At 42.8% G+C, this 144,179-nt stretch overlaps 1 protein-coding gene and 1 long non-coding RNA gene across 2 annotated transcripts; one reads left to right on the plus strand and one right to left on the minus strand.

Annotated features, from left to right (window-relative positions):
* Window positions 1–63,188: 63,188 nt before the first annotated feature.
* On the minus strand, window positions 63,189–69,157 carry LOC114210480 (uncharacterized). The gene is made up of 3 exons (XR_003609534.2): window positions 68,391–69,157; window positions 68,079–68,222; window positions 63,189–63,938 (listed from the first exon to the last, which is right to left on the minus strand). It is a non-coding gene; the product is annotated as an uncharacterized LOC114210480 (long non-coding RNA).
* Window positions 69,158–73,522: 4,365 nt separating this feature from the next.
* DUSP10 (dual specificity phosphatase 10) lies at window positions 73,523–112,308 on the plus strand. The gene is made up of 4 exons (XM_028104771.2): window positions 73,523–73,650; window positions 75,877–76,730; window positions 107,555–107,926; window positions 111,232–112,308. The coding sequence occupies exons 2-4, from the start codon at window positions 75,920–75,922 to the stop codon at window positions 111,495–111,497; spliced, it is 1,449 nt and encodes a 482-aa protein (XP_027960572.1). The 5' UTR covers window positions 73,523–73,650; window positions 75,877–75,919; the 3' UTR covers window positions 111,498–112,308.
* The last annotated feature ends 31,871 nt before the right edge of the window (window positions 112,309–144,179 follow it).

Raw genomic sequence — 144,179 nt, forward strand, 5'->3', positions numbered from 1 at the left:
ATTTACCCATTAGCCAATGACTGTGGTCTAAAAGGGCTGATACTGCTTTCACCTTCATAGCTCTGGTGCCTGGCACAGTAAAGGTGTTCAAAGTGTCTGTTGAACTCTTAGGTGATTTTACTATTCTCAGAAATGTATGTCAAAATATTCATTAAAAAGTTTCAGCCCTGTAACTAACATTGGGTTAGATACAGTAGGAAGATAAGACATGTCCTCTACATGCAATGCTTACATGTATTGTTTGATACATACATGCATACAATGCATGAAGGTAAGACATGTCCTCTACGTACAATGCATGTATTCTTAAGGTAGATAAGAGCAAGGTATGCTAAAATACGAAAATTAGTCATCTATATATTATCTGTGTTTCTCAACCCCAGTCATATGTTGGAATCTCCTGTGAAGCTTTATAAAACCACAGATGCCAATAACTCACCCACAGAGATTCTGATTAGGTCTGTCTGGTCAGGGTCTATATTTTTTAAATAGTCCCCAGGTGATTCACATGAGCATCCAGGATATGAATCACCATAACAAATGCTAAAGAATATAATTAAAAGAAATACCAGTGAGAACCAGAGTGGAAAGAAAAACCTTATGGCACAATTGGAACTTGCTTTGAACCTTGAATCATAGAGGATTTGGATGCACATCATTGAAGACAGCATTCTGACTAGGAGCAGGGGGAGTGTGGGTGAAGGCAAAGTGGAGAAAGGGAGTTGGAAATCAGGTTGATACATATTGGAAGAATGGTGCAGAGGTCATGGCCAGCTCTGTCTGGAGTGGTACCACCTGGCTGCATGATGGCAGAAGGAGCAGTCTTAGTGAGCAAAGGAAACACAGAAGGAAAGTATGCCCCACGCACAAGCCTGGGAAGTACTTTGTGTCCATCAAACAGCTGTGAGGGACTGCCAAAATGGCCTGAAAAAAGGTTAAGGCAGACAAAGAAATGCCTGTGCTCTGAATTGAAGATTCCATTAAGACTCTAACAGGAAAGGTGAAAACCCAGGTTTGGGGTCCCAGGTTCTTGGAGCTCTTACTCCCACGAGCTTCACCTTCATGGTTGAGAGTTTCTCTGCCCTTCCTTAATTTCCAGATTGTCAGGTTTCTTCTCCTTGGTGGCAAAATCTTTTGCCTTTCTGCTTCCTTTAAAAGGAAATAAAGAAGCTGGGTGGGGTTGAGGATCAGGGTTAGGGGAGGTAGAGTGGAGGTTCGAGAAGATGAACCAAACATATCTTAAATGAAAAATGCTCTAAGTGGAGGGTGAAAGGGTGGATATGCCTGATTCCTATCTGTTAATAGGCAAAACAAGGTAATAAAAAAGAGGTGTAGAGGCTACCCAAATGGTCAGGTCAGAGTGTTGAGGATACACAGCAAATTTAGTGAGCATACTTATGATGCACATTAAGGATGGTTTCATTGCATGAAGTGCCTTGAGCAGCACATATGGGGACAGGGCAGAAAATTATGGAAAAAGCAGATCACCAGAACAACTCAAGATACCCTGATATTTTATTGATTTCCTCCATCAACTGCTTGTTTATTTCTGTACACCAACTGTGGGCAAATAAAGAGAACCAAGCAAAAACAATTATTATAAGAAAGAACTCACAGAAAATTAGGAGGTGAGATCCCCTGGGTCCCCAGGATCATGAGACATGCATTTGTGTTATGTCTGCCCAACAGTGGAACTATTTATTAGAGGGTGGAAAATAGCAGCAAGTGAGACCTAAAGAGTTTGCCCCGAGACTAGCAGACAAGAAGAACAACAGTTTCCCAGGAAAGCGAGATGATTCCAGTTTAACTCATCCAACAGAAGTCTGCCAAGAATGAGGCCAGACACCCTAACTTCATCTTGGAGGGAGCTGGATGATGTCCCATCCCCAAGGTACCAGCTGCTGTCATGGGGGCCCTGCCAGAGTCACTGTCTACAGGCTTTGGCAAGGCAAACTCCGTGTCTGTTTGGGGTGAACGGCCATCTGAATTAAGATGATGCTGGGGGTCCCCAGGTCAGCTTGGACATTCACCAGGCCCGCATGGTTGTGCATGTACTACAGATGTTTCAGCCTTCCTTTGTAGGCTCCTGGTCTCTACAGTCAAAAAAGATTCTCCCAATGAAGCCTGAACCACTGACCACTAGGCTCCCTGCCTGTCTTGAGCCACCCTCACTCTTTATTGCTGGTGCTCCCCACAGGCCTCCTCCCTCTCTCTGGACTGCAGCTCTTCCAGGTAAGACCCCACTGTGATTACAGAGTGGTACACATAAACTTCTCCTGGGGAGCCATGGTTGGCCTTTCTGGCCTTGGTTCCCATTTCAATGTCTCTTCTCTTGCTCTTGATGTACCCTCTCTTCTTATCAGAGTTGGGGACAATCTAGCACTGACTCTCACTCAGTTCCGAGGTCTGACTTCCTGTGGACAAACCTGCCAGAGGCTGGCAGCCTGCCCTGACTTTCAAGAATTGCCTGCCCCCAATTCCCAGTGGGTCCCTCTCACCTTTTGGCATAACTTAACACTCGACTTGGAGTACCTGGTGCCAACTATTTAGCTGAATGAGAGTGTGGAAGGCTGAACTCCTTACATGTGTGCCTTCTCTGAACATCTGCTGTTAGCTGGGCCTGCCCCACCTTGGTGGGTGTGTGTGGTGCTAAGTCTCGGTCCTTTCCTGCCGGCACTGGCCTGCTGCCAGGAAACCTCCACACCACCTGATAAATCCTGACACAAGAAGAGCCCAGATGGGAAAGTGTCCATCTCAGAGCTTATTGGGAATGTGGGGTGTTGGGGATGGCTGGTGCCCAGATCTTAACACACCCACTTTCTTTTCCTTGAGGATTCTGGTTGATAAAAAATATATTGCTAAGTGAGGATGATAATGTCAGTTTCGTTGAGGACTTTCTCTTACAGGTAGAATAGAGAATGTATGAGGGCTTCCTGCCTCCAACCAAGAGCTCAGCCAAGTCTGCCCTGCAGTGCTGATTTAGCCACCCAGTTCCAAGATGAAAAGCCAGAGAAAGCCTTCTCTGGTTTGGAGTGGTCCCATGAAGGGGCTGATCCACAGAGACTGAGAGCATGGGACCCATTGCTCTGGAACATAGGCTGGTCCAAGGAAACCAGAAGATGGGGGAGCCTGCATGGGCCATGACTCTGAACTCTTTAACTATGTGTAATAGGAACATAGCCAACAATAGTCGAGTTCTCATCAATGTCACCACTCGCATAAGTCATTCCTCCTCTTATTGGGTAAAAACGTTATAGGAATAAAGCAAGGCCTAGAAATTCCTACTCAGGCCTTCCCCAAATTGATGAAAGTGTTGGGGGAAGCATCTTCTGCTATGGGCTATGGGGATGACTTAGCTGGGTCAAATGACATATAAATAACAGAAATAGTCCTACCTCCTGTGCACTGTTGGTCTTCTGTCTTCCTCATAGGTGGCACTTTTCAGAGTGTGGCTACAAAAATCTCCATGCTATAGGTTGAAGTAAACTTTTCATCTCTGCTGGTTCTATCCTTTCCAACTCCCAACCTGCACAGGTTCAAGCTGCCCCATGGGTCACTGGGCAATGGGCAGGCAGCGTACTCCTGATGGTGATGGACTGAGAACAAAATGACTTAGTGACAATCAGGCACAGAACGTCAAGGGCACAAGTTTGACAGGCAAGTGCTTTTCTTTGTTCTCAAATCCTTTCTGCAAAGAAGCTTTCCTCCTGCACTCCTCAGTACAAATGTTCCATTCTGAGGCCAGAGAGACACCTGAGCTAGGCCAAGTTATTTGAGGAAAAGGTGATGCTGATGCTCTGGGGTTCAGTGGGTCACAGTGTGGGTTACAAGCAGCCTTAATGGGTGAGGAGTGGAGTCCTTGGGAAGACTGTCCAGGTCACCCTTCCCTTGACAGCCCTATGCCAGAGACTATTCAAGAGTTTCAGAAGAAGGCAGTTTTCCACCCGTTCACAGTTACTGGCTAACCTTCTGGAAACCAGCAGCCAGCCTGGCTCAGATCACTGGGCAGGAACTCAGCAGGTAGGGCATATAGCCTGAAAGATAATTCCTTTTAGGTCATTGTTTTGATTCCCGGTGAAATGGAAACTTCTTGAAAGTTATCCAGGCATTAGGAAGCCTGACTTTGTTTTAAACCTTCCAGAAGTTATCTCCAATAATCATCCGAATCTTGCCTGAAATCTCTCCTTCCTGGATGTCAGAACCCCTTAGCAAAAGGAAAATAGTTTCAGTTTTATGGAGTAGAGTGTTGCTACTTGCTGCCGCTTTCCTGTGGTTTAATCCTAGAAAGGCATCGATGCTGGTCAGTGCTTTCTCTCCTCTACTGGTTCTCAAAATATGGTCCCTGAAATAGCAGTGTCTTTTTCTAGCTTGCTAGAAGGGCAAATACCCAGGCCCCACCCAAGACCTAGGGAATCAGAAATTCCGGGGGTGGAGCTCCGCACTGCATGTTAATGAGTTCTCTAGGGTGATCCTTTTGTGTGTTGAATTTGAGAACCACTGTTCTAGGTCAACTGACCCTTTTTGATTGACTCCTACTACTTATTAGTTACTGGGTTCTGACGTCCAGGAAGGAGAGTTTTCAGGCAAACTTTGGGCCAGAGACCAAACAATGATCCAATCTTGTTTAATATTTAATCAATGCATGATTAATATTCAAGTCACTTTTGGAGGCCACCCTGATCGTTGGAATCCATGGCTAAACATGAGTTCTCTGGAAACTTACTTGTCACAAGGCCTCCCAATTATATTTTGTAATCTTCATGTACTCTGGATTCTATAAAATAATTTGGTATCCTTGGCATGGTTCTCTATGTCAAATAACTCTGTACTGCTATTTCTATAATAAGATCCATTGAGAGAGGCATCGAATGCTTTGTTAACGATCTATCTTATTCACACTAATGAAATCCCCATTGTCCACCAAGATTGGAATGGTGTCAAAGAACGTCATTGAGTTTTTCTGAAAGTTCTCTTTGTTCCCATTACCCATAGCTCACCTATTTATACCCGGTGACCTCAGTTCTATTAGCTTTGGGTGCATTGTCTTGAAATTGGGTAAATGAAAGAGTTGTTCCCTTTAGGCTTCATCTTCAGCGGTTACCTCCCCTGTCAGAGATTTCCAGTAACCTCAGTGTGTCTCCAGGCAAGAGATGCCAGTAAAAACCAGCAGGGAGTGGAAAACTGTGCCTGATCCCAGAATTTTTTCTATCATCCTTGTTATACCTCCTGGCTCCTGACGCGGCATGTCTTACAATTCCACTCCTTCTCCAAAAGGGAAATAGCTATTTGAGCCCTTTTGGGTGAAGTTCTGTTAGCAGCCCATTTCTCAAGGCTGCCCATCTCTGTCTCCACAGATCAGAGAACATCTGACACATTTATAAGAGCTCCTATTCCTGACCATACTCACCTCTCACCTTGGATTCTGTTTCAGCAAAATCCTGATACTCTGGCTCAACATTTCTCAAACTTTGGTGCGCATCTGGATCACATGGGGGCTTGGTACAGTATGGGCTGTTGAGCTCCAACCCAGAGTTTCTGACTCAATAGATCTGGAATGGGAACTAAAGAATTGTGTTTCTAAGTTCACAGGAATCTGCGTTTCTAAGTTCACAAGCAAGGCGGATAGTGCTGGTCCAGGGACAACATTTTGAGAACCACTGTTGTAGGCTTGCAATTGGCAATAATCTGGATTCTTTCCGATTATTGCAACACTGATGCCCTTTGATGCTCAATGCCACGTTTCATCTATTCCTCTGTTTCATTCATTCCCTTTACAGCATAATATCTCTTACAAGTTGCCAGGCAAGTGGGATCTATTGTTTGAGTAAGCAAATTTAATATAACTCTCACCATCTTCTCATAACTTTTATTTGGTACAGTGAACTGACCCAGCTCCAGGAAAACAACCCACTTCCTGGCCAAAAGTAAAGTCCTTTGAGGATGTAAAAACCACATAGTATCTTTTAAAAACTTACTGCATCCCATGGTATTTACTGATAGACACCCAGACACATGTAATAGGATTATAGATCAGCCTCATTTAAGATAAAGTTTGCTGGGGGAGATCAGAATTGCTCCCTGTGGGACTTAAATTAGGTACAAAGCAATTAACTTTAAGCAACCAAAAAATTGGCTCTATAAAAATTCCATTTCAAATCAGCTCTTAACTACAATCTCATTACCAGTTACCTTCACTACATAAGAGACAAACTACTCTCTGGAGATGGAAAACGTGCCCTCCATTCTTGAGACACTTCCTCAAATATGGGAACTGTTGAGGCCTTACACCTGTCCTCTCCAAAGGGTCAGATATTTCTACAGACTTTCTGGCTTTTCACATTATTCTTACACCTAAAAAGATAAATCTTCCCATTTCTGAAAACAAATGTATTTGGGTTTCACTTCTAATGATGGTTCAGTTGTGCTATGTTAAATACATTTCATTTCATTTCTTTCTGAGTATGAGAATTTTAAGTAACTTTCAGTGAGAGCCAGGACATCAGATCAGTAGACTTTTTATTTTCACAAAGGATGTTTCCTTGCCTGGCATATGGTAAGAACTTTATAAGTATTCATCAATCAGAACATTAACAGATCATTGATTCATTAACTGCTGAATTAATAAGTTAATAAAAGTTATTAACTTTGATATGTGATTATAAAATCAATGTAATTGTTTTAAAAATCAGAAATACAAGGGGTGCCTGGCTGGCTTCGTTGGTAGAACATCTTGATCTTAAATCAAGAGCAACTCTTGATCTCGGGGTCGTGAGTTCAAGTCCCACATTGGGCATAGAGTTTACTTAAAAAAAATTGAAAATACAGAAAAATATAAGAAGTAAAATAATCATCTAAAGTCTTACAACATGAAGCTAACTAATATTAACTTTTGAAACATTCTTCCTGTCCCATGTACCTATGTGTACAAATGTGTACATATAATTATAATAATATCATACACAAAATCATATCATATACAAAAAGGTGAGTTTTGTTCATTTTACTGTTAAGTCATTAGTAATTCATTACAAACATCATTCATGTCCACTTAAAATTCCAATAAGTGAATATCTTCACTATAATACTTCTACTATTGTCATAATAGGATGTGTCTAATATTATTTTTTGTGCCTAGATAAATATGTTTGTATAAAAATAGTAACTTCAGAGCTACTTGAATCTGAAGACCATGTGCTCATTTTTATGATTTTTGTAACAACTACATAATGATTGACCTACAGAAAGTGCTTGATCAACATTTAGGAATTGAAATGATTGAAGTAGGAGAAGATCTGAAGAATACTGAGCTCTAAAATGATTCGCTCAGACAATGAGATACAAAGAGAATCATGTTGTTCCCTCTGCAGATAATAGAGGCTCTGCCAAGAGATGCAACATAGTATCTATGTTTCCAGAATTGGGCATCACTGGGCATGGAAAGTATGAAGGAGAGATATTAGAACCAAGTTGCAATTCTCAAAAGTGTGAAGTACAAACTTGACAAAGAGACACCAGTGTGTGAGGTTTTGTTTTGTTTTTGTTGTTTTTTGTTTTTCTTTTGTGGAGGCAGATGGGAAAGGATTTCCTTAAATTTTGGAAAGGTAATTTCATTCCACTGTGATTAATTTTTTTAACTCTACTGTTGAATGAAGAATCATACCATCATACCTTCAGCTCCGTCTGGAGAATATCATCAGCCTAGAAATACTGCTGCCCTCTGATAACTTGAGGACGTAGCTGTTAGGAATCCATTCTGGAAAGACAAGGCACACATTCAGTTCTAGTGTATCCCCCAACACCCATTGCCTCAGCAGCATCCATTCCTGGCACACACAGAAGACTTTGTCAGGATTTGACCACTTCGTAAACCCTTCCTCTGGACGTTTTTCCCTCCAAGTGTCCTTTGAAAGGACTTGCTCGGTCCTTTGTCTCTGCTTCAAGCCTGAAGCTATTCCTGGTGAGAGGAATCATGTTTTAAGATGCATCTTGGCTGGACAGCTCCAGCTCCCTGGGAGCCCCACCATGACAGGAAGGCTTGACTCCATGATTTTATTACAACCATTACTCACCTTCGAGGACAGAGGCCAAGGAAGCACACTGGAGCCTCAGGAGTGCCTGCCAAGTAGGCAGCTGTGTCATTAGTTTAATTTCCAAAAGCCCGAAGACACAAAGATGCTGCCTGTCTGGTAACACAGGTCACAGAGCGGTAGCAGGTGTGTTTCAGATGAAGAAAACTAGTGACAAAATATCTGTTAAGCTGGAGAAAATGGGTGCAGAGAGACAGTTGAGCCAGATAAGAAAACATATGGAGAGTCAGTTTTTCCTCCATGGAAAGACTTCCCTAAGGAGTGCTGTATGAAGAGAGGGGGATGACTATAAAACAGGGCAATAGGCAAAGGACATGAAGTGATCCCCAAAATGCTGGACAAGGGACAGTGAGGGAAGGACAGAGTCATTTTGGCCAGAAAACCCTATGCTTTCCAAGCTCTGTCTGCTTCGGAAAACAGAAAGTAAAGAGACAAAAGATTATCCTGTGACACTGACCTCTTTTAAATAACTGAAAACAAAACTGCCACTTTTTCTTTCAGAGAACAGGCTGGGTCGGGGTGTCTGTATTTAATGCCATGCTCCATTTAGGTGATCAGTTGTCATTAACCTGGAGCATTTCTGGTGGGGAGGAGGGTGAGCAGGAAGGAGACGAAAGCATTTTCAGAATCACATGGATCTCAATTCACCCTTCTCTTCTACTCAGCCCCCGCAGAGAAGGACCTTGGAGCATCAGAGTTATGGAAAGAGCCACTAAGGGATGGTACCTGAGACACAGGGTGGACATTCTTAGGGCCGAGGGGGACTCTTTTTAGTCTCTCTCTCTCTCTCTCTCTTTCTCTCTCTCTCTGTCTCATTATCCCTGTTTTTTATTTTCATACTGTAGAAGCATTTGGGTGGTAAGATTCAGAAGTGGGTGTCAGCACCTCAGATATACCATGTGCTCCTGAGGTGGAACATAAAGGCTCTCATCTGGAAGACAAAAGAGGGTGAGTGTGTGAGCCCAGTTCAAGGTTGGGAAACCAGTGGTCCAACAATATCTCTTGGCTCCTGGAAGTGGGGGTGTTGCCTGGGATGTGAGCTAAGACCAAGCCTGTGTTTCATCTTTTGGGAGCCTCAAAGACATAACAGCAGGTGGCAGAGAGCTGTGAGGAGCCAGCAGAGGAGTGCACACGCCAGAAGACACCAGAAGGAGTCATACAGGTCCCTGTGTAGAGACAGACATGTAGGAAGGAGTGACTGGAGAGGCTTGTTTCAGCTCTGTGAGATTTAGACTTCAATCAGCTAAGCACTGGCTTATCTTTCCCACTTCAGGATGAGGCTATTCCTGGGGTCAAGAAGAAAAAGTCTCCAATTCTTTTACATTAACTGTTGTGAGTATGGAAACATTGGTAGGTGTTGTTCATTTGTTGGTTCTTCATTAACAAATTAACATAGCTACTTGGGGGAATGCTGTTAAATATTTTTCTACAATACAATATTTACTGACTAAAGTAGGTTCCATGATTAACTTAGCCATTGCCTTTTAAATGGTTTTCTAATATAAGTAATTCTAGGATTAACATCGATATATATATATTTTCCCCCATCACTGAAGTGAGATTGCTGGATCAACCAGGTGGAAGGTTTCAAAGACTTTGGATGAATTCTCCTACAATGCTTTCTAGAGAATTGTGCTCATTAACACTCCCAGCAGCAGGCAGAAGAATGTTGATAAGCTTGTCCTTGTGACTTTCCCAGAGTGTGGAGTTTGGGGAAGGAGTAACACATGCTATCCTGGATCTCTGGGAATGGGTGTGTGTTTGGGGAGTGAGGTGGGGACAGGTGTGGGAAGTTATCCAGTCTCCTTTAAGGAGGTTGTTAGTCCTGACTATAAAGGAGGAATTGAGGTCACACCAGATGTACACATATAAGGTACTTCTTTCCATCTCTAAGTCAACTTTCCATTTCAGTGAGAAATGAACAATGAGACAATGAGAAAATGAACTTCTAGTAGGAAATCAACCAGCAAAAAAAGCAAAGATGGACTGGTTTCTCAAAATATGTGGTGTGGGAGTTCCTGGAGGAGGAGAGAGGGGGCGCATCTCCAGTACCTGGGTACAGTAAGTGGTACCAAGCCAACTTTGCTCCATTGAAGATGGCAGACTGCTTACTCTCTCTTCTTGGATAGATTGTCTTCCTCACTTTCTTTATTCATTCTTTCTTTCCTTTATTTAACACTAATTAAGCACATGGAACCGAGTACTGTAACAGAAAAGGGGGGTGCAAAAGTGAGGGGCGCCCAGTCTAGTGTGTCTTTGAGTAAAGTCATGGGAACAGGAACAGATCCCAGACATATCAATAAACAGTTCCAATATGATGCCGTATCACTGGTAAGTAGAGCAATTATTTTGGCATGAGTTTAGGAGAGACTTCACAGAGGAGGATACTCATATGTTGTGGAGACCAAGTCATCTTTGTCCAAGCAGAGAAAAAGAGAGAGTGTTCCAGGAAAAGCATGGAGAAGTAAATGGGTCTCTCATGCTTGGGATTGCTCCAGCATAAAGCATGGTGGGGGGTGGGGGCTTGGGGACGGAGAAGGGCAGGGCCACAGTGACAGGAAGTGAGGCTGTCAAATGAGTCAAAGTTCTAATTGTAAAGTCTTTGTATTCCATTCTTAGGAATGGGCAAATCAGAGAATGGCATTTATGTGATCCCTGCTTCGGTTATAAAAGGATAGCGGGGTGGGTGTGGGTAATGGGCTGAAAAATAGGAGAGCCCGGGATGGGAAGTGACTAAAATTAATGACATAAAGTCATGACATAAAGACATCATCATGCATAGATTTTGTGGTTGAACATATTTCTAAAACAGAACCAGAAGGAAGAAAGAATGGTACATGGTAGAAATGGCCAGTAACTGTGGATGAGCTCATGACAGACAGTGATGAAGTTTGAAGTCCAGCTTGGTGTCATTGCAGAGACTGAAACACAGCCAAGAACATCCCAAATATTAGAATAATGTCATTATTGTTCCCTTACCTATGACAGCTGACGGGCCAGTGTGATCTATGATCTTTCTGGGTCTTTTATTAAGTTTTCATCACTGTGCTGCCTTGGCAATCCAGTGCCTCAGGGAACATCTGAGATTTGAATTTGAAAATGAGATTCACGAAATTAGATATTCTTCATATTTTTCTTCTTTCTCCAGCTCCAAACTGACTTCAAACAAAGGGTTATGAAGGATGAGGTCTTTGAGTCTTTTAACCCTCAGCTATGAGATAGCTAAATTTTCAGTCCTCAAGCAGAGGAAATGGCTCCCTGTTCCTTTATTTTTTTGCAAAAACTTGTTTTTTTCTTGGAGCTCCCCGTGGAAGGAAGAGGCTGCTTGGGTGAGTCTTATGTCTGGGCTCTCAGAAAGTTAACGGAGTCAAGGAAGTTTGGGAGGGTGTTCTGAGGGCAAAGACATCAACAGAGTAATGGTGCAGGAGACTGAGCTGACGGAAGTTGAGTTAGTCAAGGAGCAGTTACTCCTTGGAGGAAGTTCAGCCATGCCAAACCAGGATGTGCCCTTTAGTTAATCAAGCCCTGAAGATGAGAGGACAGAGGTGAGACCCCAAAAAAGAACAAGTGGCAAAACCATCCTGGAAACGGAAATTCTAGGACCATTTTCTCTCTTCTTGCCATGCACGCTCGCAAGCTGGTTCTCCATGTCACTGCATCGCTGGAAGAAAAGTGAAAAATTTAATTAACAACTTGAAGATTTCATGTAGGCAAAGGTTTCATATCATGTAGATAACACATCTGATTAACGAAAGTGAACTTTCTCCTTTTCATCAATATTGTGACTCTCTGTGGCCACATGGCACTTTTGGATTACCATCTCTGTAATTTGCTTTGCTCCCTGGTGTCTGGTCTTGCCCAGCAAATTTAAGACATTGTGTCTACCTCACCAGCCACCCCTGCCCCCAGTGACACCCAGCTGTGTGCCTCTGACACCTTCATCTCTCTCACAACCTTGGACTCCCCAGCAGAGCCTTGCTCTGCTCTTCCTAACTTTAAACTTCTGCTTCCATCCTTGCTCACAATTCGGATTTTCCTTTAGGCCATACTGGGTACACAGCCCAGCAGTGCTGCTCAGCCCCCACAAACACCTCACCTCAATAGAGGTCCCGATGAGAAGAGTTTACCGTGGCCTCCCAGATAATGCTTGAGCAAGTCTGACCAGTTCATGGATGACTTCCAAAAACCAAGTTGGGGAAACTTCTAGAACCTCAGGGCATTATTGCCAGCTCTTCTAAACTGCTACAACCCACTTAGCAAATATCTGGGGGTTCTCAGGATTGTGTCTGTAAATGAATCACATTGCTGAGATGTTCCAAGGGATACAAAATCATACAGAAAGAAGGAAATGTCTGGAGACTTGGGGAAAAAATTCCATGGGAAGAAGAGTTTTCCACCACAGGAGCTCCATAGCTGAAGTCTGCTCCCTTTAGTTACTCACATAGTATCCCATGCTCGGCTGTCAATCCAGCCTGAACACATCTGTACAAATGTGACCCAGGCTCACTCTATTGGATCTCACTAGAAACCTCAAGTGGTGAGCACTTTCTCAAAGCCTGACGATATCCAATGGAAATTTTATCTTCCCCAAAGAGGTTAAATAATAGTCCCATCGGCAGAGAGCAGTCTCTATGAAATATGTAAGAAGTAAGTTTTCATTGTGTTTTTTTCAGATATGATTTTTCCTTTACCGGATCCCCGTGCATCAGATCCAATGAACTAGAGATTCAGGGGGCTGGAATCAAGGTAAACAGGTAAACAAGGTACTCTTTCTAAGTAAACAAGGTACTCATTCTAGGTAAACAAGGTACTCTTGGTGGTAAACAAGATACTCTTTCTAGGATTCAACATGTTTCTGGTAAAAGACCCACCAAGGCATTGATGATGTGACTGACAGTTCTCTTATTTTCTTGTGGTAAGGTATGCATAACATAAAATTTACCATTCTAACTACTTTTAAGCATGCAGTTCTGTGGCATTAAGTCAAATTGATATTGTTACAAAACCATTACCACCATCCATTTCCATGACCTTCTTTGTCTTCCCCAACTGTATCTATGAGACCCTAACTCCCATTTTCCCCTTCTCCCAGCTCCTGGAACCCACCATTCTACTTTCTGTCCATATGAATTTGACTACTCTAGGTACCTCATATGAGTGGAATTATGCAGTATGTGTCCTGTTGCAACTGACTTATTTAATGGACAATTGTTAAGCAATATTTTCCTCAGTGAACTTGTTTATGTTTCACAAATTGAGATGTACTCTTGTTGGAGGTCAAACATCCCTTTTCAACAATATAATCCATTAATAAATCAGCAAGCATTTATTGAATCCCAACCATGTGTATAGCTGAGGGTTGGGTGCTATGAGAAACAGAAGAATTTTTCAAAATTAATTTTGGGGATGCCTGGGTGGCTCAGTCAGTTGAACATCCTACTCTTGATTTCGGCTCAGGTCGTGATCTCGGGATTATGAGATCGAGCCCTGAGTTGGGCTCCATGCTCAAGTTTCCCTCTCCCTCTTTCCCTCCACCCCCCTCAAAAAAATTTTAATTTTATAGATCTAGAGGCTAAGTGAACAAATGTATTCATACAAACACACACCTACACACAGGTAGACATGTACTTATTACATCATCTATGTAGTAATGAAGACTTTGAAGCAGAGGGCACAAAGATTATTCCTGAAAAATCGATCCATTTTAGGCAAGTGTAAGTGTACATGGGGATAGTATTTGGTGAATTGACTTTTGGGAAATTTCTACATGGGTCAGTGGTTTGGGGGAATTTTTCACTTAAAAAAATCTAAGTAAATGTTAACTATTCGCAGATTTTTTAAATGGGAAGTAGGAACTTAGCTCACAGATCTATTTCTTGATATGTCTATTCACTTTAGATATTTCATTGTTTCCTGTTAAAAGCAGTCAGCTATTTGCCATCTGTACTGAACAGCTGCAATTTCCTTCCTATCCAAGCACAACATTTTATTATAGAGAAATTGGCATATTGTGCTTGCCACTTGGTTTTTTGCATATCCCTGGTCATGGCTAGATAAATTAGGGAAGGAAAAGAATCTTCATGTCCCAAGTTCTAGCTAGGTCAGGTGAATCCAAGTGGCATCATGTGTCTTCTTTTCACTGAGTTAGCATTAACTTGCCTTCCCAAGCCCTGGAAGCTTCTTATATGAGACATCTGTGCACAATGTTATTTATGAATAGGAGCAAATGCATAAATATCCACAGGACTTCCTGTTAAATGTATCAGATTGAATGCAAATATTTATCTCTGCTTCTTCTGAAATTGTATTAAGATGAGAGTAGAAAAAAGAAAAGATACAAATCCATAAGAAGAAAGAGAACAGGAAAGAGGACCTCACCAAACAAGAAATGTCAACAAAATTTTGAAATCTAAAAACAGCTGGATGACTAGTAACTAATTTATTAGAGCCCAAAAAGAATGGGGAGGAGAGAGGCACAAGAAATAAGTGGATCTGACTTGCGGAACCCTGGGAAGATGTAGGAATTGGAGGCAGTAGATATTGTGAGGGCTGGAGGAAGGATGGAGCTTGAAATGGGAGGCTCAGTTAAAAGTCGGTATAAGGGGTAGTGAGATGCCAGTCCTCATCCAGTTCTTCACCAGCAGCCCACTAAACTTCCTTCACCCAGGCAGGAAGCAGGAAGTTTTTCTCTGGAGAAATTTAGGCTGGAAGACTCTTCTGGAGTACCCAGGCACAGCAGAGATTAGAAAGAGAATGCCAGGCTGCAAACAGGGCCAGTCAAGTGAAGGATTCATTATGGGAGATGCCCGGCTCCCAGAATATACTGGCTGTTAATCTCATACTTCCTCAGAAAGAGAATGGAAGATTTACCTTTGTAGAAAAAGACTCACAGTCCTGGGATGCTCACAGAGACTGGTACAAGGGGTTTTCCAGTGAAATGACTCGGTTCCTATCTCATTACTCTATGGCAAAGCCTACTGATGAGCAAACAATGCCCAGTCAATGCTCACACACACATACACACACATTCTCAGGGCTTAAATCCACTTTTCTCTCTCTCTCTCTCTTTTAAAGAAATATTTTTGTTATGCATGGAGTATTATGTTTATTGTAGATAATCTGGAAAATATATAAAAACATAAAGAAGAAAATAAAACTCATATATTGCCACGATCTAGAAATAATCACAGTTTATATATATAAACCATTTCGGCTTTTTCTGTGTATGTATATATCATAAATAGTATCATTTTAAATGGAGCTCTGTGTTTATACAGTCTTCTATTGTACTTTTTTGATATAACAATATATCATTAACATCTTTCCTTGTCAATAAATAAATTACAGTAACATATTCCTCACAGCTGAGTAGTATCCCTCAGATAAGTGTAACAATAATTCATCTTGTTAATCCTTTAAATTTTAACACTTATTGTGTCCATTTCTCACTATAATAAACAACAGCGGACTCTACATAGATCTTTGCAAACTTGACTGCTTATTCCCTTAAGATTGTTAGAAGTAGAATTGCTGGCTCAAAAGGTACACTTTTTTTCAGAGCCTTAATACATACAACTTAATTGTTACCCTGAAAAAATTCACCAATTTATAGTCCTACCACCAATGTATGAGAGTATCTTTTTCCCATCCTTTCCAACGTTTAGAATTACAACTCAAAAAAAAAAGATAATTTAGTGCTAAAAATGGCATCTTGTTGTTTTAGTTTATATTTGATTATCAGTTAAGCACTTTTAAATGTTTCTAGATAACTACATTTTGCAAATTAATTGCCCATGACATTTATCCATTTTTATTGAAATAGTTATCTTTTCTTATTGATTTGTTCATGCTCTTTAGAAACATAAACATTGAACATTATTCTGTCATATATAACAAATACTTTCTCTGGTTTGGAATTTTCCTTTTAACTTTGCTTATGGTCCCAATCTGATTTTTAGTGCTTGGTTTTTAAGTGCAAACAGAGAATGAGGAATCAGCAGGCATGTTGAGGAAGCATGCAGTGTTGAAACAAATACCAAAACAAGAAAGCAGGAAGAAAAGAAACAAAAAAAATTGGGAAGAAATGAAGAAAATGAGGGAGAGAGATAAAATTTCAAAAAGTTATGATAATAGCCTCAGAGAGATTAGATAGTGCATTCATGAAAAAAGAGATGCTATTGAAAAAAAGAAAACAGCATAAGAGAGAGAAGGTGAGAACAGAAAAAACTTATATAATCAATGGAGCAGTTGAAAGAGGATGCTAATAAAATATATCACAAAATGGAGGCACCTGGGTGGCACAGTCGGTTAAACATCTGACTCTTGGTTTTGGCTCAAGTGATGATCTCAGGGTCCTGAGATCAAGCCCCATGTGAGGCTCCACACTCAGCGATGAGTCTGCTTGGGATTCTCTCTCCCACTCCCTCAGCCCCTCACCCTGCTCACGTTCTCTCTCTCTCTGTAAAAATGAATAAACAAGTCTTTAAAAAAATATACCACAAAATGAACGAGAAAGAAAAATAGGAGAGGAAAAGTATAAAGTTTCACTAACAGGAAGTCCCACAACAAAAGATTGGGGAAGAACAAGGGGAATGAATTATCAAGTAAAAAATACAGCAGACAAATACCCAGATTACATGAGCTTGAAAAGCCCTGTCAAGGACCCAGACATAAGAAGCACAAGAGAAAGTGCTGCTCATGTTTTTTACCCTAGTGAGATAGGAAAGAGTAAAAAAAAAGGGAAGTGAGTTAAGCAAAGGTGAATACATTTGTGTACCTTTTCCAAGATAAATGGAATCCAGGTATGCTAAATAGCATCTAAAAACTATTGTAAGCTGAGTTTTTATACCATAATTCATGAGATTAAGCAAATATTTTTCAAGCACAAAAACAGCAAACAAGAATTAGAACTGCCTTGAGAAATGTTTTGTCATTATTTTCCAATAAAGCTATTTTTTTTTGGTCATGGAATAGCAGATTGATAATGAGTTTATTTAATGAGGTCTTGTCAGCCATGTTATTTTCGTCAGAAAAACCCAAATCCATAATCACTGAAGCTTATGAACTCATTTAATCATTATGTATTGCCTCCCGATAGAAAAACTCCTATTCGAAAGAAAGTTGATTTGATTATGACATTTTTTTTCTAGAGCAAGAGGGAGAAAATTGAGCACTTAATGCCACCTTCTGTGTCTAATAATCAATAAAACTTAGCTAATATTCCAGCTCTGTTTCTTTGAATTTAACGTATTAAATGGAATCATCATTGTTATCTTTCAAGTATATCAATAGATCGTTGAAAATTACTTGTGTGGGAGTGCCTACGTGGCTCAGTTTGTTGATCTCAGGGTTGTGAGTTCAAGCCCTGACTTGGGCTCCATGCCCAGTGTGGAGCCTACTTAAAAAAAAAAAAAATTACTAGTATACACACTTGGCTTTTATCCCTGAAGATCAATATAGGCAGCCTTTTTTTTTTCTTGGCCTTTTTAGTCAGACCATAATTGGACTTGACTCTCCAGCTGGAAATAATCATAAACCAATATCATCAAATAATGTTAAAGAATAGTTCACAACAGCAAAGATGTTTTCCAAGATTACCAGATCCTGCCAATCATTATTCCATTCCTTGTACACTTGAGGGCTGGTTATTTCAGATACAGTGTTATCTCAATTATTCTTTGTTTGGTCCCCCCATGGAGTCAGGTCCTATAATACTTTGAAAGAAGGGCAGAGAACACAGGAAAGGGTCAGGAGGTTAGTGGGTAGAGGGGGAAAAAAATTCCAGCAGGTTATTATTGCTGTTGCTACAAATTACCTGAGTCATCTCTTCTGAATCACTCCTACCTACTGGGATGAGGTTCTGAGAGTACCAAGCCCCAGCATCCAAAGACTGTTTACAGCCAAGCAGTTCTTAAATGAGGCTGTGTTGGAACCATGTCACCCAAACCCTTAATTACAGGTGTCTGCGGTTAAAATTTGGAGTTCATCAATGTGGAAGATGTTATGAGTCTATGTTTACTAATTGCTGAATCAGTTTTGATACCCAGAAGCCTTACTACCTGAACACAGAGTATTCTGCATTTAAATGGGCACCATTCACTTTCCCTCATACCAATACATTCTCCACATTACACCCTCCTGCCACCTCTTGATGACTTCTGTCTTCTGCTCCTGCTCCCCATCTGGCCTGGCAAAATGAGTATAGTTTCTAAGGCATCATTAGCATTTTTTTTTTTTTTTTTTTACAGAAGCAAATCCCTAGAACAACTAGAGAAAAAGAAATATGTTTATTTTTTTCCCCAGATATTTGGATTGGGAAAGAGGGAAAACAGAGCTCTGTTATTGCATGCTTAAAAGATGTGAGCCCTGTGCTAGAAACTTTACTTTTATAATATTATTCAACCAAAGCAACAATGCTACATAGTATTGCATGCTAACTCAGGAAACTGAGACTAAGGTAGACTGAGCTGTGGCCCCAAGTCATGAGCTATTTAGTGGAATAACAAGGAGGAATTTGTTAATCCAGGCCTGCCTGACTGGAAAGTTAGCTCACACAGTTCCAGACTCTGAGCATGAACAAATATGTGGCTGACGGGAGCCATGAGGACAAATTGCATGGTTGCTATTATGCACCATGCACAGCAAATGAAGTAGTGCATTTAGAAAGTCTGTTACCTTAAAGTGCTATACAAATGTTATTACCATTATTATGGCTCTATTTATTACCTCTTTGCTGGGGGTGGGACATCATCGAATAGCCAAAGATTCAGAATCATCCATCCCCAGTGAAGCAGGGTTAAGATTGTGACAAGCCTCCTTCTCAATAGAACAGAGACATGCCCCAGGGCACAGTACAATTTCTGGAAGGTAAGTCTGAGCTACATGTAAACCAGAATACTTATTTTTATTTTTTTTTTTTGCTGCCTCTCTCCTCATATCTTTGATTTCTCCCCCTCTCTCTCAGTGAGCTGTAGGAGGGCCACCGAATTTGATTCATAGTCCAGACTAGCAAGTCAGCCTAAGGGCTTTGTAACAAATTCCATCAAATAATATGACTGTTTATGGTAAAGTGTTATTTTAAAAGGTTAACACTTTAATAAATAAGCAGCTCTTAAACATCATTAAGAAAAATGGAAACATTTAAATAGATATATGTTTGAATAAATCAGTGTGGTGTTATATACCATGAAATATATACATACAGTTATGGAAAATTATCCAGGCCTCATTGATATGTGAAAAAAAAGCCCACTTGCAAAATTAGAAGTATAGTATGATTCCATTCATATATTTTAAATAATCCCTTCAAAAATATGTAGACTATATGTATATGTACATACAAATGTATATTTATGTACATGTAAAAAGAGCAGTGGCTGAAAGATATACAGCTTAATCTTAGCTGTGGTTATTTTAGGGAGAGTAAGAATGTAGGCAAGAGGGAGGAAGACTTTCACAGCTTGTATATTTCTCTATTGTTCAAATTGTATGCAAGATGAAAAATGCATGTATTATTTGTGTAATAAAAAATAACAGCAAATTTTAAAATTACAAACTCATTAGTTATAAAGAAATCTAATTAAAATAGTTGCTGTATTTCATTGTTCATATTGGCAAAGATTTTTTTAAATAAAAGGGAATAAATTATCAGAGTTAGTATTTTTAAAAATAATTCAAGACTAAAGAACATAGATTTCAATAATACATGGGCTCACCAACTAGCTAACTAAATGAATGAATGAATGTATAAATTAATAGATAAATCACTTCAAGGCAGATCATCATGAAATTTCAAAATGCCATTAATAAAGAGAAGGCTCCAAAAACTTCCAGAGAAGGGAATAAATGTGTCATGTGTAAATTCTGGAATTAGAATGGCATTGGACTGCTTAAAAGCAAAAAGGTAGCTAGAAGACAGTGGAGCAACGTCTTCAAAGTTATGGAGGATTTTCAACATACAATGCTATACCCAGCCAAACTATCAACCAATCATGCTGGTGATGAAAAAACATACATCTTCACAGGTGCCAAGACTCAGAATTATACCTTTCATGCACTTTTTCTCCAAAAGCTACTGGAAGATATGCTTCATCTAAACAAAGGAGTAAAATAAGAAAGAGTGAGGCATGAAAACCAAAAATGTATACACAAATATAAACGCATAAATAAAAACATAAGTAAATAAAATAAAAATAAATAATGAGTAACTAAACAAACAAGAGAAACAGAACACAAGGGAGGCAAAGGGATGAGTGCCATGATAAATATCTGGACAACAGATGTGCCCCCGGCCTTTAAGCAATCATGACACAGAACAGGATACTAAGGGGCTCTGAGCAGGATGTTTTCAGGGAAAACAAACAGAACTCATAGATTATTTGATGTTTTTAGAAATGTTGGAAGTTTCAAGCAAATGTGGGAAAAAAACATGGTATGTCCATAGAAAATGGACCAAACAACAAAACCAAAAATATCCAGTTAGCAAGCATATACAAATAAAATGTACGTGGAAAAAAATAAATTTAATCACAGTGTATTCCTTGTCTCAGCAGAGAAGAATATTTTTAAAATCATAATAATATCCATGCTGACTCTTGATTTAACCAAAAATTGTGATTTTATTCTAATGGGAGAATTGCAAGAGGAGAGTTGGTGGAAGCCATTGGGGTAAGAGTGTTAAATCCTCAGCTGCCATCATACACGGTCACCCATTTTGGCCAAAAACTTCATGAATTGAAAGTGAGGAAAGAAGCACATAATGTTGAAGCATGGAGATAATCATATAAGAACACAGTCAAAGGTCAGAAAAGTCTCTCATTGGGATTAGTGCTCTAGAGTCAGGAAGGGTCTGCTGTCTTTTCCTAAAAGTTTTATATTTAACCTTTAATTTTTTATATATATGTTTGTATTAGTTTGGTAAAAATATTAGTTTGAAGCAACTGGAATCACAAATAACAACAGCAAAAGTGTAATAATGGACTTCATATGTTTCATATAATAGAATATTAAACCATCTTTAACATGATTTATGCATTTAAATAATTTTTTAAAAGATTATTTATTTATTTATTTGACAGAGAGAGACACAGCGAGAGAGGGAACACAAGCAGGGGGAGTGGGAGAGGGAGAAGCAGACTTCCTGCTGAGCAGGGACTCGATCCCAGGACCCTGAGATCAAGATCTGAGCCGAAGGCAGACGCTTAACTGACTGAGCCACCCAGGCGCCCCTGCATTTAAATAATTTTTAATGACAAAGAATATGCTCATGAGATATGATAATTTTTTAAAAAATCAGAGTACAAAAGTATGTTTGGCATATGGTCCCACACTAAAAAAAGAAAAAAGAAAAAAGAAAGAAAAATATGGAAGGGAATACATATGAGCAGTGATTAGCTCTCAGGGTGGGATGGTAAGCAGTGATTATTTTATTTTCTACCTTCGCCTATATTTCCAAGTATTTACACAACAAGCATGTGTTTATTTTAATGAAAATTAAGTTTTTTTTTTTAAACATATTGTGGCTCATCATCATGTAAGTGCCTATTCTGCTATAACTCTACGAAGGACAAGGCTAAAGAAGTGAGTTCAAAGTGCAGGAGGGGAGATTCCAATTGGACATAAGGAAACAAGTATCATTAAATTCTGGAACTTTCCAGCTGGGGAGGTCAGGACAAATATTCTAAAACAAGATAAACAACCATCTTAGAATATTAGTGCTGGAAGGAAACACCAAGATGACCCCTCTCTGTAGGTGAGGAAATTGTGTGTTGTAGAGTTTACGTGGCTGGCCAAAACTCACAAAGCTGTCCAGAGGCTGAGGCATGGCTGGAACACCAGCCTCTGGACACGGTGCCATGTCCTTTCCACTCTGACTATGTGCCTGTCCTCCACGAAGTGGCTTCAATATAACTTAAAGGTCTGGGACTGGACTCTGTAAATCTCGGTTCTTCAAGCCTTTTCTTCTCCCATTTCTACTGTAGCTCTTCTATCCTTTCTTTCCTGGCCTCACCATAGAATGCTGTAGCATAAAAATATGGGACATTGTCTAAGAGTGTGTCTTTTTTTTGAGAGAGAGAGAGAGTGGGGGGGAGGGGCAGAGGGAGAAGCAGACTCCCCGTTGAGCAGGGAGCCCAATGTGGGGCTGGATCCCAGGATTTTGGGATCATGACCTGAGCGGAAGGCTGATACTTAACTGACTGAGCCACCCAGACGTCCCTGTGAGTGTGTCTTTTTGCCCAACTGTGCAATTGTGTCTTGCATTTGTCTTCTCTTTGGGTGATATCTTCTTCAGGCAGCCACACTAGCTTCTGCAAGCAGGAGGTGCTCAGCATATGCTGTGGACCAACATTGTCTCTCTAAACACACACCTCACACATTTTAAAAATCAAGTTCAGTCAAGCAAGTGTTAAATTTGTTTTGCCTTATTCTGTTTGAATAATTGAATGTAAGCAGAAGTTTCTACCTAGGTGCTTTCCATTGAACTTGTTATTCTGGTAGAACACAATCTGGTTTTTAGCTTTGTAAAACTGGCTCAGGTTTGGGAAAGGACGTTAAAACAGTGCACTGGTCAAATGACATTTGGTCCAACCAGTGGCTGGGAGAATTTATGAGCAAAGTGCTGAATGAGTGAATTTCCTTGCTCTTACTCCATTCATTTAGCCTCGGGGACCCCTGACCCCAGACCTGGAATAGTGTGGAGATGGTAGAAGCAAGAGGCTCCTTCATGTGGCTAGAGCCTCGTCGGTGTTAAAAGTCAAGTGTATTTGCTCCTGAAGGTACACACCGAGGATCACATCTCCCTTCCTCCTCTCCCTTCCTTAGTCTTTTGCATTCATTAGTAAACAGCAGTTTATTTCATGTCTGCTGTGGCAGACAGGACAACGGACTCAGGCAACAATGAAGCACATATACTGTGTATACAGGAAGACAACTCCCTTGTTCTCAGGGTGCTTCCATTCCTTTATGGTTCATTTCAGGACCCTATCCCTCTACATAGTAGGTGCCCAACAATGGTAGTAAGTAGACATGGTTTACTGATTATATATAGGTATGCACGTATATATATGTGTATGTGTATTTATACCTGCGTGCATATATGTGTGTGTACATATATTCATATATACAACTGTCCTACCCTGTTCTATCAGAACACAGGCAATCAGACCATAAACGTAAGAGTGAGGGCAAAACCATCAGGCGAGCAGAGTGTGCAGTTGACAAGGTCCCTGAGCAGAGGGGGTGGGGGCCATGGTGGGGAAGAGAGCGAGGGCTAGAGTGCTCTAATAAACATTTTTAAAATATTTTATTTATTTATTTGAGAGAAAGAGTGTGTGAGTGAGAGGGAGAGAGAATCTGAAGCAGACTCCCCACTGAGCATGGAGCCCAATGTAGGGCTCGATCCCACAACTGTGAGATCAGGACCTGAGCCAAGAGTTGGACGCTTAACTGACTGAGGCACGCCAGCGCCCCTTGAGTCCTCTAATAAAAGATGACTTGATAAGGCATATATTTTTTCAAGAAATATGAAGAACAAAAATATGGTAGCATGACTTGATTCTAAAAGTGAATTTCTCTTATTTTCTTAACTTCTTTAATAATAAGAGTAGTTCTGTTATGACAGACATCTTACATAAAACACAATATGGGCTAATAAAATATCATATTTTGATCTTTGAAGCAGAGCTGATGTCTGATATAAGACAGAATGGGGAAAAGGGAAGCTGATTTCTGGGTGGCATGTGGGTGGACAAGGAGGTCATAAGATTTCTGGTTAAAAACTCTTACATATTTTTATTTGCCATCAGATCATTGAAGAGTTCCCGAGAATTGAGAGGTGAGGTCACTGTGGCTGTGCTAACACCTCTGAGGAGGACACAGGCAGGACCCTAGTCGTTTTGGTCTGTAATATCATCTTTTTTTTAATATTTTTTATTACTATGTTATGTTAATCACCATACATTACATCATTAGTTTTTGATGTAGTGTTCCATGATTCATTGTTTGCGTATAACACCCAGTGCTCCATGCAGAACATGCCCTCTTTAATACCCATCACCAGGCTAACCCATCCCCCTACCCCCCTGTAATATCATCTTTTATCCACACATTTGTTTCTGGCGTGAATCAAAAGTCACTGGTGATTTAATTAAAAATAAAGCATTTCATTGGTGCTGACTCTTCACTCTGGTGAGGATTAATTCCCCTCACCAACCCCCCCGCCCCGCCCCAGCAGAGGGAGTAAGGGGGCATTGACTGGATGGATACCGAGAGGAAGTCTTGGCCCCTCACAAATGCCAGCTTTACAATCTCAGCCCCCTTTAGCATCTCAGCCCCACATACAAGGCTAGGGAATGATAATTAAGGTATTAAAAGAACACCTAGTTCATGAAGGGCATATGGGGTTCCTAGAGTTCCTTTGCGCTGACAAGCCTTCTTTCCTGGGTTCCCAGGTACCATCTACAAAAGCCTCTGTCCTAGATAAGAAGCCTTGGAGACTGCACGTAACAGGGCAAGTAGTATTTACTGCTAGAGTTTGCTGAGTATTATTAGCAAGTAAGGATGTAAAGCTTCTAGAAGTATGCCTGGCAGCTAGAAGGTGCCCAATAAATGGAACCTGCCAGAGTAATAAAATGAAATACGGCAACAATAATACTATTACTCATAATTACTGGTACTAGCAGCAGTAGTAGGGGTAACAGGGCTGGCATTATCTAATGCCAGATCTATATGCCTTATTTACTTGCTAAGTTGATCAGTGCTCAATGTAGTAATTAGGCGGCAAATCTATTTGTTTAAAACAACTCAAGTGGTTTCTTGGCTGGATTAATGTGATATCTGACTTAATCAAATGGGCCCTTTGAACAAAAGAGGTTTCCCAAATTGCACATTGACTCCTTGCTTCCTTCCTACCAGCTTCGAGATTAAGAACCAGAAATAACTTCCATGTGGGCAGCCATGAGTGGAAGGCCTTGGCTCCTCCTGGGGCACCTGCCCCAAGACATACTCGCATCTGATGGACAGGCCATGCCTCTGGACAGCCTTCTTCCCTGGGGATTCCTTTTACCCCTTCCCCTCCTCTGCCCTCCTGACTTCCAGAGCAGAGCATTCCACAGTCCAAGACTTTTCCTGGGCTTATCACTGTCCCCACCTCTGGGCCCAGCTCTCGCATACTTTCTGCTCTGAGCAAGCACGCTCTGCACTGGGGTAGCTGCTGCCTACCAGAGGTCCCCCCTCAGCTTCTTCCCTAGGGGGAGAGCTGTGCATTCCTTTTTCCCCAACAGGACTTGCTGGCTCTGCTCTCCTTGCTGCTGTCCCCTCTGCCTCATGACTGCCTTGTACCATTGTTCTTTCCCGCCGGTTTCCACCCAACTGCAGGGACTGAGTGCCCCTGCCCTACCCTACCTGTGCCCCTGCTCCACCCTTGCCCCTGCCTGGGGAGCAGAATGCCATGGAAAGGACATGGGCTTGGAGCCTGGGAAGTGTCACTTGGAGCCCTGACTCTGCTGGGTGACCTTAGGCAAATCCTTTGTGTGTCATCCTGGGTGGCTTGAAGGACAGAATGAAATAATGCCACTAGAGAGCCCAGCTTTTCTACAGAAGAGGCGAGTTTCCTTTCTGTTCCCACAGAGTCCAAATCTCACTTTGGTCTCGAAGGCTTCACCAACACTGTTGATTTTACCTTTTCGGTTCCATCCATAAACTTCTAACAACTTCCTGGTGCTATTTTGTTTTCTGAACGAACTGTAAGATTTCGGTTGTGTATGTAATTTATACTTTTTCTTATCACTGTGTTTTGCTGCCTTGTCATCTAGTTTAACTTATGATTTCCAGAGGCAATTGTGTTTACTTGTTCAATATATAAAATGGCTTATATATTCTGTGTTTATCCTATGCAAAATACTACAGGAGATAGAAGATGAATAAAATCTTGGGGTATGTGGGTGGCTCATTCGGTTAAGCGTCTGCCTTTGGCTCAGACCTTGATCTTGGGGTCCTGGGATCAAGCCCTGTGTCAGGCTCCCTGCTCAGCAGGAAGCCTGCTTCTCCCTCTCCCACTCCCCCTGCTTGTGTTCCCTCTCTCGCTCTCTCTTTCTTTGTCAAATAAATAAATAAATCTTAAAAAAAAATGAAACATACAGCCACAATAGACAGATGTGAACACCAATAACTAAAACACAATGTAGGGGAAAGGGACAGCTGTGAAGTCTAAAGTATAGAGGGGTTGGGTCTTGAAGGAAGAATGGCTCCTCACCTGGTGTGAAGAAGGGGACTCCAGGCAGAGAAAACAGAGTACAATGTACCAGTGCCTGAAAGAGTCTGGTCTATTTACAGCTGAAGGGTAAGTCACTGTGGTTCTGTCACAAGCATGTGTGTGTGAGGGTGGTGAGAAACAGACAGGAGCAGAAGATAGAAATCTAGTGAGGGGTCAAGTTATGAAAGGGGATGTGTGATGAATTCCCCCAGGATGTGGACCAAAGACAAATGACTGGAAGTCACTGAAGAAATAAGAAATATTCGGTTGTAACATAAGCAAATCTCAAATCTGGAAATCACAACTAAAGGAAAACTGTTTCTTTACTCCAACATTCCTGACACCAAATGTGGGGGAGATTTCTTCCCCACAAAACCAATTTTTTGACCCCCCAGACACTGACGAGGTATCTTATAATTTAACCCAATTCTGATAACTGACTACCAGCATTAGCATCAGGCTCCACAAGTTTAAGGTCTCAGTCCCATAAGACCACCCTCCCTTCAGATGCCAGTCACAAGTAATGGGTCCCCAGGCTACCTGCACTTCTGTTTGACTTGGCTACAAAGTCAAGAGCTCCCATATACTCTCCACCCCCTTTAGATAATTTGCTGGAATGGCTCACAAACTCTGGGAAACATTTGCTTTTGTTTAGCAGTTTATAGAGGGTATTATAAAGGATATAGATGAATAGCTAAATGAAAAGATACATAAGGTGAGATCCAGAAGGGTCTCACACATGGAAACTTCTGCCCCTATGAAGTCGGGGTGTGCCAAACTCCCAGTACATGGATGTGTTCACTAACCTAGAGGCTCCGAACCCTGTACTTTAGGGATTTTTATGGAGGCTTCATCATATAAACATGATTGATTAACTTAATCAGCAGCCCCCCTCTTCTCTTAGTGGAGGATGGGAGGTGGAGCCAAGTACCAAGCTTCTAATCATGGCTTGCTCTTTCTGGTAATCTATGCCCATCCTGAAGCTCTCCAGAAGCCCGCCAAATATCTCTTCATTAGGACAAAAGATGTTCCTATTATTCAGAAAACTACAAGTGTTTTAGGAGTTCTGTGTGAGGAACTGGGGACAGAGACCAAATATACGTTTCTCATAATGTCACAACAACAGTTCAAGCAACAGAAATGGAAAAAGTTTACAGCTGGAGTTGGCAATCTGTTTCTGTACCAGATCACAAAAGTCCTAGGCTTTGTGGGCCATTTAGTGTCTGTAATAATTACTCATATCTGCTATCATAGTGTGAAGGCAACCAGAGACAGACACATCAACAAATGAGCATGGCTGTGTTCCAATAAAACTTTATTTACAAAAGCAGACTATGGGCTGGATTTGACTCTTGGGCCATAGTTTGTTGACCCCTGAGTTAGAAAAACATTTCAGAACAAGAATTACGAAGACTTATTTACAGGTGTTCTCCTGTGTATGTGAAGATGTACTGCGTTTAGAGCTCTTTCCCCAACCTGGATGGGAGATTGTGCTATTGTCTATTGTCCTGGCTGCCTGACTGAGGTCAGCCCCACTTGATGGGAGCAGACTTCTGAGACCTATTGCTGTTGACATATATCCTCCCAAAGTCGAAACCTGGAGACACAAGTCGGTAGTGATGAATAGCACAGGCTCCTGGATCAGAAAGACCCTGGTTTGGATCTGATGTGAATTTAGGGGAGTTACTTAACCTTTCTGACTTGCAGGTGCCTCATTTGTAAATTGAGGATTTTTTGAGACCTTATTCATGTGGCGTAAAGATTAAATGAGGTGCTATTTGAAAAGCCTTTATAACACAGAATCCAGCTTATATTAAGTGCTCCATAAACATGAGTAATTGGCATTACTTTTTACTAGGTTAGGAGACTCCAGCTCATGGAGGTAAATGGGGTTCTGGCACTCTCAGAAACCACGAATAAGTCCAGAGAGATGCTACTTAGAGCTCATAGGGCCTGATATCAATCTCAGGAAGCCATCTGATGGTGTCCATCTGGGGGGTAGGTGCTTTATATGCCTTCCCTCACTTCATATTCAAGTCCTGGAGGAAAAGGTGTTTTTTTCCTCCATTTCTACTTATGAGAACCCAAAGCTGAACTATGCTAGGGAAGCTGTTGCAGTTCATGGCTCATCATGGCTACCCTGTGGCCCCAGCCCACGTCTGCTGCATAGATTAAGTTTACTCTTTGTTTCTATCTCATCACATAGTTGTCATTATTTATGCACAGAGCACAGTAGCGCTATGTCTTGTTGGTATGAGTCACTCCCTAGAGTCTATAAAGGTACTAGAAGTCAGTGACCCTTGTAAACATTTCTGTGTCTCTCATAATATTCAGTAGGGCACCTTGTATATGGTAAAGATTCTTGTAGTTTTTTGAATGAATGAATCTGTGTCCTACCCATTCCTCCTTAGATTCTGCCTTCCTCCACACACAATCTCTCCCCTACTGTAGGATCCCGAAGAGAACCATGGTGAGGTGAGGCATGATAGCTGTAGCCTCACTGAGTCTACAGTTAGGTGGAGGGGATCCTGTGTGATGGGGGATCTAGAACTGGAGCCCAGGTCTCAACCTCTACCTCTGCATCTGCCCTACTGGAGAAGAGTATGTGAGTACCCACTCTTAGCTCTTCCATTGTTCTCCTTTTTGGGAGAAAGGCTTTCTGGAATCTCCAGAAATCTTTTGCTCTAATTCTCTGGCCTGACATGAAGTGGGTGAATGGCTATGACTGTGGAAAAATTGTATTTGTAGCCATGAGTGTCTGATGCTCTGTTCTCATGAGGTCCCCTAATTGGGTTTCTTGATTAGGTCATCTGAGAAAATTTTGATGAACTCTCAACAATTTTGCATGTTTATCCAGACCTTTGAACTATTAGACCTTCTTTCATTGTAACTTGCCATGAAGGAAGAAATATATGACTGTATAAGGAAGGTATTTTAACTTAGAAAATAAAGTTCAAGTAAATGGCCATGATTTCCCTGAGCGCAGCTTCTATTTTGAAACAAACTGTCTTTGGTTGAATAACAAGAAAATCATGCTTAGATTTAACTCACCCCCCTTTCCCCTGCCTCCTCCTTTGGTCGCATTGGTTTAGCTACCATCCAAGTGGCCTGGGCAGAGCTTGAAGCCCCAACGATGAATGCATCCAAATGATTCCCCTTGCAGTTTATCTGAGGCTGTGGTGAGGCCCCTTCACAGCAAAGGAGGTGCACAGGGTATTTCCAGAGACTTTGAAGACAATGCCTTAATCTCTGAGTTTACAACTAGGGCCTCTTTTAGTTAGTGTTTGAAGGTGCCCTGGGGTTTCCCCTCTATAAAGTGTGTGCACAGGTAGGGAGGCCACAAAGCAGTACAGGGCTGCATAGGAGTGGGGAGGCACTAAGCTTCTGGTGGGACCTCCTGCAAGCAGGTTAAGAGTAAATGGTCAAGTATGGTGCTCCAAGATAACTGCTGCACAAATGGACCAATGGGGAAAGTTTGCACAACAGTTAACATTTTAACATGGATAAATTCGGGTTTTTGTTTGTGTTTTAGGGGTGCTGGGGGATGGGTTGGGTCAGAGGGGCAGCAGCTGGAGAGGGTAATGGATGGGTTTGAAGGCAAAAGAAAACTATACTTCAAGGTCTGGGGGATCTTTAATTTTCTCAACATGTAGACAATGCACAGAAAGCCCATTTTCCACCATTCCTATTTTGCTGTTGTTTGTTGACTTGTCAACTTTTGGAGCCTCTTGTGTGGACTGGATCCTGATTTCTAGACCTCCATATACAGGATAGAAAATGGCCACTCTTTCTGTCCTCTTTGTGTGTGCATAGCTCCTTATAAATAAGTCTCAATTAACCACCATTCCTGTGACCTACAGGAAGCCCCTGCTGATCCTGGCTCTGTTAATAGAGCGTGTGCCTGCGCTGGAAGTAATTAAATAGCCTGAGTGCAATTGTCAGAGCTCCAAGGGCCGAAATGCTATCTTTTGCCAGGGCAAGAGTAATAGCTCCTTTGTTGGGAACATAATGAAAAAGACAAGTGGGAAGCAAACCCATTGTCAGCAGCACAGATAACTTTGGTGTACCTGGGATTTGTCATAAATGTATTTTGATGGCTTATTATGTCGGGAAGAATGTTGCCTCTCTTTAGGACTATTCAGCAGAACAGAGGAAATAATCCCAGTGTGACATTTATTTATCTAGATGTGGGTCCCTAGTAGGAAGGATGGGAGTTCCATGCCTACCCCAGTGTTTTCATTTACACAATTTTCTTCATTAGTTTTCTGGTCTTGCTGAACAGCCTATGCAGGTGGCTAGATGAGACTGGTCCTCATTGGACAACTTGCAGAAAGGCAGACCTGAGGACTATCATCCAATACTGATCCCTTTCAGTCCTGAGACTTTTCAAATGACCTTTCACTCGGGAAAAAAAAAAAAGGACACCCCCTCTAACTTTCCACTTGAGATGCAATGGTGGGTAATGGGAAAATAATCCCCGTGATAAAAGAAATTCTAGGGGCTTTTTTCATAATTTTTAAAAGAGATTTTGTTTATTTGAGAGGGAGAGAGGGAGAATCCTCAAGCAGACTCCCCACTCAGGGCAGAGCCCCATGTGAGGCTTGGTGCCAGGACTCCGAGATCATAACCTGAGCAAAAATCAAGAGCAGGATGCTTAACCGACTGAGCCATCCAGGCGCCCCAAAGAAACTCTAGGTTTAATGAAGCCAAGAAGGCTCCTTTACTCTCAACCAGCTCAGAGCTCTGATATCTGATGTGTGCTGTCACTCTGCAAGAGGGCAGAGCATGCATGTGAGGGCCTTTCCCGAACTTAACTTGCCTATGAGCCCTTTTTAAGGATGGAGCTTCTGGCAAGACTAGCGTCCCATGGGATATACTTAGAGAAATGATGCTTGATACCAATCTATTTTTTCCCCTTTGATCTTTGCACATTTTTCTCAAAGCTGAACTTTTACCTTGGCCACTTTTCTCTAAAAGTGAATTTTTAGAACTATCCAGAGACAGCCACATGAGTTACATGCTGAGGTCTCAAAAAGATTCTACCCTCACTGCTGGCTAAAGACTAATGATGGTTCATATCAATCACTGGTCTCATTTTCCTGTTCCTACCATCCCTTCGGGCTATCAGATGACAAACCTGGCTTCATCAGATGCATGTCATCCTAGTGGGGCACTGGGGTCTTGATGGTTCCTGTCATCGCCACCCTCAGAAGCTGAGAGGTGCTCTTTATCATGCTGCCATGGTTCCAGTTTGGAAAATAAGATACATGGGGGAACAACCCAGGAAACAACTGGTCCATTCTTTTTATTCTTTTCCAATTAAAATTTTTTTCTCTTTTTCTCTCTTTACATCAGGCTAAGTGTCATACCTAATATACAAAGCTGTCGTCTACATTCTAATTACTGCAGCTCTAGGAGAAAAGTTCTCTTTTAGCAATTTTGACTCTTTGGATTCTTTTCTGCTCACTACATCCCTGTGGGTTACATTGATATACAATGTAAATGACAATGGGTTGCCCAGTGAAATGAGTTCCTAGTGATGACATATTATAAACAGTGACATCTGATTAAGATAGTCTTGGAGAAATTTCCTGTCTTCTAAACATTCTTCAGTACAGATGCTGTAGGCACTTTCTTACCTGTGCATAAGGCTAACCCTGACTGTTAAACATCTTTGGGCATCTGAACTACCTGCTCAACTATTTATGGTTGCATAACAAACCACTCCAAAATTAGTGGCTTCAAATGACAGTTATTTATTATTTCTCATGATTCTAGGGGTTGGCTGGGCTCAGCTGGGCAGCTCTTTTGCCCTGTGTGGTGCTGGCTGGGGCACGCATGTGGCTGTACTTAGGCATATGCCTGGCTGGGGCTAGGACATCCAAGATGGCTTCATCTACATGTCTTCAGTTGATGCTGGCCATTAACTGAGGTGTTACAATTCACCCTTTGATGGCCTCTCTTCCTCCAGTAATCTAGACTGACTTCCTAAAAGCATGAATCCAAGAGAGCAAAAATTTATTGCTTCCACCATATTTAATTGGTCAAACAAGTCATGAGGCCAGCCCAGATTCAAAGGGAGGAGAAATATTCCACCCCTCAATGAGAGGAGCAACATAGCCAGAGGAATTGTTGATGGCATCTTTGAAGACACTACCACAATGCCTAGCTACAGATACTTGAGATAATTCAGTGACTAGTTCATCAGAACAGTTCACATCTATCTGTTTTATAGACAGAGTGTTGTAGATTTAAAAGTGACATTTTGAATAAAAAAATATATTCCCATAACAGTACCCCTCCTATCCCTTTTGTATATCAGATGTTCAGAAGTCAAGAATAGCTGTGAGCCACGACTCTGAATTCCAGGGAAACAACCTCTTTTATGAGGTCCTAGCCTGTGGGTGTCTCTGAATGGAGTTGAAAATGCTCTTAGTTTCATTTCTCAAAGAATGAGATAGAAGCTCTCTGAATTAGGGCTAGATCCACAGTATAATATCCCAAAGTTTTGTTCTGCCAGAGGAAAATGTGGCAACAAGGCTTGGTGCCCATCACAATGCTTTGTAACATCGATGCTGACAGGTTTCCTCACTCTCCAGATGTTTGGAGCATAGTAAGTCCCAACACGAAGCTCTTATTTGCACCTGTGGACAGACATAGGAATATCCTTAGTGTTTCCCTGGAGCCTCAAGATGAATCAAAGATTAGAGGTTGTGGCTAAAGATGTTGAAAACAGACTTCCTTCTGCCAGAGACTCCCCAGCTCAGGTGCCACTCTTTTTATAGACAGAGCGTTGTAGATTTAAAAGTGACATTTTGAGTAAAAAAATACATTCCCATAACAGTACCCCTCCCATCTCTTTTGTTTATCAGATGTTCAGAAGTCAAGAATAGCTGTGAGCCACTATGCTGTCACGTGGACTGAATAAGGAGCAAGATCTACCCCCATTTTTTAAAAGGAGATTTCAAGTAGATACCAGGAAGAAGACAACAGCTGTTAAACTTAGGGACCAATGACAGAGAGCTATTTGGTCCGTTTAGCAGAATCTTAAGAATATAGGAAGTGATAGTTACCTACGTTGACTTGGTTGATAGTTTGGCAGAAGTCAGAGGGAAGTATCTGCCGTCCTTCTCAAATCATGTTCTGATCTCTGAGATGGTTTCTGCTTATAGTTAGTACATGTTTTCCTCCTGCAACTTTCCTTAATCTATGAGATACAAAGATATTCATATTTATTTGCATTTAAATTGCTTTCCCTTTTGAGCCTATGTAACACTTGGGGCTCTATTAGTGAGCTCATTAGGAGTGGCTTAAATGCAGACGTGAGGCTGGAATGAGAGGCAGGTCACTCTGCACACTTAAAGCCTGGAAAGAGAGGACAGGCTGGAGAGTCTGGGTGGCTTTCTTCCCAAGAGTTTTCTCTGCGACAAACCTGCGTCTCAAGCAATACTTCTGGGCATGACCATAAAGGCAGACCCAGGGCTGAATGAATATATTCAAAAAAGAAGAACATTCTGAATACTCAGTTCACTGGATTAAGAAAGCTTGCTTGCAAATGAAAGCTTGGCTTCCACTTTTTGGGGCCAATTTAATCAAAATAGTTTCACTCACTTCTGCTTAATGATTTGGCTTGCACTATGCCAGTTGTAAAGTTTGAATGGGTTTTCCAGTCCACCCTTTTTTGTCATGGCTGATGGCTGATAAAGCCTACGAGTAGTTTGATTTGGATGACTCATGTGTCATCGGCATTTTAGAATACCTACCATTACTACCTAGTGGAGGACACCTGGATTTATTAGGCCCAGTCGCTCTATTCTGGGTCCAGGCTCCTGCATGATGGGTGACTCCTCTGGGATCCTGAGCATTGTTCATGGTCACTGCAAACCCATGACATTCACAAAGGAGTGTCTCTACTCAGCTTAGGTCACCGCAACCCAAGGGAGAGCCACTCCAGCCTTGCCATTGTTGCTCAGCATAATAAGAGTCGAACCCACTACTTCCCGGGTCTCAGTGAACCAGACAGGACTACCCAGGTAGTTCTGAATTTTCCATGTCAAATAAAGCCACTTCCCTCTCAGACTCTTCCCTCTTCCCCTCTTCCTTCAAACCTGTATGACCAATTTCTCAAATTTCCTTTGTTTTAAATATTTGGAGTGGGTTCTGTTTTCCTGGTTGGACCCCAGCTGAGACAGGTACCCTGGAAAGCACACTACCTGGACCCCATTCCCGCCCTGTGCTGGGAATGGCTTTGTGTAGAATGCACAGGTGGAGTCTGGATGGCGGCTTTCATCCAGCCCGGGAGCAACATGACCAATTAAGCCATCTGGAAATTAGAAAGGCTGGCATTTATCTATCCTGAGTCCATTTTTCATCCTAGATTGGGTAATTCTGTCATTCATTCATTCAGCATATTTTAGAGACTCCTTCTGTCTGCAGAAAACATTTCCAGAGACCCAATTAGTGGGGAAGCAGGATGTGGGCTATGAAAAGCACAGAAGCCTCCTTAGAGTCTCATGTCAAAATTTCCCGCCCCAGCTGTGTGGAGAGGCGTGAGGATGTCTGGAGGTGATCGGAAGCTGGGGCTCTTTGGTGCCTTTAGGCAGTTGACTACACGGGGTCAATTGCTCTGCTAGGGGGTCTGGTAAATTGTTAAAACATGCACTCCAGCACAGGGTTGGGGAGAAAAATAGCATTCCATGTTTGTCTGTTGCTAAGTGATTCTGCTCTGTTATCAACTCAGACGTGGCCTCTCCAGTCAATCAGCTGTGACCTCTCCAACCCTCAGCATAAAATGGGCAGATGGTAAGTCAATTGTGGTGCAAGACAAAAAGATTTTACAAATTCCTATTTCTGAAAATGAAATAGAGGGGGGAATGCACACTTCCCCACAGAACAAGAATCCTCTTCATTTATGACCAGGGAGATACTGCTAGTTATCAGGCGCCTGTCATAGAAGCCAGTGCTGGACCAGGAGCTTCACACATGTGGTCTCATTGTGTCCCTACAACTCTACAAGGTCAACTTTTGTTGATCCCCAATTTACAGATGAGGGGTCTGAACCAAGGTAACTTTCTATAATTTGACCCAGGACAGGCAGCTTCTACGTGGCAGAGCTCTGAACCACACCTAAGCCCATCGGATTCTCTAGCTTGGGGCTGCCTTTCTGCAAGTGTTGAATTTTCATGTTAGCATCCTGGGTGTCTGGGTCCCTTACCCATGCAGTAGGTGGAGGTGCCAGAGCCCAAATGCACAAGGAAAGAGAAAATCACTGCTGGAGAAAAACCACCAGTAACAGGACAAAGCCATGGGGTCCTCAGCGGCTTTGGGGCCACCTAACTCTGCTCCTTCCTTTGTAGGGACAGTTATGAGTTCATGCCATGCTCGAGGGGAGCAGTGGGAGACAGGAGTGGCCTGTGTGGCATCTCAAAAGTCTCCTTTGTGGAGCTCCACGTGGCTGTCGAGCCAGTGCTGCTGGGAATCCACATAATGGTGGGGAGAGTGTACTCGAGCTGAGCACCAGCTCTGGTGCTTGCCAGCTATGTGACATTAGGCAAGCTACTGAACTCTCTGAACCTCCACTTCCAGCCTGCAAATAAGGATATCAATAATTCTTCCATCATAGATCTGTTGTGAAGATTCAATGAGGCCGTGTTTGTGCAGTGCTGGCACAATTAAGGCTAGTTAAGTGTTAGCGGCTGGTCTTATCGTTTCTTCTTCTGCTCTCAGGGGGCCAGAGAGCAGAAACAGCCCCCCTTGTGGACAAGATGTGGATCCTTCAAACATGCTGATGAAGCCACATTGACCAATGTGGCCGGCGCGTGCTGGGCCTCTGTCCCATGCTGCAGGATTTCAACTAATGTCAGCCCCTTGGGAGGAGGTGTTCCTAAAGCTGGACAGTCTTCAGGCCCAACACCACGATGGGGGCCTGGAGATACCCAGGGCAGCTTCTGACTTTGCATTCAACAGGGATGTCCATATATTCTTGAAATTTCCTGGCATGGGTGTACTTCACACCCCAAGTTTCTCATTCAAACCCTGGGGAGAGAGGAAACCCAGTTCTGGGGAAATCAGTAGTGGTGGGGACAGGTGGGGTGCGAATTCACTGTGCACCTTGTCATTTTTCTATCGCTTCCCCTCAGGACAGGCCCTGCCACACACACACAGGGAAATCTCCTGGGCTCACTCATGCCTCCCGCCAATGAACATCTTCATCCCCTTGTGTGACTTGCCATCTTTTTGCAATGTCAGGCTCTTTCCAGACCTTTCACTGCTTCAATTTACCTCTTGCCTTGCTAATATTTAACTATAGATTGGGGTGGGGGGAGGAAATAAAATGAGAAAAATGTCTTGATACCAAATCCATTTTTCCATAATGTTTGGGCTTAGGAGCTTCCAGTTTAGGTGGATATTTTAAATGTGCCTGGGAGAACACCAGTAAGGAAATTAATGATGACATTGCATTTCTGAAGCCCTTTCACAAGACGGCTGAGGAGACAATTTATCATATTTATTTATTCCAATCTGGCAGCTGATGTCGGGGCCTGTGTCGGGGTACACACTCTGGTGCTTGGCTCCGGTTTTGAGGCCTCTGCCTTGCTTGCCTTTACCCCTGGCTCCTCCTCTTGTCCCAGGGCTTCTGCATCAGGTGATGATCCCTCTGAGACCAAGCAGCCATGAGAGATGGGTGGTCTGCAGCTGGGCAGCGGCCAGATGACATCATGCGGTTTCACTTCACTGTTTCCCCAAAGTGAACTGGGTCAAGTGTATCGAGGCAAAAAGGCCACATGTGGCTCAATACCAGACTGTGGCCCGTGAAGCAGAAAGTATGACCCAAGAGCAGGTCAGTCAGCCAAAGGGCTGAGCCCTTCCATATACCAAGCCCAGGAAGGGCTCCCCCACAAGCCTCAGTGTCCTCCTCTGTAAAATGGACACAGGCATATTTGGAAAAGGCATTTCAGTCCCTTTGCAGTGAGTCTGCACTAAATGCAGCTAAAAATGAAAGCAAACCCACACTATAGGGTGCTTGGGTTTTGGAAGCTCCTTCTTCTTCATGAGTATCTTCTTGGTACCAATTTGGATTTGCCAAAGGGGATCCTCCCTAGTTATAGTCTTATTTCAGAACTCATATGAAAAGCCTGGTTTTTTACTCACAGCAAGACAGAGTCCTAGGAATGGGATAGCACATGGCTGGGATGGGAAGCAGGCATAGGGTTGTGGATTGTCCATGAAATAGCAGGGAGTTCAATGGGTGGCTGGAGCACTGCCTCAGGGAAACTAAAGAAGATGAAGTATTAGTTATCTATTGCTGTGTAACAAGTAGCTCGCACACTTAGTGGCTTAAAACAAAATTATGACTTGTTATCTCTCATGGTTCCTGAGAAGCAGGAATTCAGGAACAGCTTGGCTGCTCTGGCTTGAGGTCTGGCTTGAGGTCTCTTTTCTGATCATCAGAGCACAGGCCAAGGCTAGAGACAAGCTGGAGTACTTAATATCACTGAAGAGATGAGAAAACTGAGGCGACAAGAGGCAAGAAGAACTGCCCAGAATCACCTGGCCAACCTCAGCCCTCTGCACTTGGTCCATTCACACTTGGAGCATGCCCCTGGAAAGAAGGATCACCCTGGGGCCTCAAACAATGGGGAAAGACCCCAACTCTTGCAAAGCAGCCATAAGGACTTCCCACCCTAGGTGTGCACATTTTTATGATTATTCAAAATGCACCTCACCATCCCTTTCTTAGCACACATCCTACACACAAGCTCACTCTTCTCCTGGCTCTGAATACATTAAGCATCTCTGAGTGGGTTCCCTTTTAGTCTCCTGAATGGACCATTCCTTACTATCAGATTAATTGTCTACCATCTGCCCTTGACTTTTCTAGGAGTCACAAATGCAGACTGGGACATTCATTGGATCTTAGGTGTCTTATTAGCCAAGGTCCTTTTCGGCCCAAGCTGTTGAACAAACCAGGTCACTGCCCCAGCCAGGCACTCTGGTTAGAGCTCAATGTAGGCAGAAATGTTAGTGGAAGTGCATGCATTTCTGGGGCCCCTGCAAAATAGCACCAGCCTTCTCTGTGGGATGTCAAGTTTGGGAGTAGACAGAAGAGGTGAGACCTGTCAAGTTGGACTGGTTCCTCCACCCCTGCAGTGAGGACTGGAGAGTAATAACTCTCTGGTACTTACTCTCCATGCAAGGATCTTGGGCTTCATGGCTTCCTTCTGGCTTGGTTGCAGGGGAAATCACCTCATAGGGGGAAGAGCTAGCCTTCTCAGAATGCCTCTGGGGTGCCAGGCATGAAAGCAGGTGCTGCCTTCAGACCACTTCTGTACAGTAGACTCTTAGCACTGTGTACAGATGAGGGGACAAAGTCCCCTGGAGGCAAAGTCATTTGCTCAGGACCCCACCACTCACCAGCTGCTGCAACTGGGGTTTGTTTGCAAGCCTCTTTTCCAGTTTACTTTCTCCTACCATGCTATGACTTTGGGAAGGAGATCTGAAGTCTTCAAATGAAAGGGTAGTTCCCTTCATGTAGAAATCAGTACAAAATGTAGCAATGGAATGCTCTGGAAAGGAAATTTTGTTTAGCCACGTTGCCCTGATGCCCAGAGCAGGAGAGGAGGGGTCTCCCGGAGGTGGTGGCCGTACAGCAACAAGGGACAATGTTTGCTCAAGACACCAGCTCCTCAAGGTGGTCTAGTATTTCTCAGAGAGTGGTCTGAGAGTTGGCCTCTGTGGCGTGTGTGGATTTTTTAAATTATGAAAATGTGAGTATGTCTGGTTTCAGACTGACTTAGTAATTTGCTTATATAACCTCTGTGTCTCTTCTCGGTGGCCCAAAGGGCCCGGATTAAGAGTTTTATGAACATCCTGCTGTGTTTAGTCTGTTATACGTGAGAGTATCTATTTCACCAACCCAGATGGTGCTATTATCACACATATATCCTGCAATCGCAGGGAATTGCATTAAGTATAACCAGTAAAACCACAACATTTTGCCATAGCAAAAGGGACTAGAACAGGAAGTAAGTAAATCCCCTCCTGCCCACACACCTACCTTTCTCTCCTCCCTTCTATGAAGTTAGAGTCTCGGGCTTTGTGGCCATTGCATCCCTCCCTGCCTCTGGGACCAAATTGGGTTTTGGGGGAAACCACAGGCATCATATTTATCTCAAAACACCCCTGGGCTATACGTGGGCTTCATTACTTCCTCGATGGCGGAAGCAGTCATAATTGCTCACTTCTATCCTCTCCCCATGTTTCTCTTCTATTTCTCTGTTGTTTCCCTTTCTTCTTCAAAGGATCGTAGTTTCCCTGGGCCACTCTTTGCAAGCGGGCTTCTGATGGCCAATTCTAGAATACATTCCTTACTAGAACTACGTTATGTTTCTGATAGTCACTATGAGAGCTCATGTGGCCCATTGGTTCCCCCGAGGCCAGCATACTATTTCAAGTTTTTCTGTACTTCTGGCCCACATTCCACCAGCCTCTATAAGCATGTAGTTCCCTACTGAGCCATCACAATCACTGAAAACTAATTGACTAACATTTCTTTTTATTTAAAATTTTTTTTTCTTTTTCTAGAGCAAGTCGTTGTGAGTAAAGTGTTTCTTTTCCCCCAAAGAAGTTGTGTGTTTATGGAAAAACTTACATAAGCACAACTTCAGAAAATCACAATGAGTTCACATCTCTCCTTTGTGGAGGATCTTTTTAGGCACCAGAAAGGGAGGCCTACCATATGATTCTCCTCCCCATGCTCTGAGTGAAGAGGTTGTTAGCTCACTGGCCATTGACAATGCCAAGGATTGCCAAACGAATGGTGATAATAAAACAACAAGGACAATCAGACTCCTGAGACTACTTTACGTTTGTGCACTATTTTGCAATTAAAGATGGTTTCATGTTTACCCTCCTATTTGGCATTCACACATATCCCTAAAACAAACAAATAAACAAACAAACCCTGTGAGATTGATGTGGCGAACATTTTTGCTCCTTTTTACAAATGTAATTCTGAGATGTTTGGTGATTTGCTAAAGGTTGCACAGGTTGTGCATTGCTGGTAGAACTGGGTCTGGCTCCAGGGTTTCTTCTTCCATAGGTCAACGTTCTTTCCAGGAGCCTTGCCTACCTGCCGTTCTCTTACTGGAAGCCACATCAGCCACTTGTTTGAGGGTCAAAAATGGCTCTAGTGAAAATATCTGTTCACAACACAACACAACACAACTAAATAACCTGCAAATGAATGTTCATAGCATCTTTATCCATAATAACTGAAAATAGGAAGCAACCCAAATGCCCATCAACAGATGAATGGATAAACAAAATGAGATACATCATTATTCGGCCATCAAAAGGAACAAAGTAGTGATATATGTTAAAAAGGGATAAACTCTGGGGCGCCTGGGTGTCTCAGTTGGTTAAGCGTTGGACTCTTGCTTTCAGCTCAGGTCATGATCTCAGGGTCCTGAGATTGAGCCCTGCATTGGGCTCCATGCTGAGCGTGGAGCCTATCTAGGATTCTCTCTCTCCCTCTGCCCCACCCCCTGCTCCTGCTCTATCTTTCTCTCTAAAGAAAAAAAAAAAAAGTATAAACCCTGAAAACATTATGCTCAGTGAAAGAAGCCAGTCACAAAAGGCCACACATATTACATGACGCTCTTGACATGAAAGGTCAGATTGGGCAAATTCATAGAGATGAAAACAGATTAGTGTTTGCCCAGGCTGGGATAGGGGCATTGAGAGGTGTCTGCTAATGGGTACAGAATTTTTTCAGGAATGATGATAATGTCTTAAAATTAATTGGGTGGTGGTCACACATCTCTTTGAATACACAGAACCTATTGAATCGTACACTTTAAAAAGGTGAATCATAGGGTATATAAATTATATCTCAATAAGTTGTTATTATAAAGTAAAAAAACTGGCTCTGGGCACTGACTGTGCTAATCTTCTCTGACTGTGACTTCCCCTAGGGCTCCCAAACTGGACACTACCTGATACTGGCTACTCTGACTTTGTCTTCGGGTGAGAAATTCCTCTAACTCTGCCTGCTCCAAATTGTGGGGCATATCAGGTACCTCCATATTCCCAAATACAAACAGCTAGAAATGAAGTTCTATGTTTCTCAAACATGAATGTGCATTTGAATTAGCTGGCAATTTTGCTAAAATGCAGGTTTTGATCAAAAAGGTCCAGGACCCAGCCTGACAATCTGCATTTCTAATAAGGTCTCATGGGGTGCCCATGCTATTCCTTTGACTACACTTTGGGAAGCAAGGGTGTAGACCACATAACCAGTTAGTTGGAATTGTCTATTTTCAACTGATGGCTTTTACACACAAAGAAGCAGCCTTTGACTCCAAAATGTGCAGTTGAGTCAAATGTCAGGATGTTTTTTTAAAGATTTTATTTATTTATTTGACAGGTAGAGAGAGACAACTAGAGAGGGAACACAAGCAAGGGGGAGTGGGAGAGGGAGAAGCAGGCCTCCCGCAGAGCAGGGAGCCCGATGCGGGGTTCTATCCCATGACCCCGGGATCATGACCTGAACCGAAGGCAGATGCCCAACGACTGAGCCACCCAGGTTTCCCAAATACCAGGATTTTTTAAAGCATATACTCTCAAATGTATTTTCCCTAATGTCCATCCAATTGTTAGGTGCTAATAATGGAAGATTACGAACCATTGCTACCACCCAACTTGGTGAAATCCTTCAGTGCACATTAATCTTTGTGGGAAGCACTGAACAGCTTGTTTGAATATCTTTTCTTTGAACTAAGTGGATTGGCCATCTGTTTTTGCAACATAGGGAAAACTTGGAGTTGTCCTAAGTCTGTACCTCTTTAATCATGACTCTATATTTTTCAAATACAAGATTAATTTCTGTCTTCAAAACACCAAAGGAAGTTCAGAAGCCCTCCTCAGATGGAAATGAAAAGCCAAAGGACTGTGAACTTTTCGGTGGGTTGTGATAGATTTATGCACAGACCTTAATTTTCAATTACTAAGCCTCCATGACGTGGCTGCAACATACAACACATGATGCCTGTCCTTCTGGGAGGAGGTATATAAAGATGCAGAGGACGTGGTGCCCTTAGAGGGGCCTGCATCCTAAGGGGAAAATAGAGAAGCTCAAGAAAAGCAAGAAATGAAAGGGAAAGAAAGTGGCATTTGGGACAGAGACAACATTTTCTACGTGCTCTCGCTGTTTGATTGGTTTCCACTTGATCTTCTCTCCACATTTTGCTGATGTTGCTGGAACGCTCAAGAATCCAGGACACTCTCCTTCACCCAAATAAAGCTTCCATTTACACAGAATTTGCTGAAGGAATACAAAGGAAATGGTAGCCTTAGCACTGAGCTCATGCAGCAGTTCTCAAAAGCAGCCGTTCATCACTGCTGGGCAGGCTCAGCTCTTTAGCTACATGGCCGGTAGGTAGGCTTTTGATGAACATAGGTGACTGAGTTCTGAACCTCAGAAGAGCACTGCACATGGTACAAAAAATTCAGGTTCAAATTCCATTTCTCCCAAGGTCTAGATGCCTGGCAGTCTTGCTTTTTACTCCTGCTGGGCCTCATTTTCTTCATCTCTAATAACAAGAAGATTATTCTAACTTCTTACCAGGGATGAAGCCGGGAGGAAATGAGCTGGAGTACAGAGAGAGGCTTTGTGAACTGTGCCACACTCCAGGCTGTAAGAGATAATGACTATTTTTCTTACCCACATACTCCAGGCCTCCCCTCAGGTCTATCCACCTTCACCTGTCATCCACCCATTGCTTCAGTGCTGGCTCAGGGTGCTGTTTGATGCACTAATGTGGGGTTTTCCTGAAGACATTTCGTCGTGATCTCCATCAAAAGGAGACTGGAGTCCAGGCCCTGGGTGAATTCTCTGTTTTTCCATTTCTGTAGCTCAAAAGTCAAGTCATTGACGACATTTTGAAGTTTGCTCTCTGTCATAGAAATTCCCACGCCATGGCAGGCATGATTAATATTTCGGTACTGTATCTATCTTCCATTTGGAGAAGACTCTGCAGTTCAGATTTTTCTTCCCTGTGTTTTAAGTGTCAGTCCTTATTTCCCACTAGTGGGGAAACCAAAAGCATGAAAAGAGAATGGTAACTCCTCTTGGTTAATTGTCATCCTCTCTGCCTCACCCCCATTGGTCATGGGAGTCTGAACCTACTGCAGAGGCTATTCCAACCCCTGCTTCCTATGAAGAGCAGGGTCCACTCATCAGCCCCAGCTTTTGGGCTTTTCAAGCTAATCAATGCCAATTTTCTTTTTTTAAATTAAATTAATTTTATTTATTTATTTAGAGAGAGAGAGAAAGAGAGAGAGTGTGTGCACATGCGGGGGCATGGGCAGAGGGAGAGGGGGAGAGAGAATCTCAAGCAGATTCCATGCTGAGCTTAGAGCCCAAAATGGGGCTCAATCTCATGAGGCTGAGATCATGACCTGAACTGAAATCAACAGTCAGACCCTTAACCGACTGAACCACCCAGGCACCCCTCAGTGTCCATTTTCTAATTCTTGTTGCCCCTGTCTGAATGATAAGTCAGATATGGGACAAAGTTTTGATAGGAAAAATATTGCTTTTAAATATGATTAATAAAATAATAGCTGAGCCAGCAAAACTTTTACTGATAAAGGCTAATAAGCATTTCCAGCAGGGCTGCCACTGAAGGGTGTATGTGTGTGTGGGTGTGTGTGTGTGAGTGTGCGTGTGTATGTTTAAACTCCACTATAATTAATTCGCAAACTTTCTATATAAATTCTCACCTCCAGCAGGTTGGACAAGTATGCATTATATGATATGCATGCATATATATGTGCTACATAAATTCTTTCCAGGTCTCATTTGATGTATATAGGCTATAAATCCACACTCAGGATGATCAAGATATTAATAATTACTTCTGTAATAGAAGTATGTGCTGAATGACTTGCTGTTATTTATTACATGGTTACTTTACATAGAACAGTATTTTTTCCTTGCTCAAAACAGCAAGAAATGAAATTTGACAAGCAAGTTATAAAGGTTTAGAAAGATGTCTTTGCCATCTTCTGTTGTGTGTCCATTGTGGAGCTGTCTTTGAAAAGGGCCATGGTGTAAAGCCACATTCCTTTGTGTGTCTCTGGCCAAGCACTCATGAAATAGATACGACAAGCTAGTGCTAAGTTTTCACTGCATAGCTATGAGCAACGTTTTCTTTCTTGACATAAGGTTGTAATCATTCCACAGACTCCTTTTCTACAAGGATGTCCTTAATTTATTGGAGGGTACAGATTTGGATTTGAGGAGATCTACTCTATACCACCCATACATATCTTCTGGCTCTACTGTCTTACTAACTAGATCTCAATCAAACCATTTTGCTATTCTTGGTCTCTGAGTTCTTCATTTGTCACACTGGAATGATAGCATCTAATGCATCAGGGTATAACAAGGTTTGCTGTGAGAATAAAATAATGGGTACAAAGCACTTTGAAAATATTGAAAGTCCATAAGGTGGTGTTATTACTACTGTTCTTTGAACAAGGGCTTCTTTCCATCCTACCCTATCTGGAAATTGAAATTCCTGGCTCAGCCTCCCTGATCTAGATTTTAATTATACACTTTGTCTTACCACAGTTTACAGGTTTCAACTTCTTTTGCCTTATATTGAGAGGCAAAATAGCATGGGGTTGAGATGACTAATTCTGGATTCAGATGGACAAAGACTTAAATTCAAGGATTTAATTTAGTCAAGACATCTAACTCTGGCAGTAACTGGACTAGCCTTCTTCCCATAAATAAACATTAAGCAGGACAAAATATGTGAGACATTTTTTTCAGCCATCAAGCAGTAGACAGCACCAGACTATGATCTCTGAGAAAAGGGAAACTCACAAGATCACATTTGTGGAAAATGTCTCCAATGCAGCACAGAGGCCTGGAGTAAAAGCAGAGTGTGTAGGAGTCTTTCAACTAAGGATCAGTATCTGAAGCTGTTAAAGGGGCTAGAATCTTCTAGAATCTAGAAGCTGTGAAGAGAGGATCATACTCTATTTGGGGGTTTCCCATGAGTTCTTGAGTGAAGAATGGGCTGAGCTTGCACAGAAAGAGACCAAAGGAAACTTATCAGATAGTAACTGATGTAGGGCTGTAAGCAGAACAGGCACACTTGAGGTCTAACAGTGCTGGCGGGTAGTAGAGTACCAGCTTAGGCCTTGCTAACTTCCCTAGATACCCAGCTGAGATACTAGGAAAAACACACTGGAGCTAAGGGACACACCCCAGACTAAGACCTCCTCTTTACCACCCATACACATCTTAAAACCAAGCCTTGACAAGATCTGCATGGGAAACAGAGTGAGCAGTTTGAAATGAACCAAACCAAAAAAACTTGGGAAATATCTTGATCTCTCCATAGACCTTCCTTAAAGCCTAAAATAAAGCCTAAACAAGTTCAAAGTGATTACCTTGTGATTGAATGCTTGCCAGAAAAAAGCTCAACACTTTGGAAAATAAAAGAATTCAGAGTCTCTACAATAGATAATTAACAATGTCTGGTATACAACAAAAAGTACTAAACATGAAAGGACAGAGGAAAATGTGATCTATGGTCAAAAAAGAAGTCAGTAGAAACTGACATCAGGATAGTCCAGATGTTAGGTTTACCAGTCAAATACTTTAAAGCTTTTACTTAAAACATACCAAGAATTAAAGGAAAGCATGTCTTAATGAGTAAATAGAAAATATTAGCAGAAAAAAGAACTATAAAATAAAAAAGTTTCATTTAGAGCTGAAAATTGAAATAATTGAAATAAAAAATTACCTAAAGGTCTTAACAGGAAATTAGAGATAACAGAAAAAAGGGACTGACTTGAAGAAATACAGATATAAATTATTCAGTCAGCAAAACAAAAGGGGAGAAACAGTGAAAGAATGAACAGAGCCTAGAACGCATAAGACAATATCAAATACTATAAAAGACATGTAATTGCAGTTTCAGAAGGAGAAAGGAGTGATAATGAAGCAAAAAAACAAATTTTAAGAAAGAGTGGCTGGAAAATGTGCAAATTTGAAGAGAAATATCACTTAGAAATCTTATAAGCTTGAGAAAACTTAAACCAGATTAATACAAAGAAAACCACATCCAGGTACATCATAGTCACACTGTTGCAAGCCAAAACTAAAGAGAAAATCTTCAAAGCAAACAGAAAAAAAGAGAAAAAAAAAAGAGAGTTATCAAGCCCTGAAAAGATATGGAGGAAACTTAAATGCATACTGCTTAGAGAAATCAGTCTGAAAAGGCTGCATACTATATGATTGCGCTGGAAAAGGTAAAACTGCAGAGACAATAAAAAAGATGAGTGATTGTCAAGGATTTGAGGGGAGATAAGAAAGGATAGATGGGTGGAACACAGGATTTTTAAGGCAGTGAACCTATTCTATATGATACTGTAACAGAAGACATAGGACATTGTGCATTTGTCAAAACACATGGAATGTACAACACAAAGAGTGAACCCTAATGTCAACTATGGACTTTAATTAATAATAATGTGTCAGCATTGATTCATCAACTGTAGTAAATGTGACACACCAATGCAAGATATCAGTAATGGGGAAAGTGTGAGCAGAGGAGGGAAGGGGTATACAGTAACTCTCTGTACTATCTGCTCATTTTTCTGTAAACCAAAAACCACTCTAAATATTAAAGTCCATTAGATTAAAAAAAAAGAAGATATGTTTTATACAAAGGAAAATAAGAAATTTAGACTACTTCTCATTAGAAACAACAGGGACCAGAAGGCACTGGAATAATGCCTTTAAATTGCTACAAGGAAAATAAAAAGCCTGTCAACCAAGATTTCTATATCTCGAAGAAAAATATCTTTCAAAAAGGAATGAAAAAATGAGGATATTTTGTTCAAATAAACAAAAGCTGACATATATACTAAAAAGTTAATGTAGGAAATGAAATAGAGTACTGAAATTAATTAATCCAAAATAAATTTAAAAAATAGAGAAACAGAAGAATAAAAAACAGAAGGAAAAATGGAAATCAAATAGCAAAATGGTAAATTAAACTCAACCATATCAATAATTTCATTCGATGTAAATGAATTGAACACTCCAATTAGAAGAGAATTATTTCCAGACTGAATAGAAAAAGCAATATTCACTTATAGGCTACTTAAATGCAAAGAAGTATACAGTACAAAGAGGATGGATAAAAAATTGTGTCTGTATTAATAACCAGACAAAGTAGATTTCAGACCAAGTACTAATGTTAAAGAGAAAGATTGCACAATAATGAAAGGGAAATTCATCAGGAAGAAGTAAAAATTTAAATATGAATGTAACTAATAACAGAGCTGTTAAAGGTATATGAAGCAAAATTTGATAGAATTAAAGGGAGAAATAGACAAATCTATCAAACTAGAGATTTTAACACACACTGCACCAGCCAGAAATCTTCAAAGAAACAGAATGTGTGTATGTGTGCATGTGTGTAAAGAGGTTTATTTCAAGAAATTGGCTTGTGCAGCTGTGGGGGCTGGCAAGTCTGAAATCTATAGGACAGGTCAGCAGGCTGGAAACTCAAGCAGGACTCGATATTGGAGTCTTGCTCTTGAAGCCTTTCAACTGGCTGACAGAGGCCCACCCATATTATTGAGGGAAATCTCTTTTACTTAAAGTCAAATAATTGTAGATGTTAACCTCATCTACAAAACATCTTCACAGCAACATCTAGATTACTGTGTGATTAAATAGTGGGGATACTGGAGCCTAACCAAGGTTGACACATAAAGTTGGCAGTTCCAGTAATTGATAGACCATGCACATAGTCTGGCTTTCAGTAATTGATAGATCATGCACATAGGAATTCAGTAATGATATCGAAGATCTGCAAAGTATTATCATCTAACTTGACCTAACTGACAGCTATAGAACACGACAGCCAACATCTTCAGAATATGCATACTTTTCAAGTGCCAATGGAACACTTATCAGAATAGACCATATGCTGGGCCATAACATAAGTCTCAGTAAATTTCAAGACTAAACGCTTGGTCCCTTAATGGTTTAACCACTTGCTATGTGAACTTGGGCCAGTTGATAGCCTTCTGTAACTCCGTTTTCCTCATCTATAACACGGTCATGGCAATAGATGCTGCCATTATGGTTGGGCTGTTATGAAGTTTATGAGGATTCATTGAGCTAATTTATGAAAAGCCCTTTGCAGCGTGTCTAGAAAATGCTTAATAAATAATAGCATTAAAATGGCAATGATGATGATGATGATGATGAATTGACCCAAATTAAACATAAAATCCAATAAAAGCCAGCATACAATCAATTATTAGTTGTAGTAACAACTCATTTAATCAGAAAATACAATTGAAGTTTTAGGATATGCCAAGATCTCTGCAAAAGAAAAACAATAATGGTAAAAAGCAGTCACTGTCCCTGCTTTCTTGAAGTTTATCATCTGGTGAGGGAAACAAATACTAATCAAATAATCACTTTGAGATGAGTGATGTGAATAAAAGGTAAGGATACAATGCAGAACAAGGGGATTTAACATCACTGGGGAGAAGAGGGTTGCAGAAAGAGAACTGAATGTGCGAAGACTCATCTTACATAGTGAGAGAAGCCCAGCGTGCCTGGACTAAGTGGAGGCAGGGAGGCCTGTGTCTGATGAGGTCGCCATGGACCACGGACTCCATGCCAGCCCCTGTGCTTGCATCCGCCCCTCCACTCTGAGTAAACAATTGAGTGAAAGGACTGGTTTGACCATTTTCAGGAATAGTTAATAATTTCCCTCCAGCTAGGTTTAATTAACAGTAGATTTTTATTCTTGTTGCCCAGTAACAAGTCAGGAATCACAGAGGGAGCAATGATTTTGCCAAAAAACAAAACAAAACAAGAGAAAACTTTAACAGAATAGTTGATAATTGGACATCCATCCTGGTTTTCCCCAGTGAAAACATCTGTTTCACTTGTTCACATCTGCTCAAACTTCAGGGTCTGCAACCAATGCTTCCACCTAAAGAGCAACACCCTAAACTGCAACAACACCCCAGTTTTACCTTAGAAAATTCTTCCACTATCCTCCCAGGACAACTTTATTTATTTTTATCCTCATGATCAGTGCAGAAAAAGGAAATAGATTTTTCTTTTAGGGATGATGTTGAAAGCACTGCGTGTTTGCACAGACACACACACGCTTCTACTGAGTGAAATGAAAGAAGTTTAAGAACTATGACTACTGACTAAAAAAACCAAACAACCAGTAAAGCATGTGCAAGCCTGCAAATGTGAGTGTTAAAAAGTGGAGGAAGTGATACGGATATAAATTAGAAGTCAGAGGTGATAGCATCATGGAAATCTACTCCATGCTGCCTCCCCCAGTGAGGACCAGGAATGCGCCTACTAGCAGAGCACCAGAAAAAGCTGCTGAAGGCAACAGAACTATGGTGCGGACATCACCCAGATGGTTAGAGAGTGGCTGACATCGTATGCTTTGAGAAGGAATATCTATTTATTTGTGTTTCTTCAAATCTTTTAGGAGGATGAGAAAATGACATTTAAAACTACTTTGAAGAACCTAATTCTGTTCCAAAAAGAAGAATATGATAATGGAGGAAATGGTGGAACTTGTGTGGAAAGTAGTCCTGGCAGGTCGCCTGGGTGGCTCAGTTGGTTAAGCGTCTGCCTTCCGCTCAGGTCATGATCCCAGGGTCCTAGGATCAAGTCCTGCCTGCCATCAGGCTTCTTGCTCAGCAGGGAGTCTGCTTCTCTCTTTCCCTCTGGTGCTCCCCCTGTTCATGCTTTCTCTCTCTCTCTTTCTCTCAAATAAATAAATAAATAAATAATCTTTAAAAATAAAAAAGAGAGCATTGATTGTTGACAATACAGTAGAGTCCTGGTGAGAAGGAATAGGTGCGAGGTAGTTGGAGAAACAAACTGTACTCTGAGGGTAAGACAGAGCATGAGCTGTTACAGTGGTAATGGGGAGGGGGTCAGGGGCGTCTGGATGGAGAGGAGCCCATAGAAGCCACACAGGAATGGGGGAGGTGACATTGCTGCATGTTTTCCAAGGTAAGTTCTAGAGGTCTTCTCTACAGTGTAGTGTCTATAGCTAATGATACTCAATTGTATATTGGGAACTTTCTAAGAGGGTAGATCTTATGTTGTGCTCAACACACACACACACACACACACACACACACACACACACACACACAAAATAGTAAAGTGGACACGGAAACTTTGGGAGGTAATAGATATTTCTACAGCCATAATGGTGGTGATGGTTTCATGAATGGATATGTATCCCTAAATTCATTGAGTTGTATACATCATATAAGTCCCGCTTTTTGCATCTCAATTATACCTCAATACGGTGGTGAAGAAGAAGAAGAAGAAGAAGAAGAAGAAGAAGAAGAAGAGGAAGAGGAAGAGGAAGAGGAAGAGGAAGAGGAAGAAGGAGAAGGAGAAGGAGAAGGCACAATGATTTTTTTTAAAAAGAACAATGCAGTCTGGTATAAAAGGAAAATGCCCCTGTGGTATGAGAAATACTATATAGTAGGAGTAAACAATTACCAAAAGACAGTAAGTTAGAGTTTCCAATAGAGTTTCCAACAGGATGGGAGGTTCTAGAAGGCAGGGAGGCAGTTGGCAAGTGAGGGGTTTGGGCAGTCCCCAAACACCTGGGATAAGGCTGCAGGCAGGCCCACTGACCTGGAATAAGTGTCGGGAGCAACAGCTTGGAGTCAGGCGGGGCACCTACTGGTTTGGGGGACTTGAAACTTATACAATTTGGGGATCCGATTTAAGAAAAACAGTACAAAATTGCACACACAAAGTTAAATACACAAGTGACTTCATTTAGAACGAGAAAACCACAATGCATTATGTAATTGGAAAAGTTGGTGGTTCACAAATTTTACAAAATACAGAAAAATAATGCAATTTCACAACTGAACTTGACTCAGCTCTATGACCTCCAAAGCAAACTGCCTGATACATCTCTAAAATGCTTTCTTTTTATGTGTTTGGACTCCATATTCTTTGATCACCTTTTCATATTACAATGACTTTGCAATATTATTTTCTATAGAGTGGAAAGATAATTCAGTCTTTCCTCTAACATGTCTGATCAAATTTTTTTAAATAAACTTTCTTTATTAAAACAGGTTTAAATTTGCAAAAAAAAAATTGTGAAGACAGTAAGTAGACCCTGTACACATCATATCCAGTTCCCCTCTTATTAGCCTCTGACTTTAATATGGTACATTTGCTACAATTAATGAAGGGATATTGATACACTGTTATTAACTAAAGTCAATATGTTACTCAGAGATGTCTTTAGTTTTTGCCAAGTATCCTTTTTCTGTTCCAGGATCCCGTCTAGGATACCACATTGCACTTGGTTGTTGGGTCTCCTTAGGCTCCTCTTGGCTGTGAGTTTCTCAGACTTTCTTTGTTTTTGAGGACCAGTTTTGAGGGGGGCTGATCGGGGTTTTGTAGAGTGCCCTTTCATTGGGTTTTACCTAATGTTTGTCTCATTATTAGACTGAGGTTATAGGTTTTGGGGAAGAAAGCCACAGAGATAAAGTGTCATTTTCATCACATATTGTCAGAGGTATGTATCACTCCTCCCCCTCCCTCCTTCTCCTCATTCTGTCCTCTTTGAAAGAAAATCACTATTTGTGGTCCCCACTTAAGAAGCACGGAGTTACAGGGCACCTGGGTGGCTCAGTTGGTTAAGGATCTGACTCTTGATCTCAGCTCAGATCTTGATCTCAAGGTCATGAGTTCAAGCCCCACATTGGGCTCCATGCTGGGTGTGGAGTTTACTTAAAAAACAAAACAAAACAAAAAAAATGAGAGAGAGAGGAGGGAGAGAGAGAAGAAGCAGGGAGTTACCTTCCACCTTGAGGGCAGAGCGTCTACATAAATTATTTTGAAATCTTCAACATGAAAGACTTATCTCTTCTCCCCCACTGATGTATTTATTCAATCATTTATTTGTATCATTATAAATATATGGTATTTATTTCAGACTTCAGATTATAATCCAATACTATTTTATTTATTTTGTTGCTCAAATTGTTTCCACTTGAACCTTTAGAAGCTCTTTCAGTTGGGCTCCTATGCCTCTTTGAAATACCCCTGTCATTATGATTATGATTATGATTAAATACTTTGTTACTTTCTGACTCTACAGGATGCTCCAGTATGCTCTTGTCTATTTCCTTCCCCAGTCCTCAAAGGAGCTCTGGCTCCTTTTTTTGGAGAATGGTATTAGAAACCTAGATTGTAAGTATCAGGTGTATTCATTACTACTACCTTGCATTTGCTCTAGACTCAACTGACAAAACAAGGAAATACAGATGTACACACTAGCCTATATATATATATAAATATTTCTGTATGTAACCATTGGTGTCTGTTAAGCAGAACATTGGTTTACACTGAAGATGTACACACTAGCCTATATATATATGTGTATATATATATATATATATATATATATGAATAGTTCTGTATATAACCATCTATATCTGCATTAAGTGGAACATTGGTTTGTACCGGTGTCTCCAATGCTGGACTGTTGTCTCGTGGATCATCATTCTAGCCTCTTCTCCATGCTCATCTGTAACCTCCTACATCAACAGTGAGGAAGCTGGCCACCCATTATCGACCATCTTTTGCTTACCTAACCAATTCTAGGTAGACATGTACAGCAGTGTAAGAATTGTTAACCCTCCCCCCCCCCATGGGACACAATTTTATCCACTAGAGTATAGTGCTTACATACAGCCTGGTTTGGTCATGAGTCCTGCAGACACCACTAATTTCCAAAGTTACTTAGGTCAGCACCTTTTTCCCCCATCCCTTTCAGGATGTCTGTTTCATACATTTTTAATGCAGTTAGATTATTCGGTCATGTTCTGCATTCCATCCTAAGATCTCCTGACCTCCTAAATGGTTTTTAAAAATGTGTGTGTATTAAAGTTCACTCTGTGCTGCAAAGTGCACAGTGCCGTGGGTCCCTGATCACAGGAACTTTGTTTTTTCCTCATGATGGTTCAGAGAAGTTTCTTTCAGATGTGTTACTCATTCTTAGCAACATCAAATACATTTTTAGGATCGTTATCAAAATTGGGAAAACTCTACTGAGGTTTCATAAATGAGCTGTAGGATTTGGAAGAACTTTCCACAGACTTCCATCAGGTGCCATGCATTTCAAGCCTGGTTTCTTCACACCACATATTTGTGATGCCACAACCGTGCCTATTTGTGTCACAAAAGCAAGTGAGCCCATATACTGGGCAGTGGAAGTATTCCTGGAAATCAGTCTTGCTTTGGAATAGCTAGTAGTCTCTTAACTATACATGAAAGTATTTGGAACCACAGAAAACACCTCTGTGGTTTTAAAGAATTGTAGCTTCAATACATCACTTTTGCAAATTTTTCAAAAATATGAGACCATGTGGACATAATCCTATGACCCTTAAGAAAAGAGGGACCCCGAAGATTTATTGGCTTCATGGCAAATCTACTTCTGAGTCAGACAGACCAGTCAGTCATTCAACAAATATTGACTGAGCACCTAATATGTAAAGAGCTGTGTGTTCAATGATAAATGAGATACAGTCCCTGCCCTCATGCCCTCATCAAAAACCCATGCCACTAGAAAGAAACAGTACAGATTATCAACAAGTAAACAAGCAACTTCAAAATCTTATTTGCCATGAAGACCAAGAACAGGGTGCTCTGACACAGAACATGAGGAGAACCCAGTTTAGAAAAACTGCTAGTGAGGTGGCATTTCAGCTCAGACATGAAGGCAGAAACGGAGTAAGAAATGCAAAGGCTGGGGAAGAGACTTCAGGAGGAGAAATGACAAGCTGAAATATGTTAAGGCTGGAAAGAAGTTAGGCTCTTCTGGGAACTGATGGGGCTGGAATTTAATGATAGAAGAGAAAGGGATATGATTGAGACCCTGCAGTGAGATGGACAGACCTTGCAGCACCTTGCCACAGACCAAGAAAGAGCGAGTTTTCTTCAAAAGGCAGAGACAGCGCTGAAGTTGTTTTAACAAGGGAGTGATTGATTGAGACCGTCTTCTTTTTTTTATTTTTTTTATTTTGCATTTTTTAGAGAGGGGGAGAGAGAGAGAGAGAATCTTAAGCACGCTCCACTCCCCACACAAAGACCGATGCGGGGCTTGATCCCATGACCCTGAGATCATGACACTTAATCGACTGAGCCACCCAGGCACCCAGAGACTCTCTTCTTTCAAAGAAGAGTTCAGTAAGGGGAAAATATGGGGAGAGGAAGAAAGAAAGGACACAGGGAGACCGGTTCTCTGGGTTGAGGGCTGGTTTCACCATTCCCAGACCCTGGGTCAGTTATTCAACCTCTCTGAGACTCAGCGTCCTAATCTGTGAAATGGAAACACACAGTTTTAATGCCTCCCAGGATTATTGTGAAGATTGAATGAAGCTATGTGAGGACAGCATTTATGTAACACCATGGCTGGCATACTGTAAATGCTGAAAAATTGTCAGCTATTATTACCCTTGGTATCATTACTTTTGGGAGCAAAGCACAGTGTCATGCTAGGAGAGGACTGGAAGTTGACAGAGCAAGGACTGAGAGATAAGGGGCCAGAGCCAAAGCCCTGTGGTAGGAATGCAGCCTCTGTGGGGCAAGGGCTGGAGGGTGGAGAGCTGGACCCATGTTCTGAGCAGCGCAGGGGATCTGGGGCATGTGAAGTACCTCTTGCTCTCGGTCAGAATGGTAAGGGAAACTGGGCTCACAGCAGCACAGCAGATGGCCCAGGGGCTGAGTGGGGGTGCATCAAGAAGCTGGGTCTCTCAGCCTGCCCTCTGTCTGCCCAGGGAGTCCCTTGGTGAGACGCACACCACCTGGGACACCAAAGAGTGACCGGAACTTGGAGACCTGAGAGGGCCAGCCTCAGCCCTCAGTCTTTTCTTGTTTTCTCTCGCCAAGCCAGGCACACCATTGAGTGGACAAATGAACTGGAGGCTAACACCCAAAATGAACTAAAGTTGAGGGAAATAAACATTTAACTTTTATTTCTTTCTATTGCTGTTGTGTTCACAGCAAGAGCCACAAGGGAAGGAAGGAACCACTTGAAACTCTTCAATAATTGTTTCCAAGTGAGGGATTTGCCAATTTCCCATCTTTGCCAGAAGACTGTAAAAGACCCCAGGGCTGCTTTACCTGCAGTCAAGTGTCCCCTCTGGGAGGGACTATGCCAGACACTGGGCTACACCAAGGGGCAAGACTGTAGAGGAGCTACCATCACCGAGTTTACAACCCAGTGGGGACAAATTATAAAATTACAAAACAAGAGAAGGGCTGTATGTTCTCATAGTCTGAGGGACATACCCCTGTCTGGGGGATGATGAGGGCTGGTCAGGAAAGTTGCTTACGACATGCAAAGTTCTCTTTCTTGAGAAGCTTAGAGGACACTTTCTTCTTTTCCAGTTCCTCATCCTCTGCCCCTCCAAGCCTGGCTAAACTCTCTGTCTTCCCTTTGCCTCCATGTTGTCCAGCCAACCCCATCCTGAAACTATCCCCGGAGGCAGTTTGCTTCTCATATGGAGTATCTGAACCTTCTTCGACTTCTCCAATTTGCATCTCCATCTCTTGGAAATAACAGCATTTATTTTTTCCCCTCTTGTGCAGTAAAAAAAGCATTTATAATACGTACCACGCGTTGAGCAATGTTTCACATTTACTTTTCACTTGAACCTTATGAGATATGTTCTGGTATTTTCCTAACTTGACAAATAAGAAAACTGAGTTGTAAGGAAATTAAGTAACTTGCCCAAGGTTACATAGGAAGTGGAAGTTGCCAGACTTGTCCTGGAGTCGGTTGATTCCCAAGGCCACGTTCTTAACTATTATGCCATCCTGTCTCCACAAGTGATTGTGATACACCCTGTAACTCTGGGTAACCTTCCCATGGGGAGAGGGCATTTCTGACTTAACAGGGGCCACAAGACACTGAGTTGCACCTGCCCATAATGAGCAGCTCTCTTCCCTGCCACCATGGAAGGGTTGCTTCGACTCCTTAGTGGTAGATGGGGACATTTTCCCCGAGATGAGAGATGGGTTAAAGCAGGAAGAAGAACACATTCCGAGAAGACCTAGATGATGGTCACAGGAGCTGAGACCCATGTCTCTGACTTACTGAGCTGGTGGGCTGGTTGCTCAGGTCAGGAGAAGGATAAGTCAAAGCCAGCTTGTCTGAGGGGCCAGGATGGCAGGGCAGTGGTGCTTCATAGCTGTATGGCCACACTCCTCACAGGCAGGAAGAGCATCTGTGGAGGGGGATATCGTGACAGAAGTGAGCCAGGGCTAGAAATTCCCTTTCTGAAAATTTCTTTATTCGGTCATCAGATCCATGTTGTGCCCCTCCTGTGTTCCAGGCACATAAATCCTGGGCATCCGGGACTGAACAAAATAGACAAATGCCCCCTGCCCCGGAGAGGTTTCATTTGGGTACCTCTGGTGGCACAGTGAACAAATCAGTGACCACAATGCACCTAATCACGCTGGTGATAATGGGATGCCAGCCCTGAAGATAAGCACAGTCAGGGCTGTCATAAGAATGGCTCGGGCAGCAAATATTCACTGTAAGAAGCTGCTTTGCTTCATAGCCAAAGTTTATTCTGGAGTCCCTTCAAAGATGCACCAGAGAGAGATCCGCGAATGTGTGCAAAATGGAATCTAAATAATCAAGAGTGTGCATATGCCCAACTTTTCAGAAATTCACCTCATATAGAGAGCAGGATGTTCCAGTGAGCGGGTACTAATAAGGTGGCCTCATTTCCGTGACTGATGCTTTAATACCTAGTGGAGTTACTGGTTTCACGAGTCGTTTGATAGTAAGACTCTTCCAAACATGGCAATTAATGAATGTCTAGTCACTACAACCGGAGATGATAGTCTTTAATATTAATTTTATAACTCACCTCTTTGGTGACCTTGAATAAGTCATCTCACTTTTGTAAATTCCATGTTCCTTTTTTGAAAAAAGGAGGGGGTGCATTATTTCTAAGTTTCCTTCCCACCCTTACAAAGTATTTCTGTAAGGTTTCATAAAAGAAATCATTCTGGGGGATGAGTATGAATGGAATGCTGCTAAAATGCATGCCAGATGCAGAAGGCGAGCAGGAAATCGGCCAGAGGGTCAGCTCTGAGAGCCTGGATCTGCACATCCTCCTGTATCTGGAGCATTGGACAAGCCATTATGTAGACTGTAGGCATCACTGACTCGGGAGATATTTTGTTTTTCTCCCTGTAGTCAACTGGCATGCTGTTCGTGACCATTTCTCTAAATACCTGAGGTACTTTCAAAGCAGCTGTATACATCTGGGGCCCTTGGAAAATGAGGTACTCTGCATGAGCGAGGTCCCAGAAAACAAAGCTTATTTCTGCAGGCATCCACACTCTCTTGTAGCATCTAACCTCTTTTCCTCTGGGCTGGGATGAGGAACACCTACTATGGTTCTGTGTTGAGCTACGGCAATATGCTGAAGCTTGTTCATGGGGGCAGGTCTGGTCCCCAGATAACTGGGCACTTTTTTTTTATCTTTAAGGCTATTGTGTTTTTGTTTGCTGGTTTGCTTATTTAGTTTTGTTCTTCCCTCTGCAATCCACTCTCATCACCCTTGCTTTTTTGTTTTGTTTTGCTTTTGTTTGTTTATTTTACACATACCTGCTTAGTTGAGGTACCTGAAGGCACTCTGTGCTTCCTGAATGTGTGTGACCTGAGCTTTGTGGCAGTGTGTTTCTCAGAATGAGGCTTTTTGTTTTATATATATATATATATTTTAAAGATTTTATTTATTTGAGAGAGAGAGAGCACACAGAGGGAGAGGGAGAAGCAGATTTCCCGCTGAGCAGGGAGCCCGAGGCAGGACTCAATCCCAGGACCCTGGGATCATGACCTAAGCCGAAGGCAGACACTTAACGACTGAGCCACCCAGGTACCCCAGAATGAGGCTTTTTTTTTTTTAAAACTTTCTATCAGGATGATCTACAAAGCTGATCTTCATGTGGTTATTGGGTATAAAAATCTGTATTTAGAAATCAATACTTAATTCATGAAATAAACAATTGTTTGCTTTCATGAATCTCTTTTAAGTAGGGAGGCCATGGGCACTGGGGGTAAGGAAGGGAGGGAAAATCAGATGTTGTCGAGCCAGGAGGAGTTATTGCTCTGTACAATGTGAAAGTCTGCCTCCTTCCTTGAACTTCATGCTTTCTTATCTGCAAAATGAGGATAGAAACATGAACCTTGGAGCTGTTGTAAAGTTCAAATGTGATCAAGTGTCTGAAATCATGTTGTAAAGGACAGCACGAAATAAAATTGTAACCAGTATTAGGAGACAGCATTGCACTGTAGTTACTCGTGGGCATATCTCATCCTGTAAACTGTAAGCTATTTTAGGACAGAAAGTTTGCCTTATATCCAAGGGTGACATTCAAAATATTTAACAACTGGTAGGGCATCAGCCAATTAGACTCTGGCCATAAAGAGCCAGAATGCCTAGGCTAATGTTCAGACCAGCCTTACTCAGATGCATGGGAATCCTGCAAAGGGACTGGTACGGCACCCTGACATAAGGGATGCTCAGTGAATGGATTTAAAATATTATTTGCTTTGTGAAACATTTCTCTCTGTTTCCACATGACTTCTTAGGGGCATGTGATCTATGCCTGCCCTACTTGACTCCCCAACAGAAATTTTTTTTTCCAAGTTCAGTCCCAGGTACTAATCCCTGAACACCTGAAGCCTCTTTTCTTTTACCTGAGTTACAGATTCATTAACCCAGACTTTTTAGAAATGTTATTATTAGAACTTTAATCACCCATGTCCTCCTTTTAAGGTCTTTCTAAAATTACTTTCTGGCAATAATAATTATGTCAATCAGGGGCCAGCCAAATATAGCTGTGGCCCTTGAGCCAAATCAAGATGGGAGTTTCCAGCTATAATCTATTATTTGGCTCCAGATGATTGTGTTAGCTTCCCCCCACCCCTTCTCTGTCCTACCTATCTTTCTTTTGGCATAAAGTGACAACAACACAACATAGACAATGGAGTCCTAAAGACCAAGGTAGAGTGTCAGATGTGGGTCTTTCTTCCCATCTATTGCTATGTTGCAATCTGGGGCCAGATTCTGCAAGTCATATGTTGCAAGAATGTAAAGGAAACTACAAGATTTTAAGTAACAGGGTCTAAGTCAAGGGCAAAAGCCGAAATGGTAGTGGTGTTGGTGGGGGTTGGGAGGATAGTGATATTTGGGTTGGAAGAGAGCGAAACCAGGAAGCCTAGAAATGAAAAGTAGCTGACAATATGCACAGGTGGTAGGAGTTTTGATTTGAAAGATAGTCTTGGCCAAAGCTGCTTTTGATGGGATCCAGGAGACCTTTTGTGAATGGAACCAGATTCAGTGAGAGAAGACACAGCTCAGCTAGTGGAAGATTTTCAGGAATGGCCTGCCTGATTCCAGCCCCCACCTCTATTGCTGGAGTTCTGTGACTCCATTTACAGGCTTAGTTAGTTCAGTCTGGGCTCTGAGACCACCTTGACCATAGTCAAGCAGCATTTCATGACCCCACGTCCATCACCTCTGCTCAGTACGCAATCAACTAAGTTGTCCGTTTCTGCCTTGACATCATTCATTCATTCAAGTGAGAATGAGGATGGAGAGAAGGTGGACTTGAGAGCTATATGTAAGGGGGAATATCCACCAGGCTGATGAATGACTGGTCAAGATTGGAGAGGGGGTGTGAGATAAATGACCCTCCCTGACATTTCTGGCTTGGAGACCTGGTCGGAGGGAGACACTGACTCACTGAGGAAGACAGCAAAGAAGCAGGAGCAAGTTTGGGAGCTAAGGTGATGAATTCAGTTTGGTGAGAGGGGTCTGTGGGGTATCGAGGCTGAATTGTCAGGAGGAGACTGTACAGATCAGAGTTACCCAAAAGTACCTTCTCTGTGCACTGTGATGAGAAAAGGAGCTCAGCTAGAAGGTAGATTAATGTTCTGCTCCCTTCAGACAGGAAAAAATTCAGTTGAACTAAACAGTGTGCTTAGCGATGTTGTTTATTTGCATTCGGACACAAAGCTCTTTCTCTGAATTGAGACCAGCAACAAACAGTGTGTGGTCCAGCACTGGTCCACAGACCAGACTTCGAGAAGCCTGGGTCTGGGTTGTAAGTTCAGGAGAGTCTGGGCTGGAAGTCCAGGCAGAACACTAGCATATGATGCCCTCCTCACTCTCCCAGAGTGTCCTGCCTCCTTCTTCACTTCTTAAATGGTCCTTCTCTCCCCTCAACATAGAACTGAATGTTTATCACATTCCTTAGTCATCTCAGAAGCCAAGGCGCCCCCTTACTTTCTCAGGCTGCCGATCACCCCTGTCCTGCCCACCCATTCACCCATCCTCTTTCTGCCTGGGCTTGGGGGTCAGAGCTGCTCTCTTCCTCTCTTGTACTGTCTACACCTCATTTCAACCAGCAACTCAGCTCAGCCTCTACTGTGCTCATGTCTCCGCTCTAAAACAAAACAAACAGAAAGCCCCCTCGTGCTAGTGCTTCGTCCATGGAGCTCTTGGCTCCCTCCTTTTCTTAATCACCAAACCTCCTGAAAGAGGAATTCTTGACATTATGTCCACTTCCTCACCTCCATGGCCCCTTGGCCTCCACCTCCTTGTCTCTCCACAACCTGCTCCCCATTGTCGTCTTTCTTCTCTTTTCCGACTGCACTTCCACAAACTCTTCTCCATCCACAGGTGCCTAGCAGATATGATCAGTGTTTTCTTTTCCAGAGGGATTACTGAAAACGTGTTCCTGGGTAAGCTGTGCCAACTCTGGCTTCTAGCATCTTCGGCAAATGAGGAGGTTTGTGCTAGGACTCTTGCAAGGGGTCTGTTCCAGGTATAGTTTGATTCCAGAAATGTTTATTGAACGCTTCTTATGTGCCAAGAATTGATTTAGGACATGTCAAGAAGTTTGAGTTGAGGCTGTTGCAATGTGACAACAGCCTACCCAGTTGCTGCAAAGGCTTTGGGGATGAGGCAGTGTGCTCTCCAGGGCTCTCCAGAGACACAGAACCAACAGGACATATTCAGATATATCAAAGAGGAGATTTATTATAGGAATTGGCTCATAGGCTTGTGGAGGCTGAGCAGTCCCACAAAGTGCAAGCTGGAGACCCAGGAAAGCTGGTGATAGAATATAATTCAGTCCAAGTTCCAAAGTCTGAGAACCCACCCTGTGGTGGATGGGGAGGTGGGGGAGTGGTCATGGGTGTAAGTCCTGGAGTCTGAGGCCAGAGAACCAGAAGCTCTAACATCCACGAGCAGGGGAAGAGAGAAATTAGCTCTTTTTCACCTTTTGATTCCATTTGGATCCTCAATGGACTGGATGATACCCTCCCCTGAGGGTAAGGGCTATCTTCTTTCCCATTTGCTGATTCAAATGCTAATCTCTTCTAGAAACACAAACCACACCCAGAAATAATGTTTATCAGCTATCCAGGCATCCCACATCCCAGTCAAGTTGACATATAAACTTAACCCATCACAGGGCAGCATATAAATAAGACAACAAATAAATAGGATCCTGGCTGCTCGTTCTTATTTAGCCAGGCACCTACTCTGTGTTGGGCATAATGCTACCTGCACAAATGTCATCACTCTTTCTAATCCTCACAGACCCCTGGAAGCTGGAGCTTTTAGTCACGTTCCAAACACCAAACCGAGGCTCAGAAGGGATAAGGAGTGTTCGCACATGAAAACAGGAGACGCTGGAATTGTATTTTGTGGTCTATTTATTCATGTGCTTTCTGGCTTAATGCCTGTTTTCTCTTCTAAACTTTAAACTCTTTTGGGCAGAGAAAGTGTTACTTTTGTTCACCACCGAAACCCTACCACCTAAAAGACTGGCCCAGAGTGGCTTATTCAATTAACTAATTAATCCCATGATCAAATTAAACTCCAGCGTCTCTTGGTTCTAAAGCCCATGCTATTTTTGCTAAGAGACTTGGTCCCTTACAAAGATTCTATGTATGTCACAGACTTTGGGAGGAACACGAGAGCCCCATTAGTGAATTTTTGAGAGGATTTCTGTGTCATTTTGGGCTAGGTCTTGTCAGAGAGCACACACCCTGATTGAAGGACCCAAGATGGCCAAGCAGTTAGATGACCAATCCATCTTTGAAAGGGGTGGGGAGAGGAATGCAGCGATACGCACCACAGCATCAGTTCTGAGACCCACGGAGATGGATTAAGAGATGGATTTGGGGGAGCCTGGGCTCGGTTGGTTGAATGGCCAACTCTTGATTTTCGCTCGGGTTGTGGACTCGGGGTCCTGAGATCGAGCCCCCCTGTTGGACTTCCATGCTGAGGGTGGAGACTGCCTGGGATTCTCTCTCTCTCTCTCTCTGCAAACCCCTGCCCCCCACTCTCTCTCTCAAAAAATAAAAAGAGATGAATTCAGTGCCTGGTGAAAAGGAACCAAAAGAGTAGGGAATCCATTCCCTTACAGAAACGTCTAGGGCCAGCTCTGTTGATCTGGAGCAGAACTCTCCAAAAGCAATTTAATGTAAGCCACAAATGCAAACGATCTATGTTAACTGAAAATTTTCTAGTAACTCCATTTAAAAAAAGTCATTGCAAGTGAAGAAAGTGAAACTAATTGTAATATATTTTATTTCACCCCATATTTTTTTCTAAAGATTTTTATTTATTTATTTGTGAGAGAGAGAGAGCTAGAGCAAGAGAGAGCATGACCTGGGGGAGAGGCAGAGGGAGATGGAGAAGCAGACTCCCCGCTGAGCAGGAAGCCCAATGTGGGACTCAATCCCAGGACCCCAAGATCATGACCTGAATCTAAGGCAGACGCTTAATCAACTGAGCCACCCAGGCGCCCCTAACCCCTTATTTCTAAAATGTTATTTCAACATGTAATCAAGATGAAATTATTAATGAGATATTTTATTCTTTTTTTCCTACTGAATCTTCAAAACCTGGTATGTATTTTACACTTAGAGTCAATGTTAATGCAGATTAGCCCCAATTCAAATGCTCAAAGAGGCACACATGGCTGGTGGCTACTGAATTGGATGGTCTGGGTCCAGATGTGTGATCTGTGGACCAGCTGCATCAAAATCATGGGGAAGTGTATTAGGAAATGTAGAATCTTGGGTCGCATCTCCACCCTACTGAATCAGAGCCAGCATTTTTATAAGATACTCCGGTAAAAATCTGTGTGAATCTAGAGTTGGAGAAGCTCTGGTCTAGAGAACAGGCTTCTGGTCTGCTAGAAACTGGGGAGGATGAAGCAGAGTTGCAGATTTGGAGTCAAGCTCCCCACACATTCCTGATAAAGAGCCAGGGAAACTGAAAACACTATGTAGCTGCAGAAATAGAGGACGCTTTAGTCTCCGGTGTGGTTTTGTGACTGTGACCTCTTCATTTTGAGAAGTCCACTCTTTAGGCTCCTATGCTGAGATCTTATAATGATCCAACCGCATGTCGATTACCTTGGAAAAGCAAAAGTAACAAGAATCAAGTAACTGCAACATTAGTTCTGTGATTTAAAATGGCTCTTAAAACATGATAGAAAACTGAGAAAGCAATCTGTACTTACTATGGAAACTCCCGACAAGCTCCAATTTCAGGATGTTTAGATAAAGATTAAATATGCATTTGGGGGAAAGCAAACATATTCATATCTTTCTTCCTTCAGGCTAAATGGACACAAATAAGGAGCTCAGAAACATAACTCCGGGGTTATTTTTATCTTTCCAATCTCTAGATTGCTTTAGAATCCAAAGCCAAATGGGAGTTTCTACATTTTCCTAATAAATTGTGACGGGTGGGGTGGGGTAGAGTGAGACCTTTGTTTTCCTTCTGTATCAGTTATCCTATCTTAGATTAAGTTTTTTAAAAAGCTTTTTTTTTTAAAAAAAAAGATTTTATTTATTTGTCAGAGAGAGAAAGAGAGAGAGGGAAAGCACAAGCAGGGGGAGCAGCAGAGGCAGAGGGAGAAGCAGGCTCCCCGCTGAGCAAGGAGCCCGATGAGGGACTCGATCCCAGGATCCTGGGATCATGACCTGAGCTGAAGGCAAGTCGCTTAACCGACTGAGCCACCCAGGTGCCCCTAAAAAGATTTTCTATCTTAGATTTATTGAGAGTATCCTTATCACCCTTTCACTAGTTTTAAACTCTTGGACATTAAGACAGTCAGATGAAGATGCACTCAATTGAGTGTGTCTTTAGTAATTCAGGACAGGAACAGAGATGGGTTAACACATGACACAATGTGCATCTCCTAGGCTTTCCTCTGCTTTGTCCATAAAAAGAAAGAAAGGTGTATTGGTCAGGGTTGTCCAGAGAAATAGAACCAAAGGGCTTACGTATAATATACATAGAGAGAGATTTATTTTAAGGAATTGGCTCATGTGATTAAGAAGGCTGGCAAGTCCAAAAGTTGCAAGATGGGCCAGCAGACTGGAGACGTAGGAAGAGCCCATGTTGCAGTTGAAGTGCGAAGGCCACCTGCTGGTAGAATTCTCTCTTGCCTGGGGGCGATCAATCTTTGATGCCTTCAACTGATTAAATGAGGCCCACCCACATTATGGAGAATAATCTGCTTCACTCAAAGTCCATCAGTTTAAGTGTCAGTTTTATCCAAAAGACAACCCTCACAGAAACATCCAGAATAATGTTTGACCAGCTATCTTAGCACCGTAGCCCAGCTGAGTTGACGCATGAAATGAATCATCAGAGGTGAAAATCATGGTAGCTTAAACACACAGAGGGAAATGCTCTGCACCCTCATTGGAGAGAAGCACAATCTGCTCCTCATATTGTGAGATCAGAGAAACTTGTCTTTGGGATTGTCCTGGGTTCGAATACAGTGGCTCTGGGCATGTACTGGAACATCCTAAAATTTCCCCTCATTCAGCTTTCCCAGAGGCAGAGACTAAATGCTTTCATCCTTGAGGCTCCATGGCTGGGCACAGGAGCAGACTGTTGCCACCTGAGTCAGAGCTGCCCCTCGGAGAGATGCATTAAGACCAACAGCCCTACCGCTTCCTTCCCATCCCAGGTGTGGGAGTCCAGTGTCTGCTGGGGACCGCCAGACTCAGCATCAGGGCCACCACGTGTTTGGCTGCAAAGCATTCAAAACTGCTTGCTGTGGCCAGATTCTGTTCCCGTCTGTCTTGCTTGTGAAAACAAAAATGTCTGGAATTGGCAACATTTCCTCTACTTGTCCACTCTTTGCTCTTTCTCTGCCCCAGTATACACCTCCCAACCCTGCAGTCAAAAATACAAGCAAAAAATTTATAAACCGAACAAAAATTCCCAGCCATCTCTGTCTTCCTTTTGCCTTCTCTCCTTCCTTCTTTTGGTCCTTTCTTCTTCCTTCCACAACTAATTTTGATGATTGGAGGGCAGAAAGTGGGAAAGCAAAAGTTTGACCTTCTAGAAAGTAGTTCTAAATGCTAGATGGGCTAGAAGCAACCATCGGTGGAATATGCTGGATGATCTTGATGGGCAAAATGTCTGAATATCTAACTTCTTTATCCACATTCTCAAGAACTCACATATTACGTGAGGATTGGGATGATGCATGGAAAAAGGAATCAGAATCTGCTGGCATTTCTGTTCTGTGAAGAATATAGAGAAAACACTTCATTGGATTGGTTGTTGTTATTAATCCAATTTAAAATTCAGAATAGCAATTTATCAAGTAGTATCCATTTTCCTGGTTCCTAGGAATAGGAATTGCAAAAGGCAATATTGGGGGTGGCTAAGAATTCCCTGTGAATTATACATCTTAATATGTCCCCTACACACACCTGTCCCAAACTCCATGTGTTGGCAGATGAATGATGCACAGCACCAGCTCTGTGTGGCCACCTTCTGATCCAATCTATTTATCTTCTTTAAATTGTATATATTTTTTGTGAACTGGAAGTTTATGGCATCGATAACATTTTCTTCTTCTCTAAGATTCCTGCTTGAACTACAAATCTAGGCGACTTCAACAGAGATTTTACTCTTACTTGTGAATATCTTGCATTGACACGACCTGACCTGACCTGACCTGCATTTATTTGAACATCTACTACGTGCCTGGGTGTTCCAGTGGGCTCCGTACTCAACCCATGGTGGACACTTCAATTCACCCAGAAAGGGACTCTTCTGCCACATTTGTGCATTCTTAGCGCTTGCAAGCTGAGAATGTAATTCTAAAGTGGTTGCTTTATCCACCACATAAATCAGGGACAACACTGAACACCCCGCCCCCCCACCCCGAGCTGGGTGCCTATGGGGACATGAGCCACCTTCACAGAACACAGAAAGTGTTCACAGAACACTAAAAACAGACTTCTCAGGTCACTACTCCCCATCTAGTCCAGAACCGGAACAGCATGTTTTTAAGAGCACATCACCCATTCTCAGTAGGACGAAGAACTTGTGGGCTTCCAGGCACGGGTTTGGATGAAATGCCTCTTTCTGAAAAATCTATTCATCAGCATCAGTTACATGCTGGAAAATAAACACTGGCCGAGCTGCCTGGCCGGGAGAGAAGCACATGAAAACGGATGCCTTTGAATATTACAAAAGGGAAGATGTTGAAAGAGAAAAGGAACATGCCTTCCTTCTGCTAAAACTCAGTGCACACGAAAGGTGAAATTTTCCTGAGCATGGAAGACGATCACAGTGCACAGAGTGCTGATGGATGCAAAATTTGAGTATGATACGGATCATAATGAGATGGATGGTAATGAGAAAGATGTTGATATTTCCGTAGAAGCCAGGAGAAAAAGAAATTGAAGTTAAACTATGAAGGGAGAGAATATGGTAAGCAAACAAAGGGATGTACAAACAATGGGGCTTCGTAGGGATAGACATTTGGTTAATATCTGCATAAGTAATTCAGAAGAGGGCTGGATTTAGGGACTTCAGAGGTGCCTTAACTTTTCCCCATGGCAGAAGGCCCAGATCAGTAGCTTCAAAGGCATCAGACGTGCCAGGGTGTGCATCTAGGGAAAAGCAGTTCAAGGGTATGCGTAAGAAACGTGCTCAGATCATTCAGCCGCGCGTTTCTTCGTTCACCAGGAACTTCCTGAGCTCATGCTCCACTCCACACTAGCCCCAGTGCCTGGCTTGGGGATGGGACTGTGGACTAGTCCAGGTCTGGGTAACGGAGCTGTCTTAGGCCTTTCCTCGCTGCCTGCAGCAGTGACCAAAACACTAACCAAGTTTAGAGCGCTATTCTGGGAGGATTCTGGAAACAAAGTGGAGGTTTTGATCCCGTCCCAAATGTGGAGGATCCAGCAGCGAGAGAGTCCATGTGAGGACATAAGGGACTCCAAAGAAGTTCAGGAGAAAGCAGAGGAAAAAAACAGCGAATTCTCACAAAGAGGCAATTAAAAGTACGCCGGCAGTCTGGAGATGGAGGCAAATACGATAGAAGTTTATAAAATCACAGAGAGAGTGAATTAAATCACACATAATGGTTAAAAGCAGATGTTCTGGCGCCGGATTGTCTGGGTTCAAATGTTGCCTCTGCTGTTTTGTAGCTGTGTTACCCGGGGCAGATTCTTCACCCGACTGTATTTCTGTGTCCTCATCTTTCAATTAAGGCTAATAAAAGTAGTACTTACTTATAGCCGCGATGCGGATGTGAAGCTTTGAGTGAGTTAATGCACGTAGATCACTTGCAGCAGTGCTGGGCACAGAACGAAACAAGACTCCGCACCCGTTATTCTTATTTTCCAAATGCCAGATCTTTAAAGCCAGTTCAGTCCCTGTTTAATTTTGTAAAGATAAGTAAGGCACCGTGTGACACACTGGGCCATGTGAAGGAGCTTGTTCTATCCAGGACTAAAAGATGCTGTGGATGTAAGATTAATTCCTTCACGTTAGACCTGACCCAGGTCAGAGGGGCTTGAGGAATGCTTAGAGGGCATGTTTACCTCGGAGGCTTGGGCTTGTCTTGGCATCCCAGGAGGTCCCTTCACAGCTCTCAGTCACAGCCTGCTGGGGCTGAGCCACTGTGGGTCTGACAGCATTTTCTAATGAGAAGATGATCGCTCAGCCTGGCAAAGGGGAAAATGTTAAGTCTTTGATGTAGCAACACACAATAATAATAGACCTTCCATCCCAGAGCAACACGTTCCTGGAAACCAACCACCAGTGAGTTTTTTGTTTGGTATTTTCATAAAGAAAAGAAGTTGTGTCAATGATCCACACACATGGACCTAGCCAGAATCTGTTTTGACAAAGAGCAGGAGGTATTTCTGAGGTCACAAACGGAGGGACGAGTGGAGGGGGAGGAAGATTTTGGAAAGGTGTCCAGTTGCCTCCCAGTTGAGACAGGGAGTTTATTAGTCCCCAACAGGTCAGTCACTTCCTCTACTGTAGAGGCCACACTGGACCTTGAGATGAAGTTGAGGTTGAGTCCTGAGGTCAAGCATGGCTTTGGCCAGGTCATTGCCATTCCCTGGGCCTCCAGTTGCCTTATAGGTAAAATGATGGGCCAGAATTAAAACAACAAAACAAAACAAAACACCAACTGGAGTTCTCTCTTCAGATGAAATCTTACTTTGGAGTCTCAGGAACAGAAGAATACATCTCAAGTTGGGGGTAGGGGGTGGGTGCATGGTCTCAGAGCTCCTCCAGCTTACCACCAGGGCTCTGGCTTTACCCTTCGCCTGGCACTGGTGTCTCCATTCCCTGTGGCTCATCCTAACACAGTTTGAAAACCACCGGCCTAGATACGCTCTAAGTCCTCTTCGGGTCTAGCATTCTGTGGTTCTGGTGCCTTTGGCACCAAAGTGTCCTCAAATCAAAGGAGGGATTACAGGCCCTAGAACAGCACTGCCCACACTTTAAAAGATGTAAAGTGCATTAAGTCTTCCAATTTCCTAATAGTCATATTCTAAGAGGTAAAAAGAAACAGGTAAAATTAATTTCACTAACATATTTTATTTAGGGGTGCCTGGGTGGCTCAGTCAGTTAAGTGTCTGCCTTTGGCTTAGGTCATGATCCTAGGGTCCTGGGATTGAGCCCCACTCAATCACTCAGCAGGCAGTCTGCTTGTCCCTCTGCCCCTTCCCCTCCCCCTGCTCATGCTCTCTCCCTTGCTCTCAAATAAATAAAATCCTAAAAAAATTTTATTTAGCCTGACATATCCAAACAATTCAACATGTAATGGACATAAAAATAATTGAGGTATTTTACATTTTTTACATGAAGTTTTCAATATCCTGCATGTATTTTAAACTTACATCGCATTTAAATTTGTATTTGCCACATTGTAAGTGTTCGGTAGTCACATGTAGCAAATGGCTGCCATACTGGAAAACTCAGATACAGAACCTTCCATGGCTCAGAGCCTTTTCCAAAGTCACAGGTGCAACCTACCCATGACTTTAATGAGAAAGATCTACAGGCCTCCTGTGTCCAAACTCGTGGATAGTGAGACAAGCAGATGGGCCGGCTTCTATTTCCAACACCCCCCAAACACAGGAGTGGCCACCTCTTTTAGGGGATCCTTCTCACCAGCCTTTCTCTGGCCTGGAAAGTGCTTTGGGATGTTTCTCCAGGCCAGCCTCAATGACCTCAGCTCCCTGGACACCTCACCTTTCTATCCCTCAGCTGATTCCCCACTTCTTGGTAATTTACTTACTATCACCTTTATCTTGTGATGTATTATTTCTAAGTTTTCTTTAAGCCTTTCTCTGCCTTAATTCTAGTACCTCCATGAATCCATCTCGACCTTGAGGATTATTTTGAAAACCCAGCTCTCACACCGGTCCCTACCTTCTGCCATCATCCCACACACGTAACCATTTGAGGGCACATTAAGGAAGTCATTTAATTAATACATTTTTTCAACATTATCCATATTATATCTTATATGTTGGCCTAAGTTATCTTCATCTTTTGGCTCTAACATATAGTGCTTTCCACCAAAACAGTATTTTCCTCATGATGTTTGTTGGAACAAAGATATGGCTCAGCACAATCATGTCACAACACTCAAATACACTGAAGATGCTTTGTGGTTTCTTTGGGACTAAAATTGAACATTAAGTCTTTGCTGGCTATTTCTATACAGATCAGGTTCATAGCCATTGGCTGGCTGGTATTACAAATTTAAATCTACGGGCAGTACTTCAGATAGTGTTTTCACATTTATGACTCAAAAAAAAAAAGAAAAGAAACAAAATCACCTCTTTTTGTACAAAAGCAGCTCAGAAGTGTAACGACTGAAAAAACAGCCATATGTAATCTGTTTTCTACACTCTATAATTTGAACATAGGCTATACCTTTATAGATGCTTAATTAAAAAATAATTACATGTTTGTATACGTTAATGATCTGGTAATTCTTCCATGTTTCAAGTTTGATAAATGATGAGGAATTTTGCCATTTTTCCTAATTTTTCAGTTTGGATGGCTTTGACTCTTAGTCAACTAAATTATAATAATCCACTAGTTTTAAACTATAATAAAATAATCATTAAATGAGTTAAATTTGTTTTTGAAGTGACATTCCCCTTCTGGGTCTGTGGGAAAAGCTGTTATAAACTCTTCTGCTATTATATAAATCCCTACTTTGTTTGGGTTTAGATAGTGAGGCATTAGCAATGAATTCATAATCTAGAGATCACAAATGCTTTTAAACAGAGGCACCCAGTCTCTGGAAGCAAGGACAATGCTTTTTTACTGAATGCCTTTTATCAGCAAGTCATCATGGTGTCCCCTCTTGCCACTCCCTGCCCCCAGCACTCCCACCAGGACTTTTCCTTCTGGGCTGGGGTGTTACCATTTTACAGATAAATAAATAAACACAGTGACTCTGGATGAACAGACACTACAGATGAGAGAATCGGGACTTAAAACCAGAACTTTCTGACCCTGAATTAGCAAACATTTTTCAATAATTGTCTATGGTTAGGGAAAGGCAAGCTATTAAAGCTCCAGACAGATCCAGGGTAGACCCTCTGGGAACTTCTTTTCTGATTTCTATGAAATTACCCAGAACCAGTTCCTTGTCCAGGACCTGCTGATCCCCAAGGTGTAAGGACCAAAGAAAGGGTGTGCCCTAAGTACTCATTAGTTATCATTAAGAGCATGAACGTGTATGTGTGTTGGTGTGTGAATGCAGAAGGGGATACCCAAAACCCTTTCCTTTTTAAGATGATTGTTTGCATTTACTGCACGTGGAAACATGGGTGTGAAGGCTGGACTGTGTATGTGCATGCACATATGTAAAAATTATACATATATTCCCCTCCACCCTAGAGGAACCCAAGGGGATATCTCTTAGTAGCTCTTTGAGCGTGTAGCTGGCCAACTCTGGGCATCTTCTGATTTTAGATCTGCACTGAAAGCAATTATATGAGTATGTCGCTGCCACTTAGCTTACTTAATAGTCCTGGAGCCTTAAGTATATCTCCAAACACCTTCAATCTAGTAAGAGAAAAAACTCATAGCCAAATATTCTATAGTGCTCCTAATATAATGTACTCCATTGTCATTATTAAACTCCGTCGCTTCTGGCTCTCTGAGACAGGAGAGGGAAAAGGAAAAGCTCTATTTCTTGAGGGTTCTCTGATGCAGGCTCTCCGTAGTTCATCTTATCATCTCCACTCCTCTGCATAGCCCAAGATAACTTTCCCGCAGTTTCCCTGATATTTTCGTGCCCAGGCGCAAGCCGGCCTGCCTCGCCCCCCACTCTTTTCCTCGGGACGCATGCCTGGGCCTGCGACCCAGCGGACGGCAAAAAAAAAAAAAAAAAAAAAAAAAAAAAAAATCTGGAAAACCCAGAGGGTCGGCGCCGCCTCCTCGACGCTCCGCAGGCTACACTCGATCTAGTTATTCACACTCAGCTCCGGCTCCTTTCCTCCAGCGGTGGTGTTCCAGAAGCGCCGGGCTAGCTGTCCTCTGCTCGCCTGGGGCCTTGCGGGGTGGCGGGGCGGCTGCCGAGGGCGTGGGGACGGCGGGCCGCAGGCCAGGAGCTGGGACCCTGCGCGCGGGGCGGGAGATGCGGCCGCCGGGGTGTGGCAAGCGCACGGTGAGCCCCGCGACGCCCGGCCTAGTGGGCGCGCTCCCTGCCGCTTACTGGCCTGGACCCAGGCCGCCGCCTCTGAGCAGCCCTCCGCAGCGCCGCCTTGGTGTTCCCGGCAGAGCCCCGGGAAGCGGGTGGGGGACGGTGGGGGCGTGACCGGGGCGCAGATGCAAGCGAGCCAGAGGGCGCCGCGCCACTGCCGCGCGGGGTAGCACTAGGGCAGCCGGAGGGGCAGCGACATCTGCGGGCGGGCGGCCGACGCTTCCCGGCGGCGCTGAGCCGAGCGGGGCGGCTCGAAGACGCGGGGCGCAGCTTGGCTGGGTGGGCCTCCCTTTCCGGGGACTGCCGGCCGGCTCGCCAGCTGCGCCCGTGCCCCGGCCCCCAGCGCATGGCTGGTGCTCGCGGGCCGGTGCGGAAGCGACGCCCCTGGCTGCTCGCTCACGTCGGTCCCACCGCAGGCGGCTCGGCGACGTCTAGGGTTTGTCAAAGCACCTCGGGCGACTAGGAGAACCCGGTTTCCCCACGGGGGGACGGCGATTATAGTTTCTTGCCTTTAGAAAGTTACTCCGACACTTTTGATCTTCCGTCCTGAGTAAGGAGGAAAAAGAGCGATCTGCCCCCGGGCTAGGGGCCGCAAGGGGATCCGGGCAAAGGGACAGAGCCAGTTTTAAGCCCGAGCTGCGAGTCCGGCCCATTGACACTTCAGCCCCGGAAAGGGTTAACTGCATCCAGCCGGTTCGGTTTACATGTAAATAGAGAGCAGCTGCTCCGCGCGGGCCCCGGCTGGCCCTTTTAAGTTTTTGATTGGTTGCCAATGACATCACCGCCCGTGTTATAACGCTGAGGACCCGGAGCGGCGTCGGATAAACCCTCCTTAAAGAGACGATGCCACGCCCCCGGCCCCTCCCCCCCGGCTGTCCATTGGCCGCGGGCCTCTGTGAGGTAGCGGTCAGCTTTCTCCGGATTCCTATTGGCCCAACGTGCCGTCGGTCGGCAGCCGGCCCGCCCCCTCAGAACCTTACATTTACAGTGTAGCAAAAGAGAAAGTAACTATGTTGCTGCTGGAGATCAATGAAGCCAAGTGAATGGGGGCTGAATGGGCGAATCCTTAGCTGAAGCGGAGCGCCAGATGGTGGAGGGCTACACTTATTTATGAAGTAAGTGGAAGTCACCGCGGCTACTCCTGAGAGCCTGGGAGTGTAAGGCGGTGTGAGTGTGAGTGTGAGTGTGTGTGTGTGTGTGTGTGTATGTGTGTGTGTGTGATGCGATGCTCACGGGGGAGCCACAGCAGGTGAGGTTAAAGGGTTCCGGCTGTTGGCTCACGCTTCCCTGTGCGTTTACTCTCTCTGCAGAGAGAGTTGGATTTGGGGAGAAGAAGAAAATGAGGTTTGTTGGGATGCTTTGCGGCAGTTTTAAATGCCAGGGGCTTGTTAGTGTGCTATGTTGCGAAGGGGGATAAGCGCCCAGGAGTGGGGAAGTAGCATTCTCTAACGACTTAATTTTCTTTCCAGCCCCTGCCTAGAGGTGGAAGGACGACTAGCAAGGGAGCGGGGATAGCTTAGTGTTTCTCTGGGAGGTTTCCTGGGCCAGTCTGGATGCTTTCACGGGCAATATATACGTCCGACCCTCTGCTGCAGGGATGCAGATCTCTTTATACACTCCGGGCGTGTGTGTGTGTGTGTGTGTGTGTGTGTGTGTGTGTGTGTGTGTGTGTGTGAGCCGCGCACTCCGTGTGGAGGTGGGGGTCCCAGCCTGTGACTCCGCGAACACGCTTATGCGTCCCTCGCAAAGGAAATGGGCTGTTGATCCTGGGACGTACCCTACCTGGTAACACAATAGCAAAGACTTTCACCGCTTGGTCCAGCTGGGAAACAGTTACAGCTTCTGGAATAGTACTTGCTCTTCAAAAAAATACTACGCAAGGGAGCGAGGGAGGGAAGGGGCGGGAGGGAGGGAAGGGGTTGAATCCTTCTCTCCCATCCAAAAGTGGGTAAGAGAAACCTGAGTCCGTGGGGATCTGTGGACGTGTCGGGTGCGTGTCTCTGTGTGTATGCGTGTCTCTGTGTGTATGCGTGTGTGTGGATTCTGCCTGTGACACTTTGGCTCTGTGTGGGAGAATGGTGACGGTCCTGTGTAGACGAATGATAGATGACATTTTTCCAGACATCTCTTAAAGTTCGTTTAGGTGAGTGACTCTTGCATGGGGTTTGGTTTCTCTGAGCATGTCTAATAGAAGAGGAGCCAGTAGGGTTGGGTTGTAGAGTGCCCCTGTGCCTACGGGAAGGAAGGAACTTTTCCTTTGCAGGCACCCCGTCAGGAGACAGGAGATGGACCCAGTGGGCAACACTTCACTGCCCCCTTTAACAGGCACTGGCTAATTGGAAAGTCCTTTCTATGGAATTCATCCTCTTCAAGGGGTGGGGGTCTATCTGTGGGGGATTGAAATATTATACACAGTGGCTGCCTCCCATTGAGAGAAGCTCTTGGATGCACAGTCTGTGCCAACAGGGAACTGAAGGAGGGAGCAGAGTTGAAGTGGTCCTTTCCTTAAAGGCAGGAGTGTGGGAGGTAGGGGAGAAGGGGGGAGATGAGGTGGGCAGCAAAGGAGCAAAGGGTGATGGATCTGCCAGGGTTGGGGGTTACCAGATCTGGCTCCTTGGCCTGAGGCTTTGTTTCAGGACATTTCGTTTGTAACAAAAGGGGAAATGCAGATTAATATATAAGAGACTAACAGGAAACATGGGAGGTTTTAATATGACTATGTTGTGCTTTTCAAAGGAATGCAAAGCAAGAATAGCTCCTAGTTAAAGAGATTCACTTAGGGGGATACTTCCATTCTGATTTGCAGAAAGTTGCCATCCTCCCTGATGTATATTTAGCTGCTGTATATTTCGGTGAGCCATGCCATCGCTCATGGTCATTCTGTTGCCTTTGCAGTGGGTGAAGGAATTAAATGGAAAGTATGCAAGGGTGGACAAGTGGGTCTTTCTCAGATGGTTGCATTGTGCTTCTGCCCAAGAGATGAGGCCTAGAATAGATGCCTCTAAAGAGCCTTCCTTTCTGTCTTCAGCTTTTCTGATTCTTTGTGCTTGTACTTTCTCCAAGGCTGAACTTCGATGTAGGTCAATGAGAGCCTGTTCATCAACATTTGTGTAGACCATACTCGGAAACTTAGACTTAGTCACCAAATAGGTGGGGGCCGTCAGGTCGACATCCTCTTCGAATCTATAAAAATGAGTTTCAGGCTTTGAGAGTGGCATGAAAAAGGGCCCTTAGGACAGCCTCACTCAGAGGGATGCAAAGGCCTTTCCTAGGGTTTGGATCAGACTGCCTTTTGTGTCACGTGACTTTATTCTTTCTTTCCCCCCTCCCCTTCTTTACAGACTGTCTTGAGTTCTTCTTCAATTGCCAGTTTTCAGCCTCCTCATGCCTCCATCTCCTTTAGACGACAGGGTAGTAGTGGCACTGTCTAGGCCCGTCCGACCTCAGGATCTCAACCTTTGTTTAGACTCTAGCTACCTTGGCTCTGCCGCCCCAGGCAGTAACAGCCACCCTCCTGTCATTGCCACCACCGTCGTATCCCTCAAGGCTGCGAATCTGACGTATATGCCCTCATCCAGCGGCTCTGCCCGCTCCCTGAATTGTGGATGCAGCAGCACTAGTTGCTGCACTGTGGCAACCTACGACAAGGACAATCAGGCCCAAACCCAAGCCATTGCTGCCGGCACCGCCACCACTGCCATCGGAACCTCTACTGCCTGCCCTGACAACCAGATGGTCAACAACAATGAGAATGCAGGCCCTTTAAGTCCATCAGGTGGGGTGGGCAGCCCTGTGTCAGGGACCCCCAAGCAGCTAGCCAGCATCAAAATAATCTACCCCAATGACTTGGCGAAGAAGATGACCAAATGCAGCAAGAGTCACCTGCCGAGCCAGGGCCCTGTCATCATCGACTGCAGGCCCTTCATGGAGTACAACAAGAGTCACATCCAAGGAGCTGTCCACATTAACTGTGCCGATAAGATCAGCCGGCGGAGACTGCAGCAGGGCAAGATCACTGTCTTAGACTTGATTTCCTGTAGGGAAGGCAAGGACTCTTTCAAGAGGATCTTTTCCAAAGAAATTATAGTTTATGATGAGAATACCAATGAGCCGAGCCGAGTGATGCCCTCCCAGCCACTTCACATAGTCCTCGAGTCCCTGAAGAGAGAAGGCAAAGAACCTCTGGTGTTGAAAGGTAATGCCCCTGTACCCCTCCCAAGCACAGTCCTGGTTAGCCTGGGTTCACTTTGGGTTTTGTCCTAGAAGTACCAGCATTTTCCTTACCCTGGCTGCACGAGACCAGAATAGACCTTCTTCTTCTTGTCTTCCCTTCTTTGCCCCTAACTATTTTGCTGTAGTGAGAAAAACCAGTCACACTGAACCAGAAGCCAGAAGACCCGGGTTCTAGTCTCCATGCAACTTCTCATTCACACTATGCGAGCATTTCACCTCTCTGAGACTATTTTCTCATATTTTAGACAGGCTGTCTACCACCAGATGGTATCTCAAGTCCTAGCTGGTCTGGTGGCTCTATTCCAGTCAATAACCAGTTGGAAAGTTGTTGTCTCTCAGATTTAACCGAAGTGGATGGAGTGGAGGAAGCAGCAACTATGGTGAACCTCAAGTAAGCCTTCAGGTTCCAGTGCTTTTTATGGGAAATCTTCTTTCTCACCTCTGACCAGCTTGGCTTTTATATGGTTTATAAAGTGACCTTCAAGAAGGGCAGAGATCCTTACTATAAGGCCCCCCTCAAAAGCGTAAGTGTACCAACAACATCCATTCTTCTGCCAAAGCTCCAAGGGGACAGAGACATTTTTATGAAATACTCCTCAACACGTTGTTCTTTCTGGCCTCTTCTGACAACCCCTGGCATCATGGCTCCTCCCAAGATAGGGTGGTAGGTCACTTGGCCCCTTACACTGAATACAGAATAACTCTCATGTCAGTGTTGCTGAGCCCCGGCAGGAAGAATTAATCACCCACTGTTTTCTGAGCTCCTTCCACACAGTGTTGCCTAACACAGCAGGGGAGCCTTCATCTCGTATCTATCTGACTGGCTCCCCTTTGCCCTCAGATATTGTCCTTTGGGGCACTACACACCACTCTTTCTCTTTGGTGTCTTCTGTCCTTTGATGGCAGTGAGAGATGGTCATCTTCTCTCTTTTCTTCTCTTGTGTTTTGAGCTAAGGTACACAGTTTGTGGGCCAGATCACCACCAAGTCTCCTGAAGTGTGTTGACCAGAGGTATTGCTGTGTTCCTTCGAACACCTTACATATTTAAATTGCAACAGGCCATTGGGATGAGCAAGTTAGTTGTTTTGTCTTTGTGTGACAGCTCTGTCATTCTCCTTCTTGTCTTCCCAGGGATGCATTCTGCCTTTTGTTAAGTAGCATTCTTGGAAATATGGTTCTGAATTACTTTGATAAATTCCTCCCTCCCCCTCCCCCTGGTCCCATTCCCTCCTGCTCTCCTTAGGCTCAACTGCCACAAAGGCACAACTTTTCTTAGGGTTGGTAGGCTCTGGTGGGAAGGAGAACATGGTGGAGGTCATATCCAGAGAGTTTCAGCAGGGCCCAGGTATTTTTGTTGTGATTGATGATTTTTTTTAGGGTTACAGATACATTCAGATTTCCTCTGTGTAGCTCTGTATTTTATTGTTTTCTATTCTTTTGGTTGACTTTGAGTGATTCCCAGTAGGCTTACCCAGCTAGTGTTCTACCACCATGATCTTGGCTTGTTTTGTCTTTTTCAGATGAGAAAATACAATCCACGAATTTCTCATTTGTAATGGTTTGTCTTGGGGAGCAAAGAGGGAGGTAGCCCATGGTCTGGCGGGTCATCTCTTTGCTCGTGTAGAGTTGATGTTAGGAAAAAGCAGACCTTTTGTGTCTGTATGATTTGAGGACAGTCATCAAACAATACAAATTAAGATGACCCTGGACTTGAACATGAGGGTGATTAGGCGGAATTGGAGATCTTACCCTCTCGTTTTCAGCGGACATTTTTGTGTTTGGTGGTGGCCTGTCAAATCACTGGGAAATGAATCTCCCGGGTGCTACCGATGAAAGTGGGGTTCCTCCCCTGTGGATGTAGCTGAGAGTCCGGGCAGCCTGGGCTTGTTCCTCAGTGTCAGTGAAGTAAGATTGCCTCAGTGGGGCGGGGCCGGACATGCTGCTGACCTCACCACTGGGCACCCCGGGCAGCCGCGGTGAGGGCTCGTCATTTTCGGGTTGGTGAGACACAGCGGCGGTTGACCTGGAAGACACGCTGGTGGTAGAGGTTGGATTCTTTGTAGCTTTGGGGGCTTTTTCTTCAAATATCTGGGAATTTGATTGAAAATAGACAGTTTAGGAGCAAAAGGGTTGGTAATTTAGTTTATTTATTATTGTCGTCATTATTATTTTGGTCTCTTTTGGGGGAATGGCTTAAAATGGGGACCAAGATGGGAAAAAAAGGAGAGTGATCATAATTAGGATGTCCCTAGCTACCCTTCATCTGGGTATACCAAAGGTTAATACCACAGCACCATGGAGGTGAAGAATGGGGTGGGCATCTCTCAGAAGGCATGGCCAGTGACTTCTCCCAAGTTCTTGAGTGGATCAAGCAGACCATTCTGGTCTGGCTTCTCTGCTGAGGTTTATTATACTAATCCCCTCCCTGGGTGATGCAAGATTTTATTTTAGCAGAGTTGTAGTGGTACCATTTTGGAATGAATGATTTTTTTTTTTTTTTTTGCAGGGAAGCTGTGGTGGTGAAGATAGTTAGAATCTAAGTTAGAAACTTTGAGGGCCTCATTAATTTATTTTCAGAGATTTCAGTACAATCTCGGGTAATTTATGGCTGGCCCAACTGATTCTCTGGTTTATGTTTGTAAACACCGGTTGCTACCCTCCCCTCTCCAAGTTTTATGTCCCCCCTGTTTCAATGCCACGTTCTCCATTTTTGGTACTGCCTGTCAAGTAGAGCGGCTGCTCAGTTACCATTTTAGTAATGCTGTGTCAGGTTGGGAAGAAACTGATCAGAGGCGCAGAAGCCCCTGGGATTAAGTTACTGTTCTAATTTACAGTCCCCTCCCTGTTGTGACCTATGTCTAAATCCATGTTTTATTCTCTTCTTCCGAAGAATAAATGGCATCAGACCAGTGCTTCTACTCCTTCTGGTGAAAATGATCCAAATGCATAAATATTTAGGGATTTGCAAAGTCTTTGAGAGAATTACAGTCTGTTTTACCCCAAGTTGGTTTTCAGTATGATTTCTAACCAAACTGAATAAGAAGGCTCGACAGTTCTGGGCCTCCCATAATGAGAGCTATCATCTTTGTTTTGATGTTTATAAGGTACCCTTTCTTTTCAGGAAAGCTGAATTCAGGAAAATAATTTATCGCTTACCTCTGTTGGAAAAGATAGTCTATTGTCACCTGCCTCCTCCTTAAAGACCTCTATGCCTTTAAAACTTTTATTATAAGAATTTTCAAATATATAGAAAAGCAGAAAAGAATATAAAGAGCACCATATATCTACCACCCAGATTAAACAGTTGTTTATATTTGCCCTATTGGCTTTCTCTTCCTTTTTTGGTTGTTGAACTATTTTATAGTATAAACAACATTTTAATGTATTCAAATATGTTTCAGGTTTCAAGTTACTGTTTTAGAATTAATAAGGCTGCGGACATTTTATAGTATAGCATGGGCACATTTTCACTCCTAAATACTTCAGTATCATGTGCCCCCTCTTGAGAGTTTCTCAAACTTCGATTTCCACTGTGACTAGCTGGCTCTCAGGTCTGTGGAGAAGCAGCTCTCCCTCGGAGTGGGAGGGCTCCGGGCACCTCCTTGGAGGCTGTAGCCCCCCCTTCCACGTGGCTGTGTCAGGGCTCGGGCCTGTACTTGCTCTATGCAGTCAGGGAGGAAAGACTGCTGACCCATTCAGCCCCCCCCCGCCCCCCCACGGACCTGCTGCTGCACCGGTGGTGTTCAGTGGGGAGCAGGAGAGGAGAGACAATCACTTCAGGAGGCTGATTCGTAGGGAAGATATGATAACACAGGGAGTTCGGTTTTTAGACTATAAAACCTTCCATCATAATTCCTGAGGAATGAACCACACAGAGTGCACATTCTTCCATAATCACAAAGGATTCTGAAGTAACACTTACAGGCAGTATTGAGTTTGATGACAAAGGGAAAGGCTATGCTCAATAATCAGAGACCCCGCGAAAATAGTCTATTTCTGCTTTGTTTGTCATGGGAGAACCACAGTTTTCCTCTGGTCTTGCAGGATGTTAGGAGGAACTTTTTTAAAGATATGTGAAATAAAGACATACCTCCTATAATCACAAAGTTAGTGTTGTTATTCTGAGCCTCTGCTTAACATCCAAACATGCTGAACATTCGCCTTGTAGCAAGTGGTGGGGAAATTCATGCAGGATTTTGGATCCAGTCTGTCTGATTCTAGTCTTGGTCCCCTCGTATTAGCCATGTGCCCCTGGGCAAATGGCTTCATCCCTTACTTCCTTAATTCCTCATTTATAAAAGAGGATGTAACGGCAGCTATGTCACAGTGTTAGTCTAGGAATCAAATGATGTCATGGGCACAAAGTGCCTAGACCAGTTTTCATATGCGGTGAGCGCTCGCTAAATGTAGCTTCATATTATTATTACCACTGGTTGAGCAGAAATGATGGCACCAGTAAAAGGGCAATCTAAGCTCCCCTTCCAAAGGAGTATAAGTAACAAGCTAGGTATGGCAGTGTGTGTGTGTGTGTGTGTGTGTGTGTGTCTGTGTGTGTGTGTGTGTGTGTGTGTCTGTGTGTCTGTGTTGCCATGGCCTAAAAATAACTTGGTGACTGTTCCCTAATTTAAGTAGCATACGGTTGGAGTGCCAAGTAATTATAAAAACATGTTGGGTCAAGAGGCCAGAGTTATTTGGGCATATCCTAGAATTATTTATTTGTAGGGGAATTTGTAAAAATGTGATGGTAAGTCTGTCCAACTAGTGTCCCATAACTCAATAATGAAAGTAGAAAACTATAAAGCTTCGCTTTTTCTGGCCTCTCATCAGCCTGATTTATTTTTGGAATAAGGATTGTAGTCTGACTATAAAAGGGCAGGTAGAAGGAGGGGGGAGTGTGCTTCATTTTCAAAAGTTCTCGAAGCTTTGAGTTGTGATGAGATGGCGTGTGAAGGAAAAAGGAGGGAACCGTGGGAAGGGCTGCTCGTTTGTGTAAGTGAGACCCAATCCTTTTCTCTGAACTGGTTCACAGTGGCCTGTACTCTGAGCTTTTGGATATACTATCCTGCTTCCTAATTAAAATGTAAGTGGAAAGAAGTAAGTGAGCTCTCTCCCCCATCCCTGTCCTTGTTTTATCTGTTCCTCATTCACTGTGTGCTCAGCAAAGTGGAATTTAGCCCACTTACACTTGAATTCAGATCTAGGCTTTTCTATTGACCAACTGTAGGTGTCCTTGGGGAGCTCAGGTCACCTCCCAGAGCCCCACTTGTTTCTCCACTATAAAAGAGGGATAATTCAAACATCACAGGATGGACTGAGACAACGGAAATCAGGTGCCTGGTACATAGACAGCTCTCAATAAAGCAGCCATTGGGCCCTGTTCCCCTACCCCTGTGTGCTTTCAGATCCTCTTAGGTTGGACATTGGTCAGCAGGGAAGATGGCAACTTGTTCTAAGCATAGTACTATGGGAGCATGTTAATATCAACCACTTGTCTTTGCCAATTCAAATCAGTTAAGTTAACCATCTGGCTTGTCAAGGACAAGTTCAAGAAACTCCTTTCCTGGCAGCAGTAGATAATGATTTTAGATTAGAAAAAGGAGGGTAAGGGCAGGGAGGTTTGACAAAATCACGGGAGCAGAGAAACTCTCTGCACAGCCTGTGGCACACACCCTCAGAAGCTAGGTGTGAGCCTTTGACCAGAAGCCAAGCCAGCACTGCTTCCTTAGACTCAGTTTTGGCAGCACTCAGGCTCCCTGCCCCAGCCTGGGGGAGCAGTTTGGGCATAAAAATGCATCAGTTTGCAATGCCTAGGCAATTGACTTCAAGTAGGTAGACAAGGATACACTCTGCATTAGGGATAGAAATTCTGATCCCAGGGGAGGTCTTCTCACGTTCTTTGAACTCAAGCATCCCAGTTTTTAGTATAGGAAGGAACCTCATCCCCAAAGTTGTCCCTGCAGAGTTGTCACTGGAATCCGCTGGGGCGATTTAAAACCTACGATGATCAGTTCCCACCTCTGGAAATTCTGATTAAATTGGTCTGGGGGTACAGGCTGTGCATCAAGAATTTTAAAAGCTTCCCTGGTGATTCTGACGTGCAACAAAGTTTGAGAACCCTTGATCTAATCCAGTTTTCTCATTATACAGTTACTGAAATGGGCCTAGAGAGATTTAACTTGCCCAAGGTCACATGCATGATTAATTTTAGAGCCTCGGTCCTTAGTGCTAAAATAGGTCTTGCCAGGTTGATTGTGTGTGTGTTGTTATCTAATGATAACAGTTATCTAATGTATAGCATACAAATATGAAATAACATATTTAATTAATCATTTTTAGTATTGATACCCTTTTTGTTGAATTTTGAGATTTCAGTCTAGAACTATAGGGACCTAAGTCTAAGCTCTTTTGAAACCAGCAGCTCATGGTCCTGATATTTGCCTGGGTCCCAGAAACTTAGGACAAATATTAACATCAATTTAAACTCATCTTCTGGGGAACTTAACAGTTTAAGAACGAGCTGGAAAACACGCATCAAAATGCACCCTTGTACCAAAGTATCTCAGGTTTCTAGGGACTTTTTGGTATGTTGGTCTCCGTGGAGGTACAGCCTGTGGGTAGAGGAGATTCGTTCATTCATTTGTTCAACAAATACTACTGAATGCCTTCTGCATGCTGGTCCCTAGTTTTCAGGCTGGGGACTCTGCCCCCAGGACCCTTACAATCTAAATGCTAGAATGAGAGCAGATACAGACCAGGCCGGCATTCCAGATCTTTCTACCTTGGAGATCATGTACCTGAATTTTACATCCTCTTGTCCAACCCTGTTCAGGGAGCCGTTCATCTTCAGGGGTGTTGTTCTCCCGGGAAGTACATGTTGGTGAGGCATTTGGCCTTCCTTTCTTTTTCCCTTGCAAGATGAAGTCTGGCTTTTTCTAATAAGCCCATCTTCATGGGCCAACAGAATTTCTTTCCAAAGACTTGATCCAAAGAGAAATGATTTTTTTTTTTAATTGTTGGTTTTTAATGGAAAAGGGAATATTCATTCTCTCTCTGCCTTAGAAGCTCGAGGCTGGCAGGCCCTCTCTGTGCATTAGAGTGGAACTTTGTAATTTGGACCTCACTAATTTTGGACATGTTGCTGATAGGAACACGGCTGGTGTTTATTTTTTCCTGCATGCTATTTATGAAAAGAGGGCATGCTAAGCAAAGAAGCATTGTACATGATATTTCAAAGACAAGGTTTTAGCCTGCTCAGGAAAAAGGAAAAAAATAAAAAAAGTTTGCAAGTACAATTAAAAACCACTCCAGGAGACAGGGCTGGGATAAAAACACAAGTCTGTCCTCTCAAAGCCTGTGTTATTTCCCCTGAACCATGTGGGTCCCTCTTGGGCAAAGTTCCATTGGCTACATTTGCATATACTATGTACTCTACTCTACTCATATTGTATAACCTTACTAATTCAGAAAAATTGGAGGGAAGAGAAAGTGATGAGTATGAATCACAGCCTGAATTTTACCGTCCATTAGAAATACACATTTTATTTGACATTGATGTGTATTTTCTAATTATGAAGTCTTTGAGATGTTTTCATCCATAAGCCAAGAGGAAGATAGAGTAGCATCCTTTTTTTTTTTTTTTTTTTTAGTTTATGCCTGTTTCATCTATTATTAAAGGTGTGGGGGTATATATATATATACACACATATACATATACATACGTATATACATTCCACTCCTCTACCCCAGCAAGACCCCTATTTTATGTGTAGCTGAAAGGAATAGAAACCTTGAGCCTCTGCTCTTGGATCAGGAAATGAGCCGTGCAGCCGTACTTTCATGGAAGATAAAGGCTGTTACCCCTAGCCCTGCCTCTGGCAAAGTGGAAGATCACCAACAGGAAGCAAAGGGTTTGTGGATTCATCAAACTGTCTGTGTTGCCTTTAAGGTTTTACTTTCAGTGAAGGCCTCGTCATCTTATTTTCACCTTCTAAGACTCGAATTTCATGGAAAACAAAACAGGGCCAAACTTCCTTGGGGCTCCACCAAAGGGTTTCATTTTTCTTTGTCTCACCACCCAGATGAGACCCCTATTGGGCATCTGTTGTCCAGTTTCTCAACCAGGTAAATAGATATAACTACCTAATCCAGAGGTCGCGCCCGGCTGGTGCCCCCTTTGAGGCATATAAACCTCTTGGGTTATGAGTGAGCTTAGCCGATCTTAGCTGGTGTCTGCAGGTGACGAGGCAGTCAGCGCTTTCTGGCAGAGCGTTGCTCTCCAGTTTCCTTTACAGTTATTCTATGGAAGGAATCATCCCACATAGTTTGAATCATGGCCCCAAGGTCCACAACCACTGGGCTAAACATTACCAGCTGTTGCTACTGGCAAGTGAAAAGAAAACCAAAAGGGGGGAGTGGGGGGAGGGGCAGTAGACTAGAAGGAACAGAACAGGGTGAGGGGGGGGATCCCCTGGAGGGCACAGTGACAGGACCTTCCAGGTCCTGGACTTGAGTCCTGGGTTCCAATGTTCAAGACAGTGCGTTATTGTCATTAGCTACTGGAGTGTCTGCTTCCTTCTTAAAATAATAAGTCTAGACACAGACTTCTAAGTGGGGAGGGGGGCTTCCTTGGAGGGATAGGGGGCATTTTCTTGGGTCTTGTATTTCTAGTCTTATTAAAATAGCATATTATTATGATGAGACTTTATAAGAAGGGTTTTATGGTTCTCATGAAGTGATAATTTAATCTGACAGCAGAACACTCTTTAATCACATATAACTGCTCTGGGTCTGGCCAACCTATCATCCCTGAAATTAAAAAAAATTATTTCCCAGATAGTTTGGGAAGTTGGGCATCGGGCAGTCATATCTGTGTCTTATTTTGTTCTCAGAGCAGCTTTGTGAGACATGTTGTAGATCCCTGGTTTTACAGATGCAGAATTTGAGGAACAGACTCAGCATTTTTCTCCCATGTTATTAACTAGTGAGTTGGTAAACAGGAATGGAACTCCAGTTCTGAGGATGTTGCGGCCGAGGTTCCTTCCAAGCTGGCTGCATGCTTGTTGATGAGTGAGCTATAGGTCTCATTCCTTATGATTACTTTAACTGTGTTTCATCTCTGAGGTGCCCTAAGTTATATTACCCCCCCCTTCTGTTTTCTTGTATACCCTCAATTGAAAATGCCACCGCTAAGAAAATTGGCCCACTCTGTGTTCTCAGAGGAGAGCTGTCTCAGCTTTTTTCAAACTTCAAACTTTGGTGATGGCAGAGGCTAACTTCAAACTTTGGTGATGGCAGAGGCTTTTAAGGAGTAACAGATTGAATAAAGAAACTTTGAAAACTGTAATAATTATCTCTAACATTTATGAAATGTTTATTATGTACCAGACTCAGTGCTCAAAGCTTTATATCTCATGATAACACTCTAGCTTATATGGGAGTGACTGAGACTCAGAGAGATCCAGGTCCTTGTCCAAGGTCATTCAGCTGTTCGAGCCTGGGTCCAGCACTGTTATGCTTCTGCTGGGTGCATTTTCAATGTAGAGAACATTCAGATGCATTCTTCTAGTAGCCTATGGATATGCGGGTGTTGTTCCTTCTGTTCATATTAATATATTCACTTTCTAGAGGGGGAATTCGATGAGCCAGAAGAAAGATAGGTACAAAGTTAGATATAGTGATTAAGAAGAATGTATGATGGAATATGTGATATGATGTATGGTATGAGATGATATATGATGACATCCCCAGGAATCTAATACTCAAAGGTATTTGATTGCTTTATATTCATTATCCACTCTATTAGTGTGGATAATAACATTAACTGTAGATTCCTCCCCCCGCCCCCCCACCCCCGCCGCCGCCGAATTACGTGAGGAAGGAATTTCTAGTGGTGTTATCATTATCCTTTGAGAAAGTTAATTCTCTGGGATGAGTGAACAGAGATCTTATCGAACTATTTGATTTTTATTATTTTTCTCTTCTCCTTCCTTCTCCTTTCTTATCTTCCTTCTTCCCTGCTACAGCCTAAGCCTACAAGTACAGCTCAGATCATCAGGGAGTATGGCAGGGATGGACCCTAGAAAAAGCCTAGCTGATACCCTTAAAGGCTGGCAGAACAGACCCCTGGGAAACTGGGCCAGAAGCAGCATTCATTCAGGCAGACTTATTGAGCATTTGTTCCAACTGTCCCATTTTGCAGATGTGAACACTGCTGACTTACCCAAGAGCATCTAAGTAGCTGGTAGCAGAACTAGCATAGGATCCATGTTTCCTCACTCTTGGTTCGGTAATTTGTTTTAACCCCAGTGGGAGCGTAATCCTTTGGTTTGTATCTGAGTTGTTATCAAAAGACTCTTGGGGGTCCACGTGTTTGGCCAGATCACTCCATGTTTTTGTTCCCTTTCCCTTTGTAGTGAGCTTAGTACGTGATTTCTCAATGAATTGGTCTGCTGATTTGTGTTTGTCGTCACTCTTCTTCAGAATTTAAATCTCTCCTAGCACACCAAGTATAATAGGGAGGTTAACCACACAGATTCCAGAGCCAGACTGCTGAGCTTGAATTCTGACTTTGCCGCTTAGTAGAAACATGAACTTGAGCGCATTAAATTTGGTGTGCATTGGTTTTCTTATCCATGAAATGGGGAGGGTAAGGATACTTTCCTGGTGGAATTAATTGAGGATTAAATTAGATAACACATGTACAAGTGCTTTGGACACTGCCAGACACATAATGACTAGCATTTATTAAAAATGTCCCATAATTATAATATGAAATACCTGCAAGAATAATTCATCACTGTCTATTTATGTCCAGGGGATATACGAATGATGTAATTCAGAAAAATGAACCGACATTGCCCCTGGTACAATATAAATAGAAACAACTTCTTAATGCTTGGTAGATTTTGGTTTAAAGGTTTGGAAAAACCCAATGGGGTGGAGAGATAAGTACATCCGTGCTTTTTTCTGAATCGGTGCCATACTGGAAAATTATAGACTATTTCTCTGTAAGGAAATCTCAAAAAGTAAGTCTCAGCAAAGACTCAATTATATATCCATTGTTGGAATATCAAGAAAATTTTAGAAAGGAGAAAACAGATGATATACTCATCCCCCTGCCTGGCCTAGTTTCATTTTTACATATTCTCTTCATTCTTTACCCATATATGTGCATATTTTGCAGCGTTTCTCATATGGAAACTGAAATTCATTTTCACTTTATATTGCCTGTAGTTTTGCTTCCCTCATCACCGACAGATTTTCTTTTAATGTTATAACATGTCTTATTTTATGGATTCCTCACATTTTACTTAACTAATCTGCCTATCGACATTAAGATTATTTCCAAGTTTTTGGTCTTATAAGAGAAACCTCTTGAGGGAATCCCTTGTCTGGAATCTTTTTCACCCCCCGCCTCACCTTGAAGAATGGAGGCTAGGGCCAGCTACCTTGGCTTTATATTGTTCATTCCTGCTTTTCTGTCCAAAATATGAGAACCAACTACCCAGCGAAATTACCGATTTTTAGAGAAGTTTTTGTCCTCCATCATAGGTCTGCACACACATCTCAACTGTGTGTGTAGCACACGTCCCCGAATAAGACGTGTGTTGTAAATCTTGGGCTTCTGCTTCGGTGGACAGAGCGAGGAAGTGTGGAGGTGCCAGTCAGCACTTTAAGAAACAGAAGCCATTGTGGAAGTGGACGATCTGGCAGGGCCAACACCACCTCGTTTCATAAATATGAGTCACCCCCAGTTTCATGCTGCTGATAAGATACTCTAAAGGGGACAACATTACAATAACAGCACAAAGAGTTAGACTTTGTGAGATGCTGAGTAATACGTGTTTCTGCGCTCCTCCCTCTTCCCCCCTTCTCAGACCCTGGGGTTTTAGGGCAGTGTTGAAGTCGTTGGAGTGTTTAAGCAAATGCAGTCAAAAGAACCCATCAGAATGGAGAGAAATTCCCATTAGTTCCTTTTGCCAAACTGAGGTAAAATGCCCTTTAAATAGGAGCTAATTCTCTGACAGATAATTAGCTTGTCTTCCTTGATAAGGTATGTGAATTGGATTGCATTTATTATAACTAATCTTGCATATTATGTAAAAATGCATTCGTCTGCCCTTATTAGGTGGATCTCTTTATTCCTACCTTGAGGGTGGCTGGCACCGCCCCCACCCCAACTCCAGTGAGAATTGAATGAATTGGATGGATGTCAGGGTGTTGGGCACCTCTCCCTTGCAAAAGTTGGGAGAGCTGAATGTGGAGTGCCGCCATTAAAAGAGACAGAGCTTTCACATTAATATCTGCATTGTTTAAAACAAAAACAAAACAAAACAAACCCCTTGAGGATGTTTTGGGACCTGAGAATCAGATGTTACAAAGCTGCTTAAATAATTGCCTTGAAATCCATCCCCTACTAGTGACATTCTTCTGGATTTACAGTGCAGAACTTTTTCCAGGGAGTGAAGGGTGGGGTGACTGGTTTGGTATACTTAGCTGGTGGCAGGGCAGTGACTCTGGGAGGTGGCCCATGGTGAGGAGGAGCTCCTCAGTGACTCAAGGAGCTTAAACGCCTCTGTATGTTTTTTTTTCCACCCTCCCCCCCCCCCCCCCAGCCATTCACAGCTCCTTGCACATCCTCATCTGGCTGCACCGCGCTTTGGGGAGTCTTTTCCCATTGAAAGCTATTGCCCACAGTCACTTGATTTTGCTATTTGAAACGTGTGTCGGGGAGATGTGGGAGCATAGGAATAAAAAAGCACGCTATGGATTATCTATGCAAGAGCCTCTCTACTCCAAGTTGAAGTGGTTCTTTTCCTGAGAAGAGAGGGGCTATCTCATGTTCTGTGGAGCTGACTGACATAGTGTGGCTTATGGCATCTTGGGTTTTAGTCATTTGCCACTGCCTCTACCTGTGTGTGAGCATGTGCACATACATATTTCAGTTCACACTTTTAAATGGGGATGGTATGGCTCTGAGCTGTTACTCATTTAGTGGAAATAACAACAGCTATGATCTCTATCTGCACTATCCAATATGGTAGCCAGGAGTCACATGTGGCTCCTGAGCCTTTGAAGTGGGGCTAGTCTGAATGGAGACGTGTCGCATGTGTAAAAAAGACCACTAGGTTCAGCCTAGAGATGGGGAAGTCTCTGACACTACCACAGATTTCAAAGACTTTGTGTAAAAGAAGAATGTAAAATATTTCATTAATAATTTTTTTAACATTGGGGCACCTGGGTGGCTCAGTTGACTAAGTGTCTGACTCTTGATTTTGGCTCAGGGTCATGAATGATCTCAGGATTGTGAGATCAAGCCCTGTGTTGCGCTCCATGCAGGGCATGTGGAGCCTGCTTAAGTTTCTCTCTCTCCCTCTCCCTCTGCCCCACCCCTACGTCTCTGTCTCTCAAAAAAAATGTTTTAACATTGATTGCATGTTGAAATGATACTATCTGGGGCATGTTGAGGTAAGTAAAATATATTATTAATGTTAATTTTATCAGTTGTTTTTTACTTTTATAAATGCAGCTACTAGAAAAAAATTTTGTTACATAGTAGCTAGCATTATATTTCTATTGAATGGTGCTGATCTCTATTTAGTAATAACAGTGTTATTATCCAGAGCTACTTTTTAGATGAGGACACTGAAGCTGAGAGAGGTTCGGTAAATTGCCCAGAGTCACATAGCAGAAAGCCAAACTCAGAGCCATCTGAATCTGGAGCCCACACTCTTCCCCACCGCTGAACTATATGATAGAGAATTTGTCTGGCTTTTGTCCTTGGTTCCTGCGTCATAACCTCTAATCACCCCTGAGCTTACGCTAATGAGATAGCTTACGCTAATGAAATGATTCAGAATAAGGGTGGGCCATCAGGAAGACAAACAATGTGATTAGAGGATGGGGGCTTTGTTATTAGCCAGACCTCCTCCTGGTAAGAAGAAGGGCTGGAAATTGAGTTTAGTCACATGACCAAATGGTTCAATCAATCATGCCAATGTGATTAAACCCCAGTAAAAACTCTGAACACAAGAGCTCAGCTCAGCTTCCTGAACATGTTGATGTGCTGGGAGGGTGATGGGGTCCTTGGAGCATGGAAGTTCCATATGATGACCCTCCCAAACCTTGCTCTCTGTGTCTCCTCATTTGGCTGGTTCTGATTTGTATCCTTTATAATAAAACTGTAAAAGTAAGTACAGCATTTTCCTGAATTTTATAAGTCATTGTAGTGAATTATCCAACCTGAGGGGTGTGGGAATCCCAGAATTTTAGCCCACTGGTCAGAAGTGTGGACGGCCTGGGACTCCTGAACTTGGGGCTAGCATCTGAAATGAGGACAGTTTTGTTGGGGACTGTGGCCTTAACTTGTGGAGTCTGTGCTGACTCTGTGTTGTTAGGGTCAGGATTGTACTGCAGCCTTACAAGAGGACACCCCTTTCCTCTGAATATATATTTTAGGGGCATGGTCATTGGGAAAGTGAAGGACTGTACCTTCACTTGCTTGTTTCCCTGACCCCATATCATGGGGGACAGTGGCTAATTCCATTCTAGACATGTAAAATGACTCAGCCTTTGAGTCATTAACCACTAGTCAAAGCTTTTGACCACTAGGTTCAGCCTGGAGATGGGGAAGTCTCTGACACTACCACAGTCAGTATCCTCTAGCCTGCAACTCTTAGGGTCGCCTCTGTGTCTTCGTTCCCCAGACAGTACCACATGATGGTGGTGACATACATATATGACATACCAGCACCACCTCCTTGATACCAGAGATTCTTAAATATTGATTTGGGATAGAGTTCTTTATAGGAAACTGACAGAGGGTGATGCTATGAGTAAGGAGTATTTTTGTAGGTTATTTTTTTAGTAGTTTTAATTGTCTAGAACCATACTTTTTTTTTTTAAAGATTTTATTTATTTACTTGAAATTGAGAGAGAGAGAGCATGAGCAGGGTGAGGGGAAGAGGGAGAAGCAGACTCCCTGCTGAGCAGGGAGCCCAATGCGGGACTCGATCCCAGGACTCCAGGGTCATGACCTGAGCCAAAGGCAGTTGCTTAACCGACTGAGCCACCCAGGCGCCTCTAGATTCATACTTTTGTGGTTCCATTACATCTCATAAACACCGTGTTCAAATCAATTGTCTTTTCTTTGGAGGCTTTCGTTTGGATTTTTAAGCCAGGATCCTGTGTGCTTTATTTATTTTTGTTTGGTTTCTCCTTCCCTGCTTAAAATAGACATGGTCTCTTGCCTGTGGTCCTACTAACCATTACCTTTCTGTTCCTACTCAGGCCTGGCCCTTGGTCCTGCAAGCCCTCTTAGGTCACCAGCTCCTAGAAAGTGGAGTCCTGTAAGGGCATCTTGAGGTGGCCCTCGAAGGCACATTTCTAAGAAGAGACAAACCTAAACTCTGTAGTGATTGCAAAGGAAGATTCCTTTACCAGTGAAAGCTGGAAATAAAACAAAAAGGGTTCTAGAGGTATAAAAGAGGTCTTTTGAAGTACCCAAGATGACTTGATTTCTCTCTAACTTGGGCCAGGCCTGGGTACTCTTCATCCTGCCCCTATGCCAGGCTTGCTCTTCAGAACTGGTCATTTTCAAGGTAGAGGACAGTTAACCCTTTGGCAGCTCCCCCCGCCACTCTCAGTGATTGAGGAGTGTTAGTCAGTCCTAGTTTCTAAGAGGGAAGTTGGATCATCAGAAACAATTAAAGAGGTACAGAAAGCTAGGCATTCCATTCTCACTCCTGGCCCCTGAGCCTCTCCCCTTCCGGAGGACCAGAGGTCCTGAGGCCCCTTGTCTGCCTTTCAAGAACACCCATAATGTTACTCCCGTGAGAGAGCAAGGGTTGTGACAGCCCTTTTTTTAGGGAAGAGGAAGCTCCTGTATTTGAAGAAAAAGCTCTGATGATATGATCATGCTTTAAAGTGATCTTAAGATTAAGTAACTTGCCCAAAGGGGCATGGTTAATGAGAGGGGTAAGAGGAACCCAGAATTCTTGATTTTTAGATCCAGCGTTGTGTCCCTTCAACCAGAGGTAGAAGAAACAGCCCCTGGGGTGGTGAAGATGCTCTTCTTGAATCATCTATCTGTTCCTGCTTGCCATGCCCAGGTGGGAGGGCCGGTGAGCTCAGAGAAGGCTGAACAGAGCTTGTTGAGATTTGTATGCTCAGTTCTGAGCCCCCAGCCCATATTCAGTGCTTAGTAAATGTGTGTGGAACTGAACTGGGGGCTCCTCACACCATCCCTGATATCCCTGAGACCTGGCGTCCCTCCTGAGCCTTTGTTTCTCCCTTATGGCTGCTTTCCATCCATCTCCCCTCCTCATCACTCATCTAGAATGTCCAAGGGGGGAGGTCTGGGAAGGGGAGAAAGCGTCGGAAGCCACCAGGCCACCAGGTGTACGTTGTCTCTGGCTCCAGCCCTCTCAAGTCATAGCTACTTATCACATGCAAGGCCTGGTCCTCCCGTAGGCTGCCACTTCTCTGGGAGCCTCGCTGGCCCTCCTTCCCAGCCAGAGAGTGCCGGGATCTCTGTGTCCTCATGCTGACCTCACCTGTCGGGCCCTGAACCTGCCTTACATGAGCCACAGCTGGATGGTGGCGTGTCAGGTTGCTCTTCAGTAGGTTCTTTTCTTTTTTAATTAAAAAAATCTATTTAAAAAATTTTTAAAGATTTTATTTATTTATTAGAGAGAGAGAGAGAGAGAGCATGAGCAGGGGGAAGGGCAGAGGGAGAGGAAGAAGCAGAATCCCCGCTGAGCAGGGAGCCCGACGTGGGGCTCAATCCCAGGACCTATGATCATGACCTGAGCAGAAGGCAGATGCTTCACTGACTGAGCCACCCAGGTGCCCCCTCAGTAGGTTCTTAAAAGATTTCTGCCAGTCCTTTTGTTAAGTTTCCTCTAATGTTCCTTCATCCTTCTTTGTCTCATTAGGCTTATTTTCAGAGAATATGTATACATATACATATATATATAAATTTTTTTGTTCTCTCAAATCCATAACATTATGCTGAACCACACATAATAGGTGCTTGTCAACTAACTGGCCTTTCCCCATCTCATTCCAAAGGTCACATAACTAGAAATATTTCACGAGCACCTATACAAATTGGGTATTGCTCTGGGTGCCGGACAGTAAATACCTTTATAATTTCTGTTAATAACTACCAGCATTAGCTCATTCAATTCTTGCAAAACTCTGTTGTTGCTCGTTGGCATTATTATTCATACCATTTTACAAATGAGGAAACTAGGGTACGAGAGGGTTAAGCAGCCTAGCCAAGATCCCACAGCTAGGAAGTCGTGGAGGCAGCTCAGACCCCAGCACAGTGAACTGTTAGGCTCCATTTCCTCAAAGACAAACAGCATATCGACATTCTTGGGTGGGGGTGGGTTGTGAGGCTTGCCATTTTAATAATCACAATACACAAGTGAAGAAATAACAAGTAATTTCAGATTGTGGTAAGTGCCCTGAAGACAATAGAACTTTGAGACTTGATGATATAAAACAAAAGAGCGACCAGAGAGGTTTGCTGTAAATTGGGCATCGGGAAGACACTCATGAGGAGACCACATCTGATCCAAGGTCTGAACCACCTATGTGAGGAATGAGGGGAAGATGGTTCCAGGAAGAGAGAGCAGCAAGTGCTGGGGCCCCTGAAGTGGGAGGCAGACCACCCAGGCCTCGCCACCGTAAGACAGCTTCTCTCTCATTCTTGCCACTGTCCATCCATAGCTGGTTTATCGAAGCGGTGTTGAAATTACCGAGTGCTAACATTTGGAGGGTAGATTCTCCAAACTCCTGATTTCACAGAAGTGGCAGCAGAGGTCCCCGGGATCCCTTGAGTGTGGAAAGAAGGACTGTGTTTCGAGTGCTGGCCCATTGAGACTTCTGTCACCCTGAGCAATGTGGAGCATTGGCGTGGCCTTGAAGGGGACGTGGCTGGGCGGTGTGACGGTGCCAGATGTGGGGTGCATCTCAGGCCAGCTCTTCACCACACATGTCCCAGGTTGAACTGACCATGACTTGGCTGGCCCTCCACTTAGCCTCAAGTCTATGTCCATGGTATATCATCCCAGCCCCCCTCCTCAGAGATGCACTGGACTCTTGGTGATTTTCCCTTGATTTCAGAAGGTGGTCCACAATGTGGGGACCTGCTAGCTTTTGACCTGGTGTGACCTCATGTCTCTCTCTGTGCTCCGAGGCCTCCCCTGGCTTCCGGCCCACCCTTCCGAGCTCAGCCTTCACTCCGTGGTCTGACTGTGGGGCACGGGCCGGCTGGGTGGAGTCCGTTGCAAGTGGAGCTCACGCCTGCTCTTTCTGGCTGTTGATCGTTAAATGCTCAGGCTTGCTTCGTTATTCTTGCCAAATATAGAATTCAGCTCGGTGACTTGAGGAACTTGTTGCTAAGCTTTTCGTGAACTGAAAACATGGGTTCTGTAAAACAATTCAGATTTCGATGTTGACACTTGATCTTTTCCCCTACCACTTCCTGAATTCCCTAAGCTACAGCCTTTGACCTCCAGAGCCTATTAAAACACATCATCATAAAAGCTGTTTGTTTGGACACGGGGCTTTCATTCAAAGCAAGCTGAGCTGCACCCAAGATTGTTGGCCTGGCGCTGCCATCCACAATGGTTGTGAAACCACCCGGGCTTCGTGTGTGTCACTTTGCCTTGCTTCCTGCCTTTCCTCCCCTCCTCTTGCCATGGATGTTTCTAGATGACCTTTTGTGAATGTAATTTCCAATGAGAATGTTTCACAGTAGAAATATGCTCTCCCTTGAGGCTTGCTCTTGATATTTCTAGAGATTTATTTAATTGGACTCTACTTAAATCCCATTGGAAAACATACTTTTGCTGTGAAGTTGTGATGTGTTTAATTTGGGGTCTAAGACAAATGTCGGTCCTCGCGGGAGCCGGACTGTTAGCAGCCATGCTCCTTTTCGTTCAGTGGGGTTGTTTAATGAATAGCTTCACTGGGCTTTCCTCGGTTTGTTTGTTTAGCAATGCTTCATTATTTAAACTTCTGCACTGAAAAGCAAAGAATGTTTTCCCTCTTTTCAGAGAATTAAACAATAATGGAGAGTATCTGGTTGAGCTCTTGGGAAAAATATGGCTTTGTGTTTTATAGCGCTCTCCTCCTGTTTAACATTCTTCCCTCTGCAGCTTTCCAGTATGATCTCATGGATTTTTTTCCCCTCCCTTAATCCGCCTTGATGGATTAACCGGGATTGAGCTTTTTAGCGAATAGAGAAGGTGGAGCCCTAATGTGGTAGAGAGTAGCCTCCCAAACACACAGAAATTGTCCAACAAAAATGTTCTTCAACCCAGAGAGGTGCTGTGGGGAGGGCATGGGTCAATGCTGACCCACAAGAGTGTGTAACGAATGACGTAGGTGTCTTTGGGAAAGGAGTGGGCTTCTCCGCTTGCAGCTGGCTCAAGGAACTAAAGTTCTGGAAGGTTCCATGGACTTGATTGTAATGGCCATGCTGGCCCTATAGGCAGCATCCTCATCCTGACCTTGGAATGTCTCTGGCTTGATTTTAAGATATGGTACTGACTTGGTTTGGCTCCCAGGGGCCAGGTTCTCAGGCAGTCCATAGGCTTGGGCGTGGTTCTTCAAAAGTAGGAATTATGATTTGTATTTTTAACAAGTAAGCTGTATTGGTGATGAAAAGTGGTGCTGTTTTAGTCTGCAAAATACCAGGACTGGGTCACTTAAACAACAGAGGTTTATTTTCTCCCAGTTCTGGGGGCTGAAAGTCTGAGATCTGGGGGCAGGATGGTCAGGTTCTGGTGAGAGTCCTCTTCCTGGTTTGCACACACTCACCTTCTCACTGTGTCCTCGATGGTGGACAGTTGCCAAGCTCTCTGTCTCTTCTTAGAAGGGCACTAAGCTCGTCACAAGGACTCCCTCCACCCCCATGACCTCATCTAAACCTGATGATCTCTCAAAGGCCCCCATCTCCAAATACCACCACATTTTGGAGTGGGGGGGGTGTCGGGCTTCAACATGTGAATTTGGAGGCGTGGGGTGGGGGACATAGTTCAGTCTTTAGCAGGTACAAAAGATGTATTTTGGGAAAGAAAGGGAGTGATTTTTGCCCAGGTTTTGGAGTAGAGGTAAATCGTACCATCTGGTAAATTAATTTTTCCCCCTTTCTCTCTTGAGCCCCTTTTTTCTTTTCAAACACATAGTAATCCCCTATTATGGACTTCTGAACATTCAGGAACTTCCCGCTGAACTTAGAATAAAATCCTCACTGCTTCATGTCCCTAAGAGGCCCTCTGCAGGGTTCTTTGACCTCTGCTGGTCACTCCCTCCCCCTGCCTGCTCATTAGGCTTCAAACATGGGGCGGGTGTCCTGCCTTGCCAACGGTGTGGTTCTCTCTGCCCTCTACCCCTTTCCCAAACCAGCCAGTCCCTTCTCATCCCCAGGGAGGCTCTCCCTGAACCCCATCTAATTAGTTCCCTCTCGCAGCTCCCAGGAACTGGAGGACACCTCATGGCCTTTATCATAATTAATCATTACCTTTTTCTGTGTGTTTATATGTTTATCATCCATCTCCTCCCACTGGACCCTGACCTGTGGGGAGGGAGAGAGGGAAGGGGCATCTTCAGCACATCACTCAAATCCCAAGAAGTTTGGGTGGGCTTGTTCTTAGATAAAAGAGATTATAAAGGGGAAACATGCTGATATCTCTGGCGTGTCTGTTAAGAGAACCCAGAGGCTTGAGCTGACTGTTTCAGGTGTGCCTTTCTCACTGGGAACTGGTTGGTCTGTGCTGAGACTTTGGAACGGTTTAGACATGGAGGGTTAAAGGAACAAGAGGGAAATCCAAACTTGGAGGTTTCCAGGGACATAGGGCTAGAACTCCCTCCGGTCCCCCGTTCTTTTCCCTCTACACACCCAGGCTGTATTTTGAGAGGCACCTTTCTTCTTCATGGGAAGCCATTCACACGATTGAATCCCAAAGCCCTGTCGTGAAAAGAAAATAATTACATTCTCTTGCATGTACTGGCATTTTTGGTAGTGGGAGGGAAGCTCATTCCAGAGCCAGGTGGACTCCCTGCGAAAATGAGATTCCACAGGCGGGGCTTCGGACAGAGAGGGAGGCTGAAGGGGGCAACCAGACCCAGCAGGGACAGCGACTCTGGCTCTGCCCAGTCCAGCCAGGCTCGAGGGCAAGGGGGAGGCTTGCCCCAGCCTCTCAGGCAGAGGGGCTGACTCCCAGGAGTCAATGATGCTCACCGCTGCCTTCCAGGTGGTTTTTCTGGAAACCTTCCTGACAGAATGGGGAGAGTGGGTGTCAAGATAGGGTTCTCTGCATTAACGGGACCTCACTATATAGGGGCGGACTGGAGAAGGGGCCTGACCTCTTTTCCCACCCCTACCCTGGATTCTTTAAAAATAGGTTTCAAAAATAATCTGTGGATTCATTGGCAGGCCAAGCATCACACCTGTTTCAGGTAGAATCTCCCCTCTCTTTCTTGTTTCCTTCCCTTATTCTCCTGTAGGGTTTCTGAGGGAGGCAGGGGGAGGCGGGGAGAGGGAGCAAAGGGGAGCTGGCTCTGGAGAAGAGGGGCCAAAGGGTGCTCTCCCTTCAAGTCCCATTGACTCCTGCAAAAACCTGAGGGGGCTCCTGGGGCTGTGGGAACTCTGAAATCTTACAGTTCGAGTCCCACTCACAGAAAAGTCATCTGCTCATTAAAATAACACGTAGCTGTTTGATTGTTGTCTTTGTGGAAAATTACATGACTGTCATCAGCTGTTGCTTCTGGCCCTGCTTTCTGTTCTAATGTAAATACATGAGGTCACAGATTTAAAGAAACAGGCTGTATTTACATCCTTGTGAAGAATCCTCGCCAACCATCCAGCTGTGTTCTTCCAACAGGCCCAAATTAAACTTGGGGTATCCTAAACCCTGGTTACCCCTGAAAGCCTTAATGTAGGGGTGGCGGGAGGGGGGGCATTAGAAGTGCACCTCCCTTCATAGGACAAAGTGCTTTTTTTAGTTCAGTGGAGCTCCAGCAGCAGGCTGAGAGGTAATGGGGTAGGGGGCCTGCTCTGACCTATTCTGCTGTGAGGGCTCTTGGATGCCCGGGGAGGCAACTTCTGAGCTGGGAGGTGCGTGGGGTGCTGGGGACAGAAGGAGAATCTTTGCAGTTTGGACAGAAATGTGCCAGGGACACCTGGGTGGCTCAGTCGGTTGAGCGACTGCCTTCGGCTCAGGTCATGATCCTGGAGTCCCGGGATCGAGTCCCGCATTGGGCTCCCTGCTCGGCGGGGAGTCCGCTTCTCCCTCTGATCCTCTCCCCTCTCATGCTCTCTATCTCTATCTCATTCTCTCTCTCAAATAAATAAATAAAATCTTTGGGAAAAAAAGAAAAAGAAACGTGCCAGGATCAGCGTTTATTGGAAGGTGTGTGACTAGGGCTTCATTTTCCACTTTTTTAAAATCACGGTTCCTCAGTCATTGGATCTTTCTGATTCAGTTTACTTTTTTGAGGTAACTATTTAGGCAGGGATTTATTAAAAAAAAAAATTCTTTCCATTGAGGACACTGCAAAGATTTTTATCAATCAAAGAAGGAAGCACTGTATTTTAAAACAAGAAAGAAGGGCACCCAAACAAGTTAATGATTGAAAATAGCTGTAGAAGTATATAGAGACAAAAATGAAACTGAGAGCTCATTGCAAATTGTACAAAGACTGGGAAAGAGCAAGAGTTGATTTTAGTTCTCAGTATACATTATGGTCAGGTATTAACTTATTTCCAGAATGCTGGATTTTATTAATCTACCACATTGTGGTGGGAGCAATGGGTTGTAATCTGAAGGATACACAAATAAGTAAGTTACTTGAGTTACGATGACTAGACAAGCAATGTTTATTTGGGGTAAGCGTCAGAGGTCTAAATTATGATTTCTGTCCAGCAAAAAATGCAATGAAAGGACTTTATTATTAACTCAAAATTTGAGAAAATTCTAGTATAAACTTTTCAGGAATTTTCTTTGAAACATAACTAAATATCACTTGGTTAGATTAAGTAATATTAAGGGTAAGAAAAAGAGTGACCTATAGTCTGTTATAGGAAGACAGTTTTGTGAGGGCATTCTTTTTTTTTTTTTTAAGATTTTATTTATTTATTTGAGAGAGAGAAAGCGTGCACAAAAGAGAGCACAAGAAGGGGGAGGGTCAGAGGGAGAAGCAGACTCCCTGCTGAGCAGGGACCCCCCCCCCGCCGAAGTGGGGCTTGAACCCCAGACTCCAGGATCATGACCTGAGCTGAAGGCAGTGCTTAACCAACTGAGCCACCCAGAACCACTGTGAGGGGTATTCTTGAAATACTTTCTACCTATGATTTGTCACTAGGTAAAGTAGGCACTGGAGAGATCCTTTTACTTTATCTTTTAATGTTTGTAAATTATTTCCAAAAGGGGATTGATCATCTATCTCAATATCTCTTCCCTGCAGTTGTTCGTATCAAACATAACAACAAACCACCTGTCTTCCTGTGACATTTGGCAAAGCCCTGTGTACTGAGGGATTTAAATAAGACTATTCCTGCTCTCCAAGAACCAAAGTTCTATTAAAGCTTTTAATTTAGATATACATAGGAAGAAAAATACAAAAAAAATGAGGAAATATTGAAAGTGCAGTTTTAGCTGTGAAGCGACGTTGCATGTGTTCATATTACAGATGCTTAAACTAAGATTTTGTACAGTGACCCCGAGCAAAATTTTGAACATCTCAGCTAATTAGGGAATTATAAGTATAGAAAAGTTACACACACACACACACACACACACACAATTTTTCTATATTTCTATTTCTAAAATTTCTAGAAATATATGTGTTGTGTGTGTGTGTGTGTGTGTGTGTGTGTGTATACGTATCTCCAGAAAATTTGCCAGGAATGCATTTATGTGTAGTTGATCACCCTATGTATCTTCCCTCTATTGAAATCTTAGAACATGAATAACTAAATATAAGGAAGTTTCCAGGGGAGACCATCAGCCACCAGACCTACCCCCCATTCTGTGTGCCATTTCCTCTTGCATTGGTGGAGTCTAAGCTGGGACCCAACAGCACTGAATATGACCTTTACAAGAGCAGGGCTGTAGGCAGTGTGCCCTGTGGCCTCTGCTTTGGCACTCTTTCCCTTGCTTGGGACTGGTGCTAGCAAAGTTCTTTTCTTCATGTCTCTGAACCAACTGTACCTTCCTTCAAGCTCAACCCCCAACTCTTACCGCGCCAGAGCACGGTCATCCTCCGGCACCTGACCACCCAGGGTACTCCTTATCTTTGTGGACCCACGGACAATTCTTATCCAAATAGCTAAAGATACCAGGATGGATATTTTACCAGTAGTTTCACTGAATCATTACAAGAGACCTGAGTAGTCGTATTCCCATTTTATACTTAAGGAAAAGTAGTCCAGAAACACCCAGTAACTTTCAGAAGGCCACACTGCTGGCTTGTGGCTGAGCCACTATTCTGAATCAAGGCAAAGCTTTCCCCCTGCTGCCTTATATATCATAGACTGCCTTCTAGAGTTGGCTTTAATATATCTGTAGATAACTTGTTATCTCCTATCAAAGAAACCAGAGAATTTAAAAACAACAACAACAAAAAACCCACGAGGCAACATAGATATATCTCCCTGGAACATTAACACTATTTGCCCAAATCATCAGTACGTGCTTGGTTGGATTCAAGATCCTGATGTTGTTAAGATTAAGCTTAATGACACCTCTTTGCTTATGTCTTTTCACACGTTGGACATTTCACATGTAAACGATGAAATGACATGACTGTAGGGATCACAGGGAGACTCATCACTGACTCATGATCCCACTGACCGAACTGCTGGACCCAGCCTCTCAAATCTCTCTCTTCCTTGGGTAATAAAAGTGTTTCTTAATCCCTTTGTTTCTTCCTATAGCTACTGACACAGCGCTTTCACTTGACTCATCCTCTCTCTTTAATATAGCCGCCCCACACGTTGCCTGGGGACAGGATCGTAACACAGTTTAGGGGATACCACCTGGCCCTGGACTTGAAATCATTCCTACTATAAAATATATTCTGTGGGCTATAAAGGCAATTCCATGTAAAGCAAGCAGGAACAGTATCCTGTATGGATTTAGCTGCTATCCCAAATATTTCTCCTGTGAAGGCGGGTGATTTTCTGCCTTGAAAAGTATGACGTCACCATGACCCCGTCTTTGAGCATTGCAGCACAGGAATCATGGCGTCCCCTCCAGTTTATCCAGGCTTTGTTTCTTCCACAAGAATCCTTACGTATATAGAATCTTGAGAGTCTGCTTTGATGCACTGCAGTTTCCACGGGGGACCCACAAAATAGGATCCTCTAGGGCCCATTTTACACCAGTATCTCTCCCCTTGGTAGTAATAATATCAATTCATGTAGCATTTTATCCATGTTAAGAGGCCTAGGAAATAGACACCAGGGTTAACTACATAATGTGGATGTGGAAACAGAGGGGCAGGGATATTAAATAATTTGCCCAAGGTAGCACATCTAGTTAGTGATGGCAGCCAGGATTTTAAAACCAAGCCATCTGTGACTCCAGAGTCTGTGTTCTTAGCCACTATCATCAAAGTACGGTTTTACTTTATTTTTTTATCATTTTAAAAATGTTTTAAAAGATTTTATTTATTTATTTGACAGAGAGAGACACAGCAAGAGAGGGAACACAAGCAGGGTCGGGAGCGGGAGAGGGAGAAGCAGACTCCCTGCTGAGCAGGGAGCCCGATGTGGGGCTCGATCCCAGGACTCTGGGATCATGACCTGAGCCGAAGGCAGATGCTTAACAACTGAGCCACCCAGGTGCCCCAGTACTGTTTTACTTTAAAAGACTGTTCACCCAGGCTTACCCAGTTGGTTGAGCGTCTAACTCTTGATTTCAGCTGAGGTCATGATCTCAGGGTTGTGAGATTGAGCCCCACGTCGGGCTCCGTGCTCAGCGCGGAGTCTGCTGGAGATTCTCTCTCTCTTTCTCTCTCTGCCCCTCCCCTTGCTCGCACTCTCTCTCTTTCTCTAAAATAAATAAATAAATCTTTTTAAAAAAAATTAAAAAAATAAAAGTCTAGTCACCCACTAAGAGAAAGTAGACAACAAAAGGGGGTGTTCGGTATGCTCACAGCAAGTTGGTAGAGAAGAGTTGCATTTTCATTCCCTGTACCTCTCTTTGGGGGTTCATTCCATTTGCTGGCCTTCAGTGAGAGTTTTCCTGACATTTCTGGAGAGTGCTCACTTTCCAGCTTTGCATGAAACCAAAAAACGTGTGTGCGACAGTGCTGTCCATCTTCAGAATATGAAAATCTCTGGCTTATAGATTCCATATTTGGACATGGTTCTTTCCTTTGCCACCCAAAGAGCTGCTTCTGAATCACATTACAGAAGGCTCTGCTGTTTCTGGGACTGCAAAACCGCCAAGCAGGAGCTGAAACCGATCTACAGAGAGTTTCCCACTAAAACTAGACTCCATTGCTTCAGTGGGTCTGTCGCCGTACTGTTGGAAGAAACTGGGACTTACATTTCTACATGTTTTTCTTTAGGGGTGGAATCTTCCTTGTTGTTCCCATTCAGAATCAAAGTGCTGACCATGCTAATTTTGTCAGAGAACACAGTTTTGAGATAAGGTTGGAAATGTTTGCCCCCAGCAATGTTGCTCATGCCTTGAAAATATTTGCACTGTGACTGCAAGCAATCGTGTGCGTAAGAAGATGGCTCAGCCTGGTGGTGACAAGGACAGGGGGGAGGGATGGGTCAAGAGCCATTTTATTTAAAACATACTCCTCTTCTGGAAAAAACAAACAAACAACCCCCCCCCAAAACCAAAACAACAACAACAAAAAACAACCACACAGGAATTCAAAAAATATGCAGTTTTTACTGGGGAAGCGAGGGCAAACAAATGAAATCAGATCTATTGTTTAGGGAAGGATAGGGCGCTGCAGCTTTCTTTAGGATAAAAATATATTATTTAAGTGTTAAAACTGCTCAGGTACATTGGTCCCTAGCTCTTTTTAAATAAAATATTAAAACTAATGTGTGGTGATTAACATAATAAAATAAAATAAAAAGTAAAAACTCTGGAATATTAGCTTACTGATCATTTAGAGTCTTTATATTAAGCAAAAGAAATTTTTTTTTTAGATCTTTCAAATAGCAGCTTTCTGAAGTAATGAAAACAAAAAAAGTGCTTACCATGGATAGATGTTGTTTCAAAATACTTTATTTTTACTAACCAGTCTAATCCTCAAAATGGGAGTGTGAGGTAGGTACGATTATTGTCCCTGTTTTATATCTGGGGAAACTGAGGAACCAGGAGCTAAGAAATTTTACTCAGGGTCTGGTACCTGGTGTCGCCAGGGCTGGGACTCAAAGCCAAGCCATCTGGCCTGAGAACCACTGCATGGCATTTAGGGTTCTCACGGACTGCAGTGTGGACGGATCAAAGGGCGATGAGGGCAAGTGCTGATAGCGGGGTAAGAAGACATTGTTTATCAAATGCCTGGTTATATATCAGCATGTTTACACAGGCTGTCCATACCACAACTCTATGCATAGGTGACATTATGCCCACTTTACAGATCAGTAAACCGAAGCTTAGTGAAGGACGATGATTTGCACCAGGACTCACAGCTCTTATGGGGCAGAATCAGCATTGCAGCCTGGGTCTGTCTGCCTCTAACATGGGTTCTTAATCACCAGCTACTTTGTCTCTACCTCACTTGTTAGTTATCCTGTTAGAAGGCTCTTACGTAGTAATAAGGAACAGGACATAATCAAAGCTCCTCATTAAGTGATCAGACGGTTTAGCCGCTAGTGGGTTAGGGCGGGGGGAAGGTGGTTGGAAGAGAAAACCATATTAGCCTTAGTGTGCCCACCCCTCCTTCCCCAGCTTCTAATTCCAATCCCCTAAGAGAAGAAAACCATCTTCCCTGCAGACATCTCTCTAAAAAACCACCATTGTGAGATTCGACTGGTTGATTTTGTTTGAAGCTCCATCCCGGGAGAATTGCGTGGCTGCTGTGGGTGGATTTGCATGACCCTTAGTGAGAACTGATGCCTACGCTGGTCAGCTGACCGGCAAGTGAACAGGAGACTGTTTCTTCATGCCCTTCAAGGAGAATTTCCCTGTCCAACTCATGTATTTGAGTTATAATATTTCCTTTTCTATCCTCTCCATCTCCAAATATTCTATGAGCAGAGTTCCGGCATGGCTTAAACATACAATGTACATGTGGTTTTGCACATGAGCACCCCCTGGGATTCAGAGCATTCTGTGTCTGTCTGTCTCAAATTCCCTTCTCCCCTCCCCCATGTTTTTTCCCCCCATTAGGCAAATGGAAGGCCCATGCCACCTGTTAGCATTACATCATTGGTTCCCCAGAACACAGTTGCACCAAAGGCCTTAAACAAAGTAGTTCTTCTTGTATTGTTTGTACTCAAAGAGCTGATATCATGCCAACTGATGTCATTGTATGTCTTTGTGTAACTGCTATGGCAACTGGGCAGGTGGGGAGCCTCCAGCTGATGTCATGGGGAAAGGAGGTGTAGAGACAGAATTTTAAAAAGCTGTATGCTGCTTTTTTCTGTGTGTGGGTTTTTTTTTTGGCATGCATTTTTTTTTTTTTAAACTAGCTGCTTTTAAGACAAATTACAGCTTGAGTACCCTAAATAAGAACAGACAAAAGTTCCCCCCCCAACCCCTTAGGGACTTCTTTTGAATTTATTTTGTTGTTCTTTCCTCTCATCTTATATGAAAAAGTGTAACCACTGCCTTTCTCTTAAGGGAAAAAAAAAAGTGAATTAGGGTCCCATCACAAAATCAGTGTGAATTGTTTACTTGGATTTTATGGAGGCAAAGCTGAGCGGATTTAAAAATAACTCTTTAAAGTCTCTTTCGTGGGGTTTGTAATGGTGATGGTGGGTAATTTCAATTTTTTTTAGAAAGTAGTGACTACTGAAATCTTTCTGGTTTTCCATTTCTTCTGTCTACTTTAAAAATAATCTCTTAGGGCCCAGACAAACTTTTTAATCATGATTTCATAGCAGAGTAAACTAGTGATATGTAAAGGCAGAGTTTAATTCTAGAATCCATTAAAATGAATTTATAGCTCCTGTTTTTCTTTTCAAAAAGCAAAGGTAGGGTTTTGCACTTACTGATGGATGCAGTGAGTGACCATAATATTACCCTCTTTGAATGATCTTTGTGTCACCGCTGGACCTTAATGAAAATATGACTTGCTCAGTCGTCACGCCTAGCTGGCTGTGTACTGGGCGAGCACAGCCCTGAGAGTTGGTCTAGGTTATAGTCTGGAGCTTCCTGCTGTAGATGCCAAAGATGAGACTTGAAATGGGGAAAGGCTTATGTTACGTTCGGAAACTAGTGGACAGATAGACTTCCTGTCTTTATTTCAACACAATCGTATCCTGTCCACGCTTTGTGTTTTCCGGTCTTATCTCCTAAAACTATCAGGACAGTTGTAGGACGTCTATCAGAGAGCATAAATGTTGTGTTCTGGAGGCTTTCAGCTTATAGGAAGTCTCTAACTTCCCCCTCCTTTCAAAAGGAAGGCTAAGGTAATATGAGAAATAGAGCCCACTTGGTGGGAATAGTATCAACTCAGATTTCCTGGCCCTTATATGTACATTGTGTCATTTGACCCTCCTGATAATCCTTTGGGTTTATGCATGTGTGTGATACATCTAATAAATATTAAAAGAAAAATTTAAATAATAAACTGTGATCCATAAATTTCCTACCTTAAACAAGTGCTCTTTTTTGCATGGTCCTTTAGTTTTTGATCACATGTATGATGAATGTTTTTGAATTGGCTTTGTTTCATTTAACATTAAATATAGAAATATTTTCTTTGTTTCCATATTCCTTTCATAACTTTTAATGGCTTCATAATATTCCATTGGATGAATATAATAACTTTTCTTTTTTTAAAATTTGTTTTGGTCCTTGGCCTTTTCTGTAAAACAGATAATGCTGTAGTAAACCTCTTTGTACATCTAGCTAGGTATCTTTGGTTAGATCACTTTCTTAAGCTATATTCCCCAAAATGATGCTGCACTTGTTGATGGGGAGGTTTGCACACTTTGCCTGTATTCATTCAGTCTAGACTTCCAACCACACTAAAAGGTAGATGCTATTACCCTCATCTTACAGATGGGAAACCAAAAGCACAGAGAGAGAAATTAACTTGCTTAAGTCACAGAGCCAAGAAGTTGTGTTACTGGGACTATAGCCAAGGTAATCTGGGTCTTCCAAGGTCCTTGTCCACAGCCGCTCTTGTGTATTGGGAGCAAACTTGTCTTTCTGGGTGAGGTCAGCTTATGGAAGAGTGCAAGACATGCCTACAGTGCCCGAGGAGGTCGACCATGCTTTCCTTGGCTCCCAAAGTACAAGGTTCTATGTAGGCCACTGAGCATATGGCTCTTTGAGGCAGATCAAATCTGCTGCTGGTAAAATTGCCTGGTGCTACAAATGAACTCTTTCCAGGGGAACATGCCACAGTTTGCATAAAGAGCCACATTGCCAGAGGACCACATGCAGTGAGATCCTCTGAAGCTTGTCCTGGATCCCCAAATGGCCTTGCGTTTTTGTTCTGATATTATTTTTAAATACGTGCACCTGCAGGAATGCACACTTATGTCTCTGGGGATAGTGGCCTTTTCTGCCAGCTCTGAAGTTCTAGGGATGGTCATTGTCACTTTCTGTGTGTTTGCTCCAGGTGGACTTAGCAGTTTTAAGCAGAACCATGAAAACCTCTGTGACAACTCCCTCCAGCTCCAAGAATGCCGAGAGGTGGGGGGCGGCGCATCTGCAGCCTCGAGCATGCTACCTCAGTCCATCCCCACCACCCCTGACATCGAGAATGCAGAGCTGACGCCCATCTTGCCCTTCCTGTTCCTTGGCAATGAGCAGGACGCTCAGGACCTGGACACGATGCAGCGGCTGAACATCGGCTACGTCATCAATGTCACCACTCACCTGCCCCTCTACCACTACGAGAAAGGCCTGTTCAACTACAAGAGGCTGCCGGCTACTGACAGTAACAAGCAGAACCTGCGGCAATACTTTGAAGAGGCATTTGAGTTCATTGGTAACTATCTCCCAAGGGGACTTCTGGTCTTCCACCTTCCTTTCCCCTCTGGCTTTTGCTTTGATATCAAGCCTAAAGTTTATGCCTGCATTGCAGAAAAGCTGCTCTGAGGTGTTTTCAGGCTCTGCCACCTGGTGCTGCCAAAGTGTTCTTCTAAGTCACAGCCCGTTGAACAAATGCATGGGAGACCCTGGGATGGGTGTAAAGAAACAGTGATTCCGTTTGGTGGGGAAATCCATGTCCCTCTAGTTCTCAATGAAAAGGTGTTAGGGAAGAGCATGGATATGTTTTGTCCCAGAATTTCAAAAGAAGTAATCAAGAAGAAAGCAATGGAGGCCAGAGCGGCTGCTGCTGTGGCTATCTGGTCTACCATGTCTGTCGGACCTTGCGAGAGGTAAAATACAGGGAAGACGACACCATCTCCAAACTCACCCATGCCTCCCTTACGTTGGGCTAAATTAATCTGCAGTTGGTATAGCTTCTTTACACGAGGTTGAGGCAAAGGTGGCATTTGCTGAAAGGCTGCTTCTAAAGAATGTTTTTCAGTAAAACAGTGCTGTTGTGAACATCTTTACATGTCAGTCACATCAATGAAGAGGAGACAGGAGCAGAGGGCTGTGTTGTTTTTCCCTTCTACTTGCTTTGTCTCAGTTCTTAAACACTGGGTAGCAGAAGGGTGTGAATATGAGCGTTAGTGAGATGGTACTAGATTTCATAGGACTTGCTCCAAACTCGCTAAAGTAGGAAAGATCAGGTTGTGTAGCCTGAGTAGTTCCCAGGGAGGGGAAAATCTAACAACAGCAGACTTTAATCTCCAGAAGGAAGTAACTGCCAGCCTAACCCTAATCCTAACTTTAACTTTTGCTGCTTCTATAGCCTCGAATTGTTTTAAGGCTCAAATTATTATTTGGGGGGAACACCAGGCACCTAGTAGACACTCAATTTTTTTTTTTCAAGTGACAACAACCTTCATTACCACAAAAAGGTGATCAGTACTTTTCCTAAATATTGTAGCAGATTGTTACTGGCCAAGGTCCCAGGAAGAATGCACTCATGTTTGGTGCTCCTTTATCAGAAAAAAGGGCTTGGGTCTGGTGGATTTGCTGTAGACTTGGCAGTTCTGCTCATGTCACCCAGCTGTTTTCCTTGCTAATTGTGCCTTCAGTGCAGGACCATGGACTACTCAGTCTGGAAGGAAAGTCTGGGTGGTCACTGAACTCAGAAAAATAAAGTGACTTCTCCAAGATTGTAAGAATTTTAGAGTCAGAAGGGAGCAGAATGCAAGGCTCTTGACTCTGAGATAGGGGCCTTTCTATCTTTGCTGGGGCAAAGTTCCCAATGCTCTGTTAGTTCCGGAATGGCAACATTTGTGGATGCAAAGACACCTTAGATTCTTTATTAATGATATTTGAATCAAACCTTGAGCCCCGAGGAAGAAACATTTGTCACCAAGTAGATGAGGAACTTTCTGGTTGATATATGATGTTATGACTGCAATTTTATCTGACTTAATCCCAGCTGGGGGAAGTTAAGAGATTGTTTTCCATTTAATGAGTAGCATCAGGCATGCTTGTCCCAACAGGATTTCAAGCAAGGCACCTGCATTCCTTACAGGTTATTCAGGCTTATCTGATTTTTTTAGAAGGAAAACAAAACAAGTAACAAATAGCATTTAACCTGAAGAACAATTCAGCATCATAGCCTGCATAGGCACAATGTTATTTTCATTGTTATATCATTAGATAAACTGAAATAGTATGGTCTAGCTTTAGGGGAAGCAGCAGTTTTTGTAACCATAATGACATTTACAGAGAGTCTAATAATATAAACTAAGCAGAGTGTATGTTTAGGGTTTAACTATGCCAATTTATTTATTCCTGAATTGGATGATATTCCCATATTCCCTGAGCCTTGTTAGTGAGTATTACTCCCATTATGTAGACAGAGGGGTGAAGCTCTGGGGAGTTAAGTGACTCAGACCTGATTACTCATCTAGTGTGTAGTGGAACCAGTGGTCCAACCTAGCACTTTGCAGCTCATCTTCCTATCACCATGCCTCTCAGTCTTGGTGTGGAGGTCAGTAAATAGTGTGTGCTGAAGAGAAGAAATTGCAAAAGGGAAATTCTTTCTTCAGATACTTTTATGTATGAGAAACAAGCTTAATTCATAGATTTTTAAGATGGAATTTTGCATGATGTTTCTTTTCTCGATCCACTGGTGGGTAGCCAGTAGAACTAGTTTAAGTTAGGGGCACCTGACTGACTCAGTTGGAAGAGCATGCAACTCTTGATCTCTGGGTCGTGAGTTCGAGCCCTACATTGGGTGTAGAGATTACTTAAATAAATAAATAAACTAAAAAAAAAAAAGTGGTTTAAGTTAGATCACTCCTCCTTACTCCCCGGCCGTACTCTTCATCTACTTGATATTCCTTCAGGGATTCTTTCTATGGGACGCCTTTTAGTCTAGAAGTGTCATTAAGAATCTATTTAGGCAGTGCCCATAAGCCACTCCCCTGAGCTTCTAATGTATCTGAAAACTTATAAAATACTGCTTCTTTCAGTTGCTCTGATTTCTGCGCCACCACTAGAATTCCTCCGTCTTTGTCATCACCGCCGTGTTGGAACAGCAGACTCAGATGTGGGGAGGTTGGACAGTTCAGATATAGGTGACGCCTTGTGCCTGATAACTGCAAGTCTTTAGCTACATTTGCAATAATAGGCTATTCTGGTATGAAGCCGAACATAGCAACTTTCTGGTTGGGTTTTTTTTCTTTAACCTCAGAGTTTAGTAAGACTGAAATCCTTAATCCATTTAATACCAGTTCCTGTACAGAGCAATTCCATAATGTAAAGAAAGAAATGGTTTTTTCTCTATCACAGCTGGGAGAGACATTGTTAACAGCACTAGTTTTGATAAGCCACACAACCTAGTGATTGGAATTAACATCCTTTATCAAAAGGGTCTACTTAATCAGTGGCTTGCTTAACATGGAAGTTAACTGTGTTGGCTGCAATAAGTTGAAGTGAACTGTTACTATGAATGATTCCTTCCCCTACTCCCCTCTTTAAATGGAGAAATGTAAATTCTTATTCATGCTAATATTGCTTTTAGCCAGTTCTGGAGGTTGCAACCATAAGTCTACACAATTAACTAGTAAATTATACTTAGCTTTAAAGCCATTTGAATTTATTTATTTTTTTCTCTCTCTACAAAATATAACATTGTCAAGTCTGGATAAAAGCTAATCTCTCTTTTTCCATCTCTTCCTTCCTTCCTGCACCTCTTGGCTTTCTCCCTTTTCCCAGAGGAAGCTCACCAGTGTGGGAAAGGGCTTCTCATCCATTGCCAGGCGGGGGTGTCCCGTTCTGCCACCATCGTCATTGCGTACTTGATGAAGCACACTCGGATGACCATGACTGATGCTTATAAATTTGTCAAAGGCAAACGACCAATTATTTCCCCAAACCTTAACTTCATGGGGCAATTACTGGAGTTTGAGGAAGACCTGAACAACGGTGTGACACCGCGAATTCTTACACCAAAGCTGATGGGCGTGGAAACGGTCGTCTGACAAAAGTCTGGATGGAAAGGATTACTCGTCTCCATTAAGAGACGAAGAGAAAGAAGGATGGATTCTTTCTTTTTTCCTTTTTCTTTCTTTCTTCTCCTTTTTTTTTAGATGGGGTAAAGTTTGTGAATGGAAACAAAACTTGTTTAAAAACTTTTTATTTTTCACAAGTGTGAGAAGAATTTATCTTTTGATGCCGTTGAGATTTCCTTCCCACGAACTGATAAAGCAGGGAGGCTAAAGGAGTAATTTTTTTAAGCCAACAATAAAAATATAATAAAACTTGTTTCTTCCCCTTTTCCTTTTAAGCTATTTGTAGAGTTTATGATTAAATAGTCTGTGCAGGTTCATAGACCGAAGATACTACAACTTACACAAATTAAAAAGAACCAAAAGTAAGAGACAGAAAAGACATTGAATCACGAAGGCCCGAGAGCTGCCTGGGCCGTCCACACAGGAAACAAAAACCCAACCAAACCAAGCCCTGTTGTACTCACTGGTGCAAAGAGAAAATCAGGGCAGCTTAAGTGGTCTAAGAACCCTTCACATTCTTTAAAGAGACAAAAGATACTGTTGATTTTGTGTGTTTCATACTCGGGATTATTTCCCCCCTCTCTGGGTTTAAGAGATTTTTTTTTGAAATAGCGAGGAACTGACAATTATACCATATGCCTTCACTGGCTTCTTGTGCAATAATACGGTGTTTTGAGTGTGCAAACAAGTTAGAGCTGGCAGCCGAATAATAGACAAATAGTGCAAATTTGCCAGCTTGGAGATCGAAAGGAATTCAATAAAAATCAATTACTTTCCTTCCCACCTTTTTCCTTTAATTTTTTTTTTGATTTGATTCTGGTTACAGTGCCATAAACCTTGTTACATATGTATATCAGACTGTAAAAAAAAAAAGACAAAAATTTATTTAAAAATATTTTTCGCAAAAAAAAAACCAACTTGATGTGTTTCTGTTGATTGTGTAAAAATTTATTTTCATTATATAAATGAAACTCATTTGGGGACGTGTCTTTTTTCCTCCTGTTTTCCTCAAGTCAGGTTCAAGCATCTCTTACCTCTGGTAACTTGTACATGTAACATACGTGGAAATACACACGTGTTTTTATGGGGGAAAGAGAGATGAGGAAGGGAAAATATTCTCTGTTCTCAGCGTGATTCAGAGAGAATAAGCAAGGAAACCAAAGAGCTCCGGTTATCAGTCTGCCCAGTCATCATGCCCTCTGTTCTCACAGCACTCTACCCTCTTCTGCAAATGCAATTTTCTGCAGAGGGAAAACCTCAGGTGAAGTCACCTTAGAGGGATGAGGGGGGTTCTACCCCAGCCTTTGAGCTCTGATGACAGGTCACTGCCAGATTGATTGGTTAGAATTCTGTGACCTTTCCAGTGGCTATCTGATAAATATTTGTGACCATCTGCCATCTAGGGTTCTTTTTTTTTTTTTTTAAAGATTTTATTTATTTACTTGAGAGAGAGAGAGAGAGAATGAGAGATAGAAAGCACGAGAGGGAAGAGGGTCAGAGGGAGAAGCAGACTCCCTGCCGAGCAGGAAGCCCGATGCAGTACTCGATCCCGGGACTCCAGGATCATGACCCGAGCCGAAGGCAGTCGCCCAACCAACTGAGCCACCCAGGCACCCTCTAGGGTTCTTGATGGTTCCTCCCCTGCCCCCTTGTCACTCCCCTTGCCACTTGCTCACTTCACATCTTTTGGTAACATTAACCATGGAGAGTGCAAGGCAGCAAATTGAACTCAGCATCATGAATATAGCTTTCTTACCACACTTGGTTAATACATAGCTTGTGTTCCATGAGTTCCCAATGCACGGAAAAGAGGGCATGGGGGTAGGGGAAGAACATGATCTCAATGTTTTCTACATTTTATTAAAATACGTGTCTAGGGGCGCCTGGGTGGCTCAGTCGTTAAGCGACTGCCTTCGGCTCAGGTCATGATCCCAGGGTCCTGGGATCGAGCCCCACATCGGGCTCCCTGCTCAGCGGGAGGCCTGCTTCTCCCTCTCCCACTCCCCCGCTTGTGTTCCCTCTCTCGCTGTGTCTCTCTCTGTCAAATAAATAAATAAAATCTTAAATAAAATAAAATACATGTCTAGAGGGACTTGGCCAAGGGGAAGATTCACAGTAAACTGAAATTTGCCTGGAGTGAGTAACAGAATTGAAGAGTTCGGGCACGTCCAGTTCTAGATGACTACGTTTGACCTATTTTTGTGAACATTGCTTAGAACTGCTATAACATAGTATGTTTTGACATTTATTTTTTTAAATAGCTTTTCTACTAGAAGTGAAAAAGAAAAGTGAAGACCAAACTTAACAGGAATTAACTGAGAGCTGTTTGAATTATTCTTACGAGAGAGTTAATCAGGTGAAAAGTAAATTTCTCTTACAGTGTTTTCTATTCTTCAGATTAACAATTTCCTTGGTGCTAGAGCATGTTTAAGAAGTCAAGTTGTTACATGATTAGTAATTTAAAATACATGGTGATTTACTAGGCATTTCTTTTTGTTTATTCTAAATCCAAATGTTAAATTTCTGATAGAGTGTAATGTAAGGCTTTTTTTTCCCTTTCCTTTTCCTTTCCTTTCCTTTCCTTTCCTTTCCTTTCCTTTCCTTTCCTTTCCTTTCCTTTCCTTTCCTTTCCTTTCCTTTCCTTTCCTTTCCTTTCCTTTTTCTCCTTTCTCCTTTCTCCTTTCTCCTTTCTCCTTTCTCCTTTCCTTTCTCCTTTCCTTTCCTTTCTCCTTTCCTTTCCTTTCCTTTCCTTTCCTTTCCTTTCTCCTTTCCTTTCCTTTCTCCTTTCCTTTCCTTTCCTTTCCTTTCCTTTCCTTTCCTTTCCTTTCCTTTCCTTTCCTTTCCTTTCCTTTCCTTTCCTTTCCTTTCCTTTCCTTTCCTTTCTCCTTTCCTTTCCTTTCCTTTCTCCTTTCCTTTCCTTTCCTTTCCTTTCCTTTCCTTTCCTTTCATTTCTCCTTTCCTTTCCTTTCCTTTCCTTTTTCCTTTCCTTTCCTTTCCTTTCCTTTCCTTTCCTTTCCTTTCCTTTCCCTTCCCTTCCTTTCCTTTCCTTTCCTTTCCTTTTTCTTTTTTTTTAAACGAAACAAGGAGAGGAATCAGTACAGTTTCTGTTCTTTAGCTACATGGAAATGATTTTGCTTTTTGAACTTGATTTTGAGAGACAGACTGTCCTAGGGCAGACAGGAATCCTGCCAACCCACATACCAAGAATTCTGAGAGAGACTCCGGTCTTTTTGGCTAATCTGTTTTGAGTCACTTAGCCTCTTATTTCTTCATGAGGAATGTGGACCACTTCATGAAAATAAAATGGATTAACCAAGCTATTGCTCCAAAAACCAGATTCCCCAGGTTTCTGGGCCTCGCTAGGTGCCTCGACTAACTGGGAAATAATTTTGAGTGTCGTCTTCCTGAGAAAGCAGTCTCTGACCTACCGATGCATACATCATTCTCAGCATCCGGCAATGGTGGTTTCATGCTGAGTGAATTTAATGATTTAATAGAGTAAGTCTGTTATATACAGATTCAGCAGAGACAGATGGCACTGTTACCTTAAGTTGAACAGAACAACAGCTCCAGCTCCTCTCTATACATTTATTTCAACAGTTAATAATTTTCTAATTAGCGCATATTAACCAGGATATGGTGCTCACGTTTCATTGAAGAGCTTGTGCTAGCTGCGTTTGGATCAGGACAAGCAGGCGGGAGGTGAGGCAGGAAAAGCTGACAAGTGGAGAAATGTACAAGGGAAAATAGGAAAGAAGAAATATACACAACCCAGCAATGACACATTGACAATAAATGAGGAAAGATGACCTTCTGAAAAGGTAATACAGTATGAGAAAGAGAAAATTGGAGGCTACAGTAAAAGATGAAAAGCTATACTAGAATAAAGAACTGGAACCTGAGTCACACTTCAGAAGTTGATTAAGATAGAGCACTGATAAATTGCTCTAACTAGATCTGGATGGTGAAATGTCTAGTGAGTCACACTGAATAGAGATAAGCAATATGGCTTTCACCTTGCTTGTGAGCGGGCTTTTGTAGATAAACCACGGCATATTATCTTTATGTTTTAGTCCCCAGACATATAATATCCAATCTCAGGAAATATGGGTTGACATTTGGTTTCAAGCTCTAATCGGAGGCAGTCATTATATGTGGATATGAGCAGAAAATGTGAGCACTGGCCCCCAGAAGAATGGGCAGGAATAAAATATTTAGATAAAAGAAGACTTCCTGCCCCTATGGAGGTGGTAGACAATGCCAGTGCTTTCCATGGTTCCTGATTTCCTTTCTGTGACAACCTTTTGTCAATGTCTGGTGGAAGACACATGTATCAAGGTGTGTGTTGCATGGAAAGTGGAATCTGGAGGAAGATCTAGAACCCACATTTGCCTTTTACCAATCTCAATAATGTGGGTGACTTTGGAGAAGGGTCCAGTGCCCTTTGCCAGGGAGCTGAACGCATACCTGGTACAGGACTTGTGAAACTGAAGGAGGAGTAATGCAGCAATCACAGCTGCTGCCCTAAGCCCAGGTGAATCCCCAGATCTGTGAAACTGTGTGCTGGCTACTGTATTGCCTGTTGCCCTCTTCAGAACATAGGGGCCACTGCTTCACTTCCGCCTCCCAAATCTCATGCAAGTTTCTCTTAAGGCTAACCTTAACACAGTGTGAAACACGAAAGGGAATTGCAGTTTCTGATTTAGCTAAATTGATACTGTATAAAACCACCACACCCCATCCTTGCCACCTTGGCATTCACCTACACTTCTTTTAACCATACATAACTTCCAGGCAAAGACATTAGAAAATGATGTTTCTCTCTAATAAGAGGCAACTGTCACTTCTACACTTGAACACATGCTAACCCTGTCTCCAAAAGAGGATACATAACCCCATGTGTTGTGACTTAATCCATCTCTGGGTGAAGTTCATTCCTCTTCTGGTTGAGATCCACTCTGTCATTGATATCCTATAATTTAAATACTGAGATATAAGGATATCATAGATTGAATTATGTTTGCCCAAAACATGTGCTTTTGAAATTTTAAACCCCAGGCCCTTTGTAAATGTGATCTTATATGGAAATAGGGTCTTTGCAGATGTAATCAAATTCTTAAAGAGGTCATATTGGATTAAGCTAATCCAATTACTGCTGTCCTCATAAAAAGAGGGAAATTTGGATACACACAAAGGAACGAATGCCACATGATGAGGGTGGTAGAGATTGGAGAGATATATCTCAAACGAAGGAACACCAAAGGTTGCTGGGTTGCACCAGAAACTAAGAGACAGGCTTGGAACAGATTGTCCTTCAGAGCTTCCAAATGGAGCTAACTCTACTGATAACCTTGATTTTGGACTTCTAGGCTCCAGACTCTAAGAGAATAAATTCTGTTGTTTTAAGCCCCCCAGTTTGTGGGACTTTGTTATGGCAGCCCAATGAAACTAAAAGAAAAATTAACTACCTTTACCACATTTTATTTTAGTTGGTAGCTGGAGGAGAAAAAAAGAATTAGTTAATATATAATCAAATATATTTTTATAAAAGTAAGAACTATTTATAATATTATATTTATAATTCTTACCACCCTACTTTCTACAACTGATCATATGGTCATAGCTGATGTTTATAACTGCCTTCTTTCACTACCCATTCCATCCACCCTTTGTCCTCAGCAAGTACCTGGTCATGGTTCCTTGCCTGTTGGGGTGACCTATATTTTCACCTTTGAAGGATCTGAGCTTTTGGCAGTCCTGCCTCATTGGGGTGTTTTCCATTTACTTTTGTTGCTGGACAGGAGAGCATAAAATGTGCCCTTCATCCAGATACACTTCTTACTCCTATAGTCTAGTAGTAATCCAATTTCTCCCTGATGGTCGTAATTACCCCAGCCAGCTCAGTAACCCCATGTCTGTTTGTTGGTTCTTCAGCATGAGAAATCTGAGGTGGCCAGCATGCAGTATCAGCTTTCAGTTTAATGGAGCTATTGCTGGATCTTCTAGCAGAAACATCTGTCCCTTGGGAACTAAGCTTTCTAGACCAGCAGAACCCTAAGTTGCAGGGCAGGCAGAACAAATTTTGCAAGTGGGTCATGAGGGGTAATGGTGAGAGGAGCTTTTCCCATTTCTATCCCTTGATTTTGGGACCCACAATCCTGGGTAAGGGAGAAACAGCAACATATATTGGTTGACGATTTAGAGAATTTGCTGCACTTGCAGGGACATTACCTCTATTCCAAAGAGTGTCTTTACTCACACAGCACAGTAACTGAATTGTCAAGAGAACTATTCCACTACTTCAGAGTGATGGATAACATGGTAAGACTAGTGAATTCCATGAGCATGAGCTTGTTGCCACACTTCATTTGCTGTAAAATAAGTTCCTTGGCCAGAAGTGAAGCATTATGAAATACCATGATGGTGAATAAGACATAAGAATTCTATAAGTACACAGACATTGATTTTGGCGAAAACATTGCAGGCCAGGAAGGCAAATCTGTATGAAGAGTAAAGTTTCTATAGAGTGAGAACAAAAGAGTTCCCCTTCCATGACAGAAGTGGTCCAATGTAATTAACTTACTATTGGAGGTTGGCTGATTCCATAGAAATGGTGCTATTTCAGGGGCTCAGTGTGGGGTTCTGCTTTGAGAGGGGTTGGATACTCAGCAGTGGCTATAGCCAGATCAGCCATGGTGAGTAGAGATTCATGTTGCTGAGCCCACACATACTCTCCATCTCTGCCACCATGCCTATTTTGTTCATTATCCCATTGGTCAAAGATAGTGACTAAAGAAAGGGACCTGACAGAGGTCCACAGAATGTGTCACCTTGACAATTATCAAGATCCTTCTATGTTGAGCTTGAGCTTTGTTGAGTATTTACACGGGACATTCTGTGTCCATTGAGAGAGTTCCACCCATTTACTTCTTCCCCAGACTTTCTTATCACCAATGTTCCAGTCATGTTTCTTCCAAGTCCCTGATCATCCATCTAAACCATTAGCCACTGCCCATGAAGCCATGTATATTCATACCTCTGGCTATCTTTCCTTTCAGATGCAATGATCAACCAGGGGCACTGCTAGAAGTTCTGCCCACTGGGGAAATTCTCCTTCATCACTATCTTCCTGGGCCACCCCAGAGTGTGATTGTAGTGATATAGCCATTCACTTTTGGATGATACCATGATATCATGCAAAACTTTCCATAAAATAAGTTAAATCTTTTCCTTTGAGTCCACTGGTCACAGAGAACATCCCATGAGGCCATGAGTGTGAGTTCCAGCATTAGAGACCATAGGGATCTGGATCACTGGCTCATTCAACTTCTTCTACCCGATATCATTGATTCCACATCTACTTGATAATGAAATGTTATTCATGCCCAACTTAGAGTTTTGGTGGGTTGACAACAGTTTTTCATGGTTAGTTCGGGTTGCATTATAACCTGATGGTCCATGATCAAGCTTCCAGTTTCAAACTGCTATTCAAAAGAATAGTTTTTCTGAAGAAACTGTCACAGTTTGGCTCTAAGATCCAAAATGTGTGCTCTATGATTTACCTAACAGGTAAATAGCTCTATACAGGACCCCTGTCTAACACTCACACCTCCAGCACGGTGGAATATACTGGATCTAGATAGAAGAGCGGCTTGCATGACAGCCTTGAACTACTGCAGAGACTTTTCTTGTTCTATACCCCACTCACAATTAATGATCTTTTATGGCACTTGTAAATGGATTGGCCTAGCATGCCCCAATGAGGTATATGTTTCCTCCAAAATCCAAAAAAGACCATTAGACATTGTGCCTTTTTCTTAGTGCTAGAAGGAGTCGGGTGCAGCAACTTCTCCTTCATATTGAAGCAATACCTTGGCACACTCCAAAACACTAGACCTCTAGAAATTTCACTGGGTGTATGCCTCTGAATTTTGTGGGATTTCTTGCCCTCTGGTATATAAGTATCTTAACAACATATCTAGAATAGTTACTTCATCCTCATCACCAGGTATAGTCAGCATGATATCATTAACGTAATGTACCTGCATGATGTCTTGTGGAATGGATAGTCATTTACGGCCCCTGTGGACTAGATTATGACATATAACAGTTACAGTTACTGCAGAATTACACTAGCTCTGAGCTGGGACAGTGAGAACATATTACTGACCATGCCAGCTGAAAGCAAATTGCTTCTGATGGTCCTTACCAGGGGTTAGCAAACATTTTTATTTCATTTAAAATAAATATTTTAGCCTTTTCAGGGCATATCATTTCTGCCATAACTATTCAACTCTTATTGTAGCACAAAAGGGCCAGAGACAATACATACATAAATGAATATAGCTGTGTTCTAATAAAATCTTATTTACAAAAAACACTGTAGCCCGGATTTTACCCATGGGCTGTAATTTGCCAACTCCTGGTCTTTATTAACAAGTATAGGGAAATAAACATCTGTCAAATCAATATCACTTACCTGGTGCCAGGAGCTATGTTGATTTTTTCCATCAATAAAACCACATGTGGAATAGCGGCTTTAATTGAAGCCAACACCTGATTGAGATCTTAAAAACCCACTACCATTCTTTAAAATTCATCTGTTTCTGCATAGGGCAAATATGAGAAATAAATGGGGACATAGCAAAAATCACCATCTTTGCATCTTTTTCTAGTCCTTGTTGGCAGCCCTAATCTCCACAATCTCTTTGGGAGTACAATATTGCTTTTTGTTTACTATTTTGGCATGTAGCTTATTGCTGAATAACAAAGACCTCCAAAACTTAGTGACTTAAAACAATAACAATTTTTTTTTTATTCATTAATGTGAAATTCAGTTAGGTTCAACAGAGACATTTCATCTCTGATAAACTCATCAGGATAAGAAATGTCATCTGGGACTGGAGAATCTGCTTCCAAGATGTCTTGCTCAAGTACTTTTTATATTTGGCTTGGATCTCAACCATGGTTGTCCACTGGATATCTTGGCTCCTCTTCACAATGGCCTCTCCGCGGGGATGCTTGGGCTTCCTGAAAGCATGGCAGCTCCTTTTCAAGAAGCCTGGAGGAAAGCTGCAAAACTTCTAAATCACCTAGACTCAGAAGTCCCGTTATCAAATGAATCACTAATAGGAGCTCAGATTCAAGGAGAGGGATATTATACTCCACCTCTCAATGACAAAAATGGCAAAGAATTTGTAGCCATCTGTAATCCCTCACTAGTGTTGTAGTTCAAGAATAACATGTGAACTCTACTCTTGACCCAAAGATTATCTTTTTCCATCCTCCAAACACAAGCCCCAAGGAATGGAGATAAAGGACACCAGAGGAGTTATATCTATTTTATGTTGCTTATGCATCTTGTTCCAATAGGAGTGGTCCATTTCCTAAGAACCAAATCACCCATCTTCTTATTTTATCCAGATCAGACTTCTACAACATAATAGATTTTTGAAGTGACTGTTTTGAGAGGCATTTTATACTCCATAACTCATGGCTAATTCTCTGAACTGTCTTTTCCTCCCTTTGGCTTGATATATTACAAAGACAAACGTGAATGTTCCTCAAGGGAAAAAAAATCAACAGAACTGTTGTATCTCTATGTGCTATTAGACAATGTCTGAAGGATTAGTGACCAAACTACTGGCCTTGTATCAGAACTTGGAATGATCCCTCACCACTGTGAGAATGGATGCCCTAGTTGGGTGCACACAGCGTGAGTTTTTAGCCTTTGTGCTTTGGTGCTTGGATTCTTAGTCGCCAACTGTGGGATCTGGGAAATAGTGTCTGTTTTATCTTTGGTTTACTCAGAAGTAGACCCTGAGGATGAATTCCAGAACAAGTAGTTGAGCAGGCGATCTCTGCTAAGGTCAGTAAGGGAGAGGGGAATTGACATAGGGTAGGTAAAGGAGACAATGAAGAATAAGTTATCAACTGGAGCTTAATTCCAGTGTAGAACATGAAACTCAGAATTATTCTCCCAAGGGGTGAAAGAGCTGGGGAATTTAGATGACGGTTAATTAGGTAGGGGAGGAAGCATCAGTTCCCTGGCACTTCTAGTCTTAGGGGGCAGACAGAGTGACCAGAGAAAGTCCTCAGGCAAAGAGTCATAGTTCTTAACACTTAACTGACTGAGCCACCCAGGCATCCATGATTGGACGATTCAATACATTACTCAAGGCTCGCCACAATAAGTGTGGTCACCATACAATGTTAGAGTATTATTGACTATATTCTCTATGCTGTACTTTTCATCTCTATGACTTATTTATTTTATAACTAAAAGTTTGCACCTCCTAATATCCTTTATCTATTTCCCTCATCTCCCCACTCACCCCTCCCCTCTGGCAACCACCAGTTTATTCTCTCTATTGAAGAGTCTATTTGTTTTTTGTTAGTGTGTTCATTCGTTTTGTTTTTTAGATTCCATATATAGTGAAATCGTGGTATAGAGAGTTCAGAAATAAACCCACATCTATATGGCCAATGAGTCTATGACGAAGGAGGAGAAATATACAGTGAGTGATATTTTACATGACTTACGTTGTAACCAATTAAGAGAAGCTAGACAGGCAGAGGCAAAGGCCAAAAGAAGAGAAGAAAACACAACTATTGATGCGTTACCCCTTTTTCCTTTTATCTCAGTTCCCAAAGGGTCATCGCAGAGACATTTCCTTTCTCCTAATCTGGACACAAGTGGCTGGAATTCTCATGAAAGTCATCTTCCCAAGCTAGGAAGCACTGGGCCTTAGCACTTATCCATGTATTTGTTCATGCAACAAATACTTGCTTCATGTATATCTTGCAGTGGCCCAAGGTATGACAAAGGCTCATCAAGGTTATACCCTTGGGGAGACCCGAAGCCCCTCCGGGAGTCTGTTCAAACTATATGTTTGTGTGGGGCAAAGAGGCATTTGGCTTGCCCAATAGCATCCAGTTCTATGTCTTCCTTATAGTAAGAACTCAGTAAGAAATCAGAAAATTTTTATCCCGTTGGTTTTTGTCATCTAAAACAGTTGTCAGCTAACAAAACTCCAGAATATTCAAAAATCGGCTTTCACGAGCTGATATGAGCCAATCAGTGTATTTATGTGAGATAATATTCAAAAGCTATCCTCTACCCCATAAAGCTGTCATGGCAGGCAGCACCCCAAAGATCTATTTTTCTGTCTCTAGCTAACTTAAAGCTGTCTTTCCTTGTTTGGGATGGCAGGGAGAAAATTGCTGGGTATAAGTGGTAGAAGGGACAATGTCAGAATCATGATAGTATAGCAGCAACATAATTGTTATTATAATTGTAATGTGCTGCGTATAAATGGTACTTTCTTTCCAAAGGTCTCACAATGCTTTTCTAAATATCTCTTTTAAATTCAAAAGTATTTACTGAAGAAGGCAGAGCAAAATATAATTATATTAGAATTTTACTCAATTCAAGTCATATAAAGTGTACTTCTTGGAAGCTGAATTATTGACATACACATATGGACATTTTTATGGCATGTTTTTGACAAAGGATGTCCCAGGCTATGGGTCTTTGAGAAGAGCATTAAACAGAGGTGCTAACACATTTCCACCTAATGGAGGGACAATTGCCAGAAAGTAGATGGAGATGAAAACAAGAACCAGCATCTCTTTACCCCCAGCCCCACATTCTTGCTAGAGGTATTTTAAATGACATGGTTCCAGGACTCCAATAAAAGATGAAATCTTTTGTTACTGGAATAGCAAGAAAGGCTGGAAGTATTTTTGTCAGATGGCAGATGTATAAGAAGAATTCAATCCAAATAAGTACCTAAGACAAAAAACAGGCAACAGGTGAGCAGGGTGGGGGAGGCAGAGCCTACAGGTGCTCTTCTCCTTCTGTATTTGGACCACTCCAGAGATTATAAATAGACTTCAGGTGACTATGAACCCTCAGAACCACATGTAAACTGTGTATGCGTACAAGCACATTCATTACAATGAGGGTGTCTATACTTTATCAGAGCTTTCAGTGGTCTTTTAACCACATGAGTGAAGAACTCCCTAGAGCCTAGAGAGATGTCTTGAGAACACAGATTTGACATTGCTCCTAGAAGTGACCTCCAAACGTCACCAGCTTCAGGATAATTTGGACCTTGCCTATCCCTCCAGGCTCTTATCAGTCATAGGACTTGCATAACCATGTAGGGTGAAAAGATGACACAAATCTAGCACCCAGGTTTGGAGAAACGCAGCCTCTCTTATTATAACTGTCCTTGGCAATCTGGAGAGTTTTAGAGCTCTCAGAGATGCCTCTATGTTTGTGCCCCTTTGCTGCCTACACCAGTGGCTTCAGATGGGTCTATGTGGTTGCAAATTGCTATGACAAAGTGCTCCAGGGGGTGCTGTGTCTGCCACCCCTTGGTACTCTGCAGCTAGGAGAGGGCATCACATGGGTGGTTTGGATTGCCTGAAGCTCATCAGGTGAGAAAACCTACAAAAAAATGCCCCATAATGCTTATCAAAATGGAGAAACTACCAGCTGAGCTGCAGTGACCTTAGAGCCCACTCTCTGGGTCTCAGTGTCTTTAAATCCTAAGAGTGACTGTCCTGACCCACAAGCACCCAGAAGCACCCGGATAGTCAGCAATTTCCTTGCCTGTCTGAGGCAGTTGACCTCTGCTGAGGCCAGCTTCCACCAAAAATTGACTCCTGTGGGTCTGCCTAGGGTAGGGTGTTGCCTGCTACCATATAAGGGCTTCACGAGGCCAGGCCCACTTGGCAGGGAGGGAAAGTTGGTTCAGTGGCAACAAGGAATGCTGCTGCGGGAACACACCAAGCCGCTTCTCTGTCTTGAAGATGCCTGTCCCTGAGCTATAGATTAGTGGAGAATGAGCCCCTGTAATATCCAGTAACCGCAAACACCATTGAATATCCTAAATCAATTAGGAGAATGGCCTTCCCAATCCAGAACGAACGACTGAATCCTTATTAGGCTTGATGGATGAACAGGACTTGGCTCAGAAACTCCCATGGGACCCTCAAATGTACATATCTCAGGGCCATGCCCAGAGTTCAAGTTGCAGTCAATCAAGAACTTCCAGACTGGATATTAGATGAGCTGAGCTTACACAGATACCATCCTGGGAGGCTGAGACGTTGTAAAATTTCCTGATTGTCAGGCATTAGGAAACCCAAACAAACAAACAAACAAACAAAAACAAAGGAACAAATAAACAAATGCTTAGGCAGTTAGGCATCGCAACAAATGACCTCAAAGCCTCCCCAGACTGGCTGAACTTACCTGGAAAGCCTCATTCATCCCCCCGCCCGCCCAAGCTTTGATATTTATACAGATGTGCTGAGTACCTTGTTCAAAAGCAGGTTCCAGTTTGCTAGATGAGAGATGAGGCCTGAAATCCTACATTTTTACCCCACTTCCCAGGGTTTCAGACCTGCCGATCCAGGGACCATGCTTTGGGCAGCAGGCCTCGGAGGACACATTTTGCAAAGAGGCCATCACCGTGGAGACAAGTGGGCACAGGGATTCGGGATGGCTCTCTTTGGGACCTACTTTGGGCTCTGCCAACAAGTGTGATTTCACTCTCCATACTCTAGTTTCTAGAAAATAGAGATGATAAGAAAATCTGTGAAATGGAGCTAATGATACTTGCTCTTTCTCAACCCCTCATCAATATCATGGAAACAGAACTTGATGGTGCTAAGGAGTTTCAAGTCCAGAGTACTATCAGTTCCTACTTAAGAGTACCTTTTCACAAGGACGAGAAACTGCCTTATAATGAATGACCCCGTGTCCACAAAACTGTTTGGAGTTGGAGGGTGTCATTGTAATCGCATGCCATGGCATCCTTCCTCACCACCTGTTAGTTATTTGTTTGTTTATTTGTTTTATAAGTGGTTCTTGTGCAAATACAAGATTGACAGACAAGCGGCCCTCCCTCCATGCCCTCAGTCCTTAGCGGAGCTGTCCTTTTTAATGGGCTGGTGGCAAACCTGTGGCTTGGCTAATCAGGGCTCATAAATGTCAGGATGCTTTCCTGGGGCTGATGTGGTTTTTCACTCTTGCATTGTATCTGACGGCCCATGTTTGGCTACAAGTCCAGGGCATTTTTGACTAGTTAGGCATAGCCCAAATCCTCCAGGTTGAAGTTGAATCCCCTTTTATTGCTCTCAGAGTGCTAGCTGAGGGCACAGTGTATCCTCAGCGCCAGAGACACCAGCACAGATGGGGACGACTCTGGGCTGATTCTCCTATATTTAACACGGCCCTAATTACCCACAGGTCTCTGAGTGAGGAGGGCTGATGAGCAGTTCAAGTTCTCCGTATAGAAATAGCCCCAGAATAGTTCCAGTGTTGTTTCTAATTGCAATGGATGAGCAGACTGGCTCATTAATCCTCCCCTATCAGCATGCAAACTGGCTGCCCCAGAATAGCCCTGATCTCAGCCAGCGCACAGCCAGCTTAGGGGCTGGTGGTTTTGTATCTATTTGGAGCAGGAAGGATCTCCTCCCCAGGGATGGGTGTGTATTGGGGGGTAAGGAGCAGTCTATGGATTCTGAAATCCTAGGTTAATGTAGGAACAGGATGTGGAAAAGTGAAGAATACTACACTGGGTCTGGACAGGATGGGTTCAGAGCTGCTGTGAAAGAGCTGAAAGATGTCCTTCACACGTCCCCAGCTTGCTCTTGTAGGCTTATCCCTCTGTTCAATTCTCCTTGCTCTGCCCTTTTGGTCTCTGCCCAGTGTAAAATCTGTTATCAGTCATGTACACCTTAGTATGAATGTTTTCTTAATAGTCTCCTGCATGTTTATGGCTTTACAATCTATGAAGGTGATTTTCCTTTACACACCCATTCTATCAGACCTGCACGGCAATCTTGTGAGGCTGCCAACGTCAGGCATTACTTGACAATTCTCATTATACAAAAGAGGAAATTGAGGCATGGCAAAGAACAGTCTGTGAGCACCTCAAATCACACAGTTAGCAAATGACAGGTCTTGGACAAGAAATCAGATCTTTTCTCTGATCGTTCTGGGAGATACTTGTTTCCTTGTGAGAGAAATAGAATGTCTTAGTCATAGTTGGGATGATATATGAAAAGAGAAGCCCCTGGAATCAGCCAAACTGGGATTTCAATCTCTGTGACTTTTGGCATGTTGTGAGGATTAAATAAGACAATGCACATAAAGAACCCCTAGTCAGCAAAGTGCAAGTAAAAATCCCTTAATTCCACAATACTAAGCTATCTTATACTTTCTCTTGAGGAGAAGGAGATAAAGCTTGCAGAGCATGTGGACAAGTCTTCCTTCCTTTCTTTCTTTTTCTTCCTCTCTCTCTCCCCTTCCACCTCCACTCCCTCTCTTCCCTCCCCAACCATTCATAAAGCCCCATGGATGTGCTAGGCTTTGTGGGAGACAACAGTAATTTGGAAGTCAAGTTGCCCTCAAGTTCCAGACCATTAAACCTAATCAACTGTCTTTTATATCCAACTGCCTCTGTGGTATAAAGGCAAAAGAAAAAGAACTAAATAGAAAAGAGGAGGATTATAAGTGAAATTTTGAGCAGCTATTAGCCTCCAGGTACTGTTAGATATTTCTACATTTATACACACACACACACACACATACATGCACACACACACACACACAAACACACAGAACCTTTGAGGTATTCTTTACATTACAGAAGAAAATCAAAATTCAGAAAGGATAAATAACTTTACTAAAAATGTTAGGTTATTGTCTCAACTTATCAACCATATCAGGAAGGAAAAAATACAGATGAAAATCAAAAATAACAGTTACCCAAGAACACATAAGTTGATGCAAATGAATGTGGACAAGCCACCTACAACCACAGACCTGCAGGGACACTTGCAATTATGTTCTCTTCCACAGGACCCAGTCCTTCATGCCTTCGAGACCCATCTTCAAAGTCACTACCCCTTTGGAGCCTTCCCAGAGCCTCCTCTTTCTCTCCCCTGATCATTGCCCAAGCTTATTCATCTTTTCCATTTTTATGTGCCCATGGTGTGCTGTACACACCGCCATCCTGCGCTGCACACACAGCCATCCTGCACTGCATCACTGGATTGTAATTTAACAGTTCAGGTGTCTGCTGTCTACCTCTTGTGAACGCCAGAGGAATGACACCTGCAATGCCTGACAAATCAACTAAGAAATAAATGGAAAGAGTCTAGTTCTAGATGGCAGGAGGCACTCTATGGTGATAGTTGGAAGTTACTAAGAGCTCCATCTGCCCAAACACTGTGTCCAGTCCTTTACATACCCTGTCTCATCCAGCCCTCATCACCTCCCTGAAGGTAGGCAGCATTATCCCTATGTTTTTGAAAAATGGAGGCTCTGCACAGTCTAAAACCTCACTAGGTCAGGGTTGTGGAGAGTGACAGGGGATAGGATTGGAAACTCCATCTGCATTTCCCAAAACCTTGCTCTTTAAACTCAGTGCTTAGCCTTCTCCCATGTCAAAATATGTTGGCTTCCTCCAATACTTGGATAACTGGATGAGTGAGTCAAAGGAGAAACCAAGGGATGGGGGATCAGTGAATAATGTGAAAATGGAGGAATATACTGGTTACTCCAACTCTTCTATTGTCTCAGTTTAAAATCTTGAATTCCATCGATGGTGGTTGGTACTGATCTTCTGAGGCTTTGAACAAGGTGGGCCCTCTGGAGTACTGATGAGGTCCATTTCAGTACTGCCTGCCCTTGACTCTCTCAGAACATCACCCTCCACGACCAGAGCACTGTGGCCTTGTGGGATGCCTAAAGTTTTATTGTCAGGACTTACTAAAGTGCAGATTCCCATGGGAAGAGCTGTATATCCATTTTTGGCCATTAATCTCAATATTCCTCCTCCACAAATGTTTAAGAAGTATTGCTTTCCTGTGGCTGCTATAACCAATTAGTAACATTGTGGTGGCTGAAAGCAACAGAACTTTATTTTCTCACAGTTCTGGAGACCAGAAATCCAAAATCGAGGTGTCGATAGGACTACACAACCTCAGAAGTCCCTTAGGGAAAAATCCATCCCTTGCCTTTTCCAGCCTCTGGTGGCCTTTGGTGGCTGCCAGCATTCCTTGGCTTGTGGCTATATCACTCCCCAGTCTCCTCATCACCTTTTCCTCCATGTGAGTCTAATTTCCCTCTGCCTCTCTCTTACAGAAACATTTGCAAAGGCATGTAGGTCCACCTGGACAATCCAGAATAATCTTCTCACTGCAAGATCCTTAATTTAATCACATCTACAAACACTTTACCCTATGACACAACATTCACAGTTTCCAGAGGTTAGGGTCTGATATCTGTGTGGGGAGGTACCATTCAGGTCACCGTAGGATCCAGCTTCCAGGAGGAGACAAGCTCACAGTTCCCCCCAGGAGTTCAGGCTCAGGATGACTTATGAGGATGAACGGTCCTGTGCTTTGGGGGCCACAGTTTAGGTTTCCAAAGCCTCAGGAAGAATGAAAAAGAGTAACCACCAATGGAGGTAAAGGGATCTTTGGGCAGATTTCAAGCTCCGATTTTCCCTGAAGAGAAGAGCTGAGGATGAGAAGCCTTCAGGGAGTGGCACTGAGTGGAGGATGGGATACTCCCCTTTTTACTTTATTGTGAAATAGTTCCATATTTACCGAAAAGTTGCAAGTATTTTCATATGTTCTTTCCCAGATTCACCGTTGATTAAAATTTTGCCCGTATATATAGTATATTATTGTATATATAATTTTATATTATATATAACTTTATATAAAAAAGTTTATATGACGTTTCATATATATTTATATGAAAAATAAAGAGGTTTCATGTAAGGAAGAAATCTGCATTTCTCCCAACAGCTCCAAGTGGCGCTTGGGGGTTGGGGAAGGTAGCACGCTGTCATGGCGATTCTCCTGGTCTCCACCCCTGGGCACACCCCAGTTGACAGCCTTCACCTGGACCTCCTCCCTTTCAGCTCAAGAAACACACTCATTCTAGGCCTGAAGCTCCACTCTAAGTCGGAGCTGAGAAGCCATACCTCCATTCTACTCCCCAGAGGTTTAGCTAGGATCCAAAATTGAATGAATGTTATGTTCAGGAAAAGAGAACACTTAGAAAAATAGTGTTATTTCATTGCATCTATATAGTACTGATTGCCTTTAAGATGCAGAATGTTCCTGGGAAGGCCTGGGGGCCAAGCCTGCAAACTTAACTGGGTGCACAGGTGCACATACCTGACTCTAGGTCAGGGTTTGAGAAGTTTCCAAAAGGGTGGTCATTGCTGGGAACCCTAATGCCAATATTCATGATCCAGTGCCTGATTTTCCCTCTTTCTTTCTGGCTTCATCTGTTGTCCTCACCTCCCCACCCTTACTTCCTCCTCTCCCATCCATACTCATCAGAGCCCACCACTTACTGACATGGAGTTCCTTACCTCTACTCAAATTTTCCCTCCTGTTGGAACCCTCTCCTCCATTTTCTCCTTGTCTGTCGGGTTTCAATTCAGATGTCTCTTCCTCCAGGAAGCCCTCCCTGGTCTTCTGAAATCTATATCATATGCCTCTCTAATATCCTCACATTGTACTTACAGCCTTATCACTCTGCTTTCTAGTAGCCACTTTGCTTGTCTATTTCCCCTAGTCGACTGTATGATCTGTGAGGCTTGTTCACAGATTATCCCCAGCACCTGGCACATTTCCTTGCATATAGTACATTACCCATAAATATGTGTGGAATAAATTCAATGACTAACTAGATTACTATAGCCATGAAGACAAAGAGTTGTTGTCTGTTTGTGAATTCTCCTTAGCATGACACAATTAATAGAAATTTGAGTACATATCTTTAAGGGATTTAGGGGTAATTCATCCAAAAGAGGCATTTACAGAATCCTAGAAAATCCAAGACTGAGTTTGGGAATGGGAAGGAGAGGGCAGGTGAATCAGAGCCCAGAATTCTGCCGGGTGACCTGAGAAGCTGAACATTTCCTCATCTTACCTTGTAGGAGCTGCCCCACCCAGGAGACAAAAAGACAGCAGGGGCCACGTGCAAGGACTCTTCCTATTGTGGAGACGGAAGGGGCAGTGCCTTGGCATTTTTCTCTACATTGGTATTTTATAGTCAGCAAGCCATTCAGGTGAACACATATTGAAAGAGTGTTGAATTCCAAAGAAGAGCTTCCCACTTTTTCTCCATCTCTTTAGAATAATATTTAGACATTAAGGATTCCCCCCCCCTTTTTTTGGAATGTAAGATTTCTACATCAGAGCTCCTTTTTCTCTCTATGATTTCTGTCCATTGGATGTTACACAAGGCTAAACCCATCTCTGTAATTATTGATTGCTTGGGCATCTCATGCATTCATTCAGTAAGCACTTAGTGGCCACTATGTTCCAGGCACTGCTCAAGGACTATGAAGTGACTGGGATACATTATAATGACACTTAATATGATTTATTTAAACCATTCCATTTAATTTCTTTCTTTCAATATCTTCTTGTTTTTTCTCTCTCTGTATCTTCATGTTCCCATACAAAGAAAATGTGAAAACACATACAGCATGCATGAATGCACATGATTTGATCAGGATGCATTTTGAGGGCAATAGCCTCATTCAAGAGAAGAGTTTAATTCAACATGGAGCTGCCCTGTGGATTCTGTGCAGGGGATGATTTAGAAAAAGCAGGCTGAGCTATGTTCACTGGAGCAATTAGAGCTCACTGTCCTCAAATGGATTCTTACATTTATAGACAAAAAGTGGAATCAATAAAGTCATCACAAAGAAACGTACAAAGTTGCCTGGGTCTCTGGAGAGGTATTTGGTTGAGTCATTGGTGGCATCAAATAAGAGCCTGGGTTTGTTTTACATTCCTTAGGTGTTGTTACTTTGAAAAGGAAGGAGAAGGCAAATGTCATTGTCACCACTGTCCTTCAGTCTCTTAGCAACCCCCCACCTCTGACCAAGTGCGCATCAGCCCTAAGAGATAACAATGAACACTTCTTACCAAGTAAGTGAAAGGGTGGTTGTGAAGTATTGTATCATTTGGGGGTCCATACTCACCTTTGTAACAACCCTCTTAATAATACAGGATAATGGAAACAAAGTATCTTTTCCTTGCAAATAAACCCAGGTTTTTCTATACCTGTGACAATGGGCAGGCTTCATCGTAACCAGCCTTGAAATACTAGTGATCTTCTAGTGGTGGGGTGGTGTGTGGCTGCAGAATTGGGGCAGTTACTTAATAAAGAGCATTTCACAGCTCTTCCCAACAGGAAATTAGGAAGCACGGTACAGACAAGCGTAGGGATCCCAGACCAGGATACCACCATGCCAAAGGTTTTGAATGCAAAACTCCTTTTGCCAAAAGACCTCGAGACGTTTGGGGAGAAGGATGCCAAAAGCTGTTTGGCATTCCAAAGGAAAGTTTCCCCATTTCATTTTCCCTTTAGATTTGTGTAGGGAGGATGGAATGTATTGGCTAGATGTAGACAGACTGAAAAATGGGGGATTAAGAGAAGGAAGGGACAGATGATCCACCATTCTGCCTTCCAGCCAGTAGCTGTCCAAAGCACTATAATTGATTGGCATTCACCTTCTACTTTATTGCCAGTGTTTTCTTCCAGCTTAATGAGGAAAAAGAATGTGCCATCCAAGATATATGTATAGGCCACATGTGAATGCACAGGAAAGAGTTACAGGATAAACTGCCAGGCTGCTCTCATCTGCTGGGGGAGTGTCACAGAAGGATATAGGAAATTTCTAGGCCTTCATACTTCTGCAGCATGGGGAGGGGGGACCCAAATTTTACCAGTTTGAGGGTTTCTCTTCCCATTATTGAGAATGTAATAAGATATCTCCACTGACCCTAGGGCTTCAAAAGGTGATTGGGGCACCCAGCTCGAAATAGTAGCATATCCCCAATGAAAAGAGAGAAAGCTAAATGTTGTTTAAATAGGAGAGAAAATGCTTTCTCTGATTTTAAATAAAGAACTGGCAACCTGTGGTTTGCTGAGTTTGCTGAAAACCCCAGCCTCCTTAACCACACCTCTGATGGAGATTCTCTTTCTGTGCTGGCTCAAAGTTAACATTGGGTTTGGAGGCTGAGCGCGAGGATCAGACACAGGCAAAAAATATTCTGGATGGAACTGCAAAGGCAAGGCTAGCAGGGGCCCCTAGGAAAGGATTAAGAAAATCTCAGTGCTGCAATGTCTGGATGAGAGCAGGAAAGAATTTCCCAACTGAACTGGCTAAAGATCTTCCCATGTTCCTTAGAGAGACACAATTGGAAATTATCCCAAAATGGTATTTAAAGTGTTATTGAGTGAATGTAATTATACTAGAGTTACCTGAACACAGAAGTGGCTCTAGAATTGAAATCTAGGAAGACTTAATGTTGGCAATCTGGATGGAGGTGGCTAGCTGGGACCCTTAAACCGAGGCTACATTTGCATTATAAACATAAGGTTTTTACTTAGATTACACATCTATTTGGGGGAGCTTGAGTGGGGCCTGAAGGTGGCCTGTAAAGATTCTCCAAGTCAGATTTTTGTAACCCACTCTTCTCTTATCATAGTGTGTTTTTAGCTATTTTCCTCATATCATCCTGTTGCCGGCATAAAGCTCTGAACATAAACAACCTTGGGAGGTATTGACATAGATAATTGGTCCACGTGGACCACATTGACCACTGTAGTTAAGATGACAGCATCCAGCGAATGCAACCCAGATAAGTGACTCTCTGAGCCAATGCTGCTTTCATGAGGCTTCTTGACACCAGGGGATGCTCTGTGTGCAAACAGTAAATTCATACTTGAAAACAGTTGTGGTCTCTTACTGGCTTGTTTTGTCTGGACAGCAATCTGCCTTGCAATACGTGCACTGTGTTCTGGGGACTGCCTCTTCCTCCGGATCACATGGTGGGAGCACCATCTGGAACGTATCCCTTTGCTTTGGGTCACTGTTCACTGGATGGGGAGTGGGGACGAGAGCAAGATGGGATTTTGGAATCAGATCTGTAGGCATTTAGAATTAGGTGAGTGATGCGCAGTCAGTTCCTCTCCAGGCAGCTGGACACATACCATGTGAATGTAGGAGTTGTTGGTGTCTACGGCATGTGGGAGGAAAATAAAACGAAAACAGGGATTCTGCAGGAGCGGAGCTGAGAAGGTAAGGGAGAGGCCAGCTCACGGTTCTCATCCCTTCCCTCAGGCCAGGCTTCTCTCTTTCCTTGGCTTCTCCGAGCTATGAGTAAATCCTAACTAGGCTAGTTTCCCCTTTTATGGCTTAAGCTTGGCCTGAATGGTTCCTGTTACTTGGAGCTTCAATAGTCCCCACTTGGAAAATGGCTCAAAAATGTTTGTAATCCCAGGACCCTGGAGCACCCGGCATCTGAGAACGAGATGCACTGTCCTAAGAATGTTCACTTGCTTCCGCTGGATTGTGCCAGACTTTGTTTTTAAGTCTTTGTAGACTTTGTGGGTAATCATGAATTGTAGTTAAGTCCTCATTCTGGAGGGTAAATGTTGAAGAAGGATCAGACACATTATATTCAGCTTTGCAGGTGATTCAGCTTTAGATCCTGAGGATTTGTTCAGTTATTTTGGGCCATGAGAGACCAGAATGTTGAGCCATAGCTGAACACGCATCACACATGTTCAGAAGGGAGTTCTCATCTTTAGAGTGAACAAGAGAAGGCCATTTGTGCCACTTTACTCATCTCAATTTACTCCAACATCCATCCCATGAAGGTGTTATGAGCAAGTAGCAAATTTCCCAAATTGAGAAGTTGAGGCCTAGAGAAGTATGTGTTCAAGATCTTTTTTTTTTTTCTTTTGAGATCTGTTAAGAGAAGAATATATGAGTAAGCCCTTCTCTTGAGAGCCTGTGCTCATCATACACATGACCCAGCAACTGAATGGCTAGGCATATACTCAAAAGAACTAAAACTTATGTCCACAAAAAACTTGTTTAGAAATGTTCACAGCACCATTATTCTTCATGGCCTGAAAGTGGAAACAACCTAAACATTCATCAAATAATAATGGTAAAAATTTTTGGTATAGCCACATCTAGGCTATTACTCAGGCACAAAAAAGGAAGGAAGTACTGTTAAAGACAAAATGACATTCTAGCTGTTAAAAAAAATAGCATTTTAACTTTCAGGACACTTGTTAAGGTAAGATAAAGAAGAGCTGATCCAAGGAGGAACATCATGCTGAGTATAGGACCACCGCATGCGGTCTTGCCCTGGGCAAGAGAGATTGGACATGACTCCCAAGATAGCATGGGCAAGTGAGAGTTTATAAGCAAGGAGCAGGGTGGGGATCAGTGGAGAGAAAATTCCTGAAGAAACATCAGAGTTAAGGGGAAATTCTGGTTAAACTGACCCAGCAGGATTCCTGCTGAAGTCAGGCTGGAGTGATCAGACATCACCCGGAGAATGGTGGAGAACAAGGAGCCTGAACAAATACAGAGGGTGGGGGTTCTTAGCGGGGTTCTTAGCAGGGTTCTTGTTAAAATCAGATGATGCTGAGACAAACACGAAGTCTGAAAGTCAAGCTGAAAAGTTCAGGGGAGGCTCAATAGTGTTGGTCAAGGAGAGACTCTGTCAGTACTGATGCCGGACCACCCCATGGATGAACCTTGAAGACATTACGCCAAATGAAGGCAGCTAGACACAAAAGGCTACAGAGTATAGGCTTCCATTTACATGAAATACTCAGAATAGGTGAATTCATAGAAACCGAAAGTAGCATAGTGGTTGCCGGGGCCTGGTGGGCAGGGGAATACCTATACTGACTGATAAGGGCTTTCTTTTGGTGGTGAGGAAAATGTTCTGAAACTGGATAGTGGTGAGGGTTGCATGATTTTGTGACTGCACTAAAAACCACTGAATGGTACAACTTAAAAAGGTGAATTTTACAGTGCGTGAATTAAGTCTCAATTTTTGCAAAGTGAATATCCACCCTTCTCCTGACCTACTGTGTCGAGAAGGCTGGCTTTCTCATCTAGGGCAGGTGGGAAAACAAGGTTTCTCCCTTCCTTTTCAGTATCCCCAGTATGAGGAGAGTAAGGAATGAAAGACACAGAAGCTACATTTCAGCTCACTGCCCACTGAACCTGGCAAGAACATGAGAGAACTCACAGACCACCTCTGCAGTGGACATCTTAGGAAAGGTAGCTCAGACCCAACACGAGCCCTGTGGTCTAAAGGAGAGGCCAGTGGTCTTGTCCTTCCCAGATCACTCAGTGAGTACACTTAGTGACGACCCTCCGGCCGTACCTCGTGAGTGCTCCAGTAGCTGGAGATCTTGTTAAAATGCAGAATCTGACTGAGCAGGTCTGGGGTGGGGCCCGGATTCTGCATATCTAACCCTAACCCTACCCCTGTGGATGATGCCAACCTGACTGATCCCCAAATCACACTTGGAGTAGTAAGGCAACAAGTAAGCAGGAAGTCTATTTATCAGGGAAGGCTCCCTGGAAGAGGTGTTTAGACCGGGTTTTGGAGGCAGAAAGGACAGATGATTTGCCAGGGCAGACAATGATACTCCAAGAGCTGGGATCAGAGGGTTGAAAGGTAGAAACATGGGAAGCTGGTATAAATGAATGGTAGGCAGACTGGCTTGGCTCTCCCAGGGAGGGAGAGACATGTGGTGGTGGGGGGGGGGGAATGAAGGATCAAGGAACTCTTTTGACATCTGGACATGTCACACTCGGCCAGGAATTCCGAGGCTGTGTTGGCAGGAATGTTGCTGGCCTGGGAGCCCTCCGCAGGTATTAGTCTGGCTGTGCAGTCCAATTAGGAGAGGAAATAAATACATTTCTTTCTTTCACTTTATTTTATTTTAAAGATTTTATTTATTTATTTGACAGAGAGAGAGAGAACACGAGCACAAGCAGGGGGAGCAGCAGGCAGATAGAGAGGGAGAAGCAGACTCTTCGCTGAGCAAGGAGCCCGATGTGGGACTCGGTCCCAGGACCCCGGGATCATGACCTGAGCTCAAGGTAGATGCTTAACTGACTGAGCCACCCAGGTGCCCCTCTTTCACTTTATTTTTTTTTATTTTTTTAAGATTCCCTTTATCCGACAGTGAGAGACACAGCCAAAGAGGGAACACAAGCAGGGGGAGTGGGAGAGGGAGAAGCAGGCTTCCCGCGGAGCGCGGAGCCCGATGCGGGGCTCGATCCCAGGACCCCGGGATCATGACCTGAGCCGAAGGCAGATGCTCAACGACTGAGCCACCCAGGCGCCCCTCTTTCACTTTATTTTAAAGATGCTTATCTTTCTCTTCTCAATGCAGGGCACATGTTTCCTGCTCTTTTAAAAATGGTTTCATGTCACTAGGTATATGTCTTTTAAAAGGTGCCAAATGACATGTCTCTTTTCTTTCCCTTTGAAATAGTGATTTACAGTCCTGACCGCACCTTCGAATGATCTGAGGAGCTGTGTAGACCATCAGCGCTCAAGCCTCAGCTTTAGACTTTTTGATGTAGTAGATCTGAGGTAGGGGCTCAGAAGAAGTACTTTTGGAAAACTATCCAAGTAATTTGAATGTGCAACCACGGATCTCTGACCCGATTCTACCACCTTTTGAGCACCTAACAGGGTCCACACTGAGCTTCCTTGGATTACCTACTAAGAGGCTGTCCAAAGAGTCCAAGGTTGGGCGGTTTCATAAACTCTTTATAAAAAGTACGACCTATGCCTGACAGATTTCATGAATACAAGTCCAGAATTATTTGGCACCGGTTGCTAGTTGTCTCTATGAGCCAAAATGAAGCGCACTACTCAGGAAGGTATTAACTCAAGAAACTCACATTTGCAATTTTTAAAAATGGACATTGATGGTTTATGAGAAATGCCTGGGAAATAAATGGATCTAAAATTTTGGAGGAGTAGAGGATTCTCCTTTAAGAAGAAATAATTGGATCAGTTGCTTAGAATCCATTTGGAAAGGAACTTAGCCTTAATAGTTATGGGCAGTTTGGCAAGAACTGGAGAAGACCAAAAATCACAAATTGTTTTGATGGCAGAGACTTCATTTGGGGCTTTATTTTGTGTATTTTATTTTAAAAATTCATTTATTTTCTTTATTTTTTTTTACTTTATTGAAATACGATTTCCCTGTTTTAAAATAGACCCACTTTAAGAATACAGTTCGGTCAGTGTGACAAATATATACAAGTGTGTAATCATCATCCCGATCAAGATACAGGACCTTTCCATCACCCCAGAAAGTACCTTTGTGAATTTTTCAGTCCATTCCTCCCCAGCCCTGCCCTAGGTAACTCCACCGGTCTGATTTTATACAAATGAAACATAAAATATGTACACTTGTATTTTTTATTTTAATTTTTTCCAGTTTTATTGAGATATAATTGATATAAAGCCCTGTGTAAGTTTAATGCATACAACATAATGATTCAACCCGTGTACTCTGTGACATGATTGCAACGTGAATCTAGTTAACATCCGCCATCTCATAGAGAAAAGAAGGAAACAGAAACAATGTTGTTTTTTTTTTCCTTTGATGGGAATTTAGAGGATTTTCCCTCTTAAGTTTCAAATATATTGCACAGCCGTGTTAACTATAGTCATTATGCTCTACATTACGTCACCAGTATTTATTTATCTTACTGCTGGAAGTTTGTACCTTTTGTCACTTTCATATATGTACACTTTTATATTTGGGTTCTTTATCCAGCTTAATGTTGTTGAGACTCATCCGTGTTATTGCATGAGTCAGTAGTTCATTTAAAATATATATACATAGAGGCACCTGGGTGGCTCAGTCGGTTAAGCGGCTGACTCTTGGCTTCGGCTCAGTTGGTGATCTCGGGGTCCTGTCTCAGTGCTCAGTGTAGAATCTGCTTAAGACTCTCTCTCTCCCTCTACTCCTCCTCCTCCTCCTCCCCTGAACTCTCTCTCTCTCGTGAATAAATAAACCTTAAAATATATATATATATATATATATATATATACACACATATGTATTATTGAGTAGTATTATGGATATACCAGTTTGTTTGTTTTTTTAATCCATTCACTTGGTGATCCACATTTGGCTTAATGCCAGTTAGGAGCTATTATGAATAAAGCTGTATAAAGATTTATTCACAAGCCTTTTGTGTGAATCTATGGTGTCATTTCTTCCGTGTAAATAATTAGAAGTAGGATTGCTATGACACAGGGTCACATGGTAAATTAATACCAAACTGTCAAATTGCTTTCCAAAGTGGTTGCAACATTTTACCTTCCCACCAATAATGTACAAGTGTTGCTAAGCATCTGGGCCAACACTTGGATTGTCAATCTTAATTTGAGACATTCTGTTGGTTTGCGGTGGTATCTCATTGTGGTGCGAACTGTGTGTGAAACTTCCATTTCCCTGATGATTAAAGATATTAAACATCTTATGATGTTAGCCCCTACCTCAAACCACACATGAAAATTAACTAGAAATGAATTATAGCTGTAAATATAAAAGGGAAAGCTATGAGATGGTTTACAAGAAACATAGGAGAAAATCTTTGTGACTGTGGAGGTAGGTAAATATTTCTTAGGCAACTCTTAGAAAGCACTTGAACATGAAAGAGAAAAATTGATCATTTGAATTTTATCAAAATTTAAATCTTCTGCTCTTCAAATCACAGCATTAATAAAATTAAAAGGCAAGCCACAGACTGGGAGACAAGATTTTTAATAAACATGCAGAATATATAAACAGCTCTTACAATCACAAATGAGAAAAATCAATCCACTTTAAAAGAAAGGAACAACAAATATGAATAGACACTTTAAACTTATTGTCGTTATGCATAATTTTATGCAAGTGCCTAAATGTGATCGTATACATTTTTTTTAAAGCGCAGTCTTTATTTTTTTCATTTTTGCTTGGTTTCTATTTCTTTCTCCTTATTTCACTCATATCAGTACCCAGCCCTAATCCCCTGGGCACCCATGGTAGCAACCCAGAAGTGTTTTCTCTGCTAATGTCATCACATGAAGACGTATGCCCTCAGCCACATGCGCACACACCTGTACGCGCACACACAGGCACAGATATTTTTGTCTTTTTTTTTTTAACCAGAACAGGATCGTATTATTCTTGTATTTCTGCATCTTCTTTTTCACAAGTCCTCATTATTGACACTGATCCAACTCAACTGTCATAAGTCTCGTTTTTCTACTTCCATGGCTGCATACTGTTCTGTGGTGTGCATTTACCATAAATGATTCAGCCATTCCCTTTGTTCCCCTTCTCCCCACTCTGAGCAGTGCAGTGATTAATGTCCTTGCACAAATCCTTACTTTTGGGGATTTTTACTTTTAGGAGTGGAATTCCGGCCAGATTGCTTTCTATAAAAAGGCTGTGTTGTTTCCCCACCACCCCAACCAACAATGTGGATGTGGGGAGAGGTAATAGAGCTAGAAAATCTGGTGTTGGACTGCCAGGGTTCCATTCCTAGCTCTTCTACTTGTTCGCTGTGCCACCCTGTACCTCAGATTCCACATCTGTGAAATGAGAGTAAGTGCACTTACCCCACTAGGGGTGTGGTGAAGATTGGAGGAATTCCTACCTGCAGAGCAGTGAGCATCTGGCACATGGTAAGTGCAACAGAATTGTTAGCTTTCACAAATGTTGAGGAAGCAACTAGCATTTTTTTCAGAATCTATTTTAGATTCCAAGGATACGGCAGTGAATGAAACTGACAAAAATATCACATTCCCAATAGAGTTTCCATTCTAGTGGGAAAATCTGCTACAGCGTTCACAGTTTAAAAATATTTTTATTCTGGGCGCCTGGGTGGCTCAGTTGGTTAAGCGACTGCCTTCGGCTCAGGTGATGGTCCTGGAGTCCTGGGATCGAGTCCCACATCGGGCTCCCTGCACAGCAGGGAGTCTGCTTCTCCCTCTGACTCTCTTCCCTCTTGTGCTATCTCTCATTCTCTCTCTCTCTCAAGTAAATAAATAAAAAATCTTTAAAAAAAATAAAAATATTTTTGTTCTGATAGAAAGTACTCATCACTCCTTTTGATTTGCATGTTCCTGACCTACAGGGCATTTGACCTTTTCACTTTTAAATTTGACACTTCTGCTTGCATTTCTATGAGTTGTCTTTTTATATATCTTTATATATTTTTTGTCTACTTTTTACATTTTTAAAAAAGATTTATTTATTTATTTACTTGAGAGAGAGAGAGAGAGAGAGAGAGAGAGCAGGAGCAGGAGGGGTACAGAGGAAGAGGGAGAAGCAGACTCTCCACTGAGCAGGGAGCCCGATGTAGGGCTCAATCCCAGGACCCTGCGATCATGACCCGAGCTGGAGGCGGACGCTTAACCAACTGAGCCACCCACGTACCCCTACTCTCTTACATTTTTAATCATTTTTTCTTTAGTAGGCATATTCACGCTTCTCTGTATTGCAAATTCTTTTACCCAAATCTGCGGTGTGTCTCTTGACTCCCTATACAGCATCTCTTATTGTATGATTGTTTTTAATTTTTATATAGCTAACTATTTCCATCATCATCTCACAGCTTTTAGATGAAAAGACTTGGTTAAGTTCCACTGTACCTGTAGTTTATAAAATATTCCCAACAAAAATTTTGTTTGATTTTTCACATTTAATTCTTTATCTGTAATTGATCCTTTATATACAGTCTTCATGTTTTCTTCTAGAAGAAGAGCCAAATATGCTGACAGATTCTTAAACACAGCATCCTTTTTCTACCAAATTGAAATGAAATTTTAACATCATATATACTGTATGTTCCGCTTCTGAATTATTTATTCTATTTACAAATCTGTTTCTACCAACGCCATATTGATCTGCTCACATTTACTTTTTGGGGTGTGTTGATATCTAGTGAGCAAGCCTTCCCTCGCTCTTCTTTTCAGCTGTATTGGCTCTTGGGCATTTATTCACCTATATTGACATTAGGATGATTTTGTCTAATTTTAAAAAGCAGGAATTCTAATCAGAATTAAATTAAGTTGATATGTTCATTTTAGGAAAATTGTTATTGTCTTTTGCTCCAAGAACATAGTATGCCTTTCCTTTTAATTCAGATCTTATTTTTACATTTTAATAACATTGTATAGCTCTTTCCAAATGGGCCTTGTGCCTTTCTTGTTAAATTTATTCCTAAGCATTTTATAGATTTTGCTGCCATTTCAAGTGAACTAAATGTCCTATTTCCATATGAAAGTGCTACTGTTAGAAGAAAGGAAATTGCTTGATGTTTTTATTTCCTCTTGCATCCACTCATTTTCCAAAACTATTCCAGTATCTTTTATCAGAGTAACTGGGTTTTGCTTGTAAAAGGAGATAAAACTTTCTTCTTCCTCTGTGTTTATACCAGTTATTGGTCCCTTATTGTATCTGTTAAAGCCTAAGAAATGTAAAACTTAATGATGATAGCAACCCATCATGTCCTTCTCCTTTTTTAATTGGAACCATCTTGGAATTTTGCATTTGGGAGAATATATTGTATTTTTATGTATATAGTATAATATATAAATATAATATATTAATATATAATATGTTTTTGTTCCTATCTTATAAAATGTTATAATAATAATGGCTTGTGCATTTAAAATGTCTTTTCAGGGACGCCTGGGTGGCTCAGTCGTTAAGCGTCTGCCTTCTGCTCAGGTCATGATCCCAGGGTCCTGGGGTCGAGCCCCGCATTGGGCTCCCTCCTCCGCGGGAAGCCTGCTTCTCCCTCTGCCACTCCCCCTGCTTGTGTTCCCTCTCTCGCTGCGTCTCTCTCTGTCAAATAAATAAATAAAATCTTTAAGAAAAAAAAAATAAAATGCCTTTTCAGAATCAATGGGTCCAATTTTTCTACCAAAATATATTGGTGAGTGGTTTCCCCTGGTGGATTTCATGGTATTGGAGACTTCTTGTGTTCTTACTGGCAGTGACATTCTGACTCTCCAACCACACCCACAGGCAGGAGCTTTTTCCAGTCCTCTTTCTCTAGTTGTACCTCAAACCATTCTTGTGTTTGTTTTTTTCCCCCATATGTCCTACCACTAGCTAGCTATCATGCTCTTCAGAGAGATTAAAAAAAAAAAATAGAAACCTACCCTTGACTTTCCTAATTTGACCACATACAGATTTCTAGTCAACCCATGTGAGACGGTAATGATATGATTCTGATGCAATTTGTTGGTAAGTTAAAAATTCAGTCAATTCAGCCAGTTATGCCTTTAGGACAACCAGTGGTATAAAATTTCCACCCATATTAAAGTAAATGAAGTTCGTAGGCCTTGGGTATATGTACCCTGCTTATCCTATGTTTATTTGATCTAGGTTTGGTCTCTTCACAGCCTGTTGGGACTACTGGACAACGTTTAGGCTGTGGTGACGTAAAGTTAATTTCAGGAGTTGTTTGGACTCACCAGCGTAAAAAATCAGAAGGCAAAAGAAAGTAAAGAGACAAAAAATAATTAAGAACTGTGATATAATGTCCTGCTCCTGTCTCCCACAAAGAGAAGGAATTTTTTTTTAAGATTTTATTTATTTATTTGTCAGAGAGAGAGAGAGAGAGAGCACAATCAGAGGGAGCAGCAGGCAGGCAGAGGGAGAGGGAGAAGCAGGTTCTCCCCTGAGCAAGGAGCCAGATGCAAGGCTTGATCTTAGGACCCTGAGATCATGACCTGAGCCGAAGACCGATGCTTAACTGACTGAGCCACCCAGCCGCCCCAAAGAGAGGAAACTCTTACAGAGTAAGAATATCAGTTTCTTGCTTAAGTTCTCATAACTGCTAATTAGCAGAGTTGGGCTTATATCTGCCTTTGTCTCCCTTTGAATTTCTTAGGCTAATCTCTCCTTTGTGATACAATAATTCACCTTTAAAGATGAAAAAAATCCATAAATAACTAGAAAATAACCAACTCACGAGCTATAAAAAATAGTCTTATTCAAGAATAATGCCGAGCGAAGCTAATTATTGTTGTTTTTGATAGAATTTACAAGATTAATGCACAAGGGAGACAGTGGATACAATACATCTTTATCTGAAAATGGTGCTCCCTATCATTTGTCATGTAATGAAATTCTTTCAGTTGATCTAAATTGGCTTTTTAGCTTCTCCAAGAAACTCTTATTATTGACAGAATGAAAATCCAATTGCCGCAAGTCTCTGTTGCAGGAAGTTAATTCCAGAAGGTGCTAGTTGTTCTCCAGGTAGGCCTGGCGTCCCTTTTGGTGCTGGGTTTTGGGAGAGAATTCTAGAGCCAGGGAAGTGGTCCTGCACAGCCTCTGCCCCAGTCCAGCCCGTGCCCTCTAGACATGCTCATTCTGGAGGCCTGACATCTCCACCCTCCCCCTCTTCTCTGTGTACTCGGCTCACACTGGGTTCAGGTTTCTTTTTTCAAGAAAGCCTTGCTCAAAAATAATCCACCCCAAATAATCCACATTGCATTTCCCTTTTCCAAACTATTCCAAGTGGGTACTGCAGGAATCATTCAGCTTGGAATTTAGTCATATGCTACCTTCTATTACTGTCCTCTGTGTCATAAATTTTGATGCTACAGTAAGACTTTAGGTCCTGAGGGTGAGCAGGCTTCAGAACCACATTGAGCTTGAAGGAAGGTGTTAATAAACACTAGTCCAATAACACAGGTTGACTTGACTTGAATTCCTTCCTATTCAGAAAT

The sequence above is a fragment of the Eumetopias jubatus genome, unplaced genomic scaffold (assembly GCF_037043125.1).
Source record: "Eumetopias jubatus isolate StellerSeaLion01/CBP00866 unplaced genomic scaffold, mEumJub1_p1.0 scaffold_12, whole genome shotgun sequence".
Lineage (NCBI taxonomy): Eukaryota > Metazoa > Chordata > Mammalia > Carnivora > Otariidae > Eumetopias > Eumetopias jubatus.

Bases quoted from the DNA above. Each gene is read 5' to 3' on its own strand.
- DUSP10 (XM_028104771.2), top strand. From the start codon at position 75,920: ATGCCTCCATCTCCTTTAGACGACAGGGTAGTAGTGGCACTGTCTAGG. The intron at 76,731-107,554 runs GTAATGCCCCTG...TGTTTGCTCCAG, and splicing joins AGAACCTCTGGTGTTGAAAG to GTGGACTTAGCAGTTTTAAG. The intron at 107,927-111,231 runs GTAACTATCTCC...CCCTTTTCCCAG, and splicing joins AGAGGCATTTGAGTTCATTG to AGGAAGCTCACCAGTGTGGG.